Source organism: Vigna umbellata, chromosome 9 (genome assembly GCF_029865625.1).
Source record: "Vigna umbellata cultivar VRB3 chromosome 9, Vumbellata_1.0, whole genome shotgun sequence".
NCBI classification, from domain to species: domain Eukaryota; kingdom Viridiplantae; phylum Streptophyta; class Magnoliopsida; order Fabales; family Fabaceae; genus Vigna; species Vigna umbellata.
The window spans coordinates 20,384,567-20,503,914 of NC_142173.1; the positions used below are offsets into that span (position 1 = coordinate 20,384,567).

General features: G+C 37.5%; 2 protein-coding genes and 7 long non-coding RNA genes across 64 annotated transcripts in view; 4 read left to right on the plus strand and 5 right to left on the minus strand.

The window, feature by feature from the left end:
* Positions 1 to 4,942, minus strand: part of LOC148192870 (uncharacterized) — a 7,707-nt gene extending 2,765 nt beyond the window's left edge. Inside the window, exons 1-2 of one of the 2 annotated variants that reach the window (XR_015781904.1) lie at positions 3,892 to 4,942; positions 3,299 to 3,429 (exon numbers count right to left, since the gene is read on the minus strand). This is a non-coding gene — a long non-coding RNA (uncharacterized LOC148192870). Of the gene's footprint in view, positions 1 to 3,298 lie in introns of both variants that reach the window. The other variant, XR_015781903.1, reaches the window with a different exon arrangement.
* A 4,037-nt stretch (positions 4,943 to 8,979) lies between these two features.
* LOC148192871 (uncharacterized) lies at positions 8,980 to 11,497 on the minus strand. Its single transcript, XR_015782417.1, has 3 exons — positions 11,037 to 11,497; positions 10,826 to 10,931; positions 8,980 to 9,212 (listed from the first exon to the last, which is right to left on the minus strand). It is a non-coding gene; the product is annotated as an uncharacterized LOC148192871 (long non-coding RNA).
* Positions 11,498 to 13,081: 1,584 nt separating this feature from the next.
* Positions 13,082 to 16,161, minus strand: LOC148192872 (uncharacterized). The gene is made up of 5 exons (XM_088099297.1): positions 15,523 to 16,161; positions 14,850 to 15,444; positions 14,227 to 14,660; positions 13,451 to 13,752; positions 13,082 to 13,148 (listed from the first exon to the last, which is right to left on the minus strand). The coding sequence occupies exons 1-5, from the start codon at positions 16,159 to 16,161 to the stop codon at positions 13,082 to 13,084; spliced, it is 2,037 nt and encodes a 678-aa protein (XP_087955423.1).
* A 233-nt stretch (positions 16,162 to 16,394) lies between these two features.
* Positions 16,395 to 18,912, minus strand: LOC148192873 (uncharacterized). Its single transcript, XR_015782415.1, has 3 exons — positions 18,452 to 18,912; positions 18,241 to 18,346; positions 16,395 to 16,627 (listed from the first exon to the last, which is right to left on the minus strand). It is a non-coding gene; the product is annotated as an uncharacterized LOC148192873 (long non-coding RNA).
* A 543-nt stretch (positions 18,913 to 19,455) lies between these two features.
* LOC148192874 (uncharacterized) lies at positions 19,456 to 21,222 on the plus strand. The gene is made up of 4 exons (XR_015782244.1): positions 19,456 to 19,656; positions 19,835 to 20,744; positions 20,842 to 20,955; positions 21,134 to 21,222. It is a non-coding gene; the product is annotated as an uncharacterized LOC148192874 (long non-coding RNA).
* A 62-nt stretch (positions 21,223 to 21,284) lies between these two features.
* On the plus strand, positions 21,285 to 29,788 carry LOC148192875 (uncharacterized). Of its 7 annotated transcripts, none has more exons than XR_015782238.1 (12): positions 21,285 to 22,043; positions 22,141 to 22,254; positions 22,433 to 26,773; positions 27,006 to 27,041; positions 27,248 to 27,340; positions 27,434 to 27,530; positions 27,799 to 28,076; positions 28,184 to 28,606; positions 28,837 to 28,872; positions 29,038 to 29,076; positions 29,229 to 29,337; positions 29,441 to 29,788. It is a non-coding gene; the product is annotated as an uncharacterized LOC148192875 (long non-coding RNA). The 7 variants fall into 7 exon arrangements; XR_015782239.1 differs by lacking the exon at positions 21,285 to 22,043 and having other exon boundaries at positions 22,054 to 22,254; positions 28,184 to 28,434; positions 28,516 to 28,606; XR_015782242.1 differs by lacking the exon at positions 21,285 to 22,043 and having other exon boundaries at positions 22,054 to 22,254; positions 28,184 to 28,425; positions 28,516 to 28,606.
* A 73-nt stretch (positions 29,789 to 29,861) lies between these two features.
* LOC148192876 (uncharacterized) lies at positions 29,862 to 46,548 on the plus strand. 11 transcript variants are annotated; one of them, XR_015782096.1, is made up of 22 exons: positions 29,862 to 30,284; positions 30,513 to 30,548; positions 30,690 to 30,782; positions 30,876 to 30,972; positions 31,240 to 31,516; positions 31,624 to 31,874; positions 31,956 to 32,046; positions 32,328 to 32,434; positions 33,456 to 33,547; positions 33,627 to 33,896; positions 41,730 to 41,820; positions 41,997 to 42,065; positions 42,368 to 42,442; positions 42,539 to 42,615; positions 42,837 to 42,982; positions 43,078 to 43,177; positions 43,270 to 43,366; positions 43,691 to 43,745; positions 43,836 to 43,980; positions 44,088 to 44,275; positions 44,410 to 44,453; positions 46,120 to 46,548. It is a non-coding gene; the product is annotated as an uncharacterized LOC148192876 (long non-coding RNA). The 11 variants fall into 11 exon arrangements; XR_015782092.1 differs by having other exon boundaries at positions 29,863 to 30,284; positions 43,703 to 43,745; XR_015782088.1 differs by lacking the exon at positions 43,691 to 43,745 and having other exon boundaries at positions 29,863 to 30,112; positions 30,194 to 30,284.
* Positions 46,549 to 55,459: 8,911 nt separating this feature from the next.
* On the minus strand, positions 55,460 to 59,969 carry LOC148192877 (uncharacterized). Of its 2 annotated transcripts, XR_015781887.1 has the most exons (4): positions 58,919 to 59,969; positions 58,326 to 58,456; positions 55,811 to 55,908; positions 55,460 to 55,732 (listed from the first exon to the last, which is right to left on the minus strand). It is a non-coding gene; the product is annotated as an uncharacterized LOC148192877 (long non-coding RNA). The 2 variants fall into 2 exon arrangements; XR_015781886.1 differs by having other exon boundaries at positions 58,326 to 59,969.
* A 6,390-nt stretch (positions 59,970 to 66,359) lies between these two features.
* LOC148192878 (uncharacterized) lies at positions 66,360 to 97,140 on the plus strand. Of its 38 annotated transcripts, none has more exons than XM_088098849.1 (54): positions 66,360 to 66,630; positions 66,809 to 67,718; positions 67,816 to 67,929; positions 68,108 to 68,954; positions 69,133 to 73,473; positions 73,706 to 73,741; positions 73,948 to 74,040; positions 74,134 to 74,230; positions 74,499 to 74,776; positions 74,884 to 75,306; positions 75,537 to 75,572; positions 75,738 to 75,776; positions 75,929 to 76,037; positions 76,141 to 76,879; positions 77,108 to 77,143; positions 77,285 to 77,377; positions 77,471 to 77,567; positions 77,835 to 78,111; positions 78,219 to 78,242; positions 78,397 to 78,469; positions 78,551 to 78,641; positions 78,923 to 79,029; positions 79,424 to 79,529; positions 82,735 to 82,826; positions 82,906 to 86,015; positions 86,222 to 86,314; positions 86,408 to 86,504; positions 86,773 to 87,049; positions 87,157 to 87,579; positions 87,810 to 87,845; positions 88,011 to 88,049; positions 88,202 to 88,310; positions 88,414 to 89,180; positions 89,409 to 89,444; positions 89,586 to 89,678; positions 89,772 to 89,868; positions 90,136 to 90,412; positions 90,520 to 90,770; positions 90,852 to 90,942; positions 91,173 to 91,208; positions 91,343 to 91,426; positions 91,579 to 91,687; positions 91,791 to 92,410; positions 92,587 to 92,655; positions 92,958 to 93,032; positions 93,129 to 93,205; positions 93,427 to 93,572; positions 93,668 to 93,767; positions 93,860 to 93,956; positions 94,293 to 94,335; positions 94,426 to 94,570; positions 94,678 to 94,865; positions 95,000 to 95,043; positions 96,712 to 97,140. In XM_088098849.1, exons 21-24 carry the CDS (start codon positions 78,581 to 78,583, stop codon positions 82,800 to 82,802), a joined length of 342 nt encoding a protein of 113 aa, XP_087954975.1. In that variant the 5' UTR covers positions 66,360 to 66,630; positions 66,809 to 67,718; positions 67,816 to 67,929; positions 68,108 to 68,954; positions 69,133 to 73,473; positions 73,706 to 73,741; positions 73,948 to 74,040; positions 74,134 to 74,230; positions 74,499 to 74,776; positions 74,884 to 75,306; positions 75,537 to 75,572; positions 75,738 to 75,776; positions 75,929 to 76,037; positions 76,141 to 76,879; positions 77,108 to 77,143; positions 77,285 to 77,377; positions 77,471 to 77,567; positions 77,835 to 78,111; positions 78,219 to 78,242; positions 78,397 to 78,469; positions 78,551 to 78,580; the 3' UTR covers positions 82,803 to 82,826; positions 82,906 to 86,015; positions 86,222 to 86,314; positions 86,408 to 86,504; positions 86,773 to 87,049; positions 87,157 to 87,579; positions 87,810 to 87,845; positions 88,011 to 88,049; positions 88,202 to 88,310; positions 88,414 to 89,180; positions 89,409 to 89,444; positions 89,586 to 89,678; positions 89,772 to 89,868; positions 90,136 to 90,412; positions 90,520 to 90,770; positions 90,852 to 90,942; positions 91,173 to 91,208; positions 91,343 to 91,426; positions 91,579 to 91,687; positions 91,791 to 92,410; positions 92,587 to 92,655; positions 92,958 to 93,032; positions 93,129 to 93,205; positions 93,427 to 93,572; positions 93,668 to 93,767; positions 93,860 to 93,956; positions 94,293 to 94,335; positions 94,426 to 94,570; positions 94,678 to 94,865; positions 95,000 to 95,043; positions 96,712 to 97,140. The 38 variants fall into 38 exon arrangements, with proteins under 38 accessions (XP_087954975.1, XP_087954977.1, XP_087954980.1 ...); XM_088098851.1 differs by having other exon boundaries at positions 78,397 to 78,460; XM_088098854.1 differs by having other exon boundaries at positions 77,835 to 77,860; positions 77,968 to 78,111; positions 78,219 to 78,469.
* The last annotated feature ends 22,208 nt before the right edge of the window (positions 97,141 to 119,348 follow it).

Consider the following 119,348-nt stretch of genomic DNA (forward strand, 5'->3'; position numbering starts at 1 on the left):
GTTGAAGAACGAGCGGTAAATTCCTCTCGCTTAATGTCTAAGGACGAGCGGTAAATCCCGCTCGGTTAATGTCGAAGCCCGATAGGTAAATCCCTCTCTTTCATGTTGAAAGACGAGCGGTAAATCCCGCTCGGCTAATGAGGTAAAGCCCTCTCGGTTGATGTTGAAGACCGAGAGGTAAATTCCTCTCGGTTCATGGTGAAGGACGAGCGGTAAATCCCGCTCGGTTAATGTCGAAGGTCGAGAGGTAAAATCCTCTCGATTAAGGTTGAAGACCGAGAGCTGTTGAAGAACGAGCAGTAAATCCCGCTCAGTTAATGTTGAAGGTCGAGAGGTAAAATCCTCTCGATTAAGGTTGAAGACCGAGAGGTAAATTCCTCTCGGTTCCTGTTGAAGGACGAGCGGTAAATCCCGCTCGGTTAATGTCGAAGGTCGAGAGGTAAAATCCTCTCGATTAAGGTTGAAGACCGAGAGGTAAATTCCTCTCGGTTCCTGTTGAAGGACGAGCGGTAAATCCCGCTCGGTTAATGTCAAAGGTCGAGAGGTAAAGCGCTCTCGGTTAATGTAGAAGACCGAGCGGTAAATTCCTCTCGGTTCCTGTTGAAGGACGAGCGGTAAATCCCGCTCGGTTAATGTTGAAAGTCGAGCGGTAAAATGCTTTCAATTCCGCCAACACAGCCTCCCTCAAACTCATCAGTCCTATAGTTAACCACGGCTAAAGCCAACCGCTTAACTCGGACTTGGGGGGCATAATGTATAGTATAAAATATTAACCGAGTGGTTACAAACAACCAACCGGATATTCAGGTAATCTGTTTATATCTTATTCTGTTTATATTTTATTGGGCTTATATCAGCTCAGGATCCATGAGATAAATTATAAATACAAAGCCAGGGCCAAAAGCCAGGTACGTTCCACTTACGCATTATTCACTCTAAGCTACTCTCAAATACTCAATAGTGATAATCATTCACTAAATATTCAACCAAGAGCCGAGGCTCTTCAAATCACACGCCTAACTTGGGCGTCGGAGTACCTTTTGCAGGTACATCCTCCCTCGTCAAGAAGGAGACCGATCGGTTTGTGTCAACACCGATCGGCCAATAGCAGGAGTTTGGAGGCGAGCGAGCGGCCCAGACACGTCAGCAGGTTAGTCTCTCGGTCCCAAAAATATCTACCGAAACAACAATCAATGGTTTTTTGAACATATTAGAAATGAATGCACAACAACTATATGAACAACTGGAATACTTGAACATAACATATAAAGTATGCCAAGATCTTTAAAATTAACTAAACAACAGCACCCCACATCCATCCATCAAGCATTTAACATCATAACACATTCAATTTTTTTTTAAGTTAAAGACCATACCCGCACGTGAATTTTCAGTCCAACCCCATTAACTAATAACTGTAACAATTATACATATATCCTTGCAAATACAACGTTTTTAATTGAGAAACAAAGCAGGGGACAAGACACAAAACTTGCATATCTAGAATGTAAGAATGTTTTTGGCCTTCCACATATTAGAAAGCTAGCACTTAAAAATGTTTTTCACTCGAGGATAACTATACAAGTAAGCACAATTAACATTGATATTTATAAATAATTGAATTTTTCATATAATTTCCAATTTGTATAGTTATTCAATAAATTTAATTAATGTATTTAACTCCATCAAAACAAATAATTTTATACTGTTCTTTTATTAGTATAACAGTAGTAATTATTCAGTATGTTACAAATATAAAAATGTTAAAGGACAATAAACTTTTACCAGTAATAATAAGAATAAAAGGTTTAAATATAACGAAAATAAAATTTCTGTAATTTAAAATTAGTAATGATTGTCTACTAAATGAAGATATTTAATTGATTGAAATGGTGCTAGAACTAGGACAAACTTATTACCGTAACTAGACTAAGACCAAGCCTTGGTCAGAATAAAGTCTTGTAATGAATAAACAAAGAGAAGATGATTGTAAACAAAGAGAAGAGGATTGTCCCACTTCGCCACAATTCGAATTTTTGTTTTAAAGAAAAGAAAAAGCGAAAAGTTGAAGTAGAACAATGATGCACCTCGAGGCTAGTTGTATGATTTGGTATAAAGATTCAAGGGAAAAACATAAAGTATCTGCAGTACTAAGAAGCATGGCCTATATGCACGGTCATAGTAAAGATGCAGAGATATTGTGACCAATTTTGTACTAAAATATTGGATTCCCCATGCACCGAGAGATACAGTCTGAACTTTTTAAAATAATGCACCTAATTCATTAACCCATTACTTAACTTATGAAATCTAAATCAGTTAACACATATCAAAACACATTGAGGTTATGGTTATTAAACAGATTGAAGATAAGATGATTACTGTTATTCTTAGATTTAATAAATTAAGACAACCTAATCTAGTTCAATTAAGCATGTATCGGATAATAAGATTATTCATTTTAAATCAACATACTATGAATCAGACTTGTAACCACTTTCCGCCAACCTATTACTAATTTTCAACCATACTTTAGTCCAAACAGACAACTCCTCCGAAGGAAAACATAAAGGCATCATATGCTGGCTGCACTTAAACAACCAAAGATTTAGTCACGTGAAACATCTAGGAAATAAGAAAAAAAAGACTCAAACCCATTAATAAGCATTGCACTTAAATTCTAGTAAATTCTAAGACGTCTAAACTTCCAACAAGATCACAGAACCACTTCCCCCACTCTCTCTCTTTCACTTGATAGATTCAACGTCACTATACCCTTTTCCCAAATCAGTTTATGAACAGGCCAAACAGAGCATATAATGAAAATTTCTAGAACCCAAACACAAACTACTTACCATTTCATCAACACCAAACTTGATGGAATTTAACATAAATTACATAATTCATCAAGTGCGACTCAAACCACTCACATTTACACTATATTTCAATAAAACATACAATCACCCAATGTGTAATGACATTCTAGTTTTCAATCAACATTTCAACCCACCGTAAACACAAGGCACTCAAATAAAATCTTTATCAAATAAAACAAATAAAGCAACAAAACACTCAATATGAAAAATATATCAACCAAAACCCCACTACACCACACACGCATCTAACTAGATACATTTCTTCTAATAATAAAATCATTTATTCAATGCAATGTTTAAAGAAGTGTCCTTCTTGCAACATGCCCTTAAAAAGACAATTATGGAAAAACCCTATAATCAACTACAATATACTATAGGAACAACTTCATTTTGGTCACAAAAAAAAGGAAAATAAAACATACCGAAGCAAAGGTTGGGCTATCAGTAGCAACACATCTTGTGCAATCACAAGGTACCCAGAACAGGTCACTTCCGGTATCAAGCGCCACCATGAACTTCACTCCCGATGTCCTATTTCAACTGTCGTATGAATCTCCAGAAGAAAAAGAAAAGGATAAAGAAAACCAGAAACCAATCTCCAAGAAAAAACATTACTGACAAAAATTCGTAACATCACCGAAATCATTAACAAAGAATGGTCAAACTTAAACATTATTCACATCTAAATAGTAATTTCTTCTTTCTAAACATGGCCAATCTCATTCAAAATTCAAACCTTAAGTCATTGTCACTTCATTAAACTGATAACTAAATTATTATAAAGAAATTATTAATCAATTTAAATTAAAAGAAGAATCTAATTTTCAACTCTTCATACACTAATTTTCACATTATCAACAATTAAAAACGGTTTCAACATAATTATTAACAAAATTCAATCTTCCTATCATTTTATGGTTAGAAAAGAGTAGGAAGAGATTATATTTAAATTAAAATCTTGAAAAATAAAACTTTAAATAATGACAATAGAAGAATCAAAGAGAAGAAAAGGTACAATCCGAGGGAGCTGATGCGGAAGGTGGAGTTGCCATCGGAGAAAGCGAGACTGGCGTCGATTTGAGAGAGTTTGCGGCCACGGAGGAAGCGATCGTGGTCGGCCAACTCAGTGTAGTAGTCGACGGTGCCCTTATCGGGAGGAGGGGGATTCTGGCAGCGGTGTGGGACCACTTTTTGACGGGTTCGGAGTGGCGGTGGTGCATGGTGAACGTGTAAACGTGGTCGTGGCACTAGCAAAACTCCTAGAGGGAGATGAAGGTGACAACAACGACGAAAACGAAAACAAGCATTTTCTTCGTTTGGCACCTTTACGCTAACCCTCTCCCGATAAATCCCGCATTGCTTGGTGGAGCCTAGGGTTTGGCATGGTGGAACAAGAGAAGATCTTGGCGTGACGTGACTGACATCTTGGATCGAAACAGTGTCGTTTATGGTCACTGTGATTATGTCTGTATATGGAGTGAGCGACTGCTTTATAATATGAAAATGCCAAAGCCATGTGAGTGGGTCTCACCATCGCGCTTTCATTTTTTAACGCTTTCCAGCTCTCCAATGCGTGCAAGTCGGCGACTTTCAGAGTGGCCTCAGCTTGTCGTTTCTCAGAGCGAGGGCGAGCGGCAGCGGTGATGGCAGAGTCAACCTCTCTCTCCAATGTCTCAACTCGTTGCTGGAGCAGTTTGATGGAGCGGGCTTGGTCAGCGGTAAGGAAGGCTTTGGAGAACGTGTCTTCGTCGATGAAGATGGCTTTGGTGAGAAGAAGCTTCTGGAGAGATTCGAGATTGCGATGCAGGGAAGAGAAATTAGAATTGTGAAGAGGGAAAATGTGGTTGTAGAGGGAACGCGAAAATGTGATTTAGGAGATATTGTGATAGGTTTTTTAAAATTTGGGGGCAAATACGAACTGAAATTTGGGGGCAAATACGAAGTCAAATTTGGGGGAATGGGTTTGATGAATCTAAACGAAGTGAAACTGAAAATTTAGAAAACGAGGGAAAATTTTGGCTGAGGGTAGAAAGAAGCTCCCAAAGAGAAATGTAAAAGAGCACGCAGCTGTTTCAAATAACGCTATCTATTGTGTTGAAATAGACTGCGTTTTTTAAAACAAACGCTATCTTTTAGCTTATTTTAAATTATGAATAAAAAAAATAATATTAATTATTTATAGACTGTTTTTTTTAAAAAAGCGCTATCTATAGTCATAGGTTTAGATAGCGTTTTTTTAAATAAGCGCTATCTATTGTTTCGTGCATTAATAGATAGCGCTTATTTAATAGATAGCGCTTATTTAAATAAGCGCTATGTATTGAGCGCTATCTATCATCAATTTTGTAGTACTCAAGAGAATTGCTACTCCTTACATGGTTTCCCTTCCAAAATCGCCAATATTTCGAAGACTGAAACTTCCACTTCGAAAACTGAAACCTCCACTTCTATGTTTTTTGAGGATGAATATCAAGAGTATTTAAGGTTAAAGTCTAACAGCTTGGCACAACCATCTCAATCTCCCAATACATCAACAGCCTGCGTTTCTCAATCTATGGAATGTCAAAATTCATGGGTAATTGACTCAGGTGCTTCTGATCACATTTCTGGTAATACCTCTTTGTTCTCATCTATTTCCTTTCGAGAAAAACCTCATTTCATAACCCTTGCAAATGGATCTAAAACTTCTTCCAAAGGAGTCGGTCATGTTTCTTTGTCTCCCTCCCTCAATCTCAACTCAGTCCTTTTTGTCCCTAATTGTCCTTTTAATTTAATTTCCTTAAGCCAGTTGACTAAAATGTTAAATTGTTCAATAACCTTTGATCATAAATCTTTTGTTATACAGGAGCGTGGTTCGGGGAGACAGATTGGAGAAGGATATGAAGCTGGCGGATTATACCATTTTGGATCTCGTCCAAGGGTGTCTTGTGTTGCTGCTCCTAATCCTAAAGTGCTACATGATCAACTTGGCCATCCTCATTTGTCCAAATTAAAAAAGATGTGTCCTGAACTTAGTGGTCTCTAAACCTTAGAATGTGAGTCATGTCAATTAGGAAAACATGTTTGATCTTCCTTTCCTAAAAGGTCTCAATCAATATGTAATTCTAGTTTTTCCATCATCCATTCTGATATATGGGGACCTAGTCGTATCTCCTCCTTTGGTTTTAGATATTTTGTTACCTTTATTGATGAATATTCAAGATGTACTTGGGTTTATCTTATGAAAAATCGTTCTGAATTGTTAGCTATATTTACATCCTTTTTGAATGAAATCAAGAATCAATTTGGTCAAGTAATCAAAATATTAAGAAGTGATAATGCAAAAGAGTATTTCTCATCCTTCTTTTCTGCCATCTTGAGTTCCCATGGTATCTTACATCAGTCTACTTGTCCTCATACACCACAACAAAATGGTATAGCAGAACGAAAAAATAGACACTTGGTTGAAACTGCTCGTACCCTTTTGCTTGGTGCCCATATTCTTGTCCATCACTGGGGGATGCCATCTTAACTGCATGTTATCTTATTAATAGGATGCCCTCCTCCTCTCTTGATAATAAAGTCCCTTTCTCCATTTTGTTTCCTAATGATCCTCTCTTTCATACATCTCCTCGAGTGTTTGGCTGTGTATGTTTTGTTCATGACATGTCTCCAGGTCTACACAAACTCTCCGCTCGCGCTCTCAAATGTGTCTTCTTAGGCTATTCTCGACTTCAAAAAGGATATCGGTGTTACTCTCCTGAAACTAAGAAGTATTACATGTCTGCCAATGTCACATTCTTTGAACAGACTCCTTACTTCTCTCCATCTGTTCAGGATGTTTCTATCCTCCAACAAGTCCTTCCTATTCCAATGGCTGAGTCAAATAGCTCCACTGTCTCTGTCATTCCAAGTCTTGATCACAATCCTTCTACACCTGTTTCTCCACATACTGAGATCATCCCACACAGGGCCCCAATGGATAGTTCACCTCCCCAAGACAATGGTGAATCTCCTACTTCAGATTCTTCTCCCTCGTTACCTCCTCCCACGCCTCCTGGTGCAAATGATTCAGCATGGCCTATTGCCCTCAGAAAAGGTACTCGTTCCACTCGGAACCCTCATCCCATTTATAATTTTCTAAGCTATCATCGATTGTCGCCCTCCTATTTTTCTCTTTTATCCTCAGTGTCCTCTGTTGTTATACCCAAGAATGTGAAAGAAGCACTTGATCATCCTGGATGGCGACAAGCTATGATTGCAGAAATGCAGGATCTTGACCATAGTAATACTTGGGAGCTGGTGCCCCTTCCCCTAGGAAAAAAGGCGGTTGGTTGTCGATGGGTGTATGCAGTTAAAGTTGGCCCTGATGGTGAAATTGATCGGCTCAAAGCTCGGCTTGTTGCAAAAGGTTACACTCAGGTTTATGGTCTTGATTATTGTGACACTTTCTCTCCTGTAGCCAAGAAGACTACTATTCGTCTCTTCTTTGCCATGGCAGCCATTCGTCACTGGCCACTTCATCAATTGGATATCAAGAATGCCTTCCTACATGGTGATCTTGAGGAAGAAGTTTATATGGAGCAACCTCTTGGGTTTGTTGCTCAGGGGGAGTCTGGTATGGTATGCAAATTGCATCGATCTCTATATGGCCTCAAGCAATCCCCACGTGCTTGGTTTGGAAAGTTTAACTCCATTGTTCAAAAATTTGGGCTAAAATGCAGTGAAGCAGACCATTCAGTTTTTTATTGTCATTCTTCTCTCGGGAAATGTGTTTACTTAATAGTATATGTTGATGATATTGTCATTACAGGAAATGATGCTGTTGGAATATCTCAACTAAAAGAGTACTTGTGTAGACATTTTCAAACCAAGGATCTTGGAAGTCTCAAAAATACTTCTTAGGCATTGAAGTAGCGCAATCAAAAGATGGAGTTGTAATCTCCCAAAGGAAGTATGCTCTTGATATATTACAAGAAACAGGCATGATTGATTGTAGACCGGTAGACAGTCCCATGGACCCAAACCAGAAATTAAGGACAGAAGAAGGTGAATTATTCTCCGATCCAGAGAGGTATAGGAGGCTGGTTGGCAAACTGATTTATCTCACTATTACAAGGCCAGATCTATCCTTTGCAGTTGGAGTGGTTAGTTAGTTCATGCAGGCTCCATGTGTTGACCATTGGAATGCTCTCATTCGCATTTTAAGGTATGTAAAGAAGGCTCCCGGGCAAGGATTGTTATATGAAGATAAAGGAAGCATTCATGTCTTTGGGTATTGTGATGCAGATTGGGCAGGTTCACCTATTGATAGACGGTCTACAACAGGATTTGTGTTTTTCTGGGAGGAAACATTATTTCATGGAAAAGTAAGAAACAGAATGTAGTAGCTTGATCAACCGCGGAAGCCGAGTATAGGGCAATGTCATCATTAACATGTGAAGTTATATGGGTGAAACAATTCCTTCAAGAGCTTAAATTTTGTGACATCCATACTATGAAGATGTATTGCGACAATCAAGCTGCTCTCCACATTGCATCAAATCCAGTGTTTCACGAGAGGACTAAACATATAGAAATTGATTGTCATTTTGTTCGTGAAAAGTTGTTGACCAAAGAAATATGTACTGAGTTTATTGGGTCAAACGATCAACTCGCAGATGTATTGACTAAGTCATTAAGGGGTCCTCGGATTGAGTTTATTTGTTCCAAGCTTGGTACATACAATTTGTATGCTCCAGCTTAAGGGGGAGTGTTAGGAATTTGTATGTTAGAAATTTCACAAGGCATGGATATAAGCTGCTGCATTCTTTGAGTTCTGCCTAAAGGTATAGAGACAATGACTAGTCAGAGGAGTTATTTAATGTAAGAGTCAGAAGGTCAGATCTTTACCCTTAGATCTTAAGTGAATAGTATGGTCTAGAAAGTAAAAGCCATGCATCGTTTTTTAAATGACACGTGACCTTTAAGATTGACAAACATGAAACAACATGTATTGGTTTTTTTGTTTGTTTTATGCCCATTAAGTAATCTGAATTCAACATAGTAATTGTAACATCCCAAAATATAGTAATTACCATAATTTAGAATTAATTACAATTAACAGTAAATAAGCAGTCTTTACATTAATAAAGCAGAGTTCAAAAGCCGAACGACTTGGATAATAAAAATAGCGTACGCTTAAACAGAAATGGAGATCATTAGGACGAACGGCTTTACAAAATACATAGCCGAACGCTCAAATTACTCTAACATTTAAACGAGCGCTCTAAGGCTCGGTCTTTACTTCCACTTGCACCAGATTTGCTTCTTCTAAATTTTCTTCTTCCAGCATTTCTTCCAGGGATGCACCACCATCTGCTCACATCCACAACGGATGATCATTGCATTTGACAAGACGGAGATACGTATACAAGACAACACAAGGAAATGCAAGGGTAAGCTTATAATATTTAATTCATACGTTCATCATACACATTCAACGTATCAATGCACACGTATAACATACACTTTAACATATTGGAATATAGAAATTTTTATAAATATAAAAGACGACCGTCCGGACTGTATGAACCGTGTAGCTACAGGCGTCCTTGCACCCGAGTGATGTAGTAACTGGGATACCCTCAACAGCTGCCACTCGAGGTTAATCCTTCGCCCCTGCTAAGTGAGGGATACGAAAGACCTCCTGCCATTCCCACACATGACTACTCCCTTCTACGTGAAGATGAGCATCACGGAATATCAGGATGGACCAAGCCAGCATTAGCTAACCATAGTCATACTTTACCAATTCAATCTTTCAATATATATATATGAGACGTTCCTCCCTGGAACGCTCGTCCAAAATCCAACATCATAAATTCAGTTCTCATAGTGTTCACACTTTAACTTATCATAATTCATCATCTTTCACATCATTAGGTTCAGGAGTCAAAAATGACGAACGTTCAGTCCAATGAAGGGTGAGGACGAACGTCTAAATGAATTTACTGGATAATCAGTAAAAATATATAACGAACGTACTTTCTGTTTGACCAATTAAATGAACTGACTCAACTTTGAAGTGTACTGGTACTTAGAAAAATATTTGGGATAAAAACTTGCACCAGATTTAATGCACAATGGAGGATCAAGAACACTTAGAATTATTTTTGAAGAGACTTGCATATGAAAACCACTGCCAGGAATGGAACGAACGTAAAGAAAATTGAATATTTAATACTTTGGACGAACGCTGTTTTATCAAATGAGTATTCAATTAGAACGAACGATTGGTCTGAGACATTGCGCAATTTAGAACGAACGCTCGTTATAAGACCTAGCGCTATTTTAGGACGAACGCTCGACATAAGGCCGAACGCTATCAAAGACGAACGCTCGACTTAAGGTCGAACGCTATCAAAGACGAACGCTCGACATAAGGCCGAACGCTATTACGAACGAACGTTCGACATAAGGCCGAACGTTCTCATTTCAGCATTGTTTAATTTAAGGCGTACGACAACTCTACGTTGAGCCGAACACTCAAACATAGTAACTCAATAAGGACGCTCGTTCTCACACCGAATTCTTCCCAAATGAAAGAATTCAATTCTAAGCCTTTGCAGGGAAACCGAACGGTATAAGACCGTACGGTGACGAGCGTTAATTATCATAGGGACTTTCTCAGATACAGATTTTCAACCTTAACAGGATTCCAGATTTTTTTTTCCAACTTATCTTAACTCAATATTTCTCATGTAATTCATACTTTGTAATTTTAAATCAACACAATTCCAGACTTTATACAATTCACATTCATACGTATCAAATATACTCATACATCACAGCCAACACATATTCCATGCATCCAGTTCAATCAACGTTCATTCATACATGCTAAAATCAACATATTGATCATACATACAGTTCATATCATACGTTCATGATTCATACAAGTATAAATTAAATTTATAAGCTCCCCTTACCTGGATAGCAGTGTACGCCCTAAAATATGATTTCCACACGTTCAACTACAGTTCTTCTATACGCAACAGCCCCTTAAGTTCCTTCTACTCAATCTAACCACTTGATCTAAACACCCACAACCAGAATTTATTCAGATACAGTACATGCATAAACCGATAGCATGGTTTCGCATGAAACCCTAATGGACAGCTACTAAAGAGAGAAACTTACCAGTTGGATTCCAGTTCTGTTCGGTCCAAAAGGAAGACCACAGCTGGATGAATGTTCCTACGGTGCTGAAAACGGGTTTGGAGAAGTAACGTAAGATTAACAGTAGAGAGAAGTTGGAAGTTTTAGAGAGAAGATGGAGAAAATGGAGGTTTGGGTTCAGAGGAAGACGAAGAGTGCGTGGTGCAGGTGAGAGGGTTTTCTGAAAATCCAGTTTTGTGAAATTCACGTTCGTTTGAGCGAACGTACCCCAAGCTGACACGTGCCCACTAAATTCTGAACTGGAAGCTTCTTCTGCAACACGTGGCGTGTGTGCAGGGGAAGCCATGTGCGTTTTCAGAGAATGATGGGCGTGGTTTCAGTGAATGTCAGAGAGTTTATCAGATTTGAAAATGGGTTTTAAAATGAGATAAGAATGGATTGAGGGGTGTATTAATGGTGATGTGACAGGTAATTACAGAGAAATTTTCAGGGTCTCACATTCTCCCTAACTACAAAAATTTTCGTCCTCGAAAATTTAAAACTTACCCGTGAATAGGTGGGGATACAAGTCTCTCATCGCACTCTCTACTTCCCAAGTTGAGTCACCAGTCTTAGCGTCCCACACTATCTTTACTAAACGAACGTCCTTCCCTTTGTGTAATTTTGTGCGAACGTTCTCAACACGAACTGGTTGCAACTCCAGCGTTCGATCCGGTTGTAGGTGAATGTCTTCCAGTTCTAAGACATGAGAGGGGTTGGCTATATACTTTCTGAGTTGAGACACATGGAAGACCGGATGTAGATTTGATAGTTGAGGTGGCAATGCTAATTCGTAAGCTACTGGTCCAATTTTCCTCAAAATCTGGTACGGTCCTATGAACTTTGGCGACAGCTTCTTTGGACGAACGACTCTGCCTACTCCAGTAATTGGGTTGAGTCTCAAGAATACGTGATCCCCTGCAGCAAACTCCAATGGCCTCCTTCTTCTATCCGCATAAGATTTTTGCCTACTCAGGGACGTCTTCAATCTCTCCTGGATCAACTTCACTTTGTCAGTCGTTTGCTGGATGAGCTCAGGTCCAGTTAGCACGTTCTCTCCTTCCTGGAACCAGCAAAGTGGCGTTCGGCATTTCCTTCCATAGAGAGCTTCAAACGGCGCCATACCAATGCTAGCTTGAAAACTGTTGTTATACGTGAACTCCACTAGCGGCAGTATTTCATCCCAGGCGCCCAAGTGATCTAGGACGCACGTCCTCAGTAAATCTTCCAGCGTCTGGATGGTACGTTCGGACTGACCGTCCGTTTGAGGATGATACGCTGAACTCATCTGCAGTTTGCTTCCCAACTCGCCTTGTAACGATTGCCAAAACCGAGATGTGAATCTCGGGTCTCGGTCAGAAATTATGCTTGAAGGCACTCCATGAAGACGAACGATCTCCTTGATGTACAACTTAGCCAAATTTGTCATTGACATCTTCAAGTTTACTGCTAGGAAGTGGGCGCTCTTTGTTAATCTGTCCACGATTACCCAGATTGAATCATGATTTCGAACCGTACGTGGTAGATGGGTCACGAAATCCATAGAAATGCTGTCCCACTTCCACTCTGGAATTTCCAATGGTTGAAGCAAGCCGCCTGGTCGTTGGTGTTCAGCCTTTGCACGTTGACAGGTCAAGCAAGATGCCACAAAACGAGCGACATCACTCTTCATTCCAGGCCACCAGAACGAGCGTCTAAGATCTTGGTACATCTTAGTCATACCGGGGTGTATGCTGAGACGACTATGATGTCCTTCCTCCAAGATAATCCTCTTCAGCTCGCCATCATTGGGAATGCACGTCCGTCCCATGTAACGCAACATGCCGTCCGTTCCAGCATTGAAATGCTTGGCTTGATCCGTACCGAGCGCGCTTAAAATCTTCATCAATTCTTCATCCTCTCGTTGTTTCATCCGGATTCGGTCGAACACATCACTTGATATCCTCAAGGTGCAGCATTTAATACTCTTCGGCTCCAACTCGAACTGCAACCTTAGGTCTCGAAAACTTTCCACTAAACTTAGCTCTTTAACCATCATCAACGATACATGTGCTGCCTTCCTGCTTAGAGCGTCCGCCACTACATTGGCCTTTCCTGGGTGATAAAGCAACTCAAATTCATAGTCTTTTAAGAACTCCAACCAACGTCTTTGCCTCATATTCAACTCCTTTTGATCAAATAAATATTTGAGGCTCTTGTGATCACTAAAGACTTGGAAGACGGATCCATACAAGTAATGTCTCCAAATCTTCAATGCAAAGACGACCGCTGCCAATTCCAGGTCGTGCGTTGGATAGTTGCGTTCATGAATCTTCAACTGACGAGACGCGTATGCTACCGCTCGTCTCTCTTGCATAAGCACACAGCCCAACCCTTGATGGGACGCGTCACAGTACACTTCAAAAGGTTTGGTCGTGTCTGGAATTATCAAAACTGGGGCGCTCGTCAGTTTTTCCTTCAGCTCTTGGAAACGCTCCTCACATAGATCAGTCCAGGCGAACGGCTGATCCTTTCTAGTCAATTGGGTAAGTGGAGCCACTATCTTGGCGAATCCCTCTATGAAGCGTCTGTAGTAGCCAGCAAGCCCAACGAAACTTCTCACTTCAGTGACCGAACGCGGGCTCTTCCAATCCAACACTGCTCTCACCTTAGAAGGATCCACTGAAATACCTTCAGCCGAGACCACATGGCCCAAAAACTGTACCTCATTCATCCAAAATTCACACTTGGACAGTTTTGCATACAACTCCTTTTCTCTCAACACGCTCAGCACTGCCCTCAAGTGTTCTGCATGCTCGGCTTGTGTCTTAGAGTAGATGAGAATATCATCTATGAAAACGACCACAAACTTATCCAAGTAAGGTCTGAAGATGCGGTTCATATAATCCATGAACACTGCAGGAGCGTTCGTCACTCCTAATGGCATCACTACATACTCGTAGTGTCCATAACGAGACCTAAATGCTGTTTTCTGGATGTCGTCCTCTTTCACCCTAATCTGATGATATCCCGAACGCAAGTCTATCTTTGAAAATACCGTTGCCCCATACAGTTGATCCAACAAATCATCAATCCTTGGCAACGGGTACTTGTTTTTGATGGTCAGCTTGTTCAATTGTCTGTAATCTATGCACAACCGAGAGCTGCCATCCTTCTTTTTCACCAAGAGCACAGGCGCTCCCCATGGTGAAACGCTCGGTCTAATAAACTGCTTCTCCATCAACTCTTCGATCTGCTTTTTAAGTTCAACCAACTCTGCAGGCGCCATCCGGTATGGTTGAACTGAGATAGGTGCGGCTGTCGTCACCAAATCAATGGTGAACTCAACTTCCCGAACAGGAGGTAACCCAGGTATTTCCTCTGGAAAAACGTCCTGAAACTCCTCCAAAATGGACGTTCGTTCTTTACTGCCAATAACGAACGTTCGTTCTTTTCTGCCAATAACGGACGTTCGTTCTTGCCTCAACTTTCCCAGCTCTTGGTCTTCATGCGTCATGATGAGGAAACAAGCAGCGCCCTCCATAATATCTTCTTTCAACTGGCCGAGCGTCACACCCAAATCCTCTTCGTTTTCTTCAGGAAAAATTAACTCCTTAGCTCCACAATCTATGAGAATGCGATTGGTATTCAGCCAATCCATTCCCAAAATTACCTCTAAATCTTTGAGAGGCAAACAGATGAGATTCACTTTGTATCTACGCCCTTCTACCTCAATAGGACATCTAACGCACATGGTAGACGTCCTAACCTCACTAGCTGCTGGTGTTGACACCACCAGGTCAAACTGCATCTCACTCGCTGCTAACCCCAGTTTTTCAACGCACGCCTTCGAGATGAAGGAGTGTGTTGCCCCCGAGTCATACAACACACAGCAAGATATTCCATGAAGTAAGCAGGTACCAGTGACGAGCGTACCTGAGCTCGCTGCCTCCGCTCCAGTGATCGCATACACTCGACCCACTGCTTGAGCTCGTCCCCCTCTCGGCTGATTCCTTCCAGCATTTGGTGGTCTCATTACTGCTCGACCTCCAGAGTTGCACTCGTTCGCCACATGCCCATTCCTTCCGCAACGAGTGCAATGTCTTCCACCCACCAATTGAGGGCATGACGAACGGTAATGCGGCCCTCCACACTGAAAACAAGTAATACCACCTTGCTGCCCATACTGTCCGGCAGGAACCAATGCTTGCGATCCGCTTGCGTTCGTGAGTTGATTTGGACGAGCGTAAGGAAATCTCCTCTGACTGGTATTATTCCTTGCTACGATTGGTCCCCTTACACCCTGATGTTGCTTCTTGTGCTTTTCCGCCTCGGCCATGTTCTTCTCCAACACCTTGGCCCTCTCCACCATGGCAGAAAACGTTCGTATGCACAAGCTTGAAATCATAACCTTCAAATCACTTCTCAAGCCGTTCTCAAACTTCCGGCACTGCCACTCTTCATTTGTGGCCATTGTGTTAAAACGAACCAAGTGTTTGAACTTGTTCGTATATTCAGAAATAGACATCCCTCCTTGAACCAATTGAAGAAACTCTACTTCCTTTGCAAACCGAACGCTATCTGGAAAGTATTCTTCATAAAATTTATTCCTAAACACTTCCCAAGTGATGGGAGTTTGGGCGTCCGTCAAGAGAGCTTTTGCGCTCGTCCACCAGTGGCTAGCTTCACCAGTTAATAAATATTCTGTAAAAGCCAAACGGTTGTCGTCTGGGCACCTTTTGGCATCATAAATCCTCTCCATGTCCCTTAGCCATTGATCCGCTGCATCCGGAAGTCCCTTTCCATTGAACTTGGCAGGATGATGTTGTAGAAAACTTTCCAAACTCCATTCCGTAGTGGGCTGGGTGGCATTGGAAGAGGACGCTCCTGGCGTGCCTCTGGTAGCAGTAAGAATGTCCATCAATTGCCTCTGCGTGGCTTCCGAACTGGCGCGAGCGGCCTCCATAATCTGCATGGCGTTCTGATTTTGCTGCATCAGAGTGGCGTTCTGTTCCATCAGAGTATTATTCTGTTGTTGCAACCTATCTATCACGGATTCCAACAGCCTAGCGTTGTTGGACGCGTCAGTATCATTTGGCGGTGGGGGAGGAGGAAGTCTAGGCGCCATAGGTTCTCTGGTTCATCAGAAAACGAGCGTTAGAATTGCTCAAGAGTTAAAAAAAAAACAATAACTCACTAAACATATAATAAGCACACAGCAAAAACACAGTGCACCCATATCCTACAGTGTCCTTTTTATAGAACAAAACTGCTCTGATACCACTAATGTAACATCCCAAAATATAGTAATTACCATAATTTAGAATTAATTACAATTAACAGTAAATAAGCAGTCTTTACATTAATAAAGCAGAGTTCAAAAGCCGAACGACTTGGATAATAAAAATAGCGTACGCTTAAACAGAAATGGAGATCATTAGGACGAACGGCTTTACAAAATACATAGCCGAACGCTCAAATTACTCTAACATTTAAACGAGCGCTCTAAGGCTCGGTCTTTACTTCCACTTGCACCAGATTTGCTTCTTCTAAATTTTCTTCTTCCAGCATTTCTTCCAGGGATGCACCACCATCTGCTCACATCCACAACGGATGATCATTGCATTTGACAAGACGGAGATACGTATACAAGACAACACAAGGAAATGCAAGGGTAAGCTTATAATATTTAATTCATACGTTCATCATACACATTCAACGTATCAATGCACACGTATAACATACACTTTAACATATTGGAATATAGAAATTTTTATAAATATAAAAGACGACCGTCCGGACTGTATGAACCGTGTAGCTACAGGCGTCCTTGCACCCGAGTGATGTAGTAACTGGGATACCCTCAACAGCTGCCACTCGAGGTTAATCCTTCGCCCCTGCTAAGTGAGGGATACGAAAGACCTCCTGCCATTCCCACACATGACTACTCCCTTCTACGTGAAGATGAGCATCACGGAATATCAGGATGGACCAAGCCAGCATTAGCTAACCATAGTCATACTTTACCAATTCAATCTTTCAATATATATATATGAGACGTTCCTCCCTGGAACGCTCGTCCAAAATCCAACATCATAAATTCAGTTCTCATAGTGTTCACACTTTAACTTATCATAATTCATCATCTTTCACATCATTAGGTTCAGGAGTCAAAAATGACGAACGTTCAGTCCAATGAAGGGTGAGGACGAACGTCTAAATGAATTTACTGGATAATCAGTAAAAATATATAACGAACGTACTTTCTGTTTGACCAATTAAATGAACTGACTCAACTTTGAAGTGTACTGGTACTTAGAAAAATATTTGGGATAAAAACTTGCACCAGATTTAATGCACAATGGAGGATCAAGAACACTTAGAATTATTTTTGAAGAGACTTGCATATGAAAACCACTGCCAGGAATGGAACGAACGTAAAGAAAATTGAATATTTAATACTTTGGACGAACGCTGTTTTATCAAATGAGTATTCAATTAGAACGAACGATTGGTCTGAGACATTGCGCAATTTAGAACGAACGCTCGTTATAAGACCTAGCGCTATTTTAGGACGAACGCTCGACATAAGGCCGAACGCTATCAAAGACGAACGCTCGACTTAAGGTCGAACGCTATCAAAGACGAACGCTCGACATAAGGTCGAACGCTATTACGAACGAACGTTCGACATAAGGCCGAACGTTCTCATTTCAGCATTGTTTAATTTAAGGCGTACGACAACTCTACGTTGAGCCGAACACTCAAACATAGTAACTCAATAAGGACGCTCGTTCTCACACCGAATTCTTCCCAAATGAAAGAATTCAATTCTAAGCCTTTGCAGGGAAACCGAACGGTATAAGACCGTACGGTGACGAGCGTTAATTATCATAGGGACTTTCTCAGATACAGATTTTCAACCTTAACAGGATTCCAGATTTTTTTTTCCAACTTATCTTAACTCAATATTTCTCATGTAATTCATACTTTGTAATTTTAAATCAACACAATTCCAGACTTTATACAATTCACATTCATACGTATCAAATATACTCATACATCACAGCCAACACATATTCCATGCATCCAGTTCAATCAACGTTCATTCATACATGCTAAAATCAACATATTGATCATACATACAGTTCATATCATACGTTCATGATTCATACAAGTATAAATTAAATTTATAAGCTCCCCTTACCTGGATAGCAGTGTACGCCCTAAAATATGATTTCCACACGTTCAACTACAGTTCTTCTATACGCAACAGCCCCTTAAGTTCCTTCTACTCAATCTAACCACTTGATCTAAACACCCACAACCAGAATTTATTCAGATACAGTACATGCATAAACCGATAGCATGGTTTCGCATGAAACCCTAATGGACAGCTACTAAAGAGAGAAACTTACCAGTTGGATTCCAGTTCTGTTCGGTCCAAAAGGAAGACCACAGCTGGATGAATGTTCCTACGGTGCTGAAAACGGGTTTGGAGAAGTAACGTAAGATTAACAGTAGAGAGAAGTTGGAAGTTTTAGAGAGAAGATGGAGAAAATGGAGGTTTGGGTTCAGAGGAAGACGAAGAGTGCGTGGTGCAGGTGAGAGGGTTTTCTGAAAATCCAGTTTTGTGAAATTCACGTTCGTTTGAGCGAACGTACCCCAAGCTGACACGTGCCCACTAAATTCTGAACTGGAAGCTTCTTCTGCAACACGTGGCGTGTGTGCAGGGGAAGCCATGTGCGTTTTCAGAGAATGATGGGCGTGGTTTCAGTGAATGTCAGAGAGTTTATCAGATTTGAAAATGGGTTTTAAAATGAGATAAGAATGGATTGAGGGGTGTATTAATGGTGATGTGACAGGTAATTACAGAGAAATTTTCAGGGTCTCACAGTAATAACTTATGCTTCCTTTCAAAACAAAAAATAAAATTTAGAGAAATCAAAATAAAGACAACCATTTAAAATTTTTATACACAATTAAATAATAAATGAAATCATTTAACTTAAATAATGAGTGTTCAAACTATAAAATTTAACATTTTAATAATAAATATTTTTTTACACAAAATAGTCTTTGTCACATTTAAAAAATAACTGAATGATTAAATTTATGTTTAAATATAAAATCTGTTTTAGTTTGTAAAATATTTAAAATTAAAATGAATATAAGGTATAAGAAAAAAAAATTCATTGGACGGTCAACCAATGAGGCTAGCGAATCTAAAAGGCAACCGAGAGGGTAGTGGTGTCTTTTCACCGTGGTTGGTTAATAGAATCTAAAAGGCAACCGAAGAAGAGGGTAGTGGTGTCTTTTCACCTGGAAAGGTTAATAGAGGTGGCGCCAACATAATGTCACGTGGCAGTGCATTAAATAAGCTCTCAGTCACACATCACTTGCCACCTCACGGTAACTCTTTTCCTTTTTCTCTTCGAGTTTTCTTTTCTCTCTCTTTAGTTCTCAATTCGCATTCATTATGCACTCATCAGAGCATCGTTCTTCTCAGCGTGCGGTTCCGTTGCAGCAATGGAGTTTGAGTGCCCAACCGCCGCATCGCTCAACTCCGCCATGACTACGACGAGGCCTCCATGGAGCGCAACAAGAGCTTCTTCAACGCCTTGCAAGTTTCCTCTCTCTTATCTCTTATTTTTTCTTCTTTATCGTTCTTGCTTTAATTTGAGGTCTGTGTTTGTTTGATTGACTTCACCAATGGCATTTCGGCTGCATTTTCTCTTTTTCCTTTTCGTAATTTCATTCGTCGCGTATCTTCTCAGCGTGCGTTTTCGGTTCCGTTGCAGCAATGGAGTATGAGCGCCCAACTGCCGCACCGCTCAACTCCGCCATGACCTACGACGAGGCCTCCATGGAGCGCAACAAGAGCTTCTTCAACGCCTTGCAAGTTTCCTCTCTCTTATCTCTTATTTTTTCTTCTTTATCGTTCTTGCTTTAATTTGAGGTCTGTGTTTGTTTGATTGACTTCACCAATGGCATTTCGGCTGCATTTTCTCTTTTTCCTTTTCGTAATTTCATTCGTCGCGTATCTTCTCAGCGTGCGTTTTCGGTTCCGTTGCAGCAATGGAGTATGAGCGCCCAACTGCCGCACCGCTCAACTCCGCCATGACCTACGACGAGGCCTCCATGGTTTCGTCAACGCCTTGCGGGTTTTTTCTCGCTTATCTCTTATCTTTTCTCTTTTCTTTACCGTTCTTGTTTTAATTTCAGATGTCTGTTTGGTTGACTTTGCCGTTCTTTGCAGTTTGGGAGTTGTTTTCTTTTAGGTAAATGTTTTCTTTTGCTATTATTAGTATGATGTTTTCCAATGGGTTGGGTTGGTTGTCGTATCACTGGTTCACCTTGTTGTTGCTGGTTTATTACACAAGTCACTTTTGTTTATAGTGAGTACACAAATCACTTATGGTTGTCACCTGTGTGCAAACAACTTCTAATTATAATGTTTGGACCTTCCCTTATAGATAAGACTTTGTAGAAAAAAATAATAAGAACCTCTCAAGTGGTGAACAAGTTTACCTGTTCAAGTTTAATTCATGCTGTAAAAAGTTACAAAAATTAATAGAATCTAAAAGGCAACCGAAGAAGAGGGTAGTGGTGTCTTTTCACCTGGAAAGGTTAATAGAGGTGGCGCCAACATAATGTCACGTGGCAGTGCATTAAATAAGCTCTCAGTCACACATCACTTGCCACCTCACGGTAACTCTTTTCCTTTTTCTCTTCGAGTTTTCTTTTCTCTCTCTTTAGTTCTCAATTCGCATTCATTATGCACTCATCAGAGCATCGTTCTTCTCAGCGTGCGGTTCCGTTGCAGCAATGGAGTTTGAGTGCCCAACCGCCGCATCGCTCAACTCCGCCATGACTACGACGAGGCCTCCATGGAGCGCAACAAGAGCTTCTTCAACGCCTTGCAAGTTTCCTCTCTCTTATCTCTTATTTTTTCTTCTTTATCGTTCTTGCTTTAATTTGAGGTCTGTGTTTGTTTGATTGACTTCACCAATGGCATTTCGGCTGCATTTTCTCTTTTTCCTTTTCGTAATTTCATTCGTCGCGTATCTTCTCAGCGTGCGTTTTCGGTTCCGTTGCAGCAATGGAGTATGAGCGCCCAACTGCCGCACCGCTCAACTCCGCCATGACCTACGACGAGGCCTCCATGGAGCGCAACAAGAGCTTCTTCAACGCCTTGCAAGTTTCCTCTCTCTTATCTCTTATTTTTTCTTCTTTATCGTTCTTGCTTTAATTTGTGGTCTGTGTTTGTTTGATTGACTTCACCAATGGCATTTCGGCTGCATTTTCTCTTTTTCCTTTTCGTAATTTCATTCGTCGCGTATCTTCTCAGCGTGCGTTTTCGGTTCCGTTGCAGCAATGGAGTATGAGCGCCCAACTGCCGCACCGCTCAACTCCGCCATGACCTACGACGAGGCCTCCATGGTTTCGTCAACGCCTTGCGGGTTTTTTCTCGCTTATCTCTTATCTTTTCTCTTTTCTTTACCGTTCTTGTTTTAATTTCAGATGTCTGTTTGGTTGACTTTGCCGTTCTTTGCAGTTTGGGAGTTGTTTTCTTTTAGGTAAATGTTTTCTTTTGCTATTATTAGTATGATGTTTTCCAATGGGTTGGGTTGGTTGTCGTATCACTGGTTCACCTTGTTGTTGCTGGTTTATTACACAAGTCACTTTTGTTTATAGTGAGTACACAAATCACTTATGGTTGTCACCTGTGTGCAAACAACTTCTAATTATAATGTTTGGACCTTCCCTTATAGATAAGACTTTGTAGAAAAAAATAATAAGAACCTCTCAAGTGGTGAACAAGTTTACCTGTTCAAGTTTAATTCATGCTGTAGAAAGTTACAAAAATTAATAGAATCTAAAAGGCAACCGAAGAAGAGGGTAGTGGTGTCTTTTCACCTGGAAAGGTTAATAGAGGTGGCGCCAACATAATGTCACGTGGCAGTGCATTAAATAAGCTCTCAGTCACACATCACTTGCCACCTCACGGTAACTCTTTTCCTTTTTCTCTTCGAGTTTTCTTTTCTCTCTCTTTAGTTCTCAATTCGCATTCATTATGCACTCATCAGAGCATCGTTCTTCTCAGCGTGCGGTTCCGTTGCAGCAATGGAGTTTGAGTGCCCAACCGCCGCATCGCTCAACTCCGCCATGACTACGACGAGGCCTCCATGGAGCGCAACAAGAGCTTCTTCAACGCCTTGCAAGTTTCCTCTCTCTTATCTCTTATTTTTTCTTCTTTATCGTTCTTGCTTTAATTTGAGGTCTGTGTTTGTTTGATTGACTTCACCAATGGCATTTCGGCTGCATTTTCTCTTTTTCCTTTTCGTAATTTCATTCGTCGCGTATCTTCTCAGCGTGCGTTTTCGGTTCCGTTGCAGCAATGGAGTATGAGCGCCCAACTGCCGCACCGCTCAACTCCGCCATGACCTACGACGAGGCCTCCATGGTTTCGTCAACGCCTTGCGGGTTTTTTCTCGCTTATCTCTTATCTTTTCTCTTTTCTTTACCGTTCTTGTTTTAATTTCAGATGTCTGTTTGGTTGACTTTGCCGTTCTTTGCAGTTTGGGAGTTGTTTTCTTTTAGGTAAATGTTTTCTTTTGCTATTATTAGTATGATGTTTTCCAATGGGTTGGGTTGGTTGTCGTATCACTGGTTCACCTTGTTGTTGCTGGTTTATTACACAAGTCACTTTTGTTTATAGTGAGTACACAAATCACTTATGGTTGTCACCTGTGTGCAAACAACTTCTAATTATAATGTTTGGACCTTCCCTTATAGATAAGACTTTGTAGAAAAAAATAATAAGAACCTCTCAAGTGGTGAACAAGTTTACCTGTTCAAGTTTAATTCATGCTGTAGAAAGTTACAAAAATTACAATAGTTTTGGACACTCACAAACAATACATAACACACCACTATAACACTGGAAAATTGAAAGAATTAGACCATCTAGGGTGCCAACATTGGGATCTTGTAAGGTGATGGTTATTGGATTTGCCTGATTTTAACAATCATAATGAGCTTTTAGACCATCACATCTAAGGTGCTAAGTTTTTGAAGGGTTATATGAATCATGCAAAGAGTTAAAGTTTGACACTATGAATTCTCGAGCTTTGAAGTTAATTGGTTATGGTGTTGAGAATTTTAAAGTTTATGTACTTTTTAAGTCTAACTAAGTACTGTTTCTTTGTACTCATGTCATGTCCATGATTTTATACAACTAGTGCTAAATTTTATACAATCTGCCACGATACTTAATTTTACTTACTATATTATTTCCCACCAAAATGTCTAATTCATGTTTCTCACTATTTTTTTTTCAAAGTGGTGTAAATAGTTATGGTGTTTTCTATGCGTTCTACTGGCTTGTAAACACAAGGCAAATAAATAAATTTAAAATAATTCAGAGAGTTTTTAAGGGTGTTAATTGAGAAAAATAAATTAATTTCAGATCTTTCTAAGCTAATTGTATTTTTTTTATTGTATTTTTTTTATTAAGTTGTGTTTAGGGTCTAATTTTTTGTTTTTATGACATTTTTGATTTACAGTGTAAAATTCTTGATTTTGTAAATGTGTTAATACAATGATTTTAGCTATTATTTTAGGGTAATTCTAATTTTGATTAATTCTAACTTAGTAAACACTGTAATTCTCAATTTAATTCCTAGATATAGTGGAGATTAATAATTGTTCTGTGAATTCTACTCCATTAAAAAAGAAACTAGGATCTTATTGTGTTGAGAGTTAGTTCACTGTCATTTCAATTTAATGATTTTAACTAATAAGTTCTTTTATTTATAATTTTTACTAACGAGCCTTTGATTTTGATCAAGTTTCTAGCTTTGTTTTTGTTTTTGCATGCGGTACATACTACATAGTATTACAACTATGTGGTATTTTTTTACTTGAATAATAGTAAATAAATAAAGTCAGATTTTATATTTATAAAGTCAGATTTTATATTTTCTCCCAAATGACTCAAATATGAGTTCAGTTAAGTAATTTTAAAGTCGTGTGCATAGTTACTTTGTTATTAGATATCACTTTTGTATTTAGTTGCAGAATAAATGTATGAGTGTGACTTCCTACAGGACTATGCAGGTAGCTTTCTTAATTAAATTCCTTGGTATGTTTCATTGAGCTGCTGAAACTTTACATTTATTCTGATGTCTACTGATGAATACTTGACATATGATGCATTGGAATTTCTGGTGCTGCATTCTTTTGGGATATCTTCATATATATTATATTTAATACCACGTGTTTGCTACGCTCAACTCATTATTTAAAATCTAATATTAACAAGAATTGTAGGATCTTTTTTGTCTTTGATCTATTCGGTAGCATTAGTCTAGGCATAAGCTAGTTTTTGTATTTTTAGTTTCAAGTTTGTAAATACCTGTAGTCATAACATAGTTAGATGAATTTGAAATTGCTTAGTTATTGTTTAGTTGATTATAGTAGTATTAGGTTTGTTCATATTTTATAAGTTCATTCTAATTTATAGTTAGTAGATTAGTTTTAAATTAATGAATTTTTGTATAGTATTTATTTGTATTGTTTTTAAGCTTTTTACATTAATTTTTACCAATTAGAACTTGTTGAGATAGCTTCTGTTACATTTCCCTTGGTTTAGTAAGTCATAATTCTGCATAGCTTTTAAACATGCGTAGTTTTAGTGGATAGATTTTAGTGAATAGGTCAAAGTTCGAATCTATCATCAATTATAGTAGTTAACTTTGTTTCTAGCTTTCATTAGTTGTTTGAAACCTGTAGGAATCAGGTTAGTTAGTTTTTAAGTTTTGTTTGTAGGAGTACTTAGTGTCAGGTTAGTTAGTTTTTAAGTTGTGTTTGTAGGAGTACTTAGTGTTATGTGCTGTTTTTTTGATTTAATCCAGTTTCTTAGATTTATATAGTCACATTTTATATTTTCACCCTTATGAATAAAATATGAGTTCAGTTAGTTCAGTTAAGTGATTTTAAAGTTGTGTGCATAGTTACTTTGTTATTAGGTAGTGTTAAAATCATATTTTAGAACTAGTGCAGTTTTATTAACCTTATTTTATTAGTTAGTGCTGTAATTATTAGTAGTACAGGTATATTTTGATTTGCTAATGATTCTTAGTAACTAGTTCAGTCTTTTGTAACCTTTTAACATTCAAAACTTGTTTCGGCACTTGAGGTTTTATTATAGGGTAGTTACAATTCTTGCATTTTAACTTAGACTGTCAAGTATGTTAGGCTTTAGGTAAACAAATTTTTAGTTTGTGATAGAAATAGATATTGTAGTAGTTCTTAGACTCGGCACTTGAGGTTTTATTATAGGGTACTTACAATTCTTGCATTTTAACTTAGACTGTCAAGTATGTTAGGCTTTAGGTAGACAAATTTTTAGTTTGTGATAGAAATAGATATTGTAGTAGTTCTTAGACTGTTTGAACCATTTTGAATATGTTTAGATAGCTTTTATGTTGTATATATGACATATTAGTGCAATTTATAGTTTCTATGTAGTACAACTTAAGATGAACCTGTTAAGTATATTGTATTTTTGTTGGCATATCTATTATTGATCCAGTTTCAGGTTTTTATCCTTGATTATAATGTCAGTGTTGCTGAATTGCTGAGTTTTTGGTTAAAATTACTACAATTCAGTTCAAAACTAGTATAGTTAGTAGTGCAGTTCAGTTTATATTGTAATTTTGTACAATTTGATAAAACAAAAAATAGTTCAGTTGAGTTTGTCTGAACTATTTTTTAGTTTAACTCAGTTTAGACAAACTAGTTTTTAGTTCAGTGTAGTTTTTAATAGTGTAGTGCAGTTCGATTTGATTTGCCCACTCCTAATATTCGGTGGTGGTAGTGATCCACAGGATTCTTTGGTCCATGCTTAATTTCCTTAACAATCAGCTGAGTGTTTTATCCTTTGAGTATGTCAAGCTTCTAGAGAGAAAGTAGAGCGTAGTGTGCTTTGTCAGGTAAGTCTATTGGCAGATTGAGAGAGCTTAGCCTAACTGACTTGCTAATTGTTTCTTGTGCAGATTGCTTAAACTGGAGTGCAATCAACATAACAAAAGAGAAAATTGCTATTGCATTTACTTCAACTTTTAAATTTGTTTACTACTACGACATTCACTTCCAATATTTTAAATTTTTTTTGCTGATTTATGTGCAGATGTCAGTTTGTCCAGTTTGATTTTGGTATATTCTTGATTGCCATTTAGTTCCATCTTAATTGCAGTCTAATTGGAGTCAAGTATTTTTTAGTAGACAGCAGCAACAACACCTCAGTGTGGAGCTTGGAGCAGGCTAGAAACAACAATCCAAATAGGAAAGTTGTCTAACTTACCCTTGTTTTGAATTGTTGCTTCGGTTTTAGCTCTTAAGTGATAGTATTGAATGGATACTTTACTGATTAAAGTTTAAATATCTGTGCAGCTTTGGATTCATGAGAATAGGAAGGTTAATGAACAAGATTGCAAAATCAGACCAAAAGAATTGAATTAAGGGAGCACAAAGTTGTCCAAAAACAACAAAAGTGGAGCACGTGATTTTTGTTTTCCTTTATTTTGTCCACAAAGTTTAGCTTTATTTTGTTTCAACATATTAATTCTAACTCCTTTGGCAGCCTTCTTGGGTAATTGATGAAGAATTTAGCATGGGTTAGCGCGAGAAAAAATCTGCACCAATTGTGACTAAATCTTCAGTTGAACAATACGGTTATTATGTTAATCTTTTTTCCCTTAGGTGATTCGTAGTTGATTGTAAAACTTGGTTTCATGAGTTGAAGGGTTTATCGTATGACAAATTTTCCTTTTGTACATAAGTTTGCATATTGGATCCTTGTTTATATGTTTTGATATTTTGTTTTTTTGGATATAATATGATAATATTTTTATTTTCTAGCATTTTGTTCTTTTGAGCTTAATTTATATATATACTGGTTTGCAGGGTGCCAATCCAGCAGAATGAATTTTGAGCATGGAGGTAAATTTTATTTTGAATTCCCTTTCCTTCTGTGTTCTGTGTTTCTTCCATCTTAATTTTGCTGCTCTCTTGGAAGTAGTTACCCTACATGTGGAGTTTTCTGCAGTATTCATGTTTTGAACTCTTTTCGTCTTTCTTGGCCCTAGATATGAAATTGATCATCATTTAGTAACAACATTTTTTAATTTCGCTTATTTTGGGCCTAGCTTTGTGCTTTGGTGTTCCTACAAAAGATCGCATGTCAAAGGACCTCATCTGTCGAGAAATCCAATTAGAAGCCGCGAGGGAGGATCGAAAAGGTGTTAACTGTTAGTCTCTACGATATATTTTTTTTGCAATTGTTCTATTGCAAATGTTTGATGATTTTTTTGATGTTACTTATGTTATTACAGACATTGGGTCAAAGCAAATACGGATCCGAACCTGTGCTCTGGATGTCTAGCAGTTTGGATTTATTCAAGTAGAAACTCGAGTTTTACAACTCCCAAGGTAGATTATTGTATATCTATGCTACTACTCTGTAATTTTTATCATGCATTCTTACTATTTTTTTAATTTATTTTTTTTGTTTGAGATAAGCTATATACAGAGTTGTAGTTTTATCAATTGTTTGTCCTACTAATGTTTTGTTCAATATAAAGTTGTGTTCAGTTGGAGATCAAATTTTTATTATGTTTTGTGAGGCTAACTTGGCCTAAGTCTATTGACAGATTGAGAGAGTTCAGCCTAACTGACTTGCTAATTGTTTCTTGTGCAGATTGCTTAAACTGGAGTGCAATCAACATAACAAAAGAGAAAATTGCTATTGCATTTACTTCACCTTTTAAAATTGTTTACTACTACGACATTCACTTCTAATTTTTTAAATTTGTTTGCTGATTTATGTGCAGATGACAGTTTGTGCAGTTTGATTTTGGTATATTCTTGATTGCCATTTAGTTCCATCTCAATTGGAGTCAAGTATTTCTGAGTAGACAGCAGCAACAACACCTAAGTGTGGACCTTGGAGCAGGCTAGAAACAACCATCCAAATAGGCAAGTTGTCTAACTTACCCTTGTTTTGAATTGTTGCTTCGGTTTTAGCTCTTAAGTGATAGTATTGAATGCATACTCTACTGATTGAAGTTTAAATATCTGTGCAGCTTTGGATTCATGAGAATAGGAAGACTAGTGCACAAGATTGCAAATTGAGTGCAACTAGGATCCATTTTCCACGTCAATTGTGCAAGACCGGGAAAGGGAGAAATCTTTATCTTGTGCATTGTATCTTGTAATCTCTTTAGCAAAGAGGATATTAAGCTGTGTGACATATGTGTGCAGGATTGGAAAATTATACCAAAAGAATTGAATTAAGGGAGCACAAAGTTGTCCAGAAACAACAAAAGTGGAGCACGTGATTTTTGTTTTCTTTTATTTTGTCCACAAAGTTTAGCTTTATTTTGTTTCAACATATTAATTCTAACTCCTTTGGCAGCCTTCTTGGGTAATTGATGAAGAATTTGGAACGGGTTATCGCGAGAAAAAATCTGCACCAATTTTGACTAAATCTTCTGTTGAACAATACGGTTAGTATGTTAATCTTTTTTTCCTTAGGTAATTCTTAGTTGATTGAAAAACTTTGTTTCATGCGTTGAAGTGCTTAGCACATGACAAATTCCCCTTTTGTACATAAGTTTGCATATTGGATCCTTGTTTATATGTTTTGATATTTTATTTTTTTGCATATGATATGATATTATTTTTATTTTCTAGCATTTTGTACTTTTGAGCTTAATTCATTTATACTGGTTTGCAGGGTACCAATCCAGCAGAATGAATTATGAGCATGGAGGTAAATTTTATTTTGAATTCCCTTGCCTTCTGTTTTCTGTGTTTTTCCCATCTTAATTTTGCTGCTCGCTTGGAAGTAGTTAACCAATTAACCATGAGAGTTTTACTATGTGTTTCTATTTGTTTTATACTTCTTGTGGGACTCTTCACAATAAATACTTTGCAGCTCAACTAGGAGTGGAGAAAGTAGTTGACTTCATAAATGGTATTCTTTAAAATTTGTATTTCCATATATTTCTTGTCGTTGTTAGAAAAAATTTCGTTATCTACGATGACTTTTTATGTTTATCTTTTTCATTATGAAATTATTCAAGTTCATTATTGTTCTAAAACTAATTGAATTTTATTGGCTTTAAGGAAGAATAAGATACTTGCTGAAATGGGAACTGTTACCCAGTTCTTGGGTCCACCATTAACTGTCAACGATCAAAATGTAACAAACGTTGGGTTGAAGATGAAAGTTAAGGTACAATATTACATTTGATTTGTTTCTTCAAATATAATTAGTTGTAGTAATTGTCTGCAATTGAAAATTGTTTTTCTTATCATGATTTTTCTTTGTTGTGTAGCTTGGAGGCTTGAATTATGTACTACCCGATGAAGTCGTAGTTGTATCTAACGCTCTCACCCTCATTATTGGCACTGCTGTGTCCCTTAGCTCCCAAGAGCTACTCCTTCAATTGACAGATAAGAAATCTTATGTTCTCCTTATGACACTATTTATTTTGAATGAAGAATTGTTTAGCATTGTATGAGTACCATGCATGTGTATATGAGCCATAGGGCATAGGGCATAGGGCATAGGGCATAGGGCATAGGGCATAGGGCATAGGGCATAGGGCATAGGGCATAGGGCATAGGGCATAGGGCATAGGGCATAGGGCATAGGGCATAGGGCATAGGGCATAGGGCATAGGGCATAGGGCATAGGGCATAGGGCATAGGGCATAGGGCATAGGGCATAGGGCATAGGGCATAGGGCATAGGGCATAGGGCATAGGGCATAGGGCATAGGGCATAGGGCATAGGGCATAGGGCATAGGGCATAGGGCATAGGGCATAGGGCATAGGGCATAGGGCATAGGACATAGGGCATAGGGCATAGGGCATTGTATCTTGCAATCTGTTTAGCCAAGAGGATATTAGGGCGTGTGATATATGTGTGCAGGATTGGAAAATCAGACGAAAATAATTGAATTAAGGGAGCACAAAGTTGTCCAGAAACAACAAAAGTGGAGCACGTGATTTTCGTTTTCCTTTATTTTGTCCACAAAGTTTAGCTTTATTTTGTTTCAACATATTAATTCTAACTCCTTTGGCAGCCTTCTTGGGTAATTGATGAGGAATTTGGCGTGGGTTATCGCGAGAAAAAATCTGCACCAATTGTGACTAAATCTTTTGTTGAACAATACGGTTAGTATGTTAATTTTTTTTCCTTAGGTAATTCTTGGTTGATTGAAAAACTTTGTTTCATGAGTTGAATTGCTTAGCATATGACAAATTCTCCTTTTGTACATAAGTTTGCATATTGGATCCTTGTTTATATGTTTTGGTATTTTATTTTTTTGCATATGATATGGTATTATTTTTTTTATCTAGCATTTTGTTTTTTGAGCTTAATTCATATATACTGGTTTGTAGGGTGCCAATCCAGCAGAATGAATTATGAGCATGGAGGTAAATTTTATTTTGAATTCCCTTTCCTTATGTTTTCTGCAGTATTCATGTTTTGAACACTTATGGTTTTTGTTGGCCCTAGATATGAAATTGATCATCATTTAGTAACAACATTTTTAATTTCGTTTATTTTGGGCCTAGCTTTGTTCTTTGCTGTTCCTACAAAAGACCGCATGTCAAAGGACCTCATCTGTCGAGAAATCCAATTAGAAGCCGCGAGGGAGGATCGAAAAGGTGTTAAATGTTAGTCTCTGCGGTATGTTTTTTGTGCAATTGTTCTATTGCAAAGGTTTGATGATTTTTTTGATGTTACTTATGTTATTACAGACATTGGGTCCAAGCAAATGCGGATCCGAACTTGTGCTCTGGATGTCTAGCAGTTTGGATTTATTCAAGTGGAAACTCGAGTTTTACAACTCTCAAGGTAGATTATTGTATATCTATGCTACTACTCTATCATTTTTATCATGCACTCTTAGCATTTTTTTAACTTATTTTTTTTGTTTGAGATAAGCTATATACAGAGTTGTAGTTTTATCAATTGTTTGTCCTATAATGTTTTGTTCAATGTAAAGTTGTGTTCAGTTGGAGATCAAATTTTTATTATGTTTTGTGAGGCTAACATGGCCTAAGTCTATTGGCAGATTGAGAGAGTTTAGCCTAACTGACTTGCTAATTGTTTCTTGTGCAGATTGCTTAAACTGGAGTGCAATCTACGTAACAAAAGAGAAAATTGCTATTGCATTTACTTCAACTTTTAAAATTGTTTACTACTACGACATTCACTTCTAATTTTTTAAATTTGTTTGCTGATTTATGTGCAGATGACAGTTTGTGCAGTTTGATTTTGGTATATTCTTGATTGCCATTTAGTTCCATCTCAATTGGAGTCAAGTATTTCTGAGTAGACAGCAGCAACAACACCTCAGTGTGGAGCTTGGAGCAGGCTAGAAAAACCATCCAAATAGGCAAGTTGTCTAACTTACCCTTGTTTTGAATTGTTGCTTCGGTTTTAGCTCTTAAGTGATAGTATTGAATGCATACTCTACTGATTGAAGTTTAAATATCTGTGCAGCTTTGGATTCATGAGAATAGGAAGGTTAGTGCACAAGATTGCAAATTGAGTGCAACTAGGATCCATTTTCCACGTCAATTGTGCAAGACCGGGAAAGGGAGAATTCTTTATCTTGTGCATTGTATCTTGCAATCTCTTTAGCCAAGAGGATATTAAGCTGTGTGATATATGTGTGCAGGATTGGAAAATCAGACCAAAAGAATTGAATTAAGGGAGCACAAAGTTGTCCAGAAGCAACAAAAGTGGAGCACGTGATTTTTGTTTTCCTTTATTTTGTCCACAAAGTTTAGCTTTATTTTGTTTCAACATATTAATTCTAACTCCTTTGGCAGCCTTCTTGGGTAATTGATGAAGAATTTGGCATGGGTTATCGCGAGAAAAAATCTGCACCAATTGTGACTAAATCTTCAGTTGAACAATACGGTTAGTATGTTGATCTTTTTTTCCTTAGGTAATTCTTAGTTGATTCAAAAACTTTGTTTCATGAGTTGAAGTGCTTAGCATGTGACAAATTCTCCTTTTGTACATAAGTTTTCATATTGGATCTTTGTTTATATGTTTTGATATTTTATTTTTTTGCATATGATATGATATTATTTTTATTTTCTAGTATTTTTGCATATTGGATCCTTCTAATCATATTTCTATCATTAATTTGACTTTACAAAGTCATAAAAGCTTTGAATTTTACTTCATAATTTCAGGTGGTACACTTTTTCTATTTCATAGAACGATTTTGAGGTACTTTAGAAAGTATGGATATAATTGGAGAAAGAAAAAGGATGGAAAGACTGTGAAAGAAGCTCATGAGGTTTCTTTTTCTATTTCATAGCTAGTTTCTTTTACTGTTTTAAGAGATTTCAGTTTTATTTTGCTTTTATAAAATATCTTTGCTGTTTTAAGAGTGTAGTTTTAGTTTCTATCCAATTTTAGTATTCTGTTTCAGATTTGATAGTGAGATTCTTAGTTATTTGTTGTTTTTAGATAGTGAGTTTCTATCCACTTCTCTTAACTTTCTTTTATAGTTTCAAACTTGTTTAGGTCGATACATTGAGGTTCTTAGTTGAGTTTTACAGGTTTTGCATGATTACTTGTCTACTATTTTTAGTTCTTGATTGTGAATGATTTATTGAGTTTCTAATTTGAGTTCATAGTTTCTAGCTAGATTTTACAATTTCTTTCAATAGAATTGAATAGTTTTTACATGAAATGTGAGTTTCGAACTAGTTTTGACAAATTTTATCCTTTGTGAGATTTGAGCCTTGCCTTACTTTCTTTCACTGTGTGATGCATTCCTGTTTATTTACATTTCAGAACTTGTATTGTTTATGTTATGCATTCGTGAATGATTTATGCATTCATTTTTCATAACACCTCTCTTTGATTTTAGCCTTGATTTTTATCTCTTTTTACCTCACCTATACCTTGGCCACATTACAAGCCTTGATTGAAGTCCTATTGATCTCGAGTGTATTTCTAATTCAATTGGTGTGATTAGAAGTTTTCCAAGTTTATGATGGCGTAAATTTGCATAATGTGTTGAGAGTTAAACACCTAGATGTTGAAGTCTGAGGTTGTTCTTATATTGACATAATATAGAGAGATATCGAAACACCTCATATTCTGGGACCTGTGGGTTATGCAATTTTCCACCTTCATGTTAGGGCCATTCAGGATTTGTATGATGTATGCAATTTGATGTCCTGTCTATGAATGAGATTTGTCACAATTGTTGTTGTCTGCATACTTTGATTTTTAAATACTGTCTTCTTGCTTGCATGCATTTGGGATAATTAAGGTTGATTTTTCTTTTCCTTTCTTTTTTTATCTAGGGAAAATTATGAGACTTGTAGTTTACGGGCAAAGGCTATGGATGAAGGGCGATTGTTTGAGAAGCTGAAAGGCCCCCAAAAATAGAAATTTAGTATGTTCCAATCATATTTTTCTATACTATACTGCAAATAACTTGCCTTTGAATATTTTTAACCTTTGATTTCACGCAGAAATTCAAAAAGATTATATTCTCTGTTGACTATCAAAGAATCTGCGTAAGACATTCCTAAAGATGCCTAGTGCAAAGTCAGTTTGGGAGTTGTTACAAGTGATTTATACTTGGAGCAGGCTAGAAACAACCATCCAAATAGGGAAGTTGTCTAACTTACTCTTGTTTTGAATTGTTGCTTCTGTTTTAGCTCTTAAGTGAAGTATTTCATAGTTTTTGTATTTAGTTGCAGAATAAATGTATGAGTGTGACTTCCTACAGGACTATGCAGGTAGCTTTCTTAATTAAATTCCTTGGTATGTTTCATTGAGCTGCTGAAACTTTACATTTATTCTGATGTCTACTGATGAATACTTGACATATGATGCATTGGAATTTCTGGTGCTGCATTCTTTTGGGATATCTTCATATATATTATATTTAATACCACGTGTTTGCTACGCTCAACTCATTATTTAAAATCTAATATTAACAAGAATTGTAGGATCTTTTTTGTCTTTGATCTATTCGGTAGCATTAGTCTAGGCATAAGCTAGTTTTTGTATTTTTAGTTTCAAGTTTGTAAATACCTGTAGTCATAACATAGTTAGATGAATTTGAAATTGCTTAGTTATTGTTTAGTTGATTATAGTAGTATTAGGTTTGTTCATATTTTATAAGTTCATTCTAATTTATAGTTAGTAGATTAGTTTTAAATTAATGAATTTTTGTATAGTATTTATTTGTATTGTTTTTAAGCTTTTTACATTAATTTTTACCAATTAGAACTTGTTGAGATAGCTTCTGTTACATTTCCCTTGGTTTAGTAAGTCATAATTCTGCATAGCTTTTAAACATGCGTAGTTTTAGTGGATAGATTTTAGTGAATAGGTCAAAGTTCGAATCTATCATCAATTATAGTAGTTAACTTTGTTTCTAGCTTTCATTAGTTGTTTGAAACCTGTAGGAATCAGGTTAGTTAGTTTTTAAGTTTTGTTTGTAGGAGTACTTAGTGTCAGGTTAGTTAGTTTTTAAGTTGTGTTTGTAGGAGTACTTAGTGTTATGTGCTGTTTTTTTGATTTAATCCAGTTTCTTAGATTTATATAGTCACATTTTATATTTTCACCCTTATGAATAAAATATGAGTTCAGTTAGTTCAGTTAAGTGATTTTAAAGTTGTGTGCATAGTTACTTTGTTATTAGGTAGTGTTAAAATCATATTTTAGAACTAGTGCAGTTTTATTAACCTTATTTTATTAGTTAGTGCTGTAATTATTAGTAGTACAGGTATATTTTGATTTGCTAATGATTCTTAGTAACTAGTTCAGTCTTTTGTAACCTTTTAACATTCAAAACTTGTTTCGGCACTTGAGGTTTTATTATAGGGTAGTTACAATTCTTGCATTTTAACTTAGACTGTCAAGTATGTTAGGCTTTAGCTAAACAAATTTTTAGTTTGTGATAGAAATAGATATTGTAGTAGTTCTTAGACTCGGCACTTGAGGTTTTATTATAGGGTACTTACAATTCTTGCATTTTAACTTAGACTGTCAAGTATGTTAGGCTTTAGGTAGACAAATTTTTAGTTTGTGATAGAAATAGATATTGTAGTAGTTCTTAGACTGTTTGAACCATTTTGAATATGTTTAGATAGCTTTTATGTTGTATATATGACATATTAGTGCAATTTATAGTTTCTATGTAGTACAACTTAAGATGAACCTGTTAAGTATATTGTATTTTTGTTGGCATATCTATTATTGATCCAGTTTCAGGTTTTTATCCCTGGTTATAATGTCAGTGTTGCTGAATTGCTGAGTTTTTGGTTAAAATTACTACAATTCAGTTCAAAACTAGTATAGTTAGTAGTGCAGTTCAGTTTATATTGTAATTTTGTACACTTTGATAAAACAAAAAATAGTTCAGTTGAGTTTGTCTGAACTATTTTTTAGTTTAACTCAGTTTAGACAAACTAGTTTTTAGTTCAGTGTAGTTTTTAATAGTGTAGTGCAGTTCGATTTGATTTGCCCACTCCTAATATTCGGTGGTGGTAGTGATCCACAGGATGCTTTGGTCCATGCTTAATTTCCTTAACAATCAGCTGAGTGTTTTATCCTTTGAGTATGTCAAGCTTCTAGAGAGAAAGTAGAGCGTAGTGTGCTTTGTCAGGTAAGTCTATTGGCAGATTGAGAGAGCTTAGCCTAACTGACTTGCTAATTGTTTCTTGTGCAGATTGCTTAAACTGGAGTGCAATCAACATAACAAAAGAGAAAATTGCTATTGCATTTACTTCAACTTTTAAATTTGTTTACTACTACGACATTCACTTCCAATATTTTAAATTTTTTTTGCTGATTTATGTGCAGATGTCAGTTTGTCCAGTTTGATTTTGGTATATTCTTGATTGCCATTTAGTTCCATCTCAATTGGAGTCAAGTATTTTTGAGTAGACAGCAGCAACAACACCTCAGTGTGGAGCTTAGAGCAGGCTAGAAACAACCATCCAAATAGGAAAGTTGTCTAACTTACCCTTGTTTTGAATTGTTGCTTCGGTTTTAGCTCTTAAGTGATAGTATTGAATGGATACTTTACTGATTGAAGTTTAAATATCTGTGCAGCTTTGGATTCATGAGAATAGGAAGGTTAATGAACAAGATTGCAAAATCAGACCAAAAGAATTGAATTAAGGGAGCACAAAGTTGTCCAAAAACAACAAAAGTGGAGCACGTGATTTTTGTTTTCCTTTATTTTGTCCACAAAGTTTAGCTTTATTTTGTTTCAACATATTAATTCTAACTCCTTTGGCAGCCTTCTTGGGTAATTGATGAAGAATTTAGCATGGGTTAGCGCGAGAAAAAATCTGCACCAATTGTGACTAAATCTTCAGTTGAACAATACGGTTATTATGTTAATCTTTTTTTCCTTAGGTGATTTGTAGTTGATTGTAAAACTTGGTTTCATGAGTTGAAGGGTTTATCGTATGACAGATTTTCCTTTTGTACATAAGTTTGCATATTGGATCCTTGTTTATATGTTTTGATATTTTGTTTTTTTGGGATATAATATGATAATATTTTTATTTTCTAGCATTTTGTTCTTTTGAGCTTAATTTATATATATACTGGTTTGCAGGGTGCCAATCCAGCAGAATGAATTTTGAGCATGGAGGTAAATTTTATTTTGAATTCCCTTTCCTTCTGTGTTCTGTGTTTCTTCCATCTTAATTTTGCTGCTCTCTTGGAAGTAGTTACCCTACATGTGGAGTTTTCTGCACTATTCATGTTTTGAACTCTTTTGGTTTTTCTTGGCCCTAGATATGAAATTGATCATCATTTAGTAAAAACATTTTTTAATTTCGCTTATTTTGGGCCTAGCTTTGTTCTTTGGTGTTCCTACAAAAGATCGCATGTCAAAGGACCTCATCTGTCGAGAAATCCAATTAGAAGCCGCGAGGGAGGATCGAAAAGGTGTTAACTGTTAGTCTCTACGGTATATTTTTTTTGCAATTGTTCTATTGCAAATGTTTGATGATTTTTTTGATGTTACTTATGTTATTACAGACATTGGGTCAAAGCAAATGCGGATCCGAACCTGTGCTCTGGATGTCTAGCAGTTTGGATTTATTCAAGTAGAAACTCGAGTTTTACAACTCCCAAGGTAGATTATTGTATATCTATGCTACTACTCTGTAATTTTTATCATGCATTCTTACTATTTTTTTAATTTATTTTTTTTGTTTGAGATAAGCTATATACAGAGTTGTAGTTTTATCAATTGTTTGTCCTACTAATGTTTTGTTCAATATAAAGTTGTGTTCAGTTGGAGATCAAATTTTTATTATGTTTTGTGAGGCTAACTTGGCCTAAGTCTATTGGCAGATTGAGAGAGTTCAGCCTAACTGACTTGCTAATTGTTTCTTGTGCAGATTGCTTAAACTGGAGTGCAATCAACATAACAAAAGAGAAAATTGCTATTGCATTTACTTCACCTTTTAAAATTGTTTACTACTACGACAGTCACTTCTAATTTTTTAAATTTGTTTGCTGATTTATGTGCAGATGACAGTTTGTGCAGTTTGATTTTGGTATATTCTTGATTGCCATTTAGTTCCATCTCAATTGGAGTCAAGTATTTCTGAGTAGACAGCAGCAACACACCTCAGTGTGGAGCTTGGAGCAGGCTAGAAACAACCGTCCAAATAGGCAAGTTGTCTAACTTACCCTTGTTTTGAATTGTTGCTTCGGTTTTAGCTCTTAACTGATAGTATTGAATGCATACTCTACTGATTGAAGTTTAAATATCTGTGCAGCTTTGGATTCATGAGAATAGGAAGACTAGTGCACAAGATTGCAAATTGAGTGCAACTAGGATCCATTTTCCACGTCAATTGTGCAAGACCGGGAAAGGGAGAAATCTTTATCTTGTGCATTGTATCTTGTAATCTCTTTAGCAAAGAGGATATTAAGCTGTGTGACATATGTGTGCAGGATTGGAAAATTATACCAAAAGAATTGAATTAAGGGAGCACAAAGTTGTCCAGAAACAACAAAAGTGGAGCACGTGATTTTTGTTTTCTTTTATTTTGTCCACAAAGTTTAGCTTTATTTTGTTTCAACATATTAATTCTAACTCCTTTGGCAGCCTTCTTGGGTAATTGATGAAGAATTTGGAACGGGTTATCGCGAGAAAAAATCTGCACCAATTTTGACTAAATCTTCTGTTGAACAATACGGTTAGTATGTTAATCTTTTTTTCCTTAGGTAATTCTTAGTTGATTGAAAAACTTTGTTTCATGCGTTGAAGTGCTTAGCCCATGACAAATTCCCCTTTTGTACATAAGTTTGCATATTGGATCCTTGTTTATATGTTTTGATATTTTATTTTTTTGCATATGATATGATATTATTTTTATTTTCTAGCATTTTGTTCTTTTGAGCTTAATTCATTTATACTGGTTTGCAGGGTACCAATCCAGCAGAATGAATTATGAGCATGGAGGTAAATTTTATTTTGAATTCCCTTGCCTTCTGTTTTCTGTGTTTTTCCCATCTTAATTTTGCTGCTCGCTTGGAAGTAGTTAACCAATTAACCATGAGAGTTTTACTATGTGTTTCTATTTGTTTTATACTTCTTGTGGGACTCTTCACAATAAATACTTTGCAGCTCAACTAGGAGTGGAGAAAGTAGTTGACTTCATAAATGGTATTCTTTAAAATTTGTATTTCCATATATTTCTTGTCGTTGTTAGAAAAAATTTCGTTATCTACGATGACTTATTATGTTTATCTTTTTCATTATGAAATTATTCAAGTTCATTATTGTTCTAAAACTAATTGAATTTTATTGGCTTTAAGGAAGAATAAGATACTTGCTGAAATGGGAACTGTTACCCAGTTCTTGGGTCCACCATTAACTGTCAACGATCAAAATGTAACAAACGTTTGGTTGAAGATGAAAGTTAAGGTACAATATTACATTTGATTTGTTTCTTCAAATATAATTAGTTGTAGTAATTGTCTGCAATTGAAAATTGTTTTTCTTATCATGATTTTTCTTTGTTGTGTAGCTTGGAGGCTTGAATTATGTACTACCCGATGAAGTCGTAGTTGTATCTAACGCTCTCACCCTCATTATTGGCACTGCTGTGTCCCTTAGCTCCCAAGAGCTACTCCTTCAATTGACAGATAAGAAATCTTATGTTCTCCTTATGACACTATTTATTTTGAATGAAGAATTGTTTAGCATTGTATGAGTACCATGCATGTGTATATGAGCCATAGGGCATAGGGCATAGGGCATAGGGCATAGGGCATAGGGCATAGGGCATAGGGCATAGGGCATAGGGCATAGGGCATAGGGCATAGGGCATAGGGCATAGGGCATAGGGCATAGGGCATAGGGCATAGGGCATAGGGCATAGGGCATAGGGCATAGGGCATAGGACATAGGGCATAGGGCATAGGGCATAGGGCATAGGGCATAGGGCATAGGGCATTGTATCTTGCAATCTGTTTAGCCAAGAGGATATTAGGGCGTGTGATATATGTGTGCAGGATTGGAAAATCAGACGAAAATAATTGAATTAAGGGAGCACAAAGTTGTCCAGAAACAACAAAAGTGGAGCACGTGATTTTCGTTTTCCTTTATTTTGTCCACAAAGTTTAGCTTTATTTTGTTTCAACATATTAATTCTAACTCCTTTGGCAGCCTTCTTGGGTAATTGATGAAGAATTTGGCGTGGGTTATCGCGAGAAAAAATCTGCACCAATTGTGACTAAATATTTTGTTGAACAATACGGTTAGTATGTTAATTTTTTTTCCTTAGGTAATTCTTGGTTGATTGAAAAACTTTGTTTCATGAGTTGAATTGCTTAGCATATGACAAATTCTCCTTTTGTACATAAGTTTGCATATTGGATCCTTGTTTATATGTTTTGGTATTTTATTTTTTTGCATATGATATGGTATTATTTTTTTTATCTAGCATTTTGTTTTTTGAGCTTAATTCATATATACTGGTTTGTAGGGTGCCAATCCAGCAGAATGAATTATGAGCATGGAGGTAAATTTTATTTTGAATTCCCTTTCCTTATGTTTTCTGCAGTATTCATGTTTTGAACACTTATGGTTTTTGTTGGCCCTAGATATGAAATTGATCATCATTTAGTAACAACATTTTTAATTTCGTTTATTTTGGGCCTAGCTTTGTTCTTTGCTGTTCCTACAAAAGACCGCATGTCAAAGGACCTCATCTGTCGAGAAATCCAATTAGAAGCCGCGAGGGAGGATCGAAAAGGTGTTAAATGTTAGTCTCTGCGGTATGTTTTTTGTGCAATTGTTCTATTGCAAAGGTTTGATGATTTTTTTGATGTTACTTATGTTATTACAGACATTGGGTCCAAGCAAATGCGGATCCGAACTTGTGCTCTGGATGTCTAGCAGTTTGGATTTATTCAAGTAGAAACTCGAGTTTTACAACTCTCAAGGTAGATTATTGTATATCTATGCTACTACTCTATCATTTTTATCATGCACTCTTAGCATTTTTTTAACTTATTTTTTTTGTTTGAGATAAGCTATATACAGAGTTGTAGTTTTATCAATTGTTTGTCCTATAATGTTTTGTTCAATGTAAAGTTGTGTTCAGTTGGAGATCAAATTTTTATTATGTTTTGTGAGGCTAACATGGCCTAAGTCTATTGGCAGATTGAGAGAGTTTAGCCTAACTGACTTGCTAATTGTTTCTTGTGCAGATTGCTTAAACTGGAGTGCAATCTACGTAACAAAAGAGAAAATTGCTATTGCATTTACTTCAACTTTTAAAATTGTTTACTACTACGACATTCACTTCTAATTTTTTAAATTTGTTTGCTGATTTATGTGCAGATGACAGTTTGTGCATAGGGCATAGGGCATAGGGCATAGGGCATAGGGCATAGGGCATAGGGCATAGGGCATAGGGCATAGGGCATAGGGCATAGGGCATAGGGCATAGGGCATAGGGCATAGGGCATAGGGCATAGGGCATAGGGCATAGGGCATAGGGCATAGGGCATAGGGCATAGGGCATAGGGCATAGGGCATAGGGCATAGGGCATAGGGCATAGGGCATAGGGCATAGGGCATAGGGCATAGGGCATAGGGCATAGGGCATAGGGCATAGGGCATAGGGCATAGGGCATAGGGCATAGGGCATAGGGCATAGGGCATAGGGCATAGGGCATAGGGCATAGGGCATAGGGCATAGGGCATAGGGCATAGGGCATAGGGCATAGGGCATAGGGCATAGGGCATAGGGCATAGGGCATAGGGCATAGGGCATAGGGCATAGGGCATAGGGCATAGGGCATAGGGCATAGGGCATAGGGCATAGGGCATAGGGCATAGGGCATAGGGCATAGGGCATAGGGCATTGTATCTTGCAATCTGTTTAGCCAAGAGGATATTAGGGCGTGTGATATATGTGTGCAGGATTGGAAAATCAGACGAAAATAATTGAATTAAGGGAGCACAAAGTTGTCCAGAAACAACAAAAGTGGAGCACGTGATTTTTGTTTTCTTTTATTTTGTCCACAAAGTTTAGCTTTATTTTGTTTCAACATATTAATTCTAACTCCTTTGGCAGCCTTCTTGGGTAATTAATGAAGAATTTGGCATGGGTTATGGCGAGAAAATATCTGCACCAATTTTGATTAAATCTTCTGTTGAACAATACGGTTAGTATGTTAATCTGCACCAATTATTGCTCTAAAACTTAGGCCTTAAAGATTAGAACTTAGTGCTCTGCCATTTAAGTTCAAATTTGTTCTCAAATTTTGAATTGCTTCACCTAAATGGTTTTGTTGTTGTGGTTGTTTTCTTTTTGATATTGCTTACTTGTTGTATTTTGCAGATTTCTTCGAAATGGAAATTTAAGTTTCCGAAAGAGGATGAGGCGCACAAATAAAATCAAAACATTATGGTAGAGATATCTTTTCATTCAAGTATTCCACTTCTTGTGATTTTTTGTGGACAATGTTTGGTATCTAGAAGCAATTGGTGTTCTGAATAACATTTTATGACAATATGTGGTTAAATTTTTGTGCTTTATGCTATGTTCTTATTATTCTATAAATATTGTCGATCATTTTTGTGAATACTTTTGTTCAGCTTTATCTCTATATGACGGTTTTCACTTATTGAAGAACATTGTTTGTCTGCAAAAATATCTGCTTGTGTGTCGGTCGTTCTTCCATATTTGTCTATTGAGTTTTTCTGATATAGGAGGAGGTGTGCTCTGGTGCATGAGACTTCATTGTAGTTATGGAAGTACGCAAAATGGCTTGTCGCATACTTTGGGTATGATGTGTTGCTTGACTTGTTGTCTTGTGGTAATTAATGTGGCATGAAATTTCTATTGTTGCTTATTATGTTTAACTCGTTTTTTCTTGATAGTTACAAGTGGGTATCTGATGTACTTTCAAATTTCTAATCAAAAGACAAAAAGTCCATTTTCTTTATTGTGTACAAAGGTAAACAAATATCCCTATTGTATGTATAATATCTTTTATTTACATTGAAAACATTTAGTGTTAAAGCAAATACATCCGATCCAATGCATAAAATTAAATTGCTAAGTAACATCCCATTCAAATAGAAAAAGCGTATATTTACTCTTTTTTGTCATTGTTCATTTGGTACAATTTTTGTAATTTCATTTGTTTTAGTAATATTTTCATTATTGATGTATTAGGTTTACATAGAAGAAAAAATGTGGAGTGGATGGTGATGATCATACTGAGGACGACGAGATGCTTTGTATGATCATCTTCACTGCTCAATGGATCGACCACGTTTTAATGTTCAAAGTAAAATCAGCCAGCATATTTTCCTTTTGAGGTATATTTTGGTGTTTTGGCTTTTGTTGGCCCTGGATATGAAATTGATCATCATTTAGTAACAACATTTTTTATTTTCGCTTATTTTGTGCCTAGCTTTGTTCTTTGGTGTCCCTACAAAAGACCTTTAATAGCATGTCAAAGGACCTCGTCTGTCGAGAAATCCAATCAAAAGCCGCGAGGGAGGATGGAAAAGGTGTTAACTGTTAGTCTCTACGGTATTTTTTTGTGCAATTGTTCTATTGCAAAGGTCTGATGATTTTTTTGATGTTACTTATGTTATTACAGACATTGGGTCAAAGCAAATGCGGATCCGAACCTGTGCTCCGGATGTCTAGCAGTTTGGATTTATTCAAGTAGAAACTCAAGTTTTACAACTCCCAAGGTAGATTATTGTATATCTATGCTAATACTCTGTCATTTTTATCATGCACTGTCAACATTTTTTTAATTTATATTTTTCATTTGAGATAAGCTATATACAGAGTTGTAGTTTTATCAATTGTTTGTCCTACTAATGTTTTGTTCAATGTAAAGTTGTGTTCAGTTGGAGAGTTGTAGTTTTATCAATTGTTTGTCCTACTAATGTTTTGTTCAATGTAAAGTTGTGTTCAGTTGGAGATCAAATTTTTATTATGTTTTGTGAGGCTAACTTGACCTTAGTCTATTGGCAGATTGAGAGAGTTTAGCCTAACTGACTTGCTAATAGTTTCTTGTGCAGATTGCTTAAACTGGAGTGCAATCAACATAACAAAAGAGAAAATGTCTATTGCATTTACTTCAAATTTTAAAATTGTTTACTACTACGACATTCACTTCCAATTTTTTAAATTTGTTTGCTGATTTATGTGCAGATGTCAGTTTGTCCAGTTTGATTTTGGTATATTCTTGATTGCCATTTAGTTCCATCTCAATTGGAGTCAAGTATTTCTGAGTAGACAGCAGCAACAACACCTCAGTGTGGAGCTTGGAGCAGGCTAGAAACAACCATCCAAATAGGCAAGTTGTCTAACTTACCCTTGTTTTGAATTGTTGCTTCGGTTTTAGCTCTTAAGTGATAGTATTGAATGCATACTCTACTGATTGAAGTTTAAATATCTGTGCAGCTTTGGATTCATGAGAATAGGAAGGTTAGTGCACAGGATTGCAAATTGAGTGCAACTAGGATCCATTTTCCACGTCAATTGTGCAAGACCGGTGCGATGGAGGGTGATGGGCGGACCCGATTTGGGGGTTGTCTTTGGTACACGTTGGGTGTAGTTTTCAGAAAAGATGTTGCCATTGAAGACGAAGAGTGAGAACCTGAGCTCAATTTGGGGATTTAAGTTTTCACTTTTTCCTGCGCTTCATTAGCATTGTTTTCTTGATTAGCATGTAAATATCTTGTTTGTCCTATTAACATTTTGTTCAATGTAAAATTGTGTTCAGTTGCATATCAAAGAGGGAGAGATCTTCAAACCAAGAAATGAGAGGTAAAACTTCAAAAATAAGGTGTTTGCTCACTTTTTATCTAAATTTGTTTTCTTATCTAGAGATTATGATTTTTGTATTCTTAATTGTGATAACCCGTTTGGAATTCTTTTCTTGCTCTGTTAATTCCATCTTGCTCTGTAATTTTTTCAGTTTGTATTATTTTCGTTTGTTTAGAAGTAATGTTTTGTCTTTGTAATTCTTAGTTTTGATTAAATTTTGATAAAAGGAAATATCAAATTTAGGTACGTCCATTCTTTTCATTCTTGCCATGATTCTAATATTAAAGCTAGGTGTAGGTGCATTGATTATTGCATCCATGCTCATTCAGTTTTCAGCATAATCTAGGATTTCTTGTTGTATAGTCTTTAGTGAATTGGATGAGTTTCCAGCCTTTAACATTCTGAAATGGAAACTAAAAGACTCCAGATTGTGCTTAACGAATCCAAAATGTCTTTTTGAAAAAAAATTAAGACTCATTTAACCAAACCAATGTAATGATTGCTGCTGGATTTTGTGTCGGACTGTTTTTGCTGCATAATTGTTCATTGTGCCACGTTCAAATCAAAATCAAAACCACATTTCTGTTCTTTATTTCCAATCCTACACTGTATAAGCATTTAGAATTCTCACTTTGGGCATAATAGTTGATGCCAAATTGGCCATTTTTGGTTATGTATTTTCTTTGTTTGCATTGTCATTCCAGTTTTCATTTAGTTTCTTATCAGGAAAATTTTTATTTTCTTCCGTTATTCAATTGCTCATCTAGCCTTATTTGCTTAGAAATGGCCCGTTTCAATTGTTTAAGTCATTTCAATTGCATTAGCAACTTGGAAACTCCAGTTCTGTTTTCAAACCAGAAAAATTGCATAAAAACATCTCTCTTGTAGCCTGTCACATAGGAATCTAAATTCTGTATTCGTTTTCCCGTTTTCATGCATTGTCTTTAATACCTACTTAGAGTTCGTGCATACTTTGCAGTTTTTTACCAATTCAATACTATTAAATTCATTCCATTTTTGCATATAGTCTGATTGCATCAGATTTGACTAAATTCATTGCATTGATTGCATCTGCAGTTTATCTCCATTCATAGTATTCTTTTTTTTTTCTGCGTAAGACATCATTGTGGATACAATTTAGGTTGAATCTTCATATCTGCATCAGGTTTTGTAAAATTGTAAAAATTCAGGTTTCAGCGGTAGGATTTTACCCATGCATACATTCATTGTTTTATCTTGTATTATTCATTCATAAATATCATTTTCAAATTGTTCCCATCACTGTTTGTATATTTTCTTCATTAGCATTTATATAGTTTCTTTTTATATTGTTTCCTTTTTTTCCCATTGCATTTTCTTAGCAAGACTAAGTATATAATCTAGACCTAAGACGCACCAGTTCTTTGAATTTGATATCCAGAGTTTCTCTATAATGCATTAGAGAGGTTATTGGTTTTGTTAAACTTAACACGACTAAAAGGAAGGTTATAATAAATGTGGAAAGTTTATAATTATTTATCAAGATTCTTTTATCAAAATTTAATGTTTTTGTGGGGATGTCGTAAATGCATACATATCCTATATTTCTAGTGTTTTCCTTGGTACCCGAAAGTGTGGTATAAACCTTGAAAAGTGAGTAAGATATCCTCATTGTCTTTGGGGGCAGAAACAGGGGCACCATTTTCGAAGCGGTGGCCAAACAGACAAGGACAGTGGACGAATACGTGTAGGATTTCGAATTGTTGGTGGGTCAAACGACGTGAGTTTCGGAGGAGCAGTTGTTAGGGTATTTCTTGGAAGGTTTACAGCAGGAGCTAAGTTCGACCCTATGATCCTCAAGAATTGATGGCTGCTATGTGGATCACAAGGGACGTGGAGGAAGCCCACCACTATACCAAGATTGGGGATTGCAATGTAGTCAAGAATCAACCATCTTGGGGGCAGAAGTTACTTATTATGTGGTTGGAAGTGAATTTTGGTGTCCTTTGTGTATATGATTATTACTGTGCACTAATAATTTTGTTCCCCAACCTTAACTACACTCACAATGATGTAAAAGACATTTCAATAATAATAATAATAAATAAAAGATAAATATTTTGGGGAAAATTAATTATTTAAATAAAAAGTGTAAATATATGAATTAAAATTAATTAACAAATAGTATAAAAGTAAAACAACATTATATTAATGGTTCCAGAATAGAGATATGAAGATAAGAGAGTTGCCTTGTTGGACAGGGTGGCAACTACTTCCAATATTTGTCATTATTTTATAATTTTTTTTTGTTGCATTTCAATGTTATATGCACGTAAACAAATGTGATTGTCTAGTGAATTTCTGGTTTTTGTACTTTCAATTTCCACTTAGACAGAATTTTGTTCCTCTTTCTCGATAAAATGTTGAGATTTTTAAATATTCCATTGTTTCTGTAATGATAGGTCCTCCCAACATACTGGCCGTCCGCCCAGGGTGGAACGTCCGCCCCAGAATCTGGACCAAGTGTCCAACGAACGGCCAATCATTTTAGGAAGCGGACGTCCGCCCGAGGTTGGCACGTCGCCCAATAATCTGGACCGAGCGTCCCGCAATTCAGAACCGGACGCCTACCCAAAGTAGAACGTCCGTCCATGATTGGACGTCCGCTCAAGGTGGAACGTCCGCCCCAGAATCTGGAACAAGTGTCCAACGAACGGCCAATCATTTAGGAAGCGGACGACCGCCCAAGGTTGGCACGTCCGCCCAATAATCTGGACCGAGCGTCCAGCCATTCGGAACCGGACGCCTACCCAAAGTAGAACGTCCGCCCGAGATTGGACGTCCGCTCAAGGTGGAACGTCCGCCCCAGAATCTGGACCAAGTGTCCAACGAACGGCCAATCATTTAGGAAGCGGACGTCCGCCCAAGGTGGAACGTCCTCCCCAGAATCTGGACCAACTGTCCAGCGAACGGCCAATCATTTAGGAAGCGGACGTCCGCCCAAGGTTGACACGTCCGCCCAATATTCTGGACCGAACATCCAGCCTTTCCAGAATCAGGCGTCCGCCCAAGTTGGCTCGTCCGCCCAAGAGTCCGGACCGAGCGTCTAACGAGCGTCCACCCATTCGGGAACCCAAGATTGGGCGTCCGCCCACCAATTAGGACCGAGCGTCCAATCATCCATAGACTGAACGCCTTCCCAAAACGATCCGCACTTAGTTGATAACATTGTTAAAAGCTAAATGGCACATTAAAGTCCTTAATGAAGATTAAGGTATTATTGGGCGGTTTCCAGGCCCCCAAAAAGTAAAAGCCCATTACAATCAGTATAAATAAAGGTCTCAGGTATGATTTCTAGATTGCTTAAAACGCAACACATGCATGCATTATATAACGCTCTGTCATATTACTGACTTGAGTGTCGGAGTGCCTTTAGCAGGTACCCGGCCCCTCCCCAACTGGGAGTGTGGAACAACGCCAGGAGAAGGAAGACGCCCACCCGGCTTGGAGTGGTGAGCAACGTCCGTCCGCCCAGTCTGAGCCAACCAGAGGAAAAACCGCCCGCCTCTAACGTTCGCGATCGTCCGCCTGCCTCTACCGTTCGGGAGCGTCCGTCCGCCCAGTCAAGTTTGTGTTTTAACAGGGTCCGCCCGGATCCAGTCGAAACATTTGGCGCCCACCGTGGGGCCGAGTGCATATTCCCTATCGTAAACACAAGGAACCAGTGAGGGGCACCTCAAAAGAGCGTCAACATCCTCGGTTGAGCACTTGGCACTCGACTCCATCATCTCAACAAATGTCTCTCGGCCGTACGGCCTCCCCTGTCCGCCATCCGGCCTCGAACTTTCGGTCGTTCACCCAGAAGGACCAGGACGTCCATCCACCAACTCCACTCCCGGATGTCAAGACCGAAGTTCTCGTCCGTCCGGGATCAAAGAACGCTAGCGCGCGTCCGTCGCTTCAGAGACTCGTCCATCCGGCCTTGGAGAGCGCTCGTCCGTTCGGCCTCAATGAGCGCTCGGCTATCAAGCCTCAACTCTCGGTCGTCCGGCCTCGAGCTTTCTGTCGTTCGTTCATATTGATAAGGACGTCCGGTCACTCGGCCTCCAAGGTACGTATTCGACCCCTATCTCCAGGCCGTTCGGTCTTAGGTACTTGGCCAAATCTGGCATCAGCATTGAGCCGTCCGGCCTCGTTAGACTCTCGGCCATTTAGCGTCAACAGCTGACCGAACGACTTCAAAGAGCGTTCGTCCAATCTGGACTCAAGCGCTCGTCCGTTCTGCTTCAAGGAGCGCTCGTCCACTTTGCCTCAGCGAGCGAACGGCTGGCCATCTTCCAATAGCGCTCCTTGATCCCACCTCTTCAGGCTCTCGGTCATCAGGCCTCAACTTTCGGCCGTCCGGCCTCAACGTGCGACCTCCCATTAATTGGGCCATTCGACCTCCCATTTATTCGACCATTATTCTCATAAGTGTTCTTTGGGAACAACCATTCTCATCCGAGCATATTCAACCCACCAGTCCACCTTACAAGGTATGGACACATACTTTCTTTAAACTTGAAATTCGCCATATTCCCTTCATCATGCAGGTAACCCGCAACAATGGCACAAGTGCATGTTTGCAAAAGGGGCTCTCTTCAATCCTCCCGCATCAAACATAGAAAAAGTCCAAGTTGATGAACGGAGAGTTCCACCGAGAACCACAACCTTCCGCCCCATTAAGACCAAGCTGGCGAAAAAGAGTGTTCCTCCGAGAACAACTCTCAGCTTGGTTGGGCCATGAAGCAAAGGACCGGCCGTCCATAACTTAGCCAAATATGGCATTCATCAAGCGACCGACCGTCCGTAACTTAGCCAAATCTGGCATTCATCATCAATTGCCGGCCGTCCATAACTTAGCCAAATCTGGCCATCAAACATAGAAAAAGTCCAAGTTGATGAGCGGAGAGTTCCACCGAGAACCACGACCTTCCGCCCCATTAAGACCAAGCTGGCGAAAAAGAGTGTTCCTCCGAGAACAACTCTCAGCTTGGTTGGGCCATGAAGCAAAGGACCGGCCGTCCATAACTTAGCCAAATATGGCATTCATCAAGCGACCGGCCGTCCGTAACTTAGCCAAATCTGGCATTCATCATCAATCGCCGGCCGTCCATAACTTAGCCAAATCTGGCATTCAGTAATCGACCGACCGGCCGTCCGTAACTTAGCCAAATCTGGCATTCAGTAATCGACCGACCGGACGTCCGTAACTTAGCCAAATCTGGCATTCAGTAATCAACCGACTGGCCGTCCATGGCCTCGTTATAATTTAGCCAAATATGGCATGAACGATCAACCGTCTGGCCATTTGTCCTCCAAGGTACGCCAAGTCGACCTCCACGTGGACCCAGCAATTCGGGGGCCATCTAAAAAACCCCTCGCACAATAAAGTTATGGTCGGGCTTGGGGGGCTTATTTAATGACAGGACCTCCCAGGATAGACCGAGCAAGGGGGTAACACTGCTGCCCACCAATCAGGGCGAGCGTCCACCCGTTCAAGATGGGACGTCCGTCCAAGGATTAGGACCGAGCGTCTAGTCATTCCAGGACCGGACGTTCGTCCAAAGATCAGTACCGGACGTCCACATTCCAGAACTGGATGTCCGCCCAACATGGGACGTCCGTCCAAGATGGTAAGCGTCCAGCCATTCATGATGGCGAGCGTCCAAATTAGCGGACGTCCAATGCCGCTCGCCCGGTCACAATCTAGACCGAGCGTCCAAACTAGCGGACGTCCAGTGCAGCTCACCCGTCACAATCATAGACCGAATGTCCAAAAGAACGGTTGTCCGAGCTTTCATGGATCCAGCGGTATTCCAATGTCGCCCATCCAGGCGTGGACAACCCCTTCGCACAATAAAATTATGCTCGTGCTTGGGGGGCTTATGTAATGATAGGTCCTCCCAACATATTGGCCGTCCGCCCAGGGTGGAACGTCCGCCCCAGAATCTGGACCAAGTGTACAACGAACGGCCAATCATTTAGGAAGCGGACGTCCGCCAGAGGTTGGCACGTCCGCCCAATAATCTGGACCGAGCGTCCAGCCATTCAGAACCGGACGCCTACCCAAAGTAGAACGTCCGTCCGAGATTGGACGTCCGCTCAAGGTGGAACGTCCGCCCCAGAATCTGGAACAAGTGTCCAACGAACGGCCAATCATTTAGGAAGCGGACGTCCGCCCAAGGTGGAACGTCCGCCCCAGAATCTGGACCAACTGTCCAGCGAACGGCCAATCATTTAGGAAGCGGACGTCCGCCCAAGGTTGACACGTCCGCCCAATATTCTGGACCGAACATCCAGCCTTTCCAGAATCAGGCGTCCGCCCAAGAGTCCGGACCGAGCGTCTGACGAGCGTCTACCCATTCGGGAACCCAAGATTGGGCGTCCGCCCACCAATTAGGACCGAGCGTCCAATCATCCATAGACTGAACGCCTTCCCAAACGATGGGTCATACCACTACTACAAAAAAGTTCATAGATAGCGCTTTTTTTTTTATCATAGATAGCGCTTTTTAAGCGCTATCTATGAGAGCGCTATCTATTGGTGTCCGTGTCCGACAATAGATAACGCTTATTTAAAAAAGCGCTATCTATTGGTATCAGACAATAGATAGCGCTTATTTAAATAAACGCTATCTATTGTCTAAGGACCGTGGTTTGTTTTAAAAATAAATTTTTTTTAAAACCTACGAAACGGAAGTCCGTAACCCTTAATTTTACTGAAATTCCGAAATTAGCCCTTTCCCTGTTCCATTGGAAACGAAGGTGCGTTCTCTTGGAAGGTCGAAGGTCGCGTTTCGTGGCGCTTCACTTTGTTCTGTGTGCGTTCGTCTTCGAAGCTTCCATCTTCGCTGTCGTTGTCTCGCTCTCTCGCTCTATCATTTTTACTTTGTGTTAATCTCACTTATAATGACAAAAGTAGTGATTGAAAAATGAACGCAGCATTATAATAAGAATTTGAAAAGTACGAGACCATTTTCAGTAAAATTAATGGTAATTAATGGGAAGGAGTTGATCAAATTCTGAGTGGGGAGATGAGTGTTGGTCATTGATGTAAACGCAAGAAGTGTGGAGTGACCCATGAGTAGGGGGACGAAGTAGTGCAAGGGATGAGTCAGAGTGTTGAAAAAATGGTCTGGTAATCGTTTACAGAATCCTGGTAAACGATTACCCGAGAGAAAATTGGATTTTGTACATAAAGTCCAACACAGGTAGTCAGCCAGGTGAACAGGGGTCACCATTGGAAAAAAAGCTCAGCTTTAGGCAATTCTGCACCTGTCTGAGGCTGGTCCAGGTGTTTCAGTGGTGGGAGAGGGTGGTTGGTGATGTGATGTGTGTCCAAGGAGTGTGGGGTGACCCCTCATCAGTTGGAGGAGCAACCTCTGCAAGGGATGAGTGAGGGTGTTGAAAAAAGGGTCTGGTAATCGTTTACAGCATCCCTGTAAACGATTACCCGAGACAAAACTGGATTTTGTACAGAAAGTCCAACACAGGTACTCAGTCAGGTGAACAGGGGTCACCATTGGAAAAAAAGGTGAGTTTTAGGCACTTCTGCACCTGTCTGAGGCTGGTCCAGGTGTTTCAGTGGTGGGAGAGGGTGGTTGGTGATGTGATGTGAGTCCAAGGACTGTGGGGTGACCCCTCATCAGTTGGAGGAGCAAGCTCTGCAAGGGATTTGTTGACCAAAAAACCATACAAGTGAATTTAAGGGTCATTACTGGTTGGGAGGTTATGTTTGATGACCCCAAGAAGTGGGGAAGAAGTCATTCTTACTGAGGGGACCAAGTTGGACAAGTGCAGAGCTAATCTGCAGAAAAAAACATTGTCGTAATCGTTTACAGTGGCCTCGTAAACGATTACACGAGAGAAATCACTGTTTTGTACAGAAAGTTGAACTGAAGTAGTCAGTTGTAGTGTCCTGGGTGATCATTGGCAAAAACTGTTAATTTAAAGCACAAGTCCACTTGTATTTATTTGGTGTTGGTGTTTGACTGGTGGTAGAGGGTGGTAGGTGATGGGAGGTGACCCCAAGAAGTGGGAAAGAAGCCATTCTTACTGAAGGGACCAAGTTGGACAAGTGCAGACCCAATCTGCAGAAAAAACACTATGGTAATCGTTTACAGTATCCTTGTAATCGATTACAGTGTCAAAAAAGGTGTAAACTTGATTTCTATGGCATAATTTGAAAGGTCTTTGAGTATAGATTCCAACAAAACAAGAATCAACTCATTTGGAGTTCGGTGGAGAAAGTTATGAGCAAAAGAACAAGCAAAGGTCAGAGTTGGCAAAAATATATGAAACGCTAACTTGAAAGAATAAACTGTACCAACTCAGATGTCCAAAAATTACAAATTAGTAGTCATTGGAAAGATTTTTGAGTCTAGTTTCTAAAAAAAAAAGAATCACATCATTTGGAAGTCGGTGGGAAAAGTTATCAGTAAAATAGCCAGCAAAGGTCAAAGTTGACAGCATGTTATCTCACCCAAGTTGCTCATCTCATAAACATTGTTTTTTTCCTTTCATCATGGGGTGCCAAAACATCACTTCCCACCACTGAAACACCAGGACCAGCATAAGAAAAGTGCAAAAGTGCTTAAAACTCACCTTTTTGGCCAATGGTGACCCCAGTTCACCTGACTGAGTACCTGTGTTGGACTTTCTGTACAAAATCCAGTTTTGTCTCGGGTAATCGTTTACAGTGTCCTTGTAATCGATTACAGTGTCAAAAAAGGTGTAAACTTGATTTCTAAGGCATAATTTGAAAGGTCTTTGAGTATAGATTCCAACAAAACAAGAATCAACTCATTTGGAGTTCGGTGGAGAAAGTTATGAGCAAAAGAACAAGCAAAGGTCAGAGTTGTCAAAAATATATGGAACGCTAACTTGAAAGAATAAACTGTACCAACTCAGATGTCCAAAAAATACAAATTAGTAGTCATTGGAAAGACTTTTGAGTCTAGTTTCTACTAAAAAAGAATCACATCATTTGGAGGTCGGTGAGAAAAGTTATCAGTAAAATAGCCAGCAAAGGTCAAAGTTGACAGCATGTTATCTCACCCAAGTTGCTCATCTCATAAACATTGTTTTTTTCCTTCATCATGGGGTGCCAAAACATCACTTCCCACCACTGAAACACCAGGACCAGCATAAGAAAAGTGCAAAAGTGCTTAAAACTCACCTTTTTGGCCAATGGTGACCCCAGTTCACCTGACTGAGTACCTGTGTTGGACTTTCTGTACAAAATCCAGTTTTGTCTCGGGTAATCGTTTACAGTGTCCTTGTAATCGATTACAGTGTCAAAAAAGGTGTAAACTTGATTTCTAAGGCATAATTTGAAAGGTCTTTGAGTATAGATTCCAACAAAACAAGAATCAACTCATTTGGAGTTCGGTGGAGAAAGTTATGAGCAAAAGAACAAGCAAAGGTCAGAGTTGGCAAAAATATATGAAACGCTAACTTGAAAGAATAAACTGTACCAACTCAGATGTCCAAAAAATACAAATTAGTAGTCATTGGAAATATTTTTGAGTCTAGTTTCTAATAAAAAAAGAATCACATCATTTGGAGGTCGGTGGGAAAAGTTATCAGTAAAATAGCCAGCAAAGGTCAAAGTTGACAGCATGTTATCTCACCCAAGTTGCTCATCTCATAAACATTGTTTTTTTCCTTCATCATGGGGTGCCAAAACATCACTTCCCACCACTGAAACACCAGGACCAGCATAAGAAAAGTGCAAAAGTGCTTAAAACTCACCTTTTTGGCCAATGGTGACCCCAGTTCACCTGACTGAGTACCTGTGTTGGACTTTCTGTACAAAATCCAGTTTTGTCTCGGGTAATCGTTTACAGGGATGCTGTAAACGATTACCAGACCCTTTTTTCAACACCCTCACTCATCCCTTGCAGAGGTTGCTCCTCCAACTGATGAGGGGTCACCCCACACTCCTTGGACACACATTACATCACCAACCACCCTCTCCCACCACTGAAACACCTGGACCAGCCTCAGACAGGTGCAGAACTGCCTAAAACTGAGCTTTTTTTCCAATGGTGACCCCTGTTCACCTGGCTGACTACCTGTGTTGGACTTTATGTACAAAATCCAATTTTCTCTCGGGTAATCGTTTACCAGGATTCTGTAAACGATTACCCGACCATTTTTTCAACACTCTGACTCATCCCTTGCACTACTTCGTCCCCCTACTCATCACGGGTCACTCCACACTTCTTGCGTTTAGATCAATGACCAACACCCATCTCCCCACTCAGAATTTGATCAACTCCTTCCCATTAATTACCATTAATTTTACTGAAAATGGTCTCGTACTTTTCAAATTCTTATTATAATGTTGCGTTCATTTTTCAATCACTACTTTTGTCATTATAAGTGAGATTAACACAAAGTAAAAATGATAGAGCGAGAGAGCGAGACAACGAAGATGGAAGCTTCGAAGACGAACGACAGAGCGAGACACAATATGGAAGGGTTGAACGAACTTCTTTCCCACCTGAAACCGCCCAAACCCAATTCTTTAAATTTTAACGAGAGAGCGAGAGAGCGACAAGGGTTGAACGAACGTCTTTCCCACCCTAAACCGCGAAACCCAATTCTTCAAATTTTAACCTCGAAATCCCAAAATACCCCTCGCCCCGTAACCCTTTCTCTGTTTTATTTTCAATTTATTTGGCCAATCAAGAGCTGACACGTGGCGTTGTTAAATCTGTGTCAAAATTTCGTTGTCCAAATAACATTTTCCATTGTCTAATACCAATAGATAGCGCTTTTTTAAACAAGCACTATCTATTGGTCTAAATTTTATAAAAAAAAATAATTTTTAATAAAATATTTTAAAAATTATGAAATTATCTTTTAAAAGAAAATATAAAATATTTGTTTTATTATATACAAACCTGTGTTATTTATTAGTTCTATTATTCAAAATAAAAATATAAAGTATTAAAACAAATATAATGAAAACAAAGGTCTCAAAAAGAATATGCAATACTTCAATATATAAATAAAAACTATTGATATAATAATATTTCAAAATATAATCTTTGAGTGTCAACTACGTGTCATGACATGACATTGCTTTATAAGACAATATATACAACCATAACATATATATCCTTGTACCTATAAACATTTACATCACCATAACAACCTATAAGCATGTACTGATTACATGTAACATCAATCTTCCCTAACTTCAATAATTTGTTGTCACGATATGGTTGATATACGCAATTAAGAAAATACTGCAACAAAAAAGATAATATAAAATTAGTCAATTAAATTTTTACTACAAATTAATTATGATAATAAAGATAACGTACATCCATTGAAATTATTCCTCCTTCACATCATGTAATAATTTCTTTTATACATCGGCACACGTAATATCCACAATCATTCATTGTCATTGATTTTGATCCTGACAAAAAATGTAACAATGAGTAAAGGCATCCCATACATTACAAAAGCTGTCAACAAAGAACAAAAGTAGAACCTTTGAAAAATATCAGCATCAAATTCAAGACCGTGACATTCAATTGCTAAATTAAATGTATAAGTATTTGGACTCAATACACCAAATCAGTTTAACCGACATATGAAAATCCAAATAGCTCTATTCCAGTATACAACAGCGTTTAATATAAAGTTAAGCACATTACCCATGGTAATGGATATATGTATGTATCAACAACCAATACTCAAAAAGCCTTAAACCACTTAAATACAATCAATGGTTTTTTGAACATATTAGAAATGAATGCACAACAACTATATGAACAACTGGAATACTTGAACATAACATATAAAGTATGCCAAGATCTTTAAAATTAACTAAACAACAGCACCCCACATCCATCCATCAAGCATTTAACATCATAACACATTCAATTTTTTTTTAAGTTAAAGACCATACCCGCACGTGAATTTTCAGTCCAACCCCATTAACTAATAACTGTAACAATTATACATATATCCTTGCAAATACAACGTTTTTAATTGAGAAACAAAGCAGGGGACAAGACACAAAACTTGCATATCTAGAATGTAAGAATGTTTTTGGCCTTCCACATATTAGAAAGCTAGCACTTAAAAATGTTTTTCACTCGAGGATAACTATACAAGTAAGCACAATTAACATTGATATTTATAAATAATTGAATTTTTCATATAATTTCCAATTTGTATAGTTATTCAATAAATTTAATTAATGTATTTAACTCCATCAAAACAAATAATTTTATACTGTTCTTTTATTAGTATAACAGTAGTAATTATTCAGTATGTTACAAATATAAAAATGTTAAAGGACAATAAACTTTTACCAGTAATAATAAGAATAAAAGGTTTAAATATAACGAAAATAAAATTTCTGTAATTTAAAATTAGTAATGATTGTCTACTAAATGAAGATATTTAATTGATTGAAATGGTGCTAGAACTAGGACAAACTTATTACCGTAACTAGACTAAGACCAAGCCTTGGTCAGAATAAAGTCTTGTAATGAATAAACAAAGAGAAGATGATTGTAAACAAAGAGAAGAGGATTGTCCCACTTCGCCACAATTCGAATTTTTGTTTTAAAGAAAAGAAAAAGCGAAAAGTTGAAGTAGAACAATGATGCACCTCGAGGCTAGTTGTATGATTTGGTATAAAGATTCAAGGGAAAAACATAAAGTATCTGCAGTACTAAGAAGCATGGCCTATATGCACGGTCATAGTAAAGATGCAGAGATATTGTGACCAATTTTGTACTAAAATATTGGATTCCCCATGCACCGAGAGATACAGTCTGAACTTTTTAAAATAATGCACCTAATTCATTAACCCATTACTTAACTTATGAAATCTAAATCAGTTAACACATATCAAAACACATTGAGGTTATGGTTATTAAACAGATTGAAGATAAGATGATTACTGTTATTCTTAGATTTAATAAATTAAGACAACCTAATCTAGTTCAATTAAGCATGTATCGGATAATAAGATTATTCATTTTAAATCAACATACTATGAATCAGACTTGTAACCACTTTCCGCCAACCTATTACTAATTTTCAACCATACTTTAGTCCAAACAGACAACTCCTCCGAAGGAAAACATAAAGGCATCATATGCTGGCTGCACTTAAACAACCAAAGATTTAGTCACGTGAAACATCTAGGAAATAAGAAAAAAAAGACTCAAACCCATTAATAAGCATTGCACTTAAATTCTAGTAAATTCTAAGACGTCTAAACTTCCAACAAGATCACAGAACCACTTCCCCCACTCTCTCTCTTTCACTTGATAGATTCAACGTCACTATACCCTTTTCCCAAATCAGTTTATGAACAGGCCAAACAGAGCATATAATGAAAATTTCTAGAACCCAAACACAAACTACTTACCATTTCATCAACACCAAACTTGATGGAATTTAACATAAATTACATAATTCATCAAGTGCGACTCAAACCACTCACATTTACACTATATTTCAATAAAACATACAATCACCCAATGTGTAATGACATTCTAGTTTTCAATCAACATTTCAACCCACCGTAAACACAAGGCACTCAAATAAAATCTTTATCAAATAAAACAAATAAAGCAACAAAACACTCAATATGAAAAATATATCAACCAAAACCCCACTACACCACACACGCATCTAACTAGATACATTTCTTCTAATAATAAAATCATTTATTCAATGCAATGTTTAAAGAAGTGTCCTTCTTGCAACATGCCCTTAAAAAGACAATTATGGAAAAACCCTATAATCAACTACAATATACTATAGGAACAACTTCATTTTGGTCACAAAAAAAAGGAAAATAAAACATACCGAAGCAAAGGTTGGGCTATCAGTAGCAACACATCTTGTGCAATCACAAGGTACCCAGAACAGGTCACTTCCGGTATCAAGCGCCACCATGAACTTCACTCCCGATGTCCTATTTCAACTGTCGTATGAATCTCCAGAAGAAAAAGAAAAGGATAAAGAAAACCAGAAACCAATCTCCAAGAAAAAACATTACTGACAAAAATTCGTAACATCACCGAAATCATTAACAAAGAATGGTCAAACTTAAACATTATTCACATCTAAATAGTAATTTCTTCTTTCTAAACATGGCCAATCTCATTCAAAATTCAAACCTTAAGTCATTGTCACTTCATTAAACTGATAACTAAATTATTATAAAGAAATTATTAATCAATTTAAATTAAAAGAAGAATCTAATTTTCAACTCTTCATACACTAATTTTCACATTATCAACAATTAAAAACGGTTTCAACATAATTATTAACAAAATTCAATCTTCCTATCATTTTATGGTTAGAAAAGAGTAGGAAGAGATTATATTTAAATTAAAATCTTGAAAAATAAAACTTTAAATAATGACAATAGAAGAATCAAAGAGAAGAAAAGGTACAATCCGAGGGAGCTGATGCGGAAGGTGGAGTTGCCATCGGAGAAAGCGAGACTGGCGTCGATTTGAGAGAGTTTGCGGCCACGGAGGAAGCGATCGTGGTCGGCCAACTCAGTGTAGTAGTCGACGGTGCCCTTATCGGGAGGAGGGGGATTCTGGCAGCGGTGTGGGACCACTTTTTGACGGGTTCGGAGTGGCGGTGGTGCATGGTGAACGTGTAAACGTGGTCGTGGCACTAGCAAAACTCCTAGAGGGAGATGAAGGTGACAACAACGACGAAAACGAAAACAAGCATTTTCTTCGTTTGGCACCTTTACGCTAACCCTCTCCCGATAAATCCCGCATTGCTTGGTGGAGCCTAGGGTTTGGCATGGTGGAACAAGAGAAGATCTTGGCGTGACGTGACTGACATCTTGGATCGAAACAGTGTCGTTTATGGTCACTGTGATTATGTCTGTATATGGAGTGAGCGACTGCTTTATAATATGAAAATGCCAAAGCCATGTGAGTGGGTCTCACCATCGCGCTTTCATTTTTTAACGCTTTCCAGCTCTCCAATGCGTGCAAGTCGGCGACTTTCAGAGTGGCCTCAGCTTGTCGTTTCTCAGAGCGAGGGCGAGCGGCAGCGGTGATGGCAGAGTCAACCTCTCTCTCCAATGTCTCAACTCGTTGCTGGAGCAGTTTGATGGAGCGGGCTTGGTCAGCGGTAAGGAAGGCTTTGGAGAACGTGTCTTCGTCGATGAAGATGGCTTTGGTGAGAAGAAGCTTCTGGAGAGATTCGAGATTGCGATGCAGGGAAGAGAAATTAGAATTGTGAAGAGGGAAAATGTGGTTGTAGAGGGAACGCGAAAATGTGATTTAGGAGATATTGTGATAGGTTTTTTAAAATTTGGGGGCAAATACGAACTGAAATTTGGGGGCAAATACGAAGTCAAATTTGGGGGAATGGGTTTGATGAATCTAAACGAAGTGAAACTGAAAATTTAGAAAACGAGGGAAAATTTTGGCTGAGGGTAGAAAGAAGCTCCCAAAGAGAAATGTAAAAGAGCACGCAGCTGTTTCAAATAACGCTATCTATTGTGTTGAAATAGACTGCGTTTTTTAAAACAAACGCTATCTTTTAGCTTATTTTAAATTATGAATAAAAAAAATAATATTAATTATTTATAGACTGTTTTTTTTAAAAAAGCGCTATCTATAGTCATAGGTTTAGATAGCGTTTTTTTAAATAAGCGCTATCTATTGTTTCGTGCATTAATAGATAGCGCTTATTTAATAGATAGCGCTTATTTAAATAAGCGCTATGTATTGAGCGCTATCTATCATCAATTTTGTAGTACTCAAGAGAATTGCTACTCCTTACATGGTTTCCCTTCCAAAATCGCCAATATTTCGAAGACTGAAACTTCCACTTCGAAAACTGAAACCTCCACTTCTATGTTTTTTGAGGATGAATATCAAGAGTATTTAAGGTTAAAGTCTAACAGCTTGGCACAACCATCTCAATCTCCCAATACATCAACAGCCTGCGTTTCTCAATCTATGGAATGTCAAAATTCATGGGTAATTGACTCAGGTGCTTCTGATCACATTTCTGGTAATACCTCTTTGTTCTCATCTATTTCCTTTCGAGAAAAACCTCATTTCATAACCCTTGCAAATGGATCTAAAACTTCTTCCAAAGGAGTCGGTCATGTTTCTTTGTCTCCCTCCCTCAATCTCAACTCAGTCCTTTTTGTCCCTAATTGTCCTTTTAATTTAATTTCCTTAAGCCAGTTGACTAAAATGTTAAATTGTTCAATAACCTTTGATCATAAATCTTTTGTTATACAGGAGCGTGGTTCGGGGAGACAGATTGGAGAAGGATATGAAGCTGGCGGATTATACCATTTTGGATCTCGTCCAAGGGTGTCTTGTGTTGCTGCTCCTAATCCTAAAGTGCTACATGATCAACTTGGCCATCCTCATTTGTCCAAATTAAAAAAGATGTGTCCTGAACTTAGTGGTCTCTAAACCTTAGAATGTGAGTCATGTCAATTAGGAAAACATGTTAGATCTTCCTTTCCTAAAAGGTCTCAATCAATATGTAATTCTAGTTTTTCCATCATCCATTCTGATATATGGGGACCTAGTCGTATCTCCTCCTTTGGTTTTAGATATTTTGTTACCTTTATTGATGAATATTCAAGATGTACTTGGGTTTATCTTATGAAAAATCGTTCTGAATTGTTAGCTATATTTACATCCTTTTTGAATGAAATCAAGAATCAATTTGGTCAAGTAATCAAAATATTAAGAAGTGATAATGCAAAAGAGTATTTCTCATCCTTCTTTTCTGCCATCTTGAGTTCCCATGGTATCTTACATCAGTCTACTTGTCCTCATACACCACAACAAAATGGTATAGCAGAACGAAAAAATAGACACTTGGTTGAAACTGCTCGTACCCTTTTGCTTGGTGCCCATATTCCTGTCCATCACTGGGGGATGCCATCTTAACTGCATGTTATCTTATTAATAGGATGCCCTCCTCCTCTCTTGATAATAAAGTCCCTTTCTCCATTTTGTTTCCTAATGATCCTCTCTTTCATACATCTCCTCGAGTGTTTGGTTGTGTATGTTTTGTTCATGACATGTCTCCAGGTCTACACAAACTCTCCGCTCGCGCTCTCAAATGTGTCTTCTTAGGCTATTCTCGACTTCAAAAAGGATATCAGTGTTACTCTCCTGAAACTAAGAAGTATTACATGTCTGCCAATGTCACATTCTTTGAACAGACTCCTTACTTCTCTCCATCTGTTCAGGATGTTTCTATCCTCCAACAAGTCCTTCCTATTCCAATGGCTGAGTCAAATAGCTCCACTGTCTCTGTCATTCCAAGTCTTGATCACAATCCTTCTACACCTGTTTCTCCACATACTGAGATCATCCCACACAGGGCCCCAATGGATAGTTCACCTCCCCAAGACAATGGTGAATCTCCTACTTCAGATTCTTCTCCCTCGTTACCTCCTCCCACGCCTCCTGGTGCAAATGATTCAGCATGGCCTATTGCCCTCAGAAAAGGTACTCGTTCCACTCGGAACCCTCATCCCATTTATAATTTTCTAAGCTATCATCGATTGTCGCCCTCCTATTTTTCTCTTTTATCCTCAGTGTCCTCTGTTGTTATACCCAAGAATGTGAAAGAAGCACTTGATCATCCTGGATGGCGACAAGCTATGATTGCAGAAATGCAGGCTCTTGACCATAGTAATACTTGGGAGCTGGTGCCCCTTCCCCTAGGAAAAAAGGCGGTTGGTTGTCGATGGGTGTATGCAGTTAAAGTTGGCCCTGATGGTGAAATTGATCGGCTCAAAGCTCGGCTTGTTGCAAAAGGTTACACTCAGGTTTATGGTCTTGATTATTGTGACACTTTCTCTCCTGTAGCCAAGAAGACTACTATTCGTCTCTTCTTTGCCATGGCAGCCATTCGTCACTGGCCACTTCATCAATTGGATATCAAGAATGCCTTCCTACATGGTGATCTTGAGGAAGAAGTTTATATGGAGCAACCTCCTGGGTTTGTTGCTCAGGGGGAGTCTGGTATGGTATGCAAATTGCATCGATCTCTATATGGCCTCAAGCAATCCCCACGTGCTTGGTTTGGAAAGTTTAACTCCATTGTTCAAAAATTTGGGCTAAAACGCAGTGAAGTAGACCATTCAGTTTTTTATTGTCATTCTTCTCTCGGGAAATGTGTTTACTTAATAGTATATGTTGATGATATTGTCATTACAGGAAATGATGCTGTTGGAATATCTCAACTAAAAGAGTACTTGTGTAGACATTTTCAAACCAAGGATCTTGGAAGTCTCAAAAATACTTCTTAGGCATTGAAGTAGCGCAATCAAAAGATGGAGTTGTAATCTCCCAAAGGAAGTATGCTCTTGATATATTACAAGAAACAGGCATGATTGATTGTAGACCGGTAGACAGTCCCATGGACCCAAACCAGAAATTAAGGACAGAAGAAGGTGAATTATTCTCCGATCCAGAGAGGTATAGGAGGCTGGTTGGCAAACTGATTTATCTCACTATTACAAGGCCAGATCTATCCTTTGCAGTTGGAGTGGTTAGTTAGTTCATGCAGGCTCCATGTGTTGACCATTGGAATGCTCTCATTCGCATTTTAAGGTATGTAAAGAAGGCTCCCGGGCAAGGATTGTTATATGAAGATAAAGGAAGCATTCATGTCTTTGGGTATTGTGATGCAGATTGGGCAGGTTCACCTATTGATAGACGGTCTACAACAGGATTTGTGTTTTTCTGGGAGGAAACATTATTTCATGGAAAAGTAAGAAACAGAATGTAGTAGCTTGATCAACCGCGGAAGCCGAGTATAGGGCAATGTCATCATTAACATGTGAACTTATATGGGTGAAACAATTCCTTCAAGAGCTTAAATTTTGTGACATCCATACTATGAAGATGTATTGCGACAATCAAGCTGCTCTCCACATTGCATCAAATCCAGTGTTTCACGAGAGGACTAAACATATAGAAATTGATTGTCATTTTGTTCGTGAAAAGTTGTTGACCAAAGAAATATGTACTGAGTTTATTGGGTCAAACGATCAACTCGCAGATGTATTGACTAAGTCATTAAGGGGTCCTCGGATTGAGTTTATTTGTTCCAAGCTTGGTACATACAATTTGTATGCTCCAGCTTAAGGGGGAGTGTTAGGATATTTATCCTATTTTATCATCATTATAGTGTGTCAAGGGTTACCCTATTTATCATGATTATATTGTGTCTAGGATTACCCTATTTATCATGATTATATTGTGTCTAGGGTTACCCTATTTATCATGATTATATTGTGTCTAGGATTACCCTATTTATCATGATTATATTGTGTCTAGGGTTACCCTATTTATCATGTATTTGTGTATCAATTTATTCTTATAAATAGAAGATTGTGAGAGGGATCAATTAAGCCCTCAAGAATTATTTCTTTTCAATCTTAAGTAAATTTTTTTCTTAAACACTATAAATTTTCACATCAGCAAGTGTCCTTGTATGTTGACCTGGTATTGGTGCATGTTGATATATATTAGTGTGCACTGAATGTTGTATGTTGACCTTGTATGTTGACATCTATTTCAGATATGGGTTTATGGAAACAGTTTTGAGGCCTTCCTTGCTGTTGTTAATCCCAGAAAGGAAGTACCTGAATAATGGGCATAAGAAAATGCTATACCCAAGGACTTGAATTCTCTCAGTGAAGATGCTAGAGCAAAAAGTTACATACTTGAAGAGCTCTCAAAGATTGCAAAGGAAAAGGTGTTTTTTTATGCTTTTCTTATCATCATCATCTAAACTGTTGTATTTGGAGACTTACTGGTGAAACTTTAAAGGAAGGTTTAGTTGTTTTAGATTATGTCTTTCTTCAACTATCTTCACCCTTTTTCATGGTTGTAGGGGTAGAATGACAGTACATTTGAAGCATCCTTGATAGAAGAAAGAAACGCTCATACCCTAGCCATAGTCCCTACCGAAATTGGTGAGCTTTTGTTTATCAAATTTCAAAATTCTACAATTTAGTGAGGTGTGTGGTAGATAATATGTACAACTGTTTTGTGCATACACATGGATTATGGCTTTAGATTCACGAGTTGGTGGTGCGGCAAGAAATTGTGATCCAGCCGGATGGGGTCTTGCTCTGGTCCGTACTCCAAGTACAACTATTTCTTCAGTCAATGAGAGATAATTGGTAGGTTGTTCTTCAGTCAATGATGAATCACAATAGGATTCTATATATAATAGGGCACCACTCTATTTTTATGAGTATTAGTTCTGCACTTTGATTATAGTGTTCGCAGACACCAGATTTTGGATTTTGGAGTTTTGCTCTAGATTACTTGGAAGGTTACTTGATAGCATTTTGAATTTGAATCATGGTTAAAAAAATCATCTCATGCATGTGTATTTTGAATCCATTTAAATAATGTATATTTAACTTGTCTATTGACTTATATTCTCTTGTGATTAATGGGAGCTTGATATGCAAGTCGAATATCTCTATCAATATTTTCTCTTAAAACTTATAAGCAATGCATGGCAGTGAAACAGTGCAGGAGAAGCTGATAGGAAAACGTTTTGCAAGTATTTCTTCTTCAAATAATCAAGAAACAACATCAATTAAAGTTAATCACAATTGTCACCACCTCCATCATCAACTATGTAATCATTTACTCTCTTTTCCTTTTCACATTACTTTTCTCTAAAATTGTTGTCTCATGTTTTTATGATGGGCACCTACTGACATGGTTGATGGATATTTTATTGATTTAAATTTGCTGACATCTTTTGCATGTAAATCACACTATCATTTATCTATTACTATATTTTTGGGGGACACCTCTCTTTTGGATTTGTGTTGGTGTTGAGCTCTCTGAACTGTTTTATATGGTGAGAACTAAGAACTACATGCACAACTGTACATTACATGTTTTGATGACTGATTTACTTTTGCTGTATGTTTAATAAATTGTGTTCTGACTCAAGATTAAAGGTGAGTGCCACTTTATTGCTATGCATTGATATAAGCTGGTTCATTCTTTGAGTTCGGGTATAAATGAGTAATATGCAAGAAATTTTGCTGGTCATTGGTGTAAAGGCTATAATTTGGTGCATACTTTGAGTTCTACTATAAATAGGGGTTTGTATGTTAGAAATTTCACAAGGCATGGATATAAGCTGCTGCATTCTTTGAGTTCTGCCTAAAGGTATAGAGACAATGACTAGTCAGAGGAGTTATTTAATGTAAGAGTCAGAAGGTCAGATCTTTACCCTTAGATCTTAAGTGAATAGTATGGTCTAGAAAGTAAAAGCCATGCATCGTTTTTTAAATGACACGTGACCTTTAAGATTGACAAACATGAAACAACATGTATTGGTTTTTTTGTTTGTTTTATGCCCATTAAGTAATCTGAATTCAACATAGTAATAACTTATGCTTCCTTTCAAAACAAAAAATAAAATTTAGAGAAATCAAAATAAAGACAACCATTTAAAATTTTTATACACAATTAAATAATAAATGAAATCATTTAACTTAAATAATGAGTGTTCAAACTATAAAATTTAACATTTTAATAATAAATATTTTTTTACACAAAATAGTCTTTGTCACATTTAAAAAATAACTGAATGATTAAATTTATGTTTAAATATAAAATCTGTTTTAGTTTGTAAAATATTTAAAATTAAAATGAATATAAGGTATAAGAAAAAAAAATTCATTGGACGGTCAACCAATGAGGCTAGCGAATCTAAAAGGCAACCGAGAGGGTAGTGGTGTCTTTTCACCGTGGTTGGTTAATAGAATCTAAAAGGCAACCGAAGAAGAGGGTAGTGGTGTCTTTTCACTTGGAAAGGTTAATAGAGGTGGCGCCAACATAATGTCACGTGGCAGTGCATTAAATAAGCTCTCAGTCACACATCACTTGCCACCTCACGGTAACTCTTTTCCTTTTTCTCTTCGAGTTTTCTTTTCTCTCTCTTTAGTTCTCAATTCGCATTCATTATGCACTCATCAGAGCATCGTTCTTCTCAGCGTGCGGTTCCGTTGCAGCAATGGAGTTTGAGTGCCCAACCGCCGCATCGCTCAACTCCGCCATGACTACGACGAGGCCTCCATGGAGCGCAACAAGAGCTTCTTCAACGCCTTGCAAGTTTCCTCTCTCTTATCTCTTATTTTTTCTTCTTTATCGTTCTTGCTTTAATTTGAGGTCTGTGTTTGTTTGATTGACTTCACCAATGGCATTTCGGCTGCATTTTCTCTTTTTCCTTTTCGTAATTTCATTCGTCGCGTATCTTCTCAGCGTGCGTTTTCGGTTCCGTTGCAGCAATGGAGTATGAGCGCCCAACTGCCGCACCGCTCAACTCCGCCATGACCTACGACGAGGCCTCCATGGAGCGCAACAAGAGCTTCTTCAACGCCTTGCAAGTTTCCTCTCTCTTATCTCTTATTTTTTCTTCTTTATCGTTCTTGCTTTAATTTGAGGTCTGTGTTTGTTTGATTGACTTCACCAATGGCATTTCGGCTGCATTTTCTCTTTTTCCTTTTCGTAATTTCATTCGTCGCGTATCTTCTCAGCGTGCGTTTTCGGTTCCGTTGCAGCAATGGAGTATGAGCGCCCAACTGCCGCACCGCTCAACTCCGCCATGACCTACGACGAGGCCTCCATGGTTTCGTCAACGCCTTGCGGGTTTTTTCTCGCTTATCTCTTATCTTTTCTCTTTTCTTTACCGTTCTTGTTTTAATTTCAGATGTCTGTTTGGTTGACTTTGCCGTTCTTTGCAGTTTGGGAGTTGTTTTCTTTTAGGTAAATGTTTTCTTTTGCTATTATTAGTATGATGTTTTCCAATGGGTTGGGTTGGTTGTCGTATCACTGGTTCACCTTGTTGTTGCTGGTTTATTACACAAGTCACTTTTGTTTATAGTGAGTACACAAATCACTTATGGTTGTCACCTGTGTGCAAACAACTTCTAATTATAATGTTTGGACCTTCCCTTATAGATAAGACTTTGTAGAAAAAAATAATAAGAACCTCTCAAGTGGTGAACAAGTTTACCTGTTCAAGTTTAATTCATGCTGTAAAAAGTTACAAAAATTAATAGAATCTAAAAGGCAACCGAAGAAGAGGGTAGTGGTGTCTTTTCACCTGGAAAGGTTAATAGAGGTGGCGCCAACATAATGTCACGTGGCAGTGCATTAAATAAGCTCTCAGTCACACATCACTTGCCACCTCACGGTAACTCTTTTCCTTTTTCTCTTCGAGTTTTCTTTTCTCTCTCTTTAGTTCTCAATTCGCATTCATTATGCACTCATCAGAGCATCGTTCTTCTCAGCGTGCGGTTCCGTTGCAGCAATGGAGTTTGAGTGCCCAACCGCCGCATCGCTCAACTCCGCCATGACTACGACGAGGCCTCCATGGAGCGCAACAAGAGCTTCTTCAACGCCTTGCAAGTTTCCTCTCTCTTATCTCTTATTTTTTCTTCTTTATCGTTCTTGCTTTAATTTGAGGTCTGTGTTTGTTTGATTGACTTCACCAATGGCATTTCGGCTGCATTTTCTCTTTTTTCTTTTCGTAATTTCATTCGTCGCGTATCTTCTCAGCGTGCGTTTTCGGTTCCGTTGCAGCAATGGAGTATGAGCGCCCAACTGCCGCACCGCTCAACTCCGCCATGACCTACGACGAGGCCTCCATGGTTTCGTCAACGCCTTGCGGGTTTTTTCTCGCTTATCTCTTATCTTTTCTCTTTTCTTTACCGTTCTTGTTTTAATTTCAGATGTCTGTTTGGTTGACTTTGCCGTTCTTTGCAGTTTGGGAGTTGTTTTCTTTTAGGTAAATGTTTTCTTTTGCTATTATTAGTATGATGTTTTCCAATGGGTTGGGTTGGTTGTCGTATCACTGGTTCACCTTGTTGTTGCTGGTTTATTACACAAGTCACTTTTGTTTATAGTGAGTACACAAATCACTTATGGTTGTCACCTGTGTGCAAACAACTTCTAATTATAATGTTTGGACCTTCCCTTATAGATAAAGACTTTGTAGAAAAAAATAATAAGAACCTCTCAAGTGGGGAACAAGTTTACCTGTTCAAGTTTAATTCATGCTGTAAAAAGTTACAAAAATTAATAGAATCTAAAAGGCAACCGAAGAAGAGGGTAGTGGTGTCTTTTCACCTGGAAAGGTTAATAGAGGTGGCGCCAACATAATGTCACGTGGCAATGCATTAAATAAGCTCTCAGTCACACATCACTTGCCACCTCACGGTAACTCTTTTCCTTTTTCTCTTCGAGTTTTCTTTTCTCTCTCTTTAGTTCTCAATTCGCATTCATTATGCACTCATCAGAGCATCGTTCTTCTCAGCGTGCGGTTCCGTTGCAGCAATGGAGTTTGAGTGCCCAACCGCCGCATCGCTCAACTCCGCCATGACTACGACGAGGCCTCCATGGAGCGCAACAAGAGCTTCTTCAACGCCTTGCAAGTTTCCTCTCTCTTATCTCTTATTTTTTCTTCTTTATCGTTCTTGCTTTAATTTGAGGTCTGTGTTTGTTTGATTGACTTCACCAATGGCATTTCGGCTGCATTTTCTCTTTTTCCTTTTCGTAATTTCATTCGTCGCGTATCTTCTCAGCGTGCGTTTTCGGTTCCGTTGCAGCAATGGAGTATGAGCGCCCAACTGCCGCACCGCTCAACTCCGCCATGACCTACGACGAGGCCTCCATGGTTTCGTCAACGCCTTGCGGGTTTTTTCTCGCTTATCTCTTATCTTTTCTCTTTTCTTTACCGTTCTTGTTTTAATTTCAGATGTCTGTTTGGTTGACTTTGCCGTTCTTTGCAGTTTGGGAGTTGTTTTCTTTTAGGTAAATGTTTTCTTTTGCTATTATTAGTATGATGTTTTCCAATGGGTTGGGTTGGTTGTCGTATCACTGGTTCACCTTGTTGTTGCTGGTTTATTACACAAGTCACTTTTGTTTATAGTGAGTACACAAATCACTTATGGTTGTCACCTGTGTGCAAACAACTTCTAATTATAATGTTTGGACCTTCCCTTATAGATAAGACTTTGTAGAAAAAAATAATAAGAACCTCTCAAGTGGTGAACAAGTTTACCTGTTCAAGTTTAATTCATGCTGTAGAAAGTTACAAAAATTACAATAGTTTTGGACACTCACAAACAATACATAACACACCACTATAACACTGGAAAATTGAAAGAATTAGACCATCTAGGGTGCCAACATTGGGATCTTGTAAGGTGATGGTTATTGGATTTGCCTGATTTTAACAATCATAATGAGCTTTTAGACCATCACATCTAAGGTGCTAAGTTTTTGAAGGGTTATATGAATCATGCAAAGAGTTAAAGTTTGACACTATGAATTCTCGAGCTTTGAAGTTAATTGGTTATGGTGTTGAGAATTTTAAAGTTTATGTACTTTTTAAGTCTAACTAAGTACTGTTTCTTTGTACTCATGTCATGTCCATGATTTTATACAACTAGTGCTAAATTTTATACAATCTGCCACGATACTTAATTTTACTTACTATATTATTTCCCACCAAAATGTCTAATTCATGTTTCTCACTATTTTTTTTTCAAAGTGGTGTAAATAGTTATGGTGTTTTCTATGCGTTCTACTGGCTTGTAAACACAAGGCAAATAAATAAATTTAAAATAATTCAGAGAGTTTTTAAGGGTGTTAATTGAGAAAAATAAATTAATTTCAGATCTTTCTAAGCTAATTGTATTTTTTTTATTGTATTTTTTTTATTAAGTTGTGTTTAGGGTCTAATTTTTTGTTTTTATGACATTTTTGATTTACAGTGTAAAATTCTTGATTTTGTAAATGTGTTAATACAATGATTTTAGCTATTATTTTAGGGTAATTCTAATTTTGATTAATTCTAACTTAGTAAACACTGTAATTCTCAATTTAATTCCTAGATATAGTGGAGATTAATAATTGTTCTGTGAATTCTACTCCATTAAAAAAGAAACTAGGATCTTATTGTGTTGAGAGTTAGTTCACTGTCATTTCAATTTAATGATTTTAACTAATAAGTTCTTTTATTTATAATTTTTACTAACGAGCCTTTGATTTTGATCAAGTTTCTAGCTTTGTTTTTGTTTTTGCATGCGGTACATACTACATAGTATTACAACTATGTGGTATTTTTTTACTTGAATAATAGTAAATAAATAAAGTCAGATTTTATATTTATAAAGTCAGATTTTATATTTTCTCCCAAATGACTCAAATATGAGTTCAGTTAAGTAATTTTAAAGTCGTGTGCATAGTTACTTTGTTATTAGATATCACTTTTGTATTTAGTTGCAGAATAAATGTATGAGTGTGACTTCCTACAGGACTATGCAGGTAGCTTTCTTAATTAAATTCCTTGGTATGTTTCATTGAGCTGCTGAAACTTTACATTTATTCTGATGTCTACTGATGAATACTTGACATATGATGCATTGGAATTTCTGGTGCTGCATTCTTTTGGGATATCTTCATATATATTATATTTAATACCACGTGTTTGCTACGCTCAACTCATTATTTAAAATCTAATATTAACAAGAATTGTAGGATCTTTTTTGTCTTTGATCTATTCGGTAGCATTAGTCTAGGCATAAGCTAGTTTTTGTATTTTTAGTTTCAAGTTTGTAAATACCTGTAGTCATAACATAGTTAGATGAATTTGAAATTGCTTAGTTATTGTTTAGTTGATTATAGTAGTATTAGGTTTGTTCATATTTTATAAGTTCATTCTAATTTATAGTTAGTAGATTAGTTTTAAATTAATGAATTTTTGTATAGTATTTATTTGTATTGTTTTTAAGCTTTTTACATTAATTTTTACCAATTAGAACTTGTTGAGATAGCTTCTGTTACATTTCCCTTGGTTTAGTAAGTCATAATTCTGCATAGCTTTTAAACATGCGTAGTTTTAGTGGATAGATTTTAGTGAATAGGTCAAAGTTCGAATCTATCATCAATTATAGTAGTTAACTTTGTTTCTAGCTTTCATTAGTTGTTTGAAACCTGTAGGAATCAGGTTAGTTAGTTTTTAAGTTTTGTTTGTAGGAGTACTTAGTGTCAGGTTAGTTAGTTTTTAAGTTGTGTTTGTAGGAGTACTTAGTGTTATGTGCTGTTTTTTTGATTTAATCCAGTTTCTTAGATTTATATAGTCACATTTTATATTTTCACCCTTATGAATAAAATATGAGTTCAGTTAGTTCAGTTAAGTGATTTTAAAGTTGTGTGCATAGTTACTTTGTTATTAGGTAGTGTTAAAATCATATTTTAGAACTAGTGCAGTTTTATTAACCTTATTTTATTAGTTAGTGCTGTAATTATTAGTAGTACAGGTATATTTTGATTTGCTAATGATTCTTAGTAACTAGTTCAGTCTTTTGTAACCTTTTAACATTCAAAACTTGTTTCGGCACTTGAGGTTTTATTATAGGGTAGTTACAATTCTTGCATTTTAACTTAGACTGTCAAGTATGTTAGGCTTTAGGTAAACAAATTTTTAGTTTGTGATAGAAATAGATATTGTAGTAGTTCTTAGACTCGGCACTTGAGGTTTTATTATAGGGTACTTACAATTCTTGCATTTTAACTTAGACTGTCAAGTATGTTAGGCTTTAGGTAGACAAATTTTTAGTTTGTGATAGAAATAGATATTGTAGTAGTTCTTAGACTGTTTGAACCATTTTGAATATGTTTAGATAGCTTTTATGTTGTATATATGACATATTAGTGCAATTTATAGTTTCTATGTAGTACAACTTAAGATGAACCTGTTAAGTATATTGTATTTTTGTTGGCATATCTATTATTGATCCAGTTTCAGGTTTTTATCCTTGATTATAATGTCAGTGTTGCTGAATTGCTGAGTTTTTGGTTAAAATTACTACAATTCAGTTCAAAACTAGTATAGTTAGTAGTGCAGTTCAGTTTATATTGTAATTTTGTACAATTTGATAAAACAAAAAATAGTTCAGTTGAGTTTGTCTGAACTATTTTTTAGTTTAACTCAGTTTAGACAAACTAGTTTTTAGTTCAGTGTAGTTTTTAATAGTGTAGTGCAGTTCGATTTGATTTGCCCACTCCTAATATTCGGTGGTGGTAGTGATCCACAGGATTCTTTGGTCCATGCTTAATTTCCTTAACAATCAGCTGAGTGTTTTATCCTTTGAGTATGTCAAGCTTCTAGAGAGAAAGTAGAGCGTAGTGTGCTTTGTCAGGTAAGTCTATTGGCAGATTGAGAGAGCTTAGCCTAACTGACTTGCTAATTGTTTCTTGTGCAGATTGCTTAAACTGGAGTGCAATCAACATAACAAAAGAGAAAATTGCTATTGCATTTACTTCAACTTTTAAATTTGTTTACTACTACGACATTCACTTCCAATATTTTAAATTTTTTTTGCTGATTTATGTGCAGATGTCAGTTTGTCCAGTTTGATTTTGGTATATTCTTGATTGCCATTTAGTTCCATCTTAATTGCAGTCTAATTGGAGTCAAGTATTTTTGAGTAGACAGCAGCAACAACACCTCAGTGTGGAGCTTGGAGCAGGCTAGAAACAACAATCCAAATAGGAAAGTTGTCTAACTTACCCTTGTTTTGAATTGTTGCTTCGGTTTTAGCTCTTAAGTGATAGTATTGAATGGATACTTTACTGATTGAAGTTTAAATATCTGTGCAGCTTTGGATTCATGAGAATAGGAAGGTTAATGAACAAGATTGCAAAATCAGACCAAAAGAATTGAATTAAGGGAGCACAAAGTTGTCCAAAAACAACAAAAGTGGAGCACGTGATTTTTGTTTTCCTTTATTTTGTCCACAAAGTTTAGCTTTATTTTGTTTCAACATATTAATTCTAACTCCTTTGGCAGCCTTCTTGGGTAATTGATGAAGAATTTAGCATGGGTTAGCGCGAGAAAAAATCTGCACCAATTGTGACTAAATCTTCAGTTGAACAATACGGTTATTATGTTAATCTTTTTTCCCTTAGGTGATTCGTAGTTGATTGTAAAACTTGGTTTCATGAGTTGAAGGGTTTATCGTATGACAGATTTTCCTTTTGTACATAAGTTTGCATATTGGATCCTTGTTTATATGTTTTGATATTTTGTTTTTTTGGATATAATATGATAATATTTTTATTTTCTAGCATTTTGTTCTTTTGAGCTTAATTTATATATATACTGGTTTGCAGGGTGCCAATCCAGCAGAATGAATTTTGAGCATGGAGGTAAATTTTATTTTGAATTCCCTTTCCTTCTGTGTTCTGTGTTTCTTCCATCTTAATTTTGCTGCTCTCTTGGAAGTAGTTACCCTACATGTGGAGTTTTCTGCAGTATTCATGTTTTGAACTCTTTTCGTCTTTCTTGGCCCTAGATATGAAATTGATCATCATTTAGTAACAACATTTTTTAATTTCGCTTATTTTGGGCCTAGCTTTGTGCTTTGGTGTTCCTACAAAAGATCGCATGTCAAAGGACCTCATCTGTCGAGAAATCCAATTAGAAGCCGCGAGGGAGGATCGAAAAGGTGTTAACTGTTAGTCTCTACGATATATTTTTTTTGCAATTGTTCTATTGCAAATGTTTGATGATTTTTTTGATGTTACTTATGTTATTACAGACATTGGGTCAAAGCAAATACGGATCCGAACCTGTGCTCTGGATGTCTAGCAGTTTGGATTTATTCAAGTAGAAACTCGAGTTTTACAACTCCCAAGGTAGATTATTGTATATCTATGCTACTACTCTGTAATTTTTATCATGCATTCTTACTATTTTTTTAATTTATTTTTTTTGTTTGAGATAAGCTATATACAGAGTTGTAGTTTTATCAATTGTTTGTCCTACTAATGTTTTGTTCAATATAAAGTTGTGTTCAGTTGGAGATCAAATTTTTATTATGTTTTGTGAGGCTAACTTGGCCTAAGTCTATTGACAGATTGAGAGAGTTCAGCCTAACTGACTTGCTAATTGTTTCTTGTGCAGATTGCTTAAACTGGAGTGCAATCAACATAACAAAAGAGAAAATTGCTATTGCATTTACTTCACCTTTTAAAATTGTTTACTACTACGACATTCACTTCTAATTTTTTAAATTTGTTTGCTGATTTATGTGCAGATGACAGTTTGTGCAGTTTGATTTTGGTATATTCTTGATTGCCATTTAGTTCCATCTCAATTGGAGTCAAGTATTTCTGAGTAGACAGCAGCAACAACACCTAAGTGTGGACCTTGGAGCAGGCTAGAAACAACCATCCAAATAGGCAAGTTGTCTAACTTACCCTTGTTTTGAATTGTTGCTTCGGTTTTAGCTCTTAAGTGATAGTATTGAATGCATACTCTACTGATTGAAGTTTAAATATCTGTGCAGCTTTGGATTCATGAGAATAGGAAGACTAGTGCACAAGATTGCAAATTGAGTGCAACTAGGATCCATTTTCCACGTCAATTGTGCAAGACCGGGAAAGGGAGAAATCTTTATCTTGTGCATTGTATCTTGTAATCTCTTTAGCAAAGAGGATATTAAGCTGTGTGACATATGTGTGCAGGATTGGAAAATTATACCAAAAGAATTGAATTAAGGGAGCACAAAGTTGTCCAGAAACAACAAAAGTGGAGCACGTGATTTTTGTTTTCTTTTATTTTGTCCACAAAGTTTAGCTTTATTTTGTTTCAACATATTAATTCTAACTCCTTTGGCAGCCTTCTTGGGTAATTGATGAAGAATTTGGAACGGGTTATCGCGAGAAAAAATCTGCACCAATTTTGACTAAATCTTCTGTTGAACAATACGGTTAGTATGTTAATCTTTTTTTCCTTAGGTAATTCTTAGTTGATTGAAAAACTTTGTTTCATGCGTTGAAGTGCTTAGCACATGACAAATTCCCCTTTTGTACATAAGTTTGCATATTGGATCCTTGTTTATATGTTTTGATATTTTATTTTTTTGCATATGATATGATATTATTTTTATTTTCTAGCATTTTGTACTTTTGAGCTTAATTCATTTATACTGGTTTGCAGGGTACCAATCCAGCAGAATGAATTATGAGCATGGAGGTAAATTTTATTTTGAATTCCCTTGCCTTCTGTTTTCTGTGTTTTTCCCATCTTAATTTTGCTGCTCGCTTGGAAGTAGTTAACCAATTAACCATGAGAGTTTTACTATGTGTTTCTATTTGTTTTATACTTCTTGTGGGACTCTTCACAATAAATACTTTGCAGCTCAACTAGGAGTGGAGAAAGTAGTTGACTTCATAAATGGTATTCTTTAAAATTTGTATTTCCATATATTTCTTGTCGTTGTTAGAAAAAATTTCGTTATCTACGATGACTTTTTATGTTTATCTTTTTCATTATGAAATTATTCAAGTTCATTATTGTTCTAAAACTAATTGAATTTTATTGGCTTTAAGGAAGAATAAGATACTTGCTGAAATGGGAACTGTTACCCAGTTCTTGGGTCCACCATTAACTGTCAACGATCAAAATGTAACAAACGTTTGGTTGAAGATGAAAGTTAAGGTACAATATTACATTTGATTTGTTTCTTCAAATATAATTAGTTGTAGTAATTGTCTGCAATTGAAAATTGTTTTTCTTATCATGATTTTTCTTTGTTGTGTAGCTTGGAGGCTTGAATTATGTACTACCCGATGAAGTCGTAGTTGTATCTAACGCTCTCACCCTCATTATTGGCACTGCTGTGTCCCTTAGCTCCCAAGAGCTACTCCTTCAATTGACAGATAAGAAATCTTATGTTCTCCTTATGACACTATTTATTTTGAATGAAGAATTGTTTAGCATTGTATGAGTACCATGCATGTGTATATGAGCCATAGGGCATAGGGCATAGGGCATAGGGCATAGGGCATAGGGCATAGGGCATAGGGCATAGGGCATAGGGCATAGGGCATAGGGCATAGGGCATAGGGCATAGGGCATAGGGCATAGGGCATAGGGCATAGGGCATAGGGCATAGGGCATAGGGCATAGGGCATAGGGCATAGGGCATAGGGCATAGGGCATAGGGCATAGGGCATAGGGCATAGGGCATAGGGCATTGTATCTTGCAATCTGTTTAGCCAAGAGGATATTAGGGCGTGTGATATATGTGTGCAGGATTGGAAAATCAGACGAAAATAATTGAATTAAGGGAGCACAAAGTTGTCCAGAAACAACAAAAGTGGAGCACGTGATTTTCGTTTTCCTTTATTTTGTCCACAAAGTTTAGCTTTATTTTGTTTCAACATATTAATTCTAACTCCTTTGGCAGCCTTCTTGGGTAATTGATGAAGAATTTGGCGTGGGTTATCGCGAGAAAAAATCTGCACCAATTGTGACTAAATATTTTGTTGAACAATACGGTTAGTATGTTAATTTTTTTTCCTTAGGTAATTCTTGGTTGATTGAAAAACTTTGTTTCATGAGTTGAATTGCTTAGCATATGACAAATTCTCCTTTTGTACATAAGTTTGCATATTGGATCCTTGTTTATATGTTTTGGTATTTTATTTTTTTGCATATGATATGGTATTATTTTTTTTATCTAGCATTTTGTTTTTTGAGCTTAATTCATATATACTGGTTTGTAGGGTGCCAATCCAGCAGAATGAATTATGAGCATGGAGGTAAATTTTATTTTGAATTCCCTTTCCTTATGTTTTCTGCAGTATTCATGTTTTGAACACTTATGGTTTTTGTTGGCCCTAGATATGAAATTGATCATCATTTAGTAACAACATTTTTAATTTCGTTTATTTTGGGCCTAGCTTTGTTCTTTGCTGTTCCTACAAAAGACCGCATGTCAAAGGACCTCATCTGTCGAGAAATCCAATTAGAAGCCGCGAGGGAGGATCGAAAAGGTGTTAAATGTTAGTCTCTGCGGTATGTTTTTTGTGCAATTGTTCTATTGCAAAGGTTTGATGATTTTTTTGATGTTACTTATGTTATTACAGACATTGGGTCCAAGCAAATGCGGATCCGAACTTGTGCTCTGGATGTCTAGCAGTTTGGATTTATTCAAGTAGAAACTCGAGTTTTACAACTCTCAAGGTAGATTATTGTATATCTATGCTACTACTCTATCATTTTTATCATGCACTCTTAGCATTTTTTTAACTTATTTTTTTTGTTTGAGATAAGCTATATACAGAGTTGTAGTTTTATCAATTGTTTGTCCTATAATGTTTTGTTCAATGTAAAGTTGTGTTCAGTTGGAGATCAAATTTTTATTATGTTTTGTGAGGCTAACATGGCCTAAGTCTATTGGCAGATTGAGAGAGTTTAGCCTAACTGACTTGCTAATTGTTTCTTGTGCAGATTGCTTAAACTGGAGTGCAATCTACGTAACAAAAGAGAAAATTGCTATTGCATTTACTTCAACTTTTAAAATTGTTTACTACTACGACATTCACTTCTAATTTTTTAAATTTGTTTGCTGATTTATGTGCAGATGACAGTTTGTGCAGTTTGATTTTGGTATATTCTTGATTGCCATTTAGTTCCATCTCAATTGGAGTCAAGTATTTCTGAGTAGACAGCAGCAACAACACCTCAGTGTGGAGCTTGGAGCAGGCTAGAAAAACCATCCAAATAGGCAAGTTGTCTAACTTACCCTTGTTTTGAATTGTTGCTTCGGTTTTAGCTCTTAAGTGATAGTATTGAATGCATACTCTACTGATTGAAGTTTAAATATCTGTGCAGCTTTGGATTCATGAGAATAGGAAGGTTAGTGCACAAGATTGCAAATTGAGTGCAACTAGGATCCATTTTCCACGTCAATTGTGCAAGACCGGGAAAGGGAGAATTCTTTATCTTGTGCATTGTATCTTGCAATCTCTTTAGCCAAGAGGATATTAAGCTGTGTGATATATGTGTGCAGGATTGGAAAATCAGACCAAAAGAATTGAATTAAGGGAGCACAAAGTTGTCCAGAAGCAACAAAAGTGGAGCACGTGATTTTTGTTTTCCTTTATTTTGTCCACAAAGTTTAGCTTTATTTTGTTTCAACATATTAATTCTAACTCCTTTGGCAGCCTTCTTGGGTAATTGATGAAGAATTTGGCATGGGTTATCGCGAGAAAAAATCTGCACCAATTGTGACTAAATCTTCAGTTGAACAATACGGTTAGTATGTTGATCTTTTTTTCCTTAGGTAATTCTTAGTTGATTCAAAAACTTTGTTTCATGAGTTGAAGTGCTTAGCATGTGACAAATTCTCCTTTTGTACATAAGTTTTCATATTGGATCTTTGTTTATATGTTTTGATATTTTATTTTTTTGCATATGATATGATATTATTTTTATTTTCTAGTATTTTTGCATATTGGATCCTTCTAATCATATTTCTATCATTAATTTGACTTTACAAAGTCATAAAAGCTTTGAATTTTACTTCATAATTTCAGGTGGTACACTTTTTCTATTTCATAGAACGATTTTGAGGTACTTTAGAAAGTATGGATATAATTGGAGAAAGAAAAAGGATGGAAAGACTGTGAAAGAAGCTCATGAGGTTTCTTTTTCTATTTCATAGCTAGTTTCTTTTACTGTTTTAAGAGATTTCAGTTTTATTTTGCTTTTATAAAATATCTTTGCTGTTTTAAGAGTGTAGTTTTAGTTTCTATCTGTAACATCCCAAAATATAGTAATTACCATAATTTAGAATTAATTACAATTAACAGTAAATAAGCAGTCTTTACATTAATAAAGCAGAGTTCAAAAGCCGAACGACTTGGATAATAAAAATAGCGTACGCTTAAACAGAAATGGAGATCATTAGGACGAACGGCTTTACAAAATACATAGCCGAACGCTCAAATTACTCTAACATTTAAACGAGCGCTCTAAGGCTCGGTCTTTACTTCCACTTGCACCAGATTTGCTTCTTCTAAATTTTCTTCTTCCAGCATTTCTTCCAGGGATGCACCACCATCTGCTCACATCCACAACGGATGATCATTGCATTTGACAAGACGGAGATACGTATACAAGACAACACAAGGAAATGCAAGGGTAAGCTTATAATATTTAATTCATACGTTCATCATACACATTCAACGTATCAATGCACACGTATAACATACACTTTAACATATTGGAATATAGAAATTTTTATAAATATAAAAGACGACCGTCCGGACTGTATGAACCGTGTAGCTACAGGCGTCCTTGCACCCGAGTGATGTAGTAACTGGGATACCCTCAACAGCTGCCACTCGAGGTTAATCCTTCGCCCCTGCTAAGTGAGGGATACGAAAGACCTCCTGCCATTCCCACACATGACTACTCCCTTCTACGTGAAGATGAGCATCACGGAATATCAGGATGGACCAAGCCAGCATTAGCTAACCATAGTCATACTTTACCAATTCAATCTTTCAATATATATATATGAGACGTTCCTCCCTGGAACGCTCGTCCAAAATCCAACATCATAAATTCAGTTCTCATAGTGTTCACACTTTAACTTATCATAATTCATCATCTTTCACATCATTAGGTTCAGGAGTCAAAAATGACGAACGTTCAGTCCAATGAAGGGTGAGGACGAACGTCTAAATGAATTTACTGGATAATCAGTAAAAATATATAACGAACGTACTTTCTGTTTGACCAATTAAATGAACTGACTCAACTTTGAAGTGTACTGGTACTTAGAAAAATATTTGGGATAAAAACTTGCACCAGATTTAATGCACAATGGAGGATCAAGAACACTTAGAATTATTTTTGAAGAGACTTGCATATGAAAACCACTGCCAGGAATGGAACGAACGTAAAGAAAATTGAATATTTAATACTTTGGACGAACGCTGTTTTATCAAATGAGTATTCAATTAGAACGAACGATTGGTCTGAGACATTGCGCAATTTAGAACGAACGCTCGTTATAAGACCTAGCGCTATTTTAGGACGAACGCTCGACATAAGGCCGAACGCTATCAAAGACGAACGCTCGACTTAAGGTCGAACGCTATCAAAGACGAACGCTCGACATAAGGTCGAACGCTATCAAAGACGAACGCTCGACATAAGGTCGAACGCTATCAAAGACGAACGCTCGACATAAGGCCGAACGCTATTACGAACGAACGTTCGACATAAGGCCGAACGTTCTCATTTCAGCATTGTTTAATTTAAGGCGTACGACAACTCTACGTTGAGCCGAACACTCAAACATAGTAACTCAATAAGGACGCTCGTTCTCACACCGAATTCTTCCCAAATGAAAGAATTCAATTCTAAGCCTTTGCAGGGAAACCGAACGGTATAAGACCGTACGGTGACGAGCGTTAATTATCATAGGGACTTTCTCAGATACAGATTTTCAACCTTAACAGGATTCCAGATTTTTTTTTCCAACTTATCTTAACTCAATATTTCTCATGTAATTCATACTTTGTAATTTTAAATCAACACAATTCCAGACTTTATACAATTCACATTCATACGTATCAAATATACTCATACATCACAGCCAACACATATTCCATGCATCCAGTTCAATCAACGTTCATTCATACATGCTAAAATCAACATATTGATCATACATACAGTTCATATCATACGTTCATGATTCATACAAGTATAAATTAAATTTATAAGCTCCCCTTACCTGGATAGCAGTGTACGCCCTAAAATATGATTTCCACCCGTTCAACTACAGTTCTTCTATACGCAACAGCCCCTTAAGTTCCTTCTACTCAATCTAACCACTTGATCTAAACACCCACAACCAGAATTTATTCAGATACAGTACATGCATAAACCGATAGCATGGTTTCGCATGAAACCCTAATGGACAGCTACTAAAGAGAGAAACTTACCAGTTGGATTCCAGTTCTGTTCGGTCCAAAAGGAAGACCACAGCTGGATGAATGTTCCTACGGTGCTGAAAACGGGTTTGGAGAAGTAACGTAAGATTAACAGTAGAGAGAAGTTGGAAGTTTTAGAGAGAAGATGGAGAAAATGGAGGTTTGGGTTCAGAGGAAGACGAAGAGTGCGTGGTGCAGGTGAGAGGGTTTTCTGAAAATCCAGTTTTGTGAAATTCACGTTCGTTTGAGCGAACGTACCCCAAGCTGACACGTGCCCACTAAATTCTGAACTGGAAGCTTCTTCTGCAACACGTGGCGTGTGTGCAGGGGAAGCCATGTGCGTTTTCAGAGAATGATGGGCGTGGTTTCAGTGAATGTCAGAGAGTTTATCAGATTTGAAAATGGGTTTTAAAATGAGATAAGAATGGATTGAGGGGTGTATTAATGGTGATGTGACAGGTAATTACAGAGAAATTTTCAGGGTCTCACACTATCCAATTTTAGTATTCTGTTTCAGATTTGATAGTGAGATTCTTAGTTATTTGTTGTTTTTAGATAGTGAGTTTCTATCCACTTCTCTTAACTTTCTTTTATAGTTTCAAACTTGTTTAGGTCGATACATTGAGGTTCTTAGTTGAGTTTTACAGGTTTTGCATGATTACTTGTCTACTATTTTTAGTTCTTGATTGTGAATGATTTATTGAGTTTCTAATTTGAGTTCATAGTTTCTAGCTAGATTTTACAATTTCTTTCAATAGAATTGAATAGTTTTTACATGAAATGTGAGTTTCGAACTAGTTTTGACAAATTTTATCCTTTGTGAGATTTGAGCCTTGCCTTACTTTCTTTCACTGTGTGATGCATTCCTGTTTATTTACATTTCAGAACTTGTATTGTTTATGTTATGCATTCGTGAATGATTTATGCATTCATTTTTCATAACACCTCTCTTTGATTTTAGCCTTGATTTTTATCTCTTTTTACCTCACCTATACCTTGGCCACATTACAAGCCTTGATTGAAGTCCTATTGATCTCGAGTGTATTTCTAATTCAATTGGTGTGATTAGAAGTTTTCCAAGTTTATGATGGCGTAAATTTGCATAATGTGTTGAGAGTTAAACACCTAGATGTTGAAGTCTGAGGTTGTTCTTATATTGACATAATATAGAGAGATATCGAAACACCTCATATTCTGGGACCTGTGGGTTATGCAATTTTCCACCTTCATGTTAGGGCCATTCAGGATTTGTATGATGTATGCAATTTGATGTCCTGTCTATGAATGAGATTTGTCACAATTGTTGTTGTCTGCATACTTTGATTTTTAAATACTGTCTTCTTGCTTGCATGCATTTGGGATAATTAAGGTTGATTTTTCTTTTCCTTTCTTTTTTTATCTAGGGAAAATTATGAGACTTGTAGTTTACGGGCAAAGGCTATGGATGAAGGGCGATTGTTTGAGAAGCTGAAAGGCCCCCAAAAATAGAAATTTAGTATGTTCCAATCATATTTTTCTATACTATACTGCAAATAACTTGCCTTTGAATATTTTTAACCTTTGATTTCACGCAGAAATTCAAAAAGATTATATTCTCTGTTGACTATCAAAGAATCTGCGTAAGACATTCCTAAAGATGCCTAGTGCAAAGTCAGTTTGGGAGTTGTTACAAGTGATTTATACTTGGAGCAGGCTAGAAACAACCATCCAAATAGGGAAGTTGTCTAACTTACTCTTGTTTTGAATTGTTGCTTCTGTTTTAGCTCTTAAGTGAAGTATTTCATAGTTTTTGTATTTAGTTGCAGAATAAATGTATGAGTGTGACTTCCTACAGGACTATGCAGGTAGCTTTCTTAATTAAATTCCTTGGTATGTTTCATTGAGCTGCTGAAACTTTACATTTATTCTGATGTCTACTGATGAATACTTGACATATGATGCATTGGAATTTCTGGTGCTGCATTCTTTTGGGATATCTTCATATATATTATATTTAATACCACGTGTTTGCTACGCTCAACTCATTATTTAAAATCTAATATTAACAAGAATTGTAGGATCTTTTTTGTCTTTGATCTATTCGGTAGCATTAGTCTAGGCATAAGCTAGTTTTTGTATTTTTAGTTTCAAGTTTGTAAATACCTGTAGTCATAACATAGTTAGATGAATTTGAAATTGCTTAGTTATTGTTTAGTTGATTATAGTAGTATTAGGTTTGTTCATATTTTATAAGTTCATTCTAATTTATAGTTAGTAGATTAGTTTTAAATTAATGAATTTTTGTATAGTATTTATTTGTATTGTTTTTAAGCTTTTTACATTAATTTTTACCAATTAGAACTTGTTGAGATAGCTTCTGTTACATTTCCCTTGGTTTAGTAAGTCATAATTCTGCATAGCTTTTAAACATGCGTAGTTTTAGTGGATAGATTTTAGTGAATAGGTCAAAGTTCGAATCTATCATCAATTATAGTAGTTAACTTTGTTTCTAGCTTTCATTAGTTGTTTGAAACCTGTAGGAATCAGGTTAGTTAGTTTTTAAGTTTTGTTTGTAGGAGTACTTAGTGTCAGGTTAGTTAGTTTTTAAGTTGTGTTTGTAGGAGTACTTAGTGTTATGTGCTGTTTTTTTGATTTAATCCAGTTTCTTAGATTTATATAGTCACATTTTATATTTTCACCCTTATGAATAAAATATGAGTTCAGTTAGTTCAGTTAAGTGATTTTAAAGTTGTGTGCATAGTTACTTTGTTATTAGGTAGTGTTAAAATCATATTTTAGAACTAGTGCAGTTTTATTAACCTTATTTTATTAGTTAGTGCTGTAATTATTAGTAGTACAGGTATATTTTGATTTGCTAATGATTCTTAGTAACTAGTTCAGTCTTTTGTAACCTTTTAACATTCAAAACTTGTTTCGGCACTTGAGGTTTTATTATAGGGTAGTTACAATTCTTGCATTTTAACTTAGACTGTCAAGTATGTTAGGCTTTAGCTAAACAAATTTTTAGTTTGTGATAGAAATAGATATTGTAGTAGTTCTTAGACTCGGCACTTGAGGTTTTATTATAGGGTACTTACAATTCTTGCATTTTAACTTAGACTGTCAAGTATGTTAGGCTTTAGGTAGACAAATTTTTAGTTTGTGATAGAAATAGATATTGTAGTAGTTCTTAGACTGTTTGAACCATTTTGAATATGTTTAGATAGCTTTTATGTTGTATATATGACATATTAGTGCAATTTATAGTTTCTATGTAGTACAACTTAAGATGAACCTGTTAAGTATATTGTATTTTTGTTGGCATATCTATTATTGATCCAGTTTCAGGTTTTTATCCCTGGTTATAATGTCAGTGTTGCTGAATTGCTGAGTTTTTGGTTAAAATTACTACAATTCAGTTCAAAACTAGTATAGTTAGTAGTGCAGTTCAGTTTATATTGTAATTTTGTACACTTTGATAAAACAAAAAATAGTTCAGTTTAGACAAACTAGTTTTTAGTTCAGTGTAGTTTTTAATAGTGTAGTGCAGTTCGATTTGATTTGCCCACTCCTAATATTCGGTGGTGGTAGTGATCCACAGGATGCTTTGGTCCATGCTTAATTTCCTTAACAATCAGCTGAGTGTTTTATCCTTTGAGTATGTCAAGCTTCTAGAGAGAAAGTAGAGCGTAGTGTGCTTTGTCAGGTAAGTCTATTGGCAGATTGAGAGAGCTTAGCCTAACTGACTTGCTAATTGTTTCTTGTGCAGATTGCTTAAACTGGAGTGCAATCAACATAACAAAAGAGAAAATTGCTATTGCATTTACTTCAACTTTTAAATTTGTTTACTACTACGACATTCACTTCCAATATTTTAAATTTTTTTTGCTGATTTATGTGCAGATGTCAGTTTGTCCAGTTTGATTTTGGTATATTCTTGATTGCCATTTAGTTCCATCTCAATTGGAGTCAAGTATTTTTGAGTAGACAGCAGCAACAACACCTCAGTGTGGAGCTTAGAGCAGGCTAGAAACAACCATCCAAATAGGAAAGTTGTCTAACTTACCCTTGTTTTGAATTGTTGCTTCGGTTTTAGCTCTTAAGTGATAGTATTGAATGGATACTTTACTGATTGAAGTTTAAATATCTGTGCAGCTTTGGATTCATGAGAATAGGAAGGTTAATGAACAAGATTGCAAAATCAGACCAAAAGAATTGAATTAAGGGAGCACAAAGTTGTCCAAAAACAACAAAAGTGGAGCACGTGATTTTTGTTTTCCTTTATTTTGTCCACAAAGTTTAGCTTTATTTTGTTTCAACATATTAATTCTAACTCCTTTGGCAGCCTTCTTGGGTAATTGATGAAGAATTTAGCATGGGTTAGCGCGAGAAAAAATCTGCACCAATTGTGACTAAATCTTCAGTTGAACAATTCGGTTATTATGTTAATCTTTTTTTCCTTAGGTGATTGGTAGTTGATTGTAAAACTTGGTTTCATGAGTTGAAGGGTTTATCGTATGACAGATTTTCCTTTTGTACATAAGTTTGCATATTGGATCCTTGTTTATATGTTTTGATATTTTGTTTTTTTGGGATATAATATGATAATATTTTTATTTTCTAGCATTTTGTTCTTTTGAGCTTAATTTATATATATACTGGTTTGCAGGGTGCCAATCCAACAAAATGAATTTTGAGCATGGAGGTAAATTTTATTTTGAATTCCCTTTCCTTCTGTGTTCTGTGTTTCTTCCATCTTAATTTTGCTGCTCTCTTGGAAGTAGTTACCCTACATGTGGAGTTTTCTGCACTATTCATGTTTTGAACTCTTTTGGTTTTTCTTGGCCCTAGATATGAAATTGATCATCATTTAGTAAAAACATTTTTTAATTTCGCTTATTTTGGGCCTAGCTTTGTTCTTTGGTGTTCCTACAAAAGATCGCATGTCAAAGGACCTCATCTGTCGAGAAATCCAATTAGAAGCCGCGAGGGAGGATCGAAAAGGTGTTAACTGTTAGTCTCTACGGTATATTTTTTTTGCAATTGTTCTATTGCAAATGTTTGATGATTTTTTTGATGTTACTTATGTTATTACAGACATTGGGTCAAAGCAAATGCGGATCCGAACCTGTGCTCTGGATGTCTAGCAGTTTGGATTTATTCAAGTAGAAACTCGAGTTTTACAACTCCCAAGGTAGATTATTGTATATCTATGCTACTACTCTGTAATTTTTATCATGCATTCTTACTATTGTTTTAATTTATTTTTTTTGTTTGAGATAAGCTATATACAGAGTTGTAGTTTTATCAATTGTTTGTCCTACTAATGTTTTGTTCAATATAAAGTTGTGTTCAGTTGGAGATCAAATTTTTATTATGTTTTGTGAGGCTAACTTGGCCTAAGTCTATTGGCAGATTGAGAGAGTTCAGCCTAACTGACTTGCTAATTGTTTCTTGTGCAGATTGCTTAAACTGGAGTGCAATCAACATAACAAAAGAGAAAATTGCTATTGCATTTACTTCACCTTTTAAAATTGTTTACTACTACGACAGTCACTTCTAATTTTTTAAATTTGTTTGCTGATTTATGTGCAGATGACAGTTTGTGCAGTTTGATTTTGGTATATTCTTGATTGCCATTTAGTTCCATCTCAATTGGAGTCAAGTATTTCTGAGTAGACAGCAGCAACACACCTCAGTGTGGAGCTTGGAGCAGGCTAGAAACAACCGTCCAAATAGGCAAGTTGTCTAACTTACCCTTGTTTTGAATTGTTGCTTCGGTTTTAGCTCTTAACTGATAGTATTGAATGCATACTCTACTGATTGAAGTTTAAATATCTGTGCAGCTTTGGATTCATGAGAATAGGAAGACTAGTGCACAAGATTGCAAATTGAGTGCAACTAGGATCCATTTTCCACGTCAATTGTGCAAGACCGGGAAAGGGAGAAATCTTTATCTTGTGCATTGTATCTTGTAATCTCTTTAGCAAAGAGGATATTAAGCTGTGTGACATATGTGTGCAGGATTGGAAAATTATACCAAAAGAATTGAATTAAGGGAGCACAAAGTTGTCCAGAAACAACAAAAGTGGAGCACGTGATTTTTGTTTTCTTTTATTTTGTCCACAAAGTTTAGCTTTATTTTGTTTCAACATATTAATTCTAACTCCTTTGGCAGCCTTCTTGGGTAATTGATGAAGAATTTGGAACGGGTTATCGCGAGAAAAAATCTGCACCAATTTTGACTAAATCTTCTGTTGAACAATACGGTTAGTATGTTAATCTTTTTTTCCTTAGGTAATTCTTAGTTGATTGAAAAACTTTGTTTCATGCGTTGAAGTGCTTAGCCCATGACAAATTCCCCTTTTGTACATAAGTTTGCATATTGGATCCTTGTTTATATGTTTTGATATTTTATTTTTTTGCATATGATATGATATTATTTTTATTTTCTAGCATTTTGTTCTTTTGAGCTTAATTCATTTATACTGGTTTGCAGGGTACCAATCCAGCAGAATGAATTATGAGCATGGAGGTAAATTTTATTTTGAATTCCCTTGCCTTCTGTTTTCTGTGTTTTTCCCATCTTAATTTTGCTGCTCGCTTGGAAGTAGTTAACCAATTAACCATGAGAGTTTTACTATGTGTTTCTATTTGTTTTATACTTCTTGTGGGACTCTTCACAATAAATACTTTGCAGCTCAACTAGGAGTGGAGAAAGTAGTTGACTTCATAAATGGTATTCTTTAAAATTTGTATTTCCATATATTTCTTGTCGTTGTTAGAAAAAATTTCGTTATCTACGATGACTTATTATGTTTATCTTTTTCATTATGAAATTATTCAAGTTCATTATTGTTCTAAAACTAATTGAATTTTATTGGCTTTAAGGAAGAATAAGATACTTGCTGAAATGGGAACTGTTACCCAGTTCTTGGGTCCACCATTAACTGTCAACGATCAAAATGTAACAAACGTTTGGTTGAAGATGAAAGTTAAGGTACAATATTACATTTGATTTGTTTCTTCAAATATAATTAGTTGTAGTAATTGTCTGCAATTGAAAATTGTTTTTCTTATCATGATTTTTCTTTGTTGTGTAGCTTGGAGGCTTGAATTATGTACTACCCGATGAAGTCGTAGTTGTATCTAACGCTCTCACCCTCATTATTGGCACTGCTGTGTCCCTTAGCTCCCAAGAGCTACTCCTTCAATTGACAGATAAGAAATCTTATGTTCTCCTTATGACACTATTTATTTTGAATGAAGAATTGTTTAGCATTGTATGAGTACCATGCATGTGTATATGAGCCATAGGGCATAGGGCATAGGGCATAGGGCATAGGGCATAGGGCATAGGGCATAGGGCATAGGGCATAGGGCATAGGGCATAGGGCATAGGGCATAGGGCATAGGGCATAGGGCATAGGGCATAGGGCATAGGGCATAGGGCATAGGGCATAGGGCATAGGGCATAGGGCATAGGGCATAGGGCATAGGGCATAGGGCATAGGGCATAGGGCATAGGGCATAGGGCATAGGGCATAGGGCATAGGGCATAGGGCATTGTATCTTGCAATCTGTTTAGCCAAGAGGATATTAGGGCGTGTGATATATGTGTGCAGGATTGGAAAATCAGACGAAAATAATTGAATTAAGGGAGCACAAAGTTGTCCAGAAACAACAAAAGTGGAGCACGTGATTTTCGTTTTCCTTTATTTTGTCCACAAAGTTTAGCTTTATTTTGTTTCAACATATTAATTCTAACTCCTTTGGCAGCCTTCTTGGGTAATTGATGAAGAATTTGGCGTGGGTTATCGCGAGAAAAAATCTGCACCAATTGTGACTAAATATTTTGTTGAACAATACGGTTAGTATGTTAATTTTTTTTCCTTAGGTAATTCTTGGTTGATTGAAAAACTTTGTTTCATGAGTTGAATTGCTTAGCATATGACAAATTCTCCTTTTGTACATAAGTTTGCATATTGGATCCTTGTTTATATGTTTTGGTATTTTATTTTTTTGCATATGATATGGTATTATTTTTTTTATCTAGCATTTTGTTTTTTGAGCTTAATTCATATATACTGGTTTGTAGGGTGCCAATCCAGCAGAATGAATTATGAGCATGGAGGTAAATTTTATTTTGAATTCCCTTTCCTTATGTTTTCTGCAGTATTCATGTTTTGAACACTTATGGTTTTTGTTGGCCCTAGATATGAAATTGATCATCATTTAGTAACAACATTTTTAATTTCGTTTATTTTGGGCCTAGCTTTGTTCTTTGCTGTTCCTACAAAAGACCGCATGTCAAAGGACCTCATCTGTCGAGAAATCCAATTAGAAGCCGCGAGGGAGGATCGAAAAGGTGTTAAATGTTAGTCTCTGCGGTATGTTTTTTGTGCAATTGTTCTATTGCAAAGGTTTGATGATTTTTTTGATGTTACTTATGTTATTACAGACATTGGGTCCAAGCAAATGCGGATCCGAACTTGTGCTCTGGATGTCTAGCAGTTTGGATTTATTCAAGTAGAAACTCGAGTTTTACAACTCTCAAGGTAGATTATTGTATATCTATGCTACTACTCTATCATTTTTATCATGCACTCTTAGCATTTTTTTAACTTATTTTTTTTGTTTGAGATAAGCTATATACAGAGTTGTAGTTTTATCAATTGTTTGTCCTATAATGTTTTGTTCAATGTAAAGTTGTGTTCAGTTGGAGATCAAATTTTTATTATGTTTTGTGAGGCTAACATGGCCTAAGTCTATTGGCAGATTGAGAGAGTTTAGCCTAACTGACTTGCTAATTGTTTCTTGTGCAGATTGCTTAAACTGGAGTGCAATCTACGTAACAAAAGAGAAAATTGCTATTGCATTTACTTCAACTTTTAAAATTGTTTACTACTACGACATTCACTTCTAATTTTTTAAATTTGTTTGCTGATTTATGTGCAGATGACAGTTTGTGCAGTTTGATTTTGGTATATTCTTGATTGCCATTTAGTTCCATCTCAATTGGAGTCAAGTATTTCTGAGTAGACAGCAGCAACAACACCTCAGTGTGGAGCTTGGAGCAGGCTAGAAAAACCATCCAAATAGGCAAGTTGTCTAACTTACCCTTGTTTTGAATTGTTGCTTCGGTTTTAGCTCTTAAGTGATAGTATTGAATGCATACTCTACTGATTGAAGTTTAAATATCTGTGCAGCTTTGGATTCATGAGAATAGGAAGGTTAGTGCACAAGATTGCAAATTGAGTGCAACTAGGATCCATTTTCCACGTCAATTGTGCAAGACCGGGAAAGGGAGAATTCTTTATCTTGTGCATTGTATCTTGCAATCTCTTTAGCCAAGAGGATATTAAGCTGTGTGATATATGTGTGCAGGATTGGAAAATCAGACCAAAAGAATTGAATTAAGGGAGCACAAAGTTGTCCAGAAGCAACAAAAGTGGAGCACGTGATTTTTGTTTTCCTTTATTTTGTCCACAAAGTTTAGCTTTATTTTGTTTCAACATATTAATTCTAACTCCTTTGGCAGCCTTCTTGGGTAATTGATGAAGAATTTGGCATGGGTTATCGCGAGAAAAAATCTGCACCAATTTTGATTAAATCTTCTATTGAACAATACGGTTAGTATGTTAATCTTTTTTTCCTTAGGTAATTCTTAGTTAATTGAAAAACTTTGTTTCATGCGTTGAAGTGCTTAGCACATGACAAATTCCCCTTTTGTACATAAGTTTGCATATTGGATCCTTGTTTATATGTTTTGATATTTTATTTTTTTGCATATGATATGATATTATTTTTATTTTCTAGCATTTTGTTCTTTTGAGCTTAATTCATTTATACTGGTTTGCAGGGTGCCAATCCAGCAGAATGAATTATGAGCATGGAGGTAAATTTTATTTTGAATTCCCATGTCTTCTGTTTTCTGTGTTTTTCCCATCTTAATTTTGCTGCTCGCTTGGAAGTAGTTAACCAATTAACCATGAGAGTTTTACTATGTGTTTCTATTTGTTTTGTTACAAGTGATTTATACTTCTTGTGGGACTCTTCACAATCAATACTTTGCAGCTCAACTAGGAGTGGAGAAAGTAGTTGACTTCATAAATGGTATTCTTTAAAATTTGTAATTCCATATATTTCTTGTCGTTGTTAGAAAAAATTTCGTTATCTACGATGACTTATTGTGTTTATCTTTTTCATTATGAAATTATTCAAGTTCATTATTGCTCTAAAACTAATTGAATTTTATTGGCTTTAAGGAAGAATAAGATACTTGTTGAAATGGGAACTGTTACCCAGTTCTTGGGTCCACCATTAACTGTCAACGATCAAAATGTAACAAACGTTTGGTTGAAGATGAAAGTTAAGGTACAATATTACATTTGATTTGTTTCTTCAAATATAATTAGTGTTAGTAATTGTCTGCAATTGAAAATTGTTTGTCTTATCATGATTTTTCTTTGTTGTGTAGCTTGGAGGCTTGAATTATGTACTACCCGATGAAGTCGTAGTTGTATCTAACGCTCTCACCCTCATTATTGGCACTGCTGTGTCCCTTAGCTCCCAAGAGCTACTCCTTCAATTGACAGATAAGAAATCTTATGTTCTCCTTATGACACTATTTATTTTGAATGAAGAATTGTTTAGCATTGTATGAGTACCATGTATGTGTATATGAGCCATAGGGCATAGGGCATAGGGCATAGGGCATAGGGCATAGGGCATAGGGCATAGGGCATAGGGCATAGGGCATAGGGCATAGGGCATAGGGCATAGGGCATAGGGCATTGTATCTTGCAATCTGTTTAGCCAAGAGGATATTAGGGCGTGTGATATATGTGTGCAGGATTGGAAAATCAGACGAAAATAATTGAATTAAGGGAGCACAAAGTTGTCCAGAAACAACAAAAGTGGAGCACGTGATTTTTGTTTTCTTTTATTTTGTCCACAAAGTTTAGCTTTATTTTGTTTCAACATATTAATTCTAACTCCTTTGGCAGCCTTCTTGGGTAATTAATGAAGAATTTGGCATGGGTTATGGCGAGAAAATATCTGCACCAATTTTGATTAAATCTTCTGTTGAACAATACGGTTAGTATGTTAATCTGCACCAATTATTGCTCTAAAACTTAGGCCTTAAAGATTAGAACTTAGTGCTCTGCCATTTAAGTTCAAATTTGTTCTCAAATTTTGAATTGCTTCACCTAAATGGTTTTGTTGTTGTGGTTGTTTTCTTTTTGATATTGCTTACTTGTTGTATTTTGCAGATTTCTTCGAAATGGAAATTTAAGTTTCCGAAAGAGGATGAGGCGCACAAATAAAATCAAAACATTATGGTAGAGATATCTTTTCATTCAAGTATTCCACTTCTTGTGATTTTTTGTGGACAATGTTTGGTATCTAGAAGCAATTGGTGTTCTGAATAACATTTTATGACAATATGTGGTTAAATTTTTGTGCTTTATGCTATGTTCTTATTATTCTATAAATATTGTCGATCATTTTTGTGAATACTTTTGTTCAGCTTTATCTCTATATGACGGTTTTCACTTATTGAAGAACATTGTTTGTCTGCAAAAATATCTGCTTGTGTGTCGGTCGTTCTTCCATATTTGTCTATTGAGTTTTTCTGATATAGGAGGAGGTGTGCTCTGGTGCATGAGACTTCATTGTAGTTATGGAAGTACGCAAAATGGCTTGTCGCATACTTTGGGTATGATGTGTTGCTTGACTTGTTGTCTTGTGGTAATTAATGTGGCATGAAATTTCTATTGTTGCTTATTATGTTTAACTCGTTTTTTCTTGATAGTTACAAGTGGGTATCTGATGTACTTTCAAATTTCTAATCAAAAGACAAAAAGTCCATTTTCTTTATTGTGTACAAAGGTAAACAAATATCCCTATTGTATGTATAATATCTTTTATTTACATTGAAAACATTTAGTGTTAAAGCAAATACATCCGATCCAATGCATAAAATTAAATTGCTAAGTAACATCCCATTCAAATAGAAAAAGCGTATATTTACTCTTTTTTGTCATTGTTCATTTGGTACAATTTTTGTAATTTCATTTGTTTTAGTAATATTTTCATTATTGATGTATTAGGTTTACATAGAAGAAAAAATGTGGAGTGGATGGTGATGATCATACTGAGGACGACGAGATGCTTTGTATGATCATCTTCACTGCTCAATGGATCGACCACGTTTTAATGTTCAAAGTAAAATCAGCCAGCATATTTTCCTTTTGAGGTATATTTTGGTGTTTTGGCTTTTGTTGGCCCTGGATATGAAATTGATCATCATTTAGTAACAACATTTTTTATTTTCGCTTATTTTGTGCCTAGCTTTGTTCTTTGGTGTCCCTACAAAAGACCTTTAATAGCATGTCAAAGGACCTCGTCTGTCGAGAAATCCAATCAAAAGCCGCGAGGGAGGATGGAAAAGGTGTTAACTGTTAGTCTCTACGGTATTTTTTTGTGCAATTGTTCTATTGCAAAGGTCTGATGATTTTTTTGATGTTACTTATGTTATTACAGACATTGGGTCAAAGCAAATGCGGATCCGAACCTGTGCTCCGGATGTCTAGCAGTTTGGATTTATTCAAGTAGAAACTCAAGTTTTACAACTCCCAAGGTAGATTATTGTATATCTATGCTAATACTCTGTCATTTTTATCATGCACTGTCAACATTTTTTTAATTTATATTTTTCATTTGAGATAAGCTATATACAGAGTTGTAGTTTTATCAATTGTTTGTCCTACTAATGTTTTGTTCAATGTAAAGTTGTGTTCAGTTGGAGAGTTGTAGTTTTATCAATTGTTTGTCCTACTAATGTTTTGTTCAATGTAAAGTTGTGTTCAGTTGGAGATCAAATTTTTATTATGTTTTGTGAGGCTAACTTGACCTTAGTCTATTGGCAGATTGAGAGAGTTTAGCCTAACTGACTTGCTAATAGTTTCTTGTGCAGATTGCTTAAACTGGAGTGCAATCAACATAACAAAAGAGAAAATGTCTATTGCATTTACTTCAAATTTTAAAATTGTTTACTACTACGACATTCACTTCCAATTTTTTAAATTTGTTTGCTGATTTATGTGCAGATGTCAGTTTGTCCAGTTTGATTTTGGTATATTCTTGATTGCCATTTAGTTCCATCTCAATTGGAGTCAAGTATTTCTGAGTAGACAGCAGCAACAACACCTCAGTGTGGAGCTTGGAGCAGGCTAGAAACAACCATCCAAATAGGCAAGTTGTCTAACTTACCCTTGTTTTGAATTGTTGCTTCGGTTTTAGCTCTTAAGTGATAGTATTGAATGCATACTCTACTGATTGAAGTTTAAATATCTGTGCAGCTTTGGATTCATGAGAATAGGAAGGTTAGTGCACAGGATTGCAAATTGAGTGCAACTAGGATCCATTTTCCACGTCAATTGTGCAAGACCGGTGCGATGGAGGGTGATGGGCGGACCCGATTTGGGGGTTGTCTTTGGTACACGTTGGGTGTAGTTTTCAGAAAAGATGTTGCCATTGAAGACGAAGAGTGAGAACCTGAGCTCAATTTGGGGATTTAAGTTTTCACTTTTTCCTGCGCTTCATTAGCATTGTTTTCTTGATTAGCATGTAAATATCTTGTTTGTCCTATTAACATTTTGTTCAATGTAAAATTGTGTTCAGTTGCATATCAAAGAGGGAGAGATCTTCAAACCAAGAAATGAGAGGTAAAACTTCAAAAATAAGGTGTTTGCTCAAACTTTTTATCTAAATTTGTTTTCTTATCTAGAGATTATGATTTTTGTATTCTTAATTGTGATAACCCGTTTGGAATTCTTTTCTTGCTCTGTTAATTCCATCTTGCTCTGTAATTTTTTCAGTTTGTATTATTTTCGTTTGTTTAGAAGTAATGTTTTGTCTTTGTAATTCTTAGTTTTGATTAAATTTTGATAAAAGGAAATATCAAATTTAGGTACGTCCATTCTTTTCATTCTTGCCATGATTCTAATATTAAAGCTAGGTGTAGGTGCATTGATTATTGCATCCATGCTCATTCAGTTTTCAGCATAATCTAGGATTTCTTGTTGTATAGTCTTTAGTGAATTGGATGAGTTTCCAGCCTTTAACATTCTGAAATGGAAACTAAAAGACTCCAGATTGTGCTTAACGAATCCAAAATGTCTTTTTGAAAAAAAATTAAGACTCATTTAACCAAACCAATGTAATGATTGCTGCTGGATTTTGTGTCGGACTGTTTTTGCTGCATAATTGTTCATTGTGCCACGTTCAAATCAAAATCAAAACCACATTTCTGTTCTTTATTTCCAATCCTACACTGTATAAGCATTTAGAATTCTCACTTTGGGCATAATAGTTGATGCCAAATTGGCCATTTTTGGTTATGTATTTTCTTTGTTTGCATTGTCATTCCAGTTTTCATTTAGTTTCTTATCAGGAAAATTTTTATTTTCTTCCGTTATTCAATTGCTCATCTAGCCTTATTTGCTTAGAAATGGCCCGTTTCAATTGTTTAAGTCATTTCAATTGCATTAGCAACTTGGAAACTCCAGTTCTGTTTTCAAACCAGAAAAATTGCATAAAAACATCTCTCTTGTAGCCTGTCACATAGGAATCTAAATTCTGTATTCGTTTTCCCGTTTTCATGCATTGTCTTTAATACCTACTTAGAGTTCGTGCATACTTTGCAGTTTTTTACCAATTCAATACTATTAAATTCATTCCATTTTTGCATATAGTCTGATTGCATCAGATTTGACTAAATTCATTGCATTGATTGCATCTGCAGTTTATCTCCATTCATAGTATTCTTTTTTTTTTCTGCGTAAGACATCATTGTGGATACAATTTAGGTTGAATCTTCATATCTGCATCAGGTTTTGTAAAATTGTAAAAATTCAGGTTTCAGCGGTAGGATTTTACCCATGCATACATTCATTGTTTTATCTTGTATTATTCATTCATAAATATCATTTTCAAATTGTTCCCATCACTGTTTGTATATTTTCTTCATTAGCATTTATATAGTTTCTTTTTATATTGTTTCCTTTTTTTCCCATTGCATTTTCTTAGCAAGACTAAGTATATAATCTAGACCTAAGACGCACCAGTTCTTTGAATTTGATATCCAGAGTTTCTCTATAATGCATTAGAGAGGTTATTGGTTTTGTTAAACTTAACACGACTAAAAGGAAGGTTATAATAAATGTGGAAAGTTTATAATTATTTATCAAGATTCTTTTATCAAAATTTAATGTTTTTGTGGGGATGTCGTAAATGCATACATATCCTATATTTCTAGTGTTTTCCTTGGTACCCGAAAGTGTGGTATAAACCTTGAAAAGTGAGTAAGATATCCTCATTGTCTTTGGGGGCAGAAACAGGGGCACCATTTTCGAAGCGGTGGCCAAACAGACAAGGACAGTGGACGAATACGTGTAGGATTTCGAATTGTTGGTGGGTCAAACGACGTGAGTTTCGGAGGAGCAGTTGTTAGGGTATTTCTTGGAAGGTTTACAGCAGGAGCTAAGTTCGACCCTATGATCCTCAAGAATTGATGGCTGCTATGTGGATCACAAGGGACGTGGAGGAAGCCCACCACTATACCAAGATTGGGGATTGCAATGTAGTCAAGAATCAACCATCTTGGGGGCAGAAGTTACTTATTATGTGGTTGGAAGTGAATTTTGGTGTCCTTTGTGTATATGATTATTACTGTGCACTAATAATTTTGTTCCCCAACCTTAACTACACTCACAATGATGTAAAAGACATTTCAATAATAATAATAATAAATAAAAGATAAATATTTTGGGGAAAATTAATTATTTAAATAAAAAGTGTAAATATATGAATTAAAATTAATTAACAAATAGTATAAAAGTAAAACAACATTATATTAATGGTGTTCCAGAATAGAGATATGAAGATAAGAGAGTTGCCTTGTTGGACAGGGTGGCAACTACTTCCAATATTTGTCATTATTTTATAATTTTTTTTTGTTGCATTTCAATGTTATATGCACGTAAACAAATGTGATTGTCTAGTGAATTTCTGGTTTTTGTACTTTCAATTTCCACTTAGACAGAATTTTGTTCCTCTTTCTCGATAAAATGTTGAGATTTTTAAATATTCCATTGTTTCTGTAATGATAGGTCCTCCCAACATACTGGCCGTCCGCCCAGGGTGGAACGTCCGCCCCAGAATCTGGACCAAGTGTCCAACGAACGGCCAATCATTTTAGGAAGCGGACGTCCGCCCGAGGTTGGCACGTCGCCCAATAATCTGGACCGAGCGTCCCGCCATTCAGAACCGGACGCCTACCCAAAGTAGAACGTCCGTCCGAGATTGGACGTCCGCTCAAGGTGGAACGTCCGCCCCAGAATCTGGAACAAGTGTCCAACGAACGGCCAATCATTTAGGAAGCGGACGACCGCCCAAGGTTGGCACGTCCGCCCAATAATCTGGACCGAGCGTCCAGCCATTCGGAACCGGACGCCTACCCAAAGTAGAACGTCCGCCCGAGATTGGACGTCCGCTCAAGGTGGAACGTCCGCCCCAGAATCTGGACCAAGTGTCCAACGAACGGCCAATCATTTAGGAAGCGGACGTCCGCCCAAGGTGGAACGTCCTCCCCAGAATCTGGACCAACTGTCCAGCGAACGGCCAATCATTTAGGAAGCGGACGTCCGCCCAAGGTTGACACGTCCGCCCAATATTCTGGACCGAACATCCAGCCTTTCCAGAATCAGGCGTCCGCCCAAGTTGGCTCGTCCGCCCAAGAGTCCGGACCGAGCGTCTAACGAGCGTCCACCCATTCGGGAACCCAAGATTGGGCGTCCGCCCACCAATTAGGACCGAGCGTCCAATCATCCATAGACTGAACGCCTTCCCAAACGATCCGCACTTAGTTGATAACATTGTTAAAAGCTAAATGGCGCATTAAAGTCCTTAATGAAGATTAAGGTATTATTGGGCCGTTTCCAGGCCCCCAAAAAGTAAAAGCCCATTACAATCAGTATAAATAAAGGTCTCAGGTATGATTTCTAGACAGATTGCTTAAAACGCAACACATGCATGCATTATATAACGCTCTGTCATATTACTGACTTGAGCGTCGGAGTGCCTTTAGCAGGTACCCGGCCCCTCCCCAACTGGGAGTGTGGAACAACGCCAGGAGAAGGAAGACGCCCACCCGGCTTGGAGTGGTGAGCAGCGTCCGTCCGCCCAGTCTGAGCCAACCAGAGGAAAAACCGCCTGCCTCTAACGTTCGCGATCGTCCGCCTGCCTCTACCGTTCGGGAGCGTCCGTCCGCCCAGTCAAGTTTGTGTTTTAACAGGGTCCGCCCGGATCCAGTCGAAACATTTGGCGCCCACCGTGGGGCCGAGTGCATATTCCCCATCGTAAACACAAGGAACCAGTGAGGGGCACCTCAAAAGAGCGTCAACATCCTCGGTTGAGCACTTGGCACTCGACTCCATCATCTCAACAAATGTCTCTCGGCCGTACGGCCTCCCCTGTCCGCCATCCGACCTCGAACTTTGGGTCGTTCACCCAGAAGGACCAGGACGTCCATCCACTAACTCCACTCCCGGATGTCAAGACCGAAGTTCTCGTCCGTCCGGGATCAAAGAACGCTAGCGCGCGTCCGTCGCTTCAGAGAGCGCTCGTCCATCCGGCCTTGGAGAGCGCTCGTCCGTTCGGCCTCAATGAGCGCTCGGCAATCAAGCCTCAACTCTCGGTCGTCCGGCCTCGAGCTTTCTGTCGTTCGTTCATATTGATAAGGACGTCCGGTCACTCGGCCTCCAAGGTACGTATTCGACCCCTATCTCCAGGCCGTTCGGTCTTAGGTACTTGGCCAAATCTGGCATCAGCATTGAGCCGTCCGGCCTCGTTAGACTCTCGGCCATTTAGCGTCAACAGTTGACCGAACGACTTCAAAGAGCGTTCGTCCAATCTGGACTCAAGCGCTCGTCCGTTCTGCTTCAAGGAGCGCTCGTCCACTTTGCCTCAGCGAGCGAACGGCTGGCCATCTTCCAATAGCGCTCCTTGATCCCACCTCTTCAGGCTCTCGGTCATCAGGCCTCAACTTTCGGCCGTCCGGCCTCAACGTGCGACCTCCCATTAATTGGGCCATTCGACCTCCCATTTATTCGACCATTATTCTCATAAGTGTTCTTTGGGAACAACCATTCTCATCCGAGCATATTCAACCCACCAGTCCACCTTACAAGGTATGGACACATACTTTCTTTAAACTTGAAATTCGCCATATTCCCTTCATCATGCAGGTAACCCGCAACAATGGCACAAGTGCATGTTTGCAAAAGGGGCTCTCTTCAATCCTCCCGCATCAAACATAGAAAAAGTCCAAGTTGATGAACGGAGAGTTCCACCGAGAACCACGACCTTCCGCCCCATTAAGACCAAGCTGGCGAAAAAGAGTGTTCCTCCGAGAACAACTCTCAGCTTGGTTGGGCCACGAGGCGAAGGACCGTCCGCCCCATTAAGACCAAGCTGGCGAAAAAGAGTGTTCCTCCGAGAACAACTCTCAGCTTGGTTGGGCCATGAAGCAAAGGACCGGCCGTCCATAACTTAGCCAAATATGGCATTCATCAAGCGACCGACCGTCCGTAACTTAGCCAAATCTGGCATTCATCATCAATTGCCGGCCGTCCATAACTTAGCCAAATCTGGCCATCAAACATAGAAAAAGTCCAAGTTGATGAACGGAGAGTTCCACCGAGAACCACGACCTTCCGCCCATTAAGACCAAGCTGGCGAAAAAGAGTGTTCCTCCGAGAACAACTCTCAGCTTGGTTGGGCCACGAGGCGAAGGACCGTCCGCCCCATTAAGACCAAGCTGGCGAAAAAGAGTGTTCCTCCGAGAACAACTCTCAGCTTGGTTGGGCCATGAAGCAAAGGACCGGCCGTCCATAACTTAGCCAAATATGGCATTCATCAAGCGACCGGCCGTCCGTAACTTAGCCAAATCTGGCATTCATCATCAATCGCCGGCCGTCCATAACTTAGCCAAATCTGGCATTCAGTAATCGACCGACCGGCCGTCCGTAACTTAGCCAAATCTGGCATTCAGTAATCGACCGACCGACCGGCCGTCCGTAACTTAGCCAAATCTGGCATTCAGTAATCGACCGACCGGCCGTTCGTAACTTAACCAAATCTGGCATTCAGTAATCAACCGACCGGCCGTCCATGGCCTCGTTATAATTTAGCCAAATATGGCATGAACGATCAACCGTCTGGCCATTTGTCCTCCAAGGTACGCCAAGTCGACCTCCACGTGGACCCAGCAATTCGGGGGCCATCTAAAAAACCCCTCGCACAATAAAGTTATGCTCGGGCTTGGGGGGCTTATGTAATGACAGGACCTCCCAGCATAGACCGAGCAAGGGGGTAACACTGCTGCCCACCAATCAGGGCGAGCGTCCACCCGTTCAAGATGGGACGTCCGTCCAAGGATTAGGACCGAGCGTCTAGTCATTCCAGAACCGGACGTTCGTCCAAAGATCAGTACCGGACGTCCACATTCAAGAACTGGATGTCCGCCCAAGATGGGACGTCCGTCCAAGATGGTAAGCGTCCAGCCATTCATGATGGCGAGCGTCCAAATTAGCGGACGTCCAATGCCGCTCGCCCGGTCACAATCTAGACCGAGCGTCCAAACTAGCGGACGTCCAGTGCAGCTCACCCGTCACAATCATAGACCGAATGTCCAAAAGAACGGTTGTCCGAGCTTTCATGGATCCAGCGGTATTCCAATGTCGCCCATCCAGGCGTGGACAACCCCTTCGCACAATAAAATTATGCTCGGGCTTGGGGGGCTTATGTAATGATAGGTCCTCCCAACATATTGGCCGTCCGCCCAGGGTGGAACGTCCGCCCCAGAATCTGGACCAAGTGTCCAACGAACGGCCAATCATTTAGGAAGCGGACGTCCGCCCGAGGTTGGCACGTCCGCCCAATAATCTGGACCGAGCGTCCAGCCTTTCCAGAATCAGGCGTCCGCCCAAGTTGGCTCGTCCGCCCAAGAGTCCGGACCGAGCGTCTAACGAGCGTCCACCCATTCGGGAACCCAAGATTGGGCGTCCGCCCACCAATTAGGACCGAGCGTCCAATCATCCATAGACTGAACGCCTTCCCAAACGATCCGCACTTAGTTGATAACATTGTTAAAAGCTAAATGGCACATTAAAGTCCTTAATGAAGATTAAGGTATTATTGGGCCGTTTCCAGGCCCCCAAAAAGTAAAAGCCCATTACAATCAATATAAATAAAGGTCTCAGGTATGATTTCTAGACAGATTGCTTAAAACGCAACACATGCATGCATTATATAACGCTCTGTCATATTACTGACTTAAGCGTCGGAGTGCCTTTAGCAGGTACCCGGCCCCTCCCCAACTGGGAGTGTGGAACAACGCCAGGAGAAGGAAGACGCCCACCCGGCTTGGAGTGGTGAGCAGCGTCCGTCCGCCCAGTCTGAGCCAACCAGAGGAAAAATCGCCTGCCTCTAACGTTCGCGATCGTCCGCCTGCCTCTACCGTTCGGGAGCGTCCGTCCGCCCAGTCAAGTTTGTGTTTTAACAGGGTCCGCCCGGATCTAGTCGAAACAGTTTCGTTTTAGTATTGACTTTAGTGGTAAGATTTTCTTTTTTGGATTTTTCATTTAATTAAGTGTGATATTTTTATATTATGCTATCCAATCATACATAATTTCTTAATTTTCATGATAGTTATATAAAAACCATATTCAAGATGAATCATAATTAATTAATCGACATTGTAAAACATTTAATTGTTTTTTTCGGTAATTTTTATTATATAATGCAGCCACTGCTTACATATATTTTTCGCTTTAATAATTAATTGTTTGTTGATATAAAATTTAGTTTATTCATCACCTGCTCTTTAACTTTAAAATGAGAAGTGTAAAAAAGAAAATGTGAAAATAAGTATTATTTGAATACAACATCATATGATTTTTTCTTATAGATGATATTTTATACACAAATTCTTTGTATGGCATGTTTTACAAAATCATGACAAATATTTCATACTTTTGAATCAATAATAGCTCTCACTTTTATTAGTAAATAATTTAATATAAAATTTCAATAAAAAATTAGTGAGTAAGTAAAAAATATTTGAATAATTTCAATATTGATAATTTTTATCTTCCTGTAAACTCTTTTATACATAAATTTCTATGTACAAACAACTTCCACTTTAATTTTCTAGTAAGTATATTAAGAGAGTTGCATATAACAAGATCTTGGAATTTCTTGGAGTCAGATTTGGGATTGAAGGCGCTTCATTATGTCACTTTCAAAACCCTAATCCAACACTCTTCAATTGATTTCATTATTGGTGTCATAGACACAGGTAAACGCTTCTTTAATTACCTTTTCTGAAAAAACAAGGAAACCAAACATAAAACCCATCCAACTCTCTTATTTCAAAGACATAAACAAAAGCATGATTCCAAGCTAGTTTCTAAGTCATAAAGGTTGTCTTTAAGGTCAATTTTAAGTATAAAAATAACAGTTTTTCAACTGTTATCAGGTTCCTCTTGGAGGAGCTTGGACATACTTCTAGTGATTGGACCCTTGACTATAACTTTGCCATCATCCCCTCCCTCTTGAAAGGGATTTGACCTCAAATCAAAAGGCTCTTCTTCTTCTAAATCACCTACAAAAGGGGTTAGATCACATATATTGAAAGTAGCACTCACATCATACTCATTTGGAAACTTTAACCTATATGCATTATTATTAACCCTTTGAAGCACCATAAAAGGTCCATCACCACGAGAATTGAGTTTGTATCTCCTTTGTTTAGGAAATCTATCTTTGCTTAAATGGAGCCAAACCCAATCTCCTACTTCAAAGACCACTTCCCTTTCTCCACTTCCTTCACTTCCTCTACTTCCTCCACTTCCTTCACTTCCTCTGATAACAGTTGAAAAACTGTTATTTTCATGCTTGAAATTGATACTAAAAGCAACCTTTAACACTTAGAAACTAGCTTGAAATCATGCTTTTATTCATATTTTAAGAAATAAGAGAGCTGGACAAGTTTATGCTTGATTTCAGTGTTTTTGTGCAGGTTTTAAGGTGAATTTGGTGAAAGAAGTGAAGAAGGAGAGAGATGAAATAAGAAAAGACATCAAAAAGTGCAAAAGGAGAAGCCGCAACTGCCGCTCAGCGGTAAACTGCCGCTGAGCGGCACTCAGAAGCTCACGGGGGATCCGCTGAGGGGCAAAATGGCTGCTGAGGGGAAGAAATCAACTCACGCACTTACCGCTGAGCGGTACTTTACTGCTGTGCGGCACACTTATAGGCTTGGGCCTAAATTTTCTGTAATTTTAGAATAGTATATAAGCTTTAGGACGTCCTAGGGTTTGTATCTTTGGCAGAAACGAAGCAAACACTCTCTCTTCCACCCCTTTGAAGGAGGATCTGGGATGCTCAGGCTACCTCTTCACCTTTGTAGGGTTTTATCTTTCATTCTTTCATTATTATTCATCTAGTTTCACCATGAATATGGTGAACTAAACCTTGTATTGTTATTGGGGAATCAATGTAGTCTTGTGAAACTCTCATATATGGAATTTGTGTTTAAACATCTTATTTGAGATACATGCTTTCTTTGATCATTAGTTAGGGTTTTTCCTCTTTGCTCAATGCTTGCTTTGTTTAACTCATTCAATGCATGATTATGATTTTGTCGATACGGGAACGTACGGGGAAGTCTAGATCCGGGGAATTTCTCCCAATAGTATATTGGTTGCCGTTAAGCTCCTGCGCTAAAAGAACTAATTATTAGGAATGCTAGGAATCGTATGAACTCGTAATTGGGGATAGGCCTTCTTGCAAGGTAATTTAGAGAGTGACATTAACAATGATGAAAAGAATGTTGAATTCCTAAAGTATATGAGAGTGGATAAGATGAAATTGATAACCCCAACAACATACTCATCCATATATTCCATTGAAGTGTTTGTATTTTGTTTTAGTCATTGATCACATTCATGCATACATGTTTATTTTCTTTTTTGCATATTAAACTTCACTTATTTCGTTCTTAAGTCTTAAATAATCAACAAATCACATAACTAAACTAGGTCGTGAGTCCTTTGGGAGAACGATACTTGATCTTACTGAGTTTATTACTTGAAACGATTCGGTCACACTTGCCGATTGTTCAACAAGTTTGTGGCGCCGTTTTTCGGTGTTCATAAATTTGTCATCAATCCACTTCATCCACTTCGTCCACACATGCGCCTAAACCTTTAAAATGTATTTTTGTAATTTTAATTAAGAAAGGGAAAAGGTTTTTAGCACAAGGACGATGCGTGCGATCACACATGTGCCTAAACCTTTAAAATATATTTTTGTAATTTTAATTAAGAAAGGGAAAAGGTTTTTAGCACAAGGACGATGCGTGTGATCACACATGTGCCTAAACCTTTTAAAATATATTTTTTTGTAATTTTAGAAAAGAAGAAGAAAAGGTTTTAGCACAAGGACGATGCGTGCGATCACACATGTGCCTAACCCTTTTAAAATATGTTTTTTATAATTTTAGAAAAGAAGAAGAAAAGGTTTTAGCACAAGGACGATGCGTGCGATCACACATGTGCTTAACCTTTTATAACATATTTTTGTAAATTCTTTTATTTAAATTATAAATATTGCATTATTAAATATATATATTTTAGGATAAGTAGATATCTAGAACAAAATAAAATAAAATAAGACAAGGGGTGCGAGAAAAGGGGTGCGAGAAAAGGGGTGCCGAACGTTCCGTCGCAGGCGACCGTGCAGTCCGTGGTAGAGGTAGAACGTACGTTGGGAAAGGATTCAGAATCACGAGCGCTCGTTGGGGAGAGTTGACGAACGTACGTTGAGAAAAGGAGCCTGGATGACGAGCGTTCATTGGTGGAGCTAACGAGCGGACGTTTAGAACAGGAGAGTGGATGACGAGCGCTCGTTGGTGGAAGTTGACGAACGTACGTTGAGAATAGGAACCTGGATGACGAGCGTTAGTTGGTGGAGATAACGAGCGGACGTTTAGAACAGGAGAGTGGATGACGAGCGCTCGTTGGTGGAAACGTCGAACGGACGCTGGGAAAGGAGGCTTAGTGACGAGCGTTCGTTGGGGACGAGCGTTCATTGGGCGATGACGAATGGATGCTAGGAAAGGGGCTGAATGACGTGCGCTCGTTGGGGAATTGACGAACGGACGCTGGGAAAGGGGCTGAATGACGAGCGCTCGTTGGGACGAGCGTTCGTTGGGCGATGACGGATGGATACTGGGAAATGGGCTGAATGACGAGCGCTCGTTGGGGACGAGCGTTCGTTAGGGAATGGCGAACGGACGCTGGGAAACGGGCTGAATGACGAGCGCTCGTTGGGGACGAGCGCTCGATGGGGACGAGCGCTCGTTGTGGACGAGCGTTCGTTGGGGAAGAGCGTTCGATGGGGAGTTGACGAACGTATGCTGGGAAAGGGGCTGAATGACGAGCGCTCGTTGGGGACGAGCGTTCGTTGTGCGATGACGAACGGATGCTGGGAAATGGGCTGAATGACGAGCGCTCGTTGGGGACGAGCGTTCGTTGGGGACGAGCGTTCGTTGGGGTGATGGTCACCAAACGGTCCGTCCAAGAAGTGGCCGGACGGACGTTCGGTGAGGAGGTAGATGACGAACGTTCGAAAAAGGCTTAACGTGGGTTTATTTATGGGCTTGGCCCACCCGGGTGGTTTCTAACCTAGAATCCCCTAGGGGTTCGGCATCTTCCCTCCCATTCCTCACCCACTCAGACCCAACACTCTCCCGTAAGCTCACTCCCTCAGCTCCACTCTCCGCAGGCCCACCGCCGCCTATGCCAGCGTCGGCCACCGTCGCCTCAACCAGAACGCGCCTTGGCCTCGCCGGCGACAACTCGCTCCACCAGACCCACTGCCGACCGCGGCGCCACTGCCTTCTCTCCCTCGCTTCTCTCGCACTAGCCTAGGGTTGAGGCTTTTCCACCTTGGGCACCGCCTACCGCCGCTCCAACTCTCCCTCTCCGTCTTGGTTTTCTTATTGGCTGCTATTCACTGGTTCAAATCTGATTTTGCATGGAATTGGTTGAGGAACAGAAACGTTGAAGACTGTGGAAAATCAGAGCTCGTGCTGCTCCATGTCTTTGAAAAGGAGAGACCGAAAATGGATTTCTATAGCTTCATTATGCATTGGAATGTGTTTGTGTGCGTATGAGTATGAATCGTGAATGAAGAGTTTGTCCTGCTCTGAGTATTGATTGGGTCATGAGAAAATAATGAGTGAAGTTGAGAAATGGATTTGCTTGGAGGAGAGAAACACGATCAGAGAAGTGGAGAATCAAAGGGGTTGATGGAAGCTTGCGAGGGAGGGAGACAAAGGTTGGAGTAGGGAAATGGGTGAAGATGGTTAAGGGTAGGATGAGGCTGGGGTGGTGAAACAGAGAATGAATGGAAGGGGAGGTTAGTGAGTGGCGGACGATATTGGAGGTTTCAGATCGAAGACAACATGTAATTATACATTGGATGATGATGGAGAAACGCGAACATTCACACAACAATGCATTATCAATGGAACAACATCCAGTATGAAGCATAATACATCCAAGACTTATGACTATACGAGTGAGCAAGTCTACTTACCTCTTGGAGCTCCACTGGTTGTCGTTAGCTCCGCTAATCCGATGCCTCCTCCTCCTTCGTTCAAGCTAACCTTTGTCTTTGCAGGTGCCAACAATGGTGGACCTCAGAAGCAGTGTCCAATCCTCTTTTTTCTTTTCTTCCTCCAAACTCTCCTCTCTTTTCTCTCCAGTACCCCCAGCAAAATTTCTCTCCTTTGATGAAGGCCCGCTGTAGCTCCTCCCCAAAATTCCCCTTTCTCTCTGCTTTTCTGTGCTACCCTCCCATTCCGTATACCAAATCGTGCATATGCCATGTAGGCTCCAAAACGTCTCTGCCACCCGCACACTCTGCAGAAACGGTTTCTTGCACCCTCTCCCTCCAACACACGTACACATCGTACCCCCAACCAAAACACTTTTCTTTTCTCGCATATTTTTTACTAAAGACAAAACGTCCCCTTTTCCTAATTCTTTTTTTTTAATAAAATAAAAAGGTAAAAACTAAAAAAAACAAAAACTAAAGACACCAGTAAACTAATAAGAAAATACATAAATAAATAATAAAAACGAAAATAATAAAATAAAAAAAATAATAAAAAGGGTAAATAATAAAACAAAGGAGAACAGTCTACGGTAAAGCCAAAACCCCAATCCGGACGAAATTCGGTATTGACAGTTAGGGTTTTTCTTCTTTGCTTATTGCTTGTTTTGTTTAACTCATTCATTGCCATGATTATTGATTTTGTCGATACGGGAACGTACGGGGAAGTCTAGATCTGGGGAATTTCTCCCAATAGCATATTGGTTGCCTTTAAGCTCCTGCACTTCAGAACTAATTACTAGGAATGCTAGGAATTGTATGAACTCGTAATTAAGGATAGGCCTTCTTGCAAGGTTATTTAGGGAGTGGCATTAGCATTGATGCTAAGAATGATGAATTCCTAAAAATATGAGAGTGGATAAGATGAAATTGATAACCCCAACAACATACTCATCCATCAAATTCATTGAAGTGTTTGTATTCTGTTTTTCTCCATTGATCAAATTCATGCATACATATTTAATTACTGTCTTTTGCATTAAAACCTACAATCAATTTGTTCTTAAATCTTAAATAATCAACAAATCATATAGCTAAACTAGGCCATGAGTCCTTTGGGAGAACGATACTTGGTCTTACCGAGTTTTATTACTTGATACGATTCGGTCACACTTGCCGATTGTTAAACAAGTTTGTGGCGCCGTTTTTCGGTGTTCCTAAATTTGTCATCAGTCCACTCCGTCCACTTCCTCCACTCCGTCCAATTCGTGCACTTTGTCCAATTCGTCTACTTCGACAACTTCCTCCACTCGCTCCACTTTCTCCACTTCCTCCACTTTCTCCACTTCCTCTACTTCCTTCACTTCCTCCACTTCCCCCACTTCCTCCACTTCCTCCACTTCCTCCACTTCCTCCACTTCTTCTACTTTAACTTCTTCTTCTTCTTCTTCTTCTTCTTCTTCGACTTCATCCACTTTGTCCACTTCGTCCAATTCGTCCAATTCATCGACTTCGTCCACTTCCTCCACTTCTACCACTTCCTCCTCTTCCTCAACTCCCTTTACTTCCTCAACTCCCTCTACTTCCTGTTAGCAAAAATCAAAGATGAAGTTTTGATGATGAACAGATTCGCACAAGTCAAGATTCATAAAGACAAATTGAAGATCTCTGTATTTTATAAAGCTTTTATAATAATCAAAGTTGATGTAATAGTGCTCAAATATGTATTAGGGTTGATTCTTGTAATTTATATTTGATTTATTTAGTTAATCGATTATTCCTGAGAATAATCAATTAACACTAGCCGTTGGGGGTTTCAGATTTGAAAAATTAGTCGTTGTACTCATTATTAATCGATTAATATTTATGTTAATCGATTAAATGCGTTAGATGGCCCGTTTTCGAAGAATGGAAGGGTATTAGGCTGAGTCTATAAAATGGCTCACTCTTTATCTCAAAAATATCTCTTCCCTTGTGCTCTAGTACTCTGAACTCTTTTGAGAACTCTGTGAATTTGCTGAAGCTAAGGAAACTCTTGTCTGCGAAGTCCTGAAGTGGTATTGCGGTGACAGAGGAATAGCTGGTTCATCCTTGGTGTGTCTGAGGAAGTGTTTGGAAGAGAATCATCCTTCGTGAAGCATTCGAAGGAGGTGGTCATCCTTTGTGAAGATTCAAAGGAGGTGTAAGTTCATCTCTTGTGGTTTCAAGAGAGGTGGTAATTTCTAAACTGTTACAAATTATTTTTCTGTGTGACTAATATTTGTAATTGTTTTGTGATAGTGAAAAAGGTTTATCTTGTTTGAGATAAGCGACTGGACGTAGGATCCTAGTGATCTGAACCAGGATAAAATACCTGTGCAATTTTTCTCTTTCCCTTACTCTCTTATTTACGTTTAATTATCTGCTTAGTAAGAAATTAAGAGAAAAATATTAAAAAGGCATAATAAAAGGATATAACCAATTCACCCCCCCTCTTGGTTTGTTACCACGCTAATAATTCCGCTGCAGCGATTTTAATAATTGGCATCAGAGCTTGCTTTGATAGTCATTCAAATGGCAGGATCACATCAAACCTTTGCAGAGGGTGCATCAATCAATAGACCCCCACTATTCACAGGTGAGAACTATGCATTCTGGAAGGTAAGAATGCAAATATTTATTGAATCTATTGATTGTGAAATTTGGGATGTTATTGCGTCTGGTTCTTCTGTTCCTACTAACAATATACAGGAACCAAAGCCCCGTGGTCAATGGACCATTGAAGAAAAGAAAAGATTTCAGAATGACGTGAAAGCTAGGAATATTATTGCATCAGCATTGACTGTTGATGAGTTCTACAGGGTTTCTGTCTGCAAAACTGCTCAAGAAATGTGGGACGTGCTCAGAGTAACACATGAAGGAACAGATGACGTAAAGAGGGCAAGAAAGAATTCCCTGATTCAAGAGTATGAAATGTTCAGGATGAAGCAAGGAGAAACAATTTCTGATGTTCAAAAACGCTTCACCAACATTGTCAATCATCTCATTGGACTGGGTAAGTCATTTGATACTGACGAATTAAACATTAAAATTTTGAAGTCTTTAGACAGGTCGTGGCAACCTAAGGTGACTGCAATCTCGGAGTCACAAAACCTCAACACCATGACTATGGCGGCATTATTTGGAAAGTTGAGGGAACATGAATTAGATCTTGGAAGACTTGATGAAGAAGAAGCTAAATCCAAAACCAACAAGAAGAGTTTGGCGTTAAAATCAGAGGTTGATAGAAGCAAAGGTAAATCGGAAGATGAAGACTCAGACGAAGAGGAAAACTTAAGCCTTGTGATCAAAAGATTAAACAAATTCATGAAGTCTAAAGGTAAAGGAAGGTTTAGGTACGAAAAGAAAGATAATCAGGCATCTTCCTCAAATTACCGATGCTACAGCTGTGGAGAAAAGGGGCATCTAAAGGCAGACTGTCCAAATCAGAAGAGAGGTGAAGACAAAAAGGAGAAAAGATTCTTCAAGAAAAAGAAAGCATACATTGCATGGGAAGACGATAATGAGTCCTTTTCAGATTCAAGCGATTCAGATGAAGAAGCAAACATCTGTTTAATGGCAGATGATGATAATGTCAGCCAAGTAAGTAGCTCACATTGTTCTGATAATAATAGTCAAGTTGATGAAGATGAATTGCATGAAACATATGCTGCATTGTTAATTGAATCTGAAAAATTAAATATTTCTCATAAAAAGCTGAAAAAGGATTTTAAAAATTTAAAATCTGAATTTGACAACCTTCTTGAAGAAAATAAAAATTTGAAATTTACTTCTGAAAATCTCACTAAATTAAATGATGCCTTGAAAACTGAATTTTCAAATTCATCTGAAGAAAACAGAAGTTTAAAAAATAAATTTTTATATCAAGCAGAAGAAATCAGGAATTTGAAAAATAAAGTGCTATATTATGAAAAAGAAAAATATGTTGCTAATCATGAATGTGAGTCTTGCATACAATTTAAATATTTTTCTGAACAAACAACCTTAGGAGAATGTAGCAAAAATAATGAAAATAAGGTTGTTAAAAATGAGTATGTTCCTAAAATTAAAAACAAACAAAATAAAAGAACCCGTAGAATTTGGGTAGAAAAAGGAACAACTCATAGGAACACAAACGTTGCATCATGCTTTTATTGTATGAAAAAGGGTCATACTTCAAATAAATGTAAAATTAAGCATTATGGTGTTCCAAGTGGTAGATATGTTTGGGTTGCTAAATAATTTGAATCTAACCCAAAAGGACCCATACAAAGAAGTTGGGTACCTATAATAGCTTGTTTGTTCCTTTCTTTTGCAGGTAGTACAAAAAGCAAGAAAAGTCATGTGGTGTCTCGATAGTGGTTGCTCAAAACACATGACAGGAGATATAACAAAATTTACAAACTTTAAAGAAAAGGAACAAGGTTTTGTTACCTATGGTGACAACAACAAAGGGAGAATTCTTGGAAAAGGAGATATTGGAAGCAAAGATACCTTGATGATCAAAGACGTGCTATATGTAGAAGGACTGAGGCATAACTTAATTAGCATCAGTCAACTGTGCGACAAAGGATTCAAGGTAACTTTTGAGAAGAATTCCTGCACTATTGTTAAGAGTGATTCTTCTGAAATTGCTTTAAAAGGAGTTAGATATAATAATATTTATCTAATTGATTTAGAAAACGTACTAAATAAAAATATTTCATGTTTAGTTGTTAAAGAGGAAAACCCATGGTTATGGCACAGGCGTGCTGCTCATATACATATGCAACAACTTAACAAACTAGTATCTAGAGAACTAGTAATTGGTTTACCAAAATTAAAATTTGTAAAAGATAAATTATGTGATGCATGTCAAAAGGGGAAACAAGTTAAAAATTCCTTTCATTCAAAAAATATTGTTTCTACTTTAAAACCGTTAGAACTCTTACATTTGGATTTATTTGGTCCTTCAAGGATAAAAAGTTTTGGTGGAAACTATTATGCGTTAGTTATTGTTGATGATTTTTCAAGATATACTTGGACCTTATTTCTCACTCTTAAGAGTGAAGCTTTTAAAGAATTTAAGAAGTTTGCTATTTTAATTCAAAATGAAAAGGATTTAAGAATAAAAGCTATTAGAAGTGACCATGGTGGTGAATTTCAAAATGAATTATTTGAAAATTTTTGTGAAGAACATGGTATTTCTCATAACTTTTCTTCGCCTAGAACTCCCCAACAGAATGGAGTAGTTGAAAGAAAGAATAGATCATTAGAGGAACTTGCTCGTACTATGTTAAATGAAAATAATGTTCCTAAACAATTTTGGGCTGATGCTGTAAGTACTGCTTGCTATGTTTTAAACAGGATGTTAATTCGACCTATTTTAAAGCGTACTCCTTATGAACTTTTTAAAAATAGAAAACCAAATGTTTCCCATTTAAAAATTTTTGGTTGCAAATGCTATGTTTTAAACAATGGAAAACAAAATTTGGGAAAATTTGATTCAAAAGCTGATGAAGGAATTTTTCTTGGATATTCTTTAACTAGCAAAGCATATAGAGTCTTTAATAGAAATTTGCTTACAATAGAAGAATCCATACATGTTACTTTTGATGAAATTGTGGACCTTGAGGCAAAACCTCTTGAGTCAGAAGAATTTGATGCAGGAACAAGTGAAAATTCATCAAAGGAGACAAATGAAGAGAAGAATTATGACAATCCTCAAGATGAAGATTTAAATAGAATATGGCAACAACCTAGAGGATTATCTTTGGACAACATAATTGGAGATATCACACAAGGGGTAAACACAAGAAGTAATACTGCAAATTATTGTATGAATGTTGCTTTTGTGTCACAGATTGAACCAAAGAACATTAAAGAAGCCCTTCAAGATGAAAAATGGTGTATCGCAATGCAAGAAGAACTCAACCAGTTTGAAAGAAATCAAGTATGGGAATTAATTCCCAGAAAAGACACTCATCAAGTAATTGGAACTAAGTGGGTGTTCAGAAACACTGGATGAAGAAGGAAACATCACCAAGAATAAAGCTAGGCTTGTCGCAAAAGGATATAGTCAAGAAGAAGGTATAGATTATGATGAGACATACGCTCCAGTTGCCAGGTTAGAGGCAATACGCCTACTTCTTGCTTATGCATCTATGATGAAATTTAAATTATTTCAAATGGATGTTAAAAGTGCTTTTCTAAACGGTTATATCAAAGAAGATGTATTTGTTGAACAACCACCCGGTTTTGAAGATTTTAAAAACCCAAATCACATCTACAAATTAAAGAAAGCACTATATGGCTTAAAACAGGCACCTAGATCTTGGTATGAACGTCTGAGCAATTTTCTGGTAGAAAATGATTTCAACAGAGGAAAAATTGATTCAACTTTATTCATTAAAAAGAATGGAAAACATTTTCTACTTGTTCAAGTATACGTAGATGACATCATTTTTGGTTCATCTAATGCAACTCTCTGCGAGAATTTTGCTAAGTCCATGCAGGGAGAATTTGAAATGTCAATGATGGGAGAACTTACTTTCTTCCTCGGACTTCAAATCAAACAAATGGAGGAAGGAACCTTTATATCTCAAACCAAGTATTGCAGGGAAATTCTTAAAAAGTTTGAGATGGACAATGCCAAAGAAGCATCAACCCCCATGGGGACATCCTACTACTTAGACAAAGATGAGACAGGTAAAGAGGTAAGTCAGACCAAATACAGAGGTATGATTGGCTCTCTATTATATCTTACTGCTAGTAGACCTGATATCATGCAAAGTGTATGTGTGTGTGCTAGGTATCAGTCAAGCCCTAGAGAGTCTCATCTTACTGCAGTAAAACGCATTTTTAAATACCTTAAGGGGACAACATCCTTTGGTTTATGGTATCCTTCTGGAGCTGAGCCTAGTCTTGTAGGATTTTCTGATGCTGATTATGGAGGTTGTAAGATAGATAGGAAAAGCACTAGTGGAACCTGTCACTTTTTAGGTAGTTCCTTAGTCTCTTGGCACTCTAAGAAACAAGCCTGTGTAGCCTTGTCAAACACTGAAGCTGAATACATTGCTGCGAGTAGTTGTTGTGCACAAATCTTATGGATGAAACAGCAATTAGAAGACTATGATATTCATTTAGATCATATTCCGCTTAAGTGTGATAACACAAGTGCTATAAAACTTACCAAAAATCCTATCATGCATTCTAGAACCAAGCATATAGAAATTAGGCATCACTTCATTAGAGACCATGTCCAAAAAGACGATTGTGAAATGGAATTCATAGATTCTAAGCATCAATTAGCGGACATTTTCACCAAAGCATTGCCTAAGGATAGATTTTTTGAGCTTAGAAGAGATCTAGGCATATTAGAACTAGTAAAATAGGCATTCTTGGATTTAATATTGCATTTTTCGTTGCTTACCGTGTTTAATCTGCGTGTAAATCGATTAAAATCCAATTTAATCGATTAAATGCTTATCTTTATCATTGTATGTATTTTTTTTAAATTCAATAAAAAGTTGTTGTTCATTTCTTTTTCTTCTATGCATAAATTCTTTTTATTAAGGGGGAGCACATGTTTTTTTCTTATGATCAAAAAGGGGGAGAAGATAGTTTAAACTCTTTATTTCTTTTCTATTAATCTCTCCTTTCGTAAGTTGTGGTTGTTTCAGATTATTAAAAAGCTTTAAACTCAGAAGAATTTTTGATCATCATCAAAAAGGGGGAGAATGTTAGCAAAAATCAAAGATGAAGTTTTGATGATGAACAGATTCGCACAAGTCAAGATTCATAAAGACAAATTGAAGATCTCTGTATTTTATAAAGCTTTTATAATAATCAAAGTTGATGTAATAGTGCTCAAATATGTATTAGGGTTGATTCTTGTAATTTATATTTGATTTATTTAGTTAATCGATTATTCCTGAGAATAATCAATTAACACTAGCCGTTGGGGGTTTCAGATTTGAAAAATTAGTCGTTGTACTCATTATTAATCGATTAATATTTATGTTAATCGATTAAATGCGTTAGATGGCCCGTTTTCGAAGAATGGAAGGGTATTAGGCTGAGTCTATAAAATGGCTCACTCTTTATCTCAAAAATATCTCTTCCCTTGTGCTCTAGTACTCTGAACTCTTTTGAGAACTCTGTGAATTTGCTGAAGCTAAGGAAACTCTTGTCTGCGAAGTCCTGAAGTGGTATTGCGGTGACAGAGGAATAGCTGGTTCATCCTTGGTGTGTCTGAGGAAGTGTTTGGAAGAGAATCATCCTTCGTGAAGCATTCGAAGGAGGTGGTCATCCTTTGTGAAGATTCAAAGGAGGTGTAAGTTCATCTCTTGTGGTTTCAAGAGAGGTGGTAATTTCTAAACTGTTACAAATTATTTTTCTGTGTGACTAATATTTGTAATTGTTTTGTGATAGTGAAAAAGGTTTATCTTGTTTGAGATAAGCGACTGGACGTAGGATCCTAGTGATCTGAACCAGGATAAAATACCTGTGCAATTTTTCTCTTTCCCTTACTCTCTTATTTACGTTTAATTATCTGCTTAGTAAGAAATTAAGAGAAAAATATTAAAAAGGCATAATAAAAGGATATAACCAATTCACCCCCCCTCTTGGTTTGTTACCACGCTAATAATTCCGCTGCAGCGATTTTAATACTTCCTCCACTTCCTCCACCTCGTCCACCTCATCCACTTTGTCCACTTCCTCAACTCTCTCCCCTCCCTCCATATCCTCCACTTCCTCCAGTTCCTTCACTTCGTCCAATTCATGGAATTCGTCCAATTCATCCACTTCGTCCACTTCGTCAACTTCGTTTACTTCGTCCACTCCCTCAACTCCCCCCACTTCCTCCACTTCCTCTACTTCCTCCACTTCCTCTACTTTGTCCACTTCATCCACTACGTTCACTTCGTCCACTGCGTCCACTGCGTCCACTTCGTCCACTGCGTCCACTTCGTCCACTTCCTCCACTCCGTCCAATTCGTCCACTGCATCCACTTCGTCCACTTCCTCCACTCCGTCCAATTCGTCCACTTTCTCCACTTCGTCCACTTCTTCTACTTTAACTTCTTCTTATTCTTCTTCTTCTTCTTCTTCTTCTTCTTCTTCCACTTTATCCACTTCGTCCAATTCATCGACTTTGACCACTTCGTCCACTTCCTCCACTTCGTGAACTTCGTCAACTTGGTCAACCTCGTCTACTTCGTCCACCTCATCCACTGCGTCCACTTCGTCAACTTTGTCAACTTCGTCAACTTTGTCCACTTCGACCACTCCTTCTACTGCAACTTCTTCTTCTTCTTCTTTTTACACTTCGTCCACTTCGTCCAATTCGTCCAATTAGTCCAATTCATCCAACTTGTCCACTTCGTCAACTTCATCCATTTCCTCCACTTCCTCCACTCCCTCCACTCCCTCCACATCCTCCACTTCCTCCATTTCTTGCACTTCCTCCACTTCGTCCATTTCGTCCACTTAGTCAATTTCGTTAATTTGGTCTACTTTTTTCACATCGTCCTCCTCGTCCACGTCGTCCACTTCATCAATTTCGTCGACTTTGTTCACTTCATCCACTTCTTCTACTTCAACTTCTTCTTCTTCTTCTTCCACGTCGTCCACTTCGTCGACTTCATCCAATTCGTCCAATTCGTCCACTTCATCAACTTCTTCCACTTCCTCCACTTCCTCTACTTCCTCCATTTCGTCAACTTTGTCCACTTCGTCAATTTCGTCAACTTCGTCTAGTTTGTCCACCTCGTCCACCTCGTCCACTTCGTCCACTTCCTCCACTTCCTCCACTTCCTCCACTTCGTCAACTGATAACTTTTTGGCAAGTATACCAAATCGTTCCAAGTAATATAGAGTAAGTTCAAAGTATCGTTCTCCCAAGGGACTTGTGCAACACAGGACAATTCTTCCTTTTATAACTCAATTAGACATCAAAGTGTACAAAAAAACACAAGAAAATCTTTTTGGTATTTTTATCAAACAGTTGGTGTGCAAGGAATTATATTTAAAAGAAACTTCGTTGGAATTGGGTTTCATGAATCATATGAATATAAAACTCTGTTCAATATTTCATTACTTCATTCAAACATTCACATCAAGGTATACTAGTCCTAATTCCTTAGCAACTAGTTCTAAATTAATATATTAAAGGTTTAATCCTTTACTACATCCCTATTTATGTACGAATGTCTCAATTGGGTCCTCGTTTTTTAAAGTGTATCAAAATGGTCCTTAATTTTGAAAATTGATATCAATTGAGTCCTTTCCGTTAAGTTGGCTGGACGGCGTTAAAAAAATTGATGAGTGGGATGCTGAGATGACGAACGAGCGCTCGTCCACCAGCGAACGAACGCTCGTCCATCAGCGAACGAACGCTCGTCGACCACCGAACGAACGGTCGTCCAGTGTGGAACGAACGGTTGTCCAGCAGTAAGAGGTCGACGAGCGTTCGTTCTCTGGTGGACGAGCGTTCGTTCGCTGCTGGACGAGCGTTCGTTCGCTGGTGGACGAGCGCTCGTTTGTCATCTCAGCATCCACTCATCAATTTTTTTAATGCCGTCCAGCCAACTTAACGGAAAGGACTCAATTGATATCAATTTTCAAAATTAGGGACCATTTTGATACACTTTAAAAAACGAGGACCCAATTGAGAAATTCGTACATAAATAGGGATGTAGTAAAGGATTAAACCTATATTAAAATGATAATCCCTTAGTCAGTTTAATATACAATTTGCATTAAGTCCGATGTTAAGAATGATCAAGTTATTGAGTCTATCCCTAGATCCCAAATCACTTAAGTGCTCTATCTACGTTCGTTCATGTTCAAAGTTACTTTCCAGTAATCAAAGACATTCAAATAACATTATATTTTCATACAATGATAATAAATTCAAGAAAGAGCATATGAACGAACAGCTATATATTAAACAGGAAAATTACAATGAGTTCATTGCATCCAATCCCAACAAAAGAGAAATTTAACTACTCCTAGTCATCTAAAACGTACACATTTGAAGCAATCTCTTGCAACAATGGTGTCTTGATGCCTTGAAGTAGTCTCCGGAAGTTCCTGAGATGTTTTCGTTTCTTTCTTTTGTCCGGAACTTCTATCCGAAGAGAGATGTTTCTGTCGCTCTGTCACGTCTTTTAAAGCCACTTAAATTCATTAATTCGCTCAGCGCACATGTACTGGTGCGCTATGCGAATTTTCTTCTTTTGGCAGTGCGAATTTTGGCTTTCGCTTTGCGAAAATTGGCTGACAGAGTCTAAATAATACACCATTTCATGTACAATATTTTACGTAACAATCTACTACCTATTACAACTTTTCAATGAGGAACAACATGAATAATTACAAGATTGAGCTCATTTATAAGTATAAAAACAACTCTTTTTCACACTTATCAACTTCGTGAACTTCATCAACTTCGTCAACCTCGTCCACTTCGTCCACTTTGTCCACTTCATCCGCTGCGTCCACTTCGTCAACTTTGTCCACTCCTTCTACTTCAATTTCTTCTTCTTCTTCTTCCACTTCGTCCACTTCGTCCAATTGGTCCAATTCCTCCAACTTGTCCAATTTGTCAACTTCGTCAACTTTGTCCACTTCCTCCACTCCCTCCACTCCCTCCACATCCTCGACTTCCTCCACTTCCTCCATTTCTTGCACTTCCTCCACTTCGTCCATTTCGTCCACTTCGTCAATTTCGTTAATTTCGTCTACTTTGTCCACATCGTCCACCTCGTCCACGTCGTCCACTTCATCAATTTCGTCAACTTTGTCCACTTCGTCCCCTTCTTCTACTTCAACTTCTTCTTCTTCTTCTTCCACTTCGTCGACTTCATCCAATTCGTCCAATTTGTCCAATTCGTCCACTTCGTCAACTTCTTCCACTTCCTCCACTTCCTCCACTTCCTCCACTTCGTCAACTTCGTCCACTTCGTCAATTTCGTCAACTTCGTCTACTTTGTCCACCTCGTCCACATCGTCCACTTCGTCCATTTCTTCTACTTCTTCCACTTCTTGCATTTTCTCTATTTCCACCATTTCCTTCACTGCCTCTACTTCGTCAACTTCTTCAACTTCTTCCAATTCGTCCACTTCGTCAACTTCGTGCACTTATTCCCCTTTGTCCAATTCGTCCACTTCGTCACTTTCGTAAACTTCGTCAACTTCGTCCCCTTCGTCCACTTCGTCCATTTCTTCCACTTCTTTCACTTCATCCACTTCCTCCACTTCGTCAACTTCGTCCACTTCGTCAATT

Coding starts and splice junctions, on each gene's coding strand:
- LOC148192878 (XM_088098849.1), top strand. CDS start 78,581: ATGGGTTATCGCGAGAAAAAATCTGCACCAATTGTGACTAAATCTTCA. Junction 78,642..78,922: donor ATCTTCAGTTGAACAATACG/GTTAGTATGTTG, acceptor TCATAATTTCAG/GTGGTACACTTTTTCTATTT. Junction 79,030..79,423: donor CTGTGAAAGAAGCTCATGAG/GTTTCTTTTTCT, acceptor TTCTTCTTCCAG/CATTTCTTCCAGGGATGCAC.
- LOC148192872 (XM_088099297.1), bottom strand. CDS start 16,161: ATGGCGCCTAGACTTCCTCCTCCCCCACCGCCAAATGATACTGACGCG. Junction 15,445..15,522: donor CGAACAAGTTCAAACACTTG/GTTCGTTTTAAC, acceptor AGTGATTTGAAG/GTTATGATTTCAAGCTTGTG. Junction 14,661..14,849: donor AAAACTGGGGTTAGCAGCGA/GTGAGATGCAGT, acceptor GCATTCTCATAG/ATTGTGGAGCTAAGGAGTTA.